The sequence below is a fragment of the Hibiscus syriacus genome, unplaced genomic scaffold, assembly GCF_006381635.1.
Source record: "Hibiscus syriacus cultivar Baekdansim isolate YM2019G1 unplaced genomic scaffold, ASM638163v2 tig00113123_pilon, whole genome shotgun sequence".
In the NCBI taxonomy this organism is placed as follows: Eukaryota; Viridiplantae; Streptophyta; class Magnoliopsida; order Malvales; family Malvaceae; genus Hibiscus; species Hibiscus syriacus.
In genome coordinates this window covers 1364013-1488473 of record NW_024063443.1, presented here as the reverse complement: position 1 = coordinate 1488473, position 124461 = coordinate 1364013, and the positions used below count along the sequence as shown (strand labels likewise).

The 124461-nt window shown below is 33.9% G+C and overlaps 1 protein-coding gene, 5 non-coding genes and 5 pseudogenes across 7 annotated transcripts; 2 read left to right on the top strand and 9 right to left on the bottom strand.

Moving 5' to 3' along the window:
• Window positions 1-34406: 34406 nt before the first annotated feature.
• LOC120185399 lies at window positions 34407-35614 on the bottom strand (annotated as a pseudogene).
• A 1891-nt stretch (window positions 35615-37505) lies between these two features.
• LOC120185398 lies at window positions 37506-47650 on the top strand (annotated as a pseudogene).
• A 1733-nt stretch (window positions 47651-49383) lies between these two features.
• Window positions 49384-65391, top strand: LOC120185424 (histone-lysine N-methyltransferase ATX2-like). Of its 2 annotated transcripts, XM_039189643.1 has the most exons (25): window positions 49385-50114; window positions 50541-50592; window positions 50673-50747; window positions 50890-51109; window positions 51603-51726; window positions 51829-51933; window positions 52450-52655; window positions 53060-53152; window positions 53255-53349; window positions 54466-54627; window positions 56921-57064; window positions 58455-58502; window positions 59273-59390; window positions 59466-59531; window positions 59613-59674; window positions 59867-59923; window positions 60747-60815; window positions 60964-61165; window positions 61854-62138; window positions 62840-62901; window positions 62985-63062; window positions 63310-63405; window positions 64063-64166; window positions 64238-64382; window positions 65056-65391. In XM_039189643.1, exons 1-24 carry the CDS (start codon window positions 49588-49590, stop codon window positions 64365-64367), a joined length of 3180 nt encoding a protein of 1059 aa, XP_039045574.1. In that variant the 5' UTR covers window positions 49385-49587; the 3' UTR covers window positions 64368-64382; window positions 65056-65391. The 2 variants fall into 2 exon arrangements, with proteins under 2 accessions (XP_039045575.1, XP_039045574.1); XM_039189644.1 differs by lacking the exons at window positions 63310-63405; window positions 64063-64166; window positions 64238-64382; window positions 65056-65391 and adding an exon at window positions 63173-63298 and having other exon boundaries at window positions 49384-50114.
• Window positions 65392-76078: 10687 nt separating this feature from the next.
• LOC120185525 lies at window positions 76079-76274 on the bottom strand. The gene has a single exon (XR_005522131.1). It is a non-coding gene; the product is annotated as a U2 spliceosomal RNA (small nuclear RNA).
• Window positions 76275-77262: 988 nt separating this feature from the next.
• Window positions 77263-78469, bottom strand: LOC120185452 (annotated as a pseudogene).
• A 9186-nt stretch (window positions 78470-87655) lies between these two features.
• LOC120185524 lies at window positions 87656-87851 on the bottom strand. The gene has a single exon (XR_005522130.1). It is a non-coding gene; the product is annotated as a U2 spliceosomal RNA (small nuclear RNA).
• A 5011-nt stretch (window positions 87852-92862) lies between these two features.
• Window positions 92863-94311, bottom strand: LOC120185397 (annotated as a pseudogene).
• A 2111-nt stretch (window positions 94312-96422) lies between these two features.
• LOC120185522 lies at window positions 96423-96618 on the bottom strand. Its single transcript, XR_005522128.1, has one exon. It is a non-coding gene; the product is annotated as a U2 spliceosomal RNA (small nuclear RNA).
• Window positions 96619-100443: 3825 nt separating this feature from the next.
• LOC120185526 lies at window positions 100444-100639 on the bottom strand. Its single transcript, XR_005522132.1, has one exon. It is a non-coding gene; the product is annotated as a U2 spliceosomal RNA (small nuclear RNA).
• A 6570-nt stretch (window positions 100640-107209) lies between these two features.
• Window positions 107210-107401, bottom strand: LOC120185527. The gene has a single exon (XR_005522133.1). It is a non-coding gene; the product is annotated as a U2 spliceosomal RNA (small nuclear RNA).
• Window positions 107377-109568, bottom strand: LOC120185396 (annotated as a pseudogene).
• Window positions 109569-124461: the final 14893 nt, after the last annotated feature.

Below are 124461 nucleotides of genomic sequence, written 5' to 3'. Positions count from 1 at the left end.
TTAACTTATCCGTTAAGTGATATGTGTCACAATTTAATGATTTTATAAATTTTATTTAAAATCAAAAAGATAAAATTATATATATATATATAAGAAAAATATAAATATTTTGAAATAACCCCAAAAACTTTGAAAACTTTCGTTCCAATCCCTAAACCCACAACTATCGCCCTTTACCGTCGACGAAGCAAAACCCCCATAAAATCATGACCGATCGAAGGTCGATTCGACGATGAATCAACATTTTATACATCGCGAATCCTATGATGGAAATCGTGGTCCCATGTGATCTCGACAGTCAATCAACAACAACTATGACGACTTATGACTAGGACGATGACATGGACTATGTCGACGGCAGTGATTGTGGCTGGAATGAAGGGCATCGATGGGTTAAGAATAGTATTTGGGGATTTTAGGTATTTTAGTGATTTTTTATAATTTAAGAGAAATTAGAGTTTTTTTTATAGATATAATAATGTTTCTTTAAAAATAAATTTCAAAATCATTAGATTGTGATACGTATAACTTAACGAGAGAATTAACGCCACTGATGGTCCGAGCACCTAAACGGATAACGTTTGTAACATTAGACACATGTATAGATCAAAAAATATTTTAGACATATATTCTAAAATTTATGTATAATTTAGACATTTATTTTAATATTAAGTCTTTAGAGAAATAATGTTCTCGTCTAAAAATATTAAGAAAATGTAAGACATTAACCTTTTCTTCAGGGATGTATGACATTTACTACGAGTCTATAATGAGATTTTAATTTTTTATTCAATTATTATTCGGAGAGTTTTAATAAAATAATATTCTTTATAATCCATTTTAAAAAATTCTACTAATTTTTTAAGATTAATATAATAAATGTTATAAATTCTAAAATATTTTTATCATATGTTGTATTTTCTTAATAATTTTTGTAACACCCATAACTTATATAAGTATCGATATACGAGTTAAAGATGTCACATTAAACTGACTAACAATTTCTAATCACAATTACTTAATTTTAATTTTTTTTATTAAACATTCATAGTTTCAACTATTTTTTTTATCTACTTGAATTTTCATACCATTTATAACATATTATTTTATTTACTATATAATTTTAGGCTTTTTAAAAATACTGATAAGCTAATATAATGAAACTAAACAGTCCTAATTTACTATTACAGACCATATAGTCATAACTGATAAACTAGGTTGATAATATAAATATACATGCCACTACTAGTCAAAAGAAACATCGGTGATGTCTTACTGATACTGATATTACAAATGATCTGCACACGATGTTGGGAGGCTCCTCACAAAACGTCTGTGTCTCAATCAGAACCTACGCATGAAAATCATCACTCGTTAAGTATAACTTAGTGAGGCAGTAATACTAAAGGTGAGAACAAATAAATAAAATATCGAAATATATAAAATCATTAAAATAAAACAGACTAAATTTTTCAGAATGTTCAAACTAGATATCTCATGCTGAACTTTATCATAAACCTGAAAAGAATCATCTGATAATTTTCACAAGATTATAATAAATCAGATCAGACAGAATAATCAGTCCATATTCCTTTGTGGTTAAACACTTATCAGAACTTTCTTATTTCATATTTATAGCCCAAAGTATATTTTAAGAGAATATAAGGTACGTGAGTCAGACGAGTGTGTGCAATACAAATATCAGATCATCAGAGTCAGAACAGATAAGCACACACAGTGCTATCACATCGGAAATAAAAATATGCACACCAAGTGCATTCATATCAGAATATATATATACTAGTGTAAACTCCGGTACACCACAGTATATCAGAATCAGAACAGATAATCACTCCACCTAATGACATGACAATTGTACCTTTGACTCTCTATATAACATACAATTGGCTTTCAGTTCATTTCATAATCATTTGATAAACATCATATCATAGTCAGAAATATATTTAATTCACATTCGTAAAATGTGACATGGGCAGTTCATACCCAAAAACTTTTATAAAACTTATTAAAAATATTATGGATATAATTCCATAATCAAAACATAATTCATATCTTTGAAATAAACAAGGTGAGGTTGACTTATCGTAAGTCGTCATCGATCAAAATAATTAAATAAATAAAATGCACTCACCTTTGTCTCACTACAGAACTTGTATACGATAATACCAGTCACAAGCTTTGTCCTTTCCTTTCAGATCGTTCGGATTGCTAGTTTTATTGAAATCTGACAATACCAAATTATAACACAAAATGTTTAAACTACATATTAGTATCGTTATAACATAAGCTCATTTTGACATTTGAAAATCTATAAAAATAAAATGGATAACTAAATCAATATCAATCTAACTCATAACTCCATTATAACTTCAAACTTCTCGAAACAGTTATTCAATTCCACAAATAATTATTCCCAACATGATCTTCAACTTTTACCAATTATAAAATCAAACCACATATTTTAAATTCTTTCTAGAATTCAACTCAACTTTTCCTTTAATTCATAATGGTCCTTCGCCATTATGATAATTGTACATTAATTACTAAAATTCCAGCACTTGAATAAAATACCCAAATAATACTTCTTCATTTAAGAACTTGTAAACAAGTCCCCAAAGTTTTGGAACCTTTCAAATTCCACCATCTAACCATTAAAATGAATTCTTTTAGAATTCTTCTCAACATTTCCAATTTATTCAAAATGGTCTCTTTCCATTTAACTTCAATTCCAAGCATCCAAAATTATACTCAACATTTAAACATTATTCTTCATCTTCTAATCCATTTCAACTTAAATTCTAAAATTTTTATTTTCAGACAACTTGCACAACCTTTAAAGAATCAGTATTTTGTATTGATATACATACTGGAATTTAATTTCGTTTCTTCCATTGAAAACTTGACTCGAATACGAATCTATCCATATAAATAACTCCTTCTAATTCATTTTGTACAATTTATGGTGAATATTCAAAGTTGACTGACAGAACATGTTTTGTGCAGAATCTGCTACCCGTTTTTCTGACATTTCCTCTGTTAAAAATTCATATCTTCTTTATACACCTTGAAATTGATCCTCGTTTGTTTTAAACAAAACTATATTGATATACGAACACAACTATATAAAAATCACCTCCAAATCATTTTTATAGAATTTTTGGTGAATTCTCAAACTCACTACCAGATTCAAAATCTAAACTGTTTTCCTTAATTTGTATCCTTAGGTTCTTCATCAATTCTTACAATCAATTCCTTAAAACCACTTAACTCTTCATAACTCCAAATCATAAAATCTCATCACATAATCATCTTCACTATGAAATATTGGTACCAAATGATAGAGAATTTCATGTAGATTAATTCTCTATCTAATAACTAAATCCCAAAATTCAAGTATATTACTTCAAAAATCAAAATAAAAATCCTTACCTTGTTGTGTAGGCTTGATAGTAGCTGAAGATGGAGAGAAAGAGAGAGTTCGTGAGATTTCTATAAGAAAAATCTCTCCCCCTTATCTTTAATATATAATTAAAAATGAATTTTATATTCATTTTAGGCCAAAAACTCAAATTACCCTTAATAAATTCCCAAAATTACCTCCATGCCACTCCTTCATCTTAATTTTAATATTATTAAAATAGCTGTAAATTTCTCATCTCTCAAATTTTCTTTTTGACCCTTAAATATTCCAAAATTTCATTTTAGTAACTAAAATTCCACTGTTCGGTCAAATCTGAAAAATTGATTTGTTCTGAACTAAATTTCTCTGATCTAAAATATGAAAATAATATTTCCAATCATTTTAACATCCTTCCAATTTTCGTAAAATTTCGGCTCGATTCAATTATTCGATTTCAATATCGAACTTTACTGCTTCTAGCTTTTAACACAATTCCTGTATCAAAAATCTGATTCTCACTAAAATCTCTGTTTTAATCCAAACTGTTCATTTACAGGCTAAAATATATAACTTTTAAAATTACAAATTTCAGTCCCTACACTTTTTAAAGTTTATACTTTAGCCACTAAACTTTCAAAACTTACATTTTAGTCACCGGTCAAAATTTGGGGTAATACAATTTTAGGCAGAAATATTATTTTTCTAAAAAATCCTACAAACATTATATGAATATGTTAAAAATATACTAATTAAATTATATGTTTTTATTATTTATAGTTAGTTTCTGATTTTTTTTAATTAAAAAATACAAAATTTTATTCAAACATCATGATATCACAAAACTGTTGACATAAATGATTAATCTTTCAATAGTATATATAAATAGGGTAAAGTATATAAATAGTCTCTCAACTATAGGATATCGTTTTGTTAAGTTATTTGACTATTAAAAATTACAAATGATTTTATTGTCCAAAACAAGTTGCAAATGGTCATCGACTATGTGGTGCTACTTTGTTGAGTTTATCAACTATTAAAAGTTATAAAATGATTGTCTTAACTATTCATTATATTTCAAACCCATCATTTTTCGTTAAAAAATTAATGATCGTATGAGTTAGACATTAACATGTTGATTGAGATATGATAATTGTTTGAGATTGTAAGATCATATTTTATTATATCTCAGTCAGTAGGTTAACGTCCAACTCATATTATTGTCAATTTTTTAACGAAAAATGACGAGTTTGGAACATGTGAATAATACATTGACCATTTTATAACTTTTAATAGTTGTGGGACTCAACGAAACATCATCATATAATTAAGGGACCGTTTTTAAACTTTTAATAGTTAGATGACTCAACAAAATAATATATATAATCAGAAATCATTTTTATATTTAATCATTTGTGTACTTATTCATATAAATATATAATAATCTCTTTAAATAATATTACGATTTGGAAATACAAATATAATTTATTTAATCTGAATATATAGATTTTCAAATCTATAAATACATATATATTATATTACACAGAATTAAAATGTCTGTTACATTACATAATTTCCTAATGAATAATTTTAAGATTCATCTATAAATACATAATATCCCCTTTAAATATTATTATGATTTGGGAATAATAACCAGATACGATTTCAATATACATACTTTTGGTTAATATATCATATATTTTATTTATTGACATAAACAAAAAATGATTTAAAATAAAAATTATAATTTAACGTTATGTTGAAATTAAGTGTTATAATAATATAGGATGACATCTTTCATACCTGTGCATTGCGTCGCATTTATTATAACAACAAAAGCCTCTGATTTTGACATTATTTTTGGTTTGAATGTTGGATAATTTTATAATAACTTTGATTTTCACACTTACCTGAATAAATATTTAATATTTCTAATTAGGCAACCGGCAGGCTCATGTCATGTGGCTCTGCTGATTTAAAAGGATTCATTCTCCAATTAGTTTCCTTTTATTACACAAATCAAATCTATATTCTCTTTTCACTTTTCACTTTTCACTTTTCACTTTTCACTTTTCACTTTTCACTTTTCACAGGCAACTGAAGACAATTAAATTTGATGACGGACTTCATGCGGAATTTTTTCAAAGCCAATGCGACACTGTTGGTCCTGCTATCATTGATTCAATTCGGAACATATTCCGAGGAGGCTTTCTTGAGCCAAGTCTTAATCTGATGACCTTGGTCCTTATCCCAAAAACCAACAGACCTCAAACCTTTTCAGAATTCCGGCCAATTAACGTATGCTCTGTAATTTACAAACTTCTAACCAAGATTATTGTTCGCTGCCTCAAACCTATCATGCCTCGCCTCGTCCGTCCAAATCAAACGAGCTCTATTGTTGGGCGTTCAGTCACGGAGAATATTATTATTAACCAGGAGGTGGTTCATTCCATGAAGGCTTTCAAGAGCTCTAAAGGGTGGATGGCTATCAAAGTTGATCTCGAGAAGGCGTTCGAACGTGTTCAATGGGCCTTTATTCATGATACCCTGGTTGTTGCTCCGTTTCCTCCCAACATCATCCGGGTAATCATGCACTGCATTACTTCGTCTTTTATCCAGGTTCAGTGGAACGGCATTTGGTCCTCTTCCTTTCGGCCTGAAAGAGGCATCCGCCAAGGTGAATCCCTCTCTCCTTATCTGTTTATTCTGGTCATGGAACGATTGGGAAACTGTATCCATAATACGGTGTCTTCGGGAGCTTGGAAACCTTTCCATCTTGTCCGTAATGGGAGTGCTATCTCCCATCTGTTCTTCGCTGCGATCTTATTCTATATGGAAGAGCAGATATGGCCTAAGTCGGAATCATGGATTCAATTCTTGCTGAATTTGGCTCTTTTTCTGGTCATAAAGTTAATAAGCGGAAGACCCCAATTTTCTTCTCTCCTAGCACCAATGCTTTGACAAAGACCACTTTAAGCTCTCATCTTGGCTTTCAGATGGTCGAGTCTCTTGGGAAATATCTTGGAACTCCTGTGATCCACAAACGGCTTTCTTCATCTGACTACGAGTTCATTCTTGACCGTATGCGCTCGAAGCTCAATGGGTGGACAACCTGTATATCGTCCATGGCTGGGCGGTTGACTTTTGCCAAATCTGTCTTGGCTGCTATCCCTATCTATTTCATGCAAACGACTCTTTTATCTACCCATATATGCAGCGAAATAGACAAAATAATCCGTCAATTTCTTTGGGGATCGACTACTTCTGGAAGAAAACCTTCTCTTCTCAACTGGGACACAGTTCGCAAACTCTGGATCGAGGTGGTCTTGGCATCCATCACCCCCGAAGCCATAATTTGGCGTTCATTCTCAAAATTGCTTATGCTCTGGTAACGCAACAAGACGATTACTGGGTTTCGCTTCCTCGCCAGAAATATAAAATGACCCAAACTTGCCTTCTCTCAGTCAAAAGTCCCTCCTGCTCGGCCCTCTGGAGAGGAATTTTTAAGCAATGGGATTTTTTTCGATCGAACATCACATCGCGTGGTCTTTAGGCAATGGTGCATCAGTCCAGCTTTGGGATGACACTTGGGTGCCGACCCCCCCCTTCGACCGAATGATATCAACCCTGACTCAAGCTTTATGGACCTTCTTGACCAGTCGGGGGATTGGGACTTTACTCGTTTATCTGCTCTTTTCCTACAGGAAGCAATCCCTAACATCCTCGGAGTCCGACCCCCTCTTGTTTCGTATCTGCCGGATTCCTGCCATTGGCGTTGGAGTAATAAACTAATGCTCAATCCCACATAGTATTAGAAATATTATTGGGAATAGTATTTAAGTCTTGGCTTTCCACTTCTTTGTTGAGTGATAGAGAACAAGAGGACTCTTGCGCATCGCCGCCGCCGTCCGGCTCGGCTCGGCTTGGCACGGCTCGGCTCGTGGTCGTGTTCGTGTTAACCTCGGGGGACGGTCCGCCTACTGCAACGATTACACACATCGGGACGAATTCGTTTCTAAGGCAGTAGTTTTTACCACGACACGATTTACGAATTTATTCTTTTTAATTACTGTTTATATTTTCAGTCAATGCTAACGGTGTAGTTTTGCAGTTCATATATCCAACATACTGTTGCCTCTGCTTATGAATGTTTGGCAGGTAACAATTGGAACATGCGATCCCCTTCCTGGAAGGCTGCTAGGTCTCTCCAAGTTCCGCAACGTATCAGGCTTTTTATTTGGAAAACTCATGACGCAGTCCGAGCGTGCACAACGCCATCTTACACCTGACTCCTATTGCCCGGTCTGTAATTCAGCACCTGAAACGCTTCTCCATTCTCTCCGAGATTGTGCTGCTGTCCGTGGTCCCTGGAACAAGCTTCTCGCGCCTAAGGACACTGAATTCTTTCGATCCCAATTACAACCCTGGCTCCAGTCTAATCTGAACTCAACGAAGATTCTCTCACAATCTGGCATTTCATGGAATAACCTCTTCTCATCCCTTCTTTGGCTTCTATGGAAGCGTCAGAATGACCATGTGTTCTCGGCATCGTGTTGGCCTCTGGAAGACCTTCTCCACCGAGGCATTGCTTTGGCTAAACACTTTACTGAGTTCTCCCCGTCGAAGCACGCTCAGAGTAGTGATCCCATGGAACGCGTCTCTTGGGTAAAACCGCTTGCTCAATGGCTGTGTTTAAACACTGATGGTGCAATGGATGTCGTTGCTGGTTCGAGCTCAATTGGCGGTGTCATTCGTTCCAACAATGGCACTTGGATTACAGGGTTTAATAAACATATTGGCATCTCTAATCCGTTTCAAACCGAACTATGGGGGGTCTTTGTTGGTTTACAAGTTGCATGGTCTCTAGGTATCGAACTTTTGCAGGTCCAAGTGGATAATTCCGACGCTGTGAGACTCATCAATGACCCGAGTGCTGATAGAAGCCGACTCCCGCTGGTTCGCTTCATCGCTGAATTACGTAACCGCTGCTGATTTACTGAAGTTATCTGGATCTGTCGTGAAGGGAACCTGGTGGCAGAGAAAATGGCCAAACTGTCCACCCCTAGCCACCCTTCGCTGATTCTCCACGATCAACCTCCGCATGAAGTTACTCATCTGCTCGACCGGGATGCTGCTGGGTACTCTTATTCTAGGAAATCTCAGCTTTAGCTCTAGCTAGCTAGCTCTTCTCAATTAAAAAAAAATGGAATTTGGTTCAATTTGGAAAAAAAAAATTCAATTTGACTCTGTTTAAATACTCGATTTGAATCGACTAGTAATTTTATAAACTTGGTTTGAGAAAATTTTAAATTTGAGTCGATTTATAAAATAAGTATCAAATAAATCAACAATTTTAGTAATTAATTGATTCGTTTTCAAGTTTGAGTAGAGACTCTCAACTTTTCATGATATATGTATATTACATATGAAGAATTATGTATGTACATAGATATGGTTATAGAATGTTTTTTTAAATTAAAATCAATTAGTAGTATAATATTATAACTATTTTGTAACACCCATAACCCGTATAATTATATATATATAGATTATAGATGTCACCCTAATTTTAAAACCATTTTCTTTATTAAAACGATTCAAATTTACTTTCTTAAAATAGTAATTGATTTTACAAAAATATCATATCATATAATTTAAATTTTGTTATAGCCAATTTAAAAGATTTTTTATGAATAGTGATAAACAGTACCTGTGAACCTGTGAACAGTGCATTGATGCGCTATAGTAACGTGAACAGTGCATGCATCGATGCATAAAAAATCAAATTAATATTATGCATCGATACAGTAACTGCTACAGTGCATCGATACGCTACAATAACCGCTACAGTAACTGCTGCAGTAATTCCAGCATTTTATAAAACTCATTAAAATTACTATTTTAATTCCAAATTTGTTCAACAAGCAAATAAAGCATTAATAATTACATGCCACTAATTAAGTCTACATTACATCTTAGGATGTCTTACTGATATAGAAATATACTTCTTGATGCTTGATGTCGCTTTGTACCCTTTATTCCACTACCAACTTTTTACCTACGCGTGAAAATCATCACACGCTAAGTATATACTTAGTGAGGCAATTAAAACATTTAACAGTGCAATACAATTCATGCATAATTTTATTATAAAAACCAAATACCTTAAAATCATATTATCAGTATATCCAATATTTTACCATGATCAAAATAATGTAACTGAGTATAAAATTCCTTACCAATATACTTGCCATTATTTCCTTAAGCTCTTAAGCTAAATTTTATGCTCACCGTTTATTAACCAATAATCTATAAAAACCATAGACAATAGCCCAATATACAACCCTGAGGACCCTGGGTATTCGAGTAATATTTGCACCGTAGTGCTACACATAAGGTCGTGCCCACCATATACACCGAAATGTATTACACATAAGGTCGTGCCCACCATATACACCAAAATGTATTATAAACCTATAGTTGCTATACTCTATGGCATGCCAACTATACACTGTCCCTCAATGAATTTTATTCGGTCTATCCATGGCAAAGTACATTATCATAATTTAACATTGGGCAGTTCATACCCGAAATAACATTCATGGTAAAATATCACATTTTCAAAAAAAATCAAAGCATTATAATTTCATACTATGACATATCAATGTCATATCAATTTGTAAAAATATGATATAATATCATGCTGATAAAACAAGGTCGACTTATCGCAAGTCTTCCTGATGATGTATAAAACATCTATATAATTTCATGCATGTATTGCACTCACCTTGACACTTTATAATTTTCCAAAATATGAGACTCACTATTGTCCACAATAACCCTTTTCTTTTATACTCGAATCGTTTTGAAACCCGAGTAAATCACAATTTGTACAAAATATAGATTCATACTTATATATGTTAGTATTGTACTAACAAAAATATATATCCAAAATATATTCCAAAATCATGCTTCAAACTATTCACCGCAAAATACTTTAACATTTATTAATTCTTTTTAGTATTGGAACCAACTTTTCCAATTTACTCAAAATGGTCCTTCACCATTTTATCACCTAAATCTTTAATACCAAAAATTCCAGTATAGCACATCAATTATATAACACTTACACAACAATCCCTCCATTTTCTAGAATTTACGAATTGATCTCCAACTTTTCAAAACTTACGAAATGATCCCAAATTTTTCTAAGGCTTGTATAATACTTCCTTCATCATTTCCAACTCATATATAATTTTTCCATAATTTTTTCTCACTCAAACAATCCATGATCAAAACTCATAGAACAAATTCTCAAAAGATCAAACATGTTCTAATCATCACACATGCTTGAATATGAATCTACTACCTCACAAACATCAAAATACATCATCAATTTCATGATCCCTTTTTATGAACACAAACCCTTAAATTTAGGATCTTTGAACACCAACAAGATTACCATGCCATATTGGTACCAAAAGATAGAGTTTTTCGTATACAACCATTTTCTATTTACAACTTACACAAAATCCTAATCAAATTGCTTGAAAATGGAGTTGAAATTTTCTCTTACCTTTGGACGGCTGATTTGGGAGAAGAAGATGAACAAATGCAATGATATGTTTGGTGCATATCATAATATTTTACATTATAATCCACTTATATGAATATTATTCACTTAATTGGGATAAGACCAAATTACCCTTAATGAATCTTCTTATCACCATAAAACCATGACAACTCATCCTTATCATAATTCAAAGTCAAAGATGAATTATTTTGACTTTAATTTCCAAAATTTCCCATGAAATTTCAAAACTTGCATTTTAGTCACTAAATTCTACTGTTTCGATTAAATCTAAAAAAAATCACATTTCCAGACCAAATTTCTCTGATCCAAAATATTAAAATAATATTTCCAACCATTTTATAACATCCTTCAAATTTTTGTAAAAATCCAATTCAATATGAAATTACCGATTCCTTATCGGTTTTAACAATTTCTAATTTTTCTTTACTAAAATTCCAAATCTAAAATATAATTTCCATAAAACTCCACTCTCAAATTATATATCATTTCTACTTTAATATTTAATTTTTCATGCTTGTCATTTAAATTATTATTTTTTATTAAAAATCAATAAAATTATAATATATGACATATTCTTATAGTGTCAGTATTTTATGACTTTTAAGATGAAACGAAACGAAAATATTATAGAAATACTATAATGAGATACAAGCTTAAATAATAAAATAAGAACCAATCACTGATTAGAGTGGAGCTACAAAAATTAATTAATAATAAAATGATCCAAATTATATTGTTTGGATAATTGAATGTTTTATGATTCAGACGTTTAAAAACTATGATTACTTAAAGCAAATAGATTTTAATATTTTATTTAATTTATAATTAATATACAATATAAAAAAAGTATTTTTATATTTATTCAAACAAATACAAACTGTCTTCTCCTCCTTATCCAATTTTATATTTATTTCAAATATTTAATATTTTGAAAATATATTATTCAATAAACACTTACAAGTGGAGAAGTGAAAATTTGTATAATCACATGTTTGACTCTTTTCTCGAATAAATTAAATAATTTTATTATTTTATTCAGTGAGGGATTTATCTAGAATTATGAATAATATCAATAGTAAAAAGAAGTATGGTACTTTTTAAACGTCCCGATCTCAGATAATTGTATATATATATATATATATATATATATATATATATAATTAATTAAATTAAATAAAAATTTATTAAACACTTCAAACTATTAAAAAAATCTATTCAGAAAGACTACACATACTATACTAGGACATCAGATTATGTAAAAATATCAAATGATAAAAAATAATAATAATAACCTATTATTATTAGGGTAAACTATATAGATGGTCATATAAGTATTAATAAGTTTCTGTTTCTCTCACTAATATTTAGAAAATGATGAAATAATCACTAATGTTACGAAAAGTAATAGGATGATCACTCAACAGTTAAACTTCGTCAAGTGTCTAACGGTAATCTTATGTGAAGATGATATGATATTTTAAGGATAAATTGCGTAAATGATAATTGATGTTGTTGATGACAACAAGACGATCTCATCAGTCGTTGGCGATTCACTCCTTCTAATTTGGGTATAGAGTCACGATCGATGAGTGAACAACCGTTGATTGATATTTATATATCGAAGAGAATCAATCAATCATGTGAATACATAAGACAATATAGGAGGTGTGGAGGAGCCAAATCCTATTTTAGTATTGGTTGAAAGTATTTATAGTGACTTTTATTACACATATCATTCGTAAGGTGAAATTATTTTTAGGTTATCATGTTAGGTAGATATGATAGTCAGACTTTGGATCTCGTTCTAGCGCATCACATGAGTCTGTCAAAGATATTGTATATGTGTTATAATTTACTAGAAGCATGTGTTTAAAGGATGTAGGTTAGTCGAAGACTCTAATAACAAATATAATAGTAATATTTTTAAAATAATTATATTTACTAGTTTTCAACAACAATTTATATAATTTACTTATGGCCAAATAACTCAGAAAAAGGGTGTTATGATATTTTTTTTTTGTTTCTTATTTATTGCATACATAAATGAAAGGGACGCATCCTTCCGAACACAATAATGAATGACATATTTCATACCTAATCATTTATTATGGCAACAAAAGCCTCTGATTTTGACATCATTTTATTATTTCATAATAGCTAATCTTTCCGATCCCTAAGTAACATTAAATATCCTTTTAAATTAGGCAACTGTCTCGTGCCATGCGCTTATGGATTCATTTTTCTTTTACGAAGACAGATTCCGCCATTAAAATTTTTATAACTCACAACCAAACCCCCCATTCATTTCTTAATGAGATCGAGATCACAATTTAATGCAAAATGAAATGAATACATGGAAGTAAGGTTGTAAATGAAACGAGACAGATCGATAGTTATTCAAGATCGATTTAGTTAAACCTCGATACATACTCGACTTGTGTTTGAGCCTGACTCGAATTCTTAACGAGCCGAAACGAGCTATCTGCAACTCGAAAAGCTCGTGAGTAGTTCAAAAATATAATATATTAAGATTTTTTAAAAAATTATTAATAATATTAACATTTATATGTTGGTTTTTTTTAAATGCGAAATATGATTTTTATGTATTTAAGGTTCAAGGAGTTTGAGGCTTCAATAGAGTTAAGTTTAAGATTTTTTTTTAAACTTTTTCGAGTTTTTACAAGCTTCAGTTCATGATTTCAAGTTAGAGTCGAGCTTGAAAATTTTAGCCTCGTGAGTTTTTTAGTCGAGTTGAATTCCATTTCAAAATTTTTGAGTCGAGTCAAGCTTGACTTGTTTACGCCCTTAATTGGAAGTTGTTGGAAAAAAATAATTGCTATTTTTCTCTTTGCTTTAATTCATAATTCCACTATTATTTTTATTTTAATATTTATTTTTTCTTATTTTTTACTTAATTCATTATTTTTATCTACTAATAATTAGTTATTCCAGTAGAAGTAGACTCTAGATCTTTTAAGCAATGTCATAAGCTTGAATTATGATGTTATGAATGGAATAAACTAGGTTGAGAGTGTCACCCTCATAATGGACGTATACAATATTTGTTTCATATTAGTCGGTCATTTGATCGAATATCAATAATTAAATTAAATTATTATTTTATCTTATTTTACTCAAGAATAAAAAGAAAATTTCTTAATAAGCATGCTACACATTATTATTTAATGTTTATAGTTTATAATTTTTGGGTAAAATAAAATAAGTAAAGTATCATCATTAAATAAAAGTTAGATATTAAAATAAAGATGAGTATCATTAAAGATTAAATAATATATATATATATATATTAATTCAAACTTGAAAGCCTTGATGATATATGAAGAAAAAAATACCCTGTAAATTCATTTTACATTTGATATTGTCTTTAAACTAAGAAAAATTAATCTAATTATTTGTTCAATAAAAATTATCATTGATTATGAAGATGATGCAGTTGTTTACAATGTTGATGTAATTATTTATAAAAGTTATGATATTATTTTGATATTGTAAATCGTGCATTGTTGTATTAATATTGTAATAATAAAAGATTATTACCAACAACTAATTGGTCTAGTGAGATGAGGCATTAAGTCGTTTATGTTGAAAACATTTTGATGTTTCGATATAATAAATTAAGTGTTATTGAATTTTAAGATTTTATAATCAAATTTAAAGTATATTCAATTAAATTATTCGAATATCAAAAATATTACTCCAAGTTTTTCAAAAGTCAATTTTAATCCTTACTAAAGTGTAAAATTGTTTTTGAGTCTTACAGTATTTTGAAACAATTTTTACAAAGTATTTCGAACCTTAATCGAGCCAAAAATAAGTTTTAAATAAGGAGGTACCGATACCTAAGTCATAAGTACCGATACCCTTATGTTGATTTTGGCTCCGAGAAAAACAAAATGGCAAACAGGTACCGATACCCCCATAGGTACCGATACCCTTGTGCTAATTTTGGCTCCGAGAAAAATAAAATGCCTAATGGGTACCGATACCCCCTAGAGGTATCGATACCCTTAGTCATTTAATGATCGAAATATTTAAATTTTAAGCTGTAGGTACCGATACCCATTGAGGATGTACCGATACCCCATGCTCCCAGTAGCCTTTTTTAAGAGGGTTTTCACACTACAACGTCTCTAACATCACCCAAATGATTCCCAACTGCTATAATCAATCCAATGTGTATTTAAACAAGTTATGAAGCCATTGATCAACAAGAATTGTGAGAGAAACAAAGAGAAAGCCTTAAACATCAAGTTTGAGCAATTAAAGCCTATTTTTCATTCAATATTCATTTTTCTTTCAAGAACACCATTTGTACTTAATTGTATTCATTCTTGAGTGTTCTTTCTTTGTTCTAGAATTGTGCAAACATCTTGCCTTGTGAGGTTTTTCTGTAAGTTTGCGAAATTTGTAATCTTCCCTTTGGGATAGAGTGTTCTCAAGAATTTAGGGTATAATTCTTGAGGGAATTGTAAGGTTACTCTTTGTCCTCAAAAGAAAGACAAATTAGTGAATTTGTGGAAAATCCTTAGTGTGGATAGCTAAGGTAGTGGACGTAGACTTGGTTGAGAAGTCAAACTACTCTAAATCGCTGTGCAATCTTTTTCAATTTTCTGCAAAAGCTTCCACCGAAATTTTTATTGTCAATTCACCCCCTCTTGGCTGATTCGTCGATCAATTAACTCAACAATTGGTATCATAGTTGTACTCATTTGAAGGTTTAACCACCTCTTGAGTTGATTCGGGAAGAGTTATATCGATATTCAAGTCATCAATGACCTTCCCTTCAAACGTCGCCTTCGGTCTTGATTCAATGCCCGTCAACAAGACTCATTTCTTCAATGGAGCTAATTATGCTTATTGGAAGAATATAATGAGGTAATTCATTCAAGCAAGTGACATGAGAGCATGGAATATCGTGGAAGATGGATACACCATACCATCCACTCATTCAAGATTGTGGAGTGAAGGAGAGACAAGAATGTTCCATCTCAACTCAAATGTTATCCTATTATTTATTGTGCTCTTGGACCAGATGAATACGAGAGAGTTTTATCTTGTACAACCGCCAAGGAGATATGGGATAAACTACAAGTCACTCATGAAGGCATAAACGAGGTAAAAGAATCTAAAATTAGTCTTATAACTCATAGCTATGAAAATTTCAGGATGAAACCGGGATGAAGACATCAAAGCTATGACGAATAGATTTTCCGTGATTTTCAATGGTCTCAAATCATATGGAGAGATCATTCCAAACGAGAAGCTTGTGAGGAAGTTAGTTTACTCTCTTCCAAAAGCTTGGCAATCAAAGAAGATGGCTATTATCGAGGCTAAAAATTTAAAATCTTTAACCCTCGATGAGTTTATTGGTTCTCTCCTCACGCATGAAATGATGCTTCAAGATGAGAAAGACCTCAAGAAAAGGGATGAGCCAAAGAATGAGATGGAGAAAGAAGAAGAATGTTGGAGTTGCTCTCAAATCCACAAAAGATGAGAGTGATTCTGATGACGATGACGAGGAAATGACATTATTTGCCAAAAGGTTCAGAAAATTAATGAAGCCCAATAGAGGAAGAAAATTCAAACGTAATGAAGGCTTCAAGAATGAACCAAAGGAGAAAGACCCGATCATTTGCTACGAATGCAAAAAGCCCGGGTATGTCAAATACGATTGCACATAATTAAAGAAAAATGGTCAATCCAAGAAGAAGCACAAGACACATGTGGCTACTTGGAGTGATGATGATGAGTCATCAAATGAAGAGGAACAAGAAGTAGTGAACATGTGCTTGATTGCCACCGGGGATGACTCTCAGGTAAACTCTAACTCATTCGATTTCGAAGATTATTCTTTTGATGAGTTAGTAGAGGAATATACTGGGTTGGCTTTGGATTATGAGAAATTATTTTGAAATACAAAAATGATATTTCAAAATTGAAAAACGAAAATGATCTCATATCCAAGACCAAAAATGATATTGAAAGTAAAATTAAAGAATTGCAAATCAAAATCGAAGTTTTTGAAAAGAAAAATATTGATTTGCATAATTTACTTTCAAGAGTTCATGATGATTATCAAAAAGAAATTGATGATCTTAAAATTTCTTTCAATAAAGTTGGAACAAAACGTTTTGAAAATGGAGAAAGTTCAAAATCCAACTTTGTTAGAAAAAGTTTTAAAAACTACAATCATAGAGGTCCCCAAAGAACCTCTAATGGTAAAATCGTTAGAAGTATATGGGTTCCTAAAGAACTCATTACTACTAAAGATAAGGATATCCTACACAAATGGATACCCAAGGGGACTATGATTTTAGGAACTAATGAATATGGACCCAAAAGAATTTGGGTACCAATAATCAAAAATTAAAATATGTTTGTAGGAAAATGAGCATGACTACAAGGCGCAAAATACAAGTTCAAATTCATGGTTCCTTGATAGTGGATGCTCAAGACACATGACCGGAGACAAAATCCGGTTTATAGAGTTTAACGAAAAAAATAGAGGAGTGGTAACCTTTGGTGACAACGCAAAAGGTTACATTGAAGGTAATAGGTACTATAGGTAATACCTCTTCCATAAAAATAGAAAAAGTATTATATGTGAATGAATTAAAGCATAATCTATTGATTATTAGCCAATTATGCGATAAATGATACAATGTCTTATTTGAAACAAATGGTTGTAAAATTGTTGACATTGCATCCAATCAGATTATGCTTATTGGTCATAGAATAAGAAAGATTTATATGGTGCATTTAAATTCCATTAATATGACTAACTTGTGCCTAGTTGCTAAGGATGAACATGATAGTTTGTTATGGTATAGGAGACTAGGATATACTAGCATGAGTGTTTTACAAAGACTAATTCAAGGAGATTTAGTAAGAGGATTGCCGAAGCTAAAATTTGATAAAAATAAAATATGTGATGCTTGTGCTAAAATAAAACATCAAAAAGCTTCATTTAAGTCCATTAATGATGTATCAACTAGTAGAGTATTACAATTGATCCATATAGATCTTTTTGGGCCAATTAGAACTGTTAGCTTGGGTGGAAAACAATATTGCTTTATATTGGTAGATGACTATTCTAGATATACTTGGGTTCTATTCTTAAGTACTAAAGATGAAGCATTAGAAAAATTAATCACGTTTTCAAAAGTAATCCAAAACGAAAAAGGTTACTCCATAACTAGTGTTAGGAGTGATCATGGTACTGAATTTGAAAATCTTGGATTTACTGAGTTTTGTAATTCTAATGGTATTAGCTATAATTTTTCAGTACCTAGAACCCCTAAGAAAAATGGAGTTATTGAGAGGAAAAATTGAACTTTAGAAGAAATGGTTAGAACCATGCTTTGTGAAAACAATTTGCCAAAATATTTTTGGGCGGAAGCCACAAATACCGCTTGTTATGTTGTAAACCGTATAATGATTAGGCTTGTTTTAAAGAAAACTCCATATGAACTTTTCAAAAATAAGAAGTCTAACATTAGTTATTTTCATCCTTTTGGATGTAAATGATTTGTTTTAAACAACGGTAAAGACAATCTTGGCAAATTTGATGCTAAAAGCGATGAAAGAATTTTTCTAGGTTATTCCTTAAATTATAAAGCTTATCGGGTATTTAATAAAACAACTTTAGTGGTAGAAGAGTCTATATATGTTGTTTTCGATGATAATCCCCTTCCGAGGAAGGATTCTTGTGTTGATGATAACGTAGGTATTATAAATACATATGACGTTGGAGAACCATCGTTAAAAGAAGAATTGAAAGATTAGGAAACTCAAGATGTTTTCGAGAATCTAACCATTAAAGAAAGGGAAGTATCTTACCCAATAGAATACAACTATGTCAAATGATGTTGAAATTATAGGTGATCAATCTAAAGGGGTAACAACTCGATCTTCTCTTAGAAATATATGTAATTATGTTACATTTATCTCATGCATAGAGCCTAAGAATATCCAAGAAGTATTAAATGATGAAAATTGGATTATGGCTATGCAAGAAGAGTTAAATCAATTTGAGAGAAGTAAAGTATGGACATTAGTTGAAAGGCCTAGTAATAAATCTATTGTAGGTACTAGATGGGTATTTAGGAATAAGCTTGATGAAAGTGGTAATATAGTGAGGAACAAGGCTAGACTTGTTGTTCAAGGCTATACTCAAGAAGAAAGCATATATTATGATGAAACATACGCTCCTGTAGCTAGGATGGAAGCAATAAAAATGTTATTAGTATTTGCATGTTTTAATGAATTTAAATTATATCAAATGGATGTTAAAAATGCATTTTTAAATGGTTTTATAAAAGAAAAAGTGTATGTGGAACAACCTTCTGGTTTTGAAGATTCAAAATTTTCAGATCATGTTTTTAAATTGACAAAAGCTTTATATGGTTTAAAACAAGCTCTTAAAGCTTGGTATGAAAGATTGTCAATTTTTTTAATAGAAAAAAGGTTTTTCAAAAGGAAAGGTTGACATTACATTGTTTTTAAAGAGAAAAGGTAAAGATTTATTAAAAGTTCAAATTTATGTTGATGATATATATTGGTTCTACTAATGATGCTCTTTGCCAAGAATTTTCTCAGCTAATGCAGAGTGAATTTGAGATGAGCATGATGGGGGAGCTCTCATTTTTCTTAGGACTCCAAATCAAGCAAAGAAAATATGGCATCTTCATCAATCAAGCAAAATACGTCAAGGATATGCTCAAAAAGTTTGGTTTGGAAGATGGAAAACCCCAAGCCACTCCAATGAGTTCATCTACAAAGCTTGACAAAGATAAAGGATGTAAATGTGTAGATGTTAAATTATATAGGTCTATGATTGGCTCTTTGCTTTATCTAACCGCAAGTAGACCGGACATAATGTTTAGTGTTTGCTTATGTGCTAGACTTCAATCATGTCCTAAAGAATCACATCTAAAAGCCATTAAGAGAATCTTTAGATACCTTAAGGACACTCCTAGTTTAGGACTTTGGTATCATAGAGACTCTAGCTTTAACTTGCATGCTTTCTCTGATGCGGATTATGGAGGATGCAAAATAGATAGGAAAGACACCTCCGATACTTGTCAATTCCTAGGAAATATATTGATTTCTTAGTTTTCAAAGAAATAAAATTGTGTTGCATTATCTACCACTGAAGCAGAATACATTTCAGCCGGTAGTTGTTGTGCACAAGTTTTATGGATGAAACAACAAATTTTAGATTATGAAATTGAAGTAGGTACTATACCTATCAAGTGTGACAATACTAGTGCTATTTGTCTCACTAAAAATCCCATCCAACACTCTAGAACTAAGCACATTGAAATTAGACATCATTTCATTAGAGATCATGTCACTAAATGATATATAGTTCTAGAATATGTTGATACTTTGCATCAATTAGCGGAAATTTTTACAAAAATTTTAGATAAAGAAAGATTTTGGACACTTAGGAGAGAATAAGGTTTAACTAACCTACCTTGACTTAGTGTTTAAAATAATTTTAGCACTTTTAATTAGTTTTGAAAAATACTTATAAAAATAATATTTTTGATTGCATTCTTTGCTAATAGTTAGGGGGATTTTATGACCTTTAGCGAAAATTAATATTATGTTCAAATAAAATTCAAGGATAGATTTGATTGATTGAACATTGTTAATTTTCGATATATTAGTTGTCAATACCACTAGAGCTAATTAATTTAGTATTCTAAGTGTTTAAATTCAGATTTTTGACAATTCTTTGCACCAGGTATCGATACCCCTTTTATAGGTATCGATACTCCTTCAATGTGTATCGATGCCCTATTTGAATGTGTATCAATACCCCTATAAGGGTACCGATACCCCCATCGGGTTTTGGGTTTTAAATACCTAAAAACTTCTTTTTTATCAAAACCCCCAAAATATAAACACTCTCGCCGTTCACTCCTCTCCTGCCCTAAATTCTCCACTTTGCTCATTTTCAATGATTCAAAGTCGGAATTAGTTCAGTTTTTAACATATATTCCTGCTAAAATCATCAAACTAGTGCAAACAACATCAAAATCCACTCAATCTTCAAATTACAAGGTATTTTTAAAAAAAAACCCTATTTTATTATTTTTTTTGAACTTAGGACTAGTTTTAATTAGTTCTAGGTTGATTTAGATATTGGCATTGCCTAGATTTTGATTTAGAACAAGGATCTACAACTAATTTCATCAAAAACACAAGATTTTTCAAAATCTTTTGAAATTTTTGAAATAAAAAAATTATTTTTTTATAAATTGTTGTTTTTAATTTAATTATGGTGTTTTCATGAAAACTATACTTATTATGATTTTTCAAACATCATTTTTCAAATAGTTTTCCAAATTGCCCATGAGGATTAGTTTTAGAGAACCTTGAAATATTGAGGACTCATATTGAGTTATGGGATTGATAATTGTTGCATACATATGTTTTAAAATTGCAAGTATCTATCCTATTCTGATTTCTTGAACCATGTCTCATTCAAAACGCCCTAGGACATCGTCTAGTCGTTCAAACCGGCCTCCAAACCCATCTCCAAATCCACCTCCTATTCAACCACAAAATCCTAACCCTGATGACCCCGAAATAACTATACTAAATTCTTGTTTTAACGAACCTGGCTGTTCGAGAAAATCTCTACCATAGGTTTGTTTATCTCTTCGAGTCTTATAAAATTCGGAAAGAATGTATCATTTCTCTTCAAGCAATGACAGATATGAACTTTAAATTTCTTCCTACCCTACAAACTTGGAAATTTGATAAACTTTTTCAACTTGAACCAATAGTTTACCAAAAACTTATTCGAATTTTCTATTCCAATGTCGTATGCATCCAAAATGAGTCTCGCACCTCCACAGTAAGTATTAGGTCTTATCTCCTACGCCAATATATTTATATTGACTCAGACTACATAGCTAACACATTTGGTTTAGATAATCACGACTTAGATAATGAAAAAGAACTATTATGTACTCCTTACAAAGCCAAGTCGAGTGCGAGTGTGTTAGATCACCACAACCGTTTTCTTCATCTGATGATCTCTTGGTGGTTTAGATCATCCGGAAGCAAATACTCCACTCTTAGAGCTTTAGACCTTTGGTGGATACATTGTATCCAGAAAAATAAGAAAATAAACCTACATCAAATTATCATTGCTGAACTCGTTGAAACCGTAAACAATGTCCCTAATAAAAAAACTTGTTGAAACTCTAGTTTACGGCTATCTTCTGAGTAACTTGTTTATCAAAGCCAACCTTAAGGTACGGCTTGATGTAACCATCCCTCTTAAAAACAAAATCAACTTGACATCTTTAAAGAAATCGGGATGGAAAAGGGAAAAGAACCAATAGGTTCGATCTACCGAGAAAACACCGGGAGCTAGCTCTTCACAAGCTCCTCCGGCACTGGAAGCGGACGACGATCCAGAGCTTGAACAACTTATGCGAGATATTGACGATCACGTACCTGAGGACGAGCCGACACAGCAAGAGGATCAAATGTCTCCATACTTTTGATCGTTTTTGGAGTTATTTGATATGAGGTTTGCACCCATAGAGTCACATTTAACCACTATAGGGGATCAACAATTGGAAATTCTGCAGGAGATGCGCGCGTGAACAATGAAACAATGAACGAACGAATCAATGTGCTCACACTTGAGATGGCCGCTATGCGAGCACATTATCCTCCTCCTCCCGATCCACCTATGGATGATTAGACCTTGCCCTGCTTAGTTTTCTTAGGTTGATTAAACTTAGAACTTATTATTATTGAAACATTTTGGATGTTTTTGGATTGTTTTGGATGGTATGAATGTTTAAACTTAAATGCTTATTTATATATATTTGGTTTAAATATTTAATTTGAGCTACATGTTTATATTGGTTTATTAACTTTGCATCATTTACATTTTAGAAATATTATGACCAATTACCATTACACATTATTTTTTAATATTGATTTTGGAACTAATGACTAATCTTTCTCTTGATTGGGATCTTATCAGATTAAGCTTTATATAAGTATCAATTGGCTAATTTTCAAAATCTTGTTTAAAAACGTTTTATAGAGTCTTTTTGATTTAACAAAAAGTGGGAGAATAAAGTAAGGGGGAGTAATTTTCAAAAATGATTTTCAAAGAAAATCTTAAAATTACTTAAATTTTTTGTTATATCAAAAAGGGGGAGATTGATGAAAACATTTTGATGTTTCGATATAACAAATTAAGTGTTATTGAATTTTAAGATTTTATAATCAAGTTTAAAGTATATTCGATTAAATTATTCGAATATCAAAAATATTACACCAAGTTTTTCAAAAGTCAATTTTAATCCTTACTAAAGTGTAAAATTGTTTTTGAGTCTTAAAATATTTTTGAAACATTTTTTACAAAGTATTTCGAACATTAATCGAGCCAAAAATAAGTTTTAAATGAGGAGGTACCGATACCCTTAAGTTAATTTTGGCTCCGAAAAAACAGAATGCCAAACGGGTACCGATACACCTCATAGGTACCGATTCCCTTGTGCTAATTTTGGCTCCGAGAAAAACAGAATGTCCAATGGGTACCGATACCCCCTAGAGGTACTGATGCCCTTAGTCATTTAACGGTCGAAATATTTGAATTTTACACTGTATGTACTGATACCCATTGAGGATATACCGATACCCCACGCTCTCAGCAGCCTTTTTTAAGAGGATTTTCACACTGCAACGGCTCTAACATCACCCCAAATGATTCCCAACGACTAGAATCAATCCAATGTGTATTTAAACAAGTTATGAATCCATTGATCAACAAGAATTGTGAGATAAACAAAAAAAAGGCTTAAACATTAAGTTTGAGCAATTCAAGCATATTTTTCATTCAATATCATTTTTCTTTCAAGAACACCATTTGTACTCAATTGTATTCATTCTTGAGTATTCTTTCTTTGTTCTAGAATTGTGCAAACATCTTGCCTTGTGAGATTTTTCTGTAAGTTTGCGAAATTTGTAATATTCTCTTTGGGAGAGAGTGTTCTCAAGAATTTAGGGGTATAATTATTGAGGGAATTGTAAGGTTACTCATTGTCCTCAAAAGAAAGACAAATTAGTGAATTTGTGGAAAATTCTTAGTGTGGATAGCTAAGGTAGTGGACGTAGACTTGGTTGAGAAGTCGAACTACTCTAATTCGATGTGCAATCTTTTTCAATTTTCTGCAAAAGCTTCCACCGAAATTTTTATTGCCAATTCACCCCCTCTTGGCCGATTCGTCGATCGATTAACTCAACAGCTTAAGTAAGGTCATGGATACAAATTCTGGCGTTTGCTATTGGAGTAAATTGGGTTGGGAGAGTCGCCCTTACCTCTGCAGTACCCAATCTAGATTAGTCGGTCAATAGATCGGATATCAGTGATTAATTAAAAAAACATTATTTCTACCAAGTAAATGATCAAATTATTTTAGAGACTATCAATATGCCAAAGGAATGTAGAGACTACCAAGATCTCTCTTAAGAGGGAGTTAAGTGGTTAACCAACATCTTTAATATTATTTTAGAGACTGCCAAGATGTCAGAGAAATGGAGAGAGTCTACGGTGATACCAATCTATAAGAATAAAGGAGATCCCCAACGTTGTGGCAACTACAGAGGTATTAAACTACTCAGCCATACCATGAAGCTATGGGAAAGGGTGATAGAGGCTAGGTTGAGACAGGTTACTAGGGTTTCGGAAAACCAATTTGGCTTTATGCCAGGCAGGTCTACTACGGAGGCGATTCATCTACTACGACGGCTTATGGAGAAATATAGGGAAAAATAGAGATCTTCACATGGCGTTCATTGACCTTGAAAAGGCGTATGATAGCGTTCCCCGAGATACGATCTGGAAGACATTGGAAACGAGACGGATCCCAATTGCTTATATCCGGGCGATTTGTGATATGTATTGTAGATCTACTACATACGTCAGGACTACAATTGGCGACACCGAGACATTCCCGGTGGAAATCGGACTCCACCAGAGGTCGGCTCTTAGCCCTTACATCTTTGCCTTGATTATGGACGACATCTATTGTGCGACACCAAACAGTGTTTGATGGTGTATGCTTTTTGCTGACGACATTATCCTAGTTGCTGAAACAAAAACAAAGCTGAATAGTAAACTGGCTACCTGGAAGACTGCTTTGGAAGAAAAATGTCTAAAGGTTAATATTGAAAAGACAGAGTATTTATGTTCAAACTTCAGTGGGAACCAAAACGATGAAGATGTATAAGTATGCATAGAAGGACACGTTCTCCCCTCAAAGGATTGTTTCAAGTACCTAGGGTCTATGATACATAAAGATGGGGGTGTAAATGATGACGTTACACACCGTATAAAGGCGGGATGACTAAAGTGAAGGGCTGCTACTGGAGTTTTGTGTGACAAGAAGGTGCCTCTAAAACTTAAGGGAAAATTTTATAGAATGGAAATAAGACCAGCGCTGATGTATGGATCAGAATGTTGGGCAATCAAGAAGGATCACGTAAGAAGGATGGAGGCAGCAGAAATGAGAATGCTCTGATGGGCATGTGGTAGGACTTTACGGGACATGACACCAAACTCTGCTATTAGGATGTCCTTGGGGTGGTGCCTGTATCCGAAAAATTGAGGGAGGGAAGACTACAGTGGTTTGGGCATGTCCTTAGGAGACAACCTTCGGAAGCGGTCAGTGTAACACCCCCAACCCGTACCCGATCCGGCTACGAGTCCGAGATGTCACATTGACTTTTCAAAACCTTTACTTGAACAAAATAGTAAATAATTTTAAAACTTTTACTAAATACAATTGACTAATTTACATAAATTAGTATCATATGATTTTACAAACCAATTAGAGCATATCAAATTTCAAAACTTTATTTACATGCCAACTACCTCTATATACCAATTACATGTATTTTCTGATCTGAACTTTGTAAAGGAGATACTGACCTGTCTAGCTCCACATTGCTCTCTATATTCTTTTCGAACCTACGTGTGAAACAATCACACGCTAAGTCGATGACTTAGTGAGGCAAATAAAACATATAATAGAAATCATAAAACATTCCATAACAAAACACATGAACATTTAATACTAACTTATCATACAAAATCATATAACAATTTCATACAAAATCACACATCTTTTATATAACAAATACACTCATATACATATAACATCATCTACTTTCTTAGCATTATCATTTATATTATTATCATTATTTATATCATTATCATCAAATTATTTATCACATGATCTTATATTTATCATTTCTGCATATCATATAAAACATATCATTTCACTTAGAAACACCCATAACATCATACAATTCATAACGCATTTCGTATAATCAAAAACATATCCATCATATATATATATATATATATATATATATATATTGTATTTGTTATTGTTTCTTTATTAGCCCATGATACACTAGTGAGAACTAAAGATATTTGAGTGCATGAGGTTGTGTACAAATGCTGTCACCACAGCTCGTATAAATGCACCGAAGTGCCGCGTAGAATTGCACCGTAGTGCCATAATAATGTCCATAAGGACCACATATCATTCCTTAAGAACCATATACATATGCCATGGATCACATAGGTGTCTCAACAGACCCCATACATATTCCAAAGAATACATATATATCCCGCAGGACCGCGTAGACCCTCGACTCTTGGCATGCCAACTATACCCCTAGCTCTCATGACACATAACATGGGCATTATCATTTATTTCATTTCTTATTCACACATTCATATTACTTATCTCTTATCGCATGTCTGATCTCTTATAATCATGTAATCACATAGCTCATGTCATTTCTTGTGAAATCACACATATCATGTAATACATATAACTCTTATACTTTCTCATATATTCACATAGGTAATATCATAGGACTTATATCTTTTCATATGGTTTATGTTCTATTCTCTTATATTCACATACATGTAATACATATCAAACATGTTTACATAAATCATTTCTATATAATTCACATGTACTTATATTCTTTTTCATAAACTCACATAGTCATATAATATAATATTTCATATGACCTCATATATCACATCACTTATATACATATCCAAATATTCATATATACATATCACTTAAATTATTCCTATTTACATAATTTATGGTCATATAGTTCCTATCACAAGTCACTTATCTTATCTCTTCTTCTCATATGTTCATATTTATCATACAACACATAAGTTTTATTACATATTTATATCACATTCATATATCATTAATTCATAATATAATTTACATCGCATCATCTATCTTATTCTTTATTTCTTAGTATGTACTTATATTACATAACCTATATTATACTGATAAACATATATATTACTTCTATTATTTCTTTTATATACAAATTAATCAATTTACTTAATTCAATTTCATATAACTCCTATAATTTTCTCATATCACTCTATATTCAAGTTTCCTAATTGATACATTATTCTCATTTCATTCTATAACTCAATCTTATTTAGTTTCTTTCGTTTCTCGTGGATTCACTTTCATCATATTCTTTTATTTTTACATATTTTATTTCATAATCCTATACTCCCTTTATCATATGATTTATGTAGGTTCTCTTATAACTCTTCATAAACATATATTTTCCATTCTATATATTACGTAGATCTTATCATATGACTTATTCTTTACACTTACATAAATTATAACACATACAAGAACATATCAGCTCATATAATCAATCATACATACATTTCATGTCATTCGCCTACTTATAATCAACACTTCATGCATAATAAAACAACTATCAGAAATAGACTTATCACAAGTCCAATTTTCTTATAATCCTATAAAATAAGATGCACTCACCTGGGCCTCACTAAGTTAATATCGATCTCTCATATTTCCCTTGATCGATTTTATTTTCCAAATGTTCCGGAACTGATTTATGCTCGGTATCTACACAAATATACAATTTAAGGCAATCTATCAAAATCTAACCTTATAACTTGATACTAATAGCTTAAACGACTTTAAGAAATCAACATTTCCATTTTCCTTTAAGGGGTATCGATACCCTCATGACATTCTAGAATTCTGCCCGTTTGAGAGGGTATCGGTACCCCTTTTGAATGGGTATCGATTCCCCCTAGCCCAAAAATCTTTTTTGAGCTCGAAAGTCCACTTGATTCAATTCAAACGCTTCATCTTTCATCCCCTTTCATATTCCTAACTTACATATACATACTTAAACTCATTAATATTCATTTATCTCATCTTTAACCTCAAAATTCCATCTTTCTTATGGAAATCAATAATCATACCAAAGTTTCCATGTTATCTAAAATTAATTATAACACTTCTAACTTCTTATTCTTATAGATGACAAGTCAAATTCATCCTCCAAATTCATTTAAACCTTCTTATTCAAAATTTCACTTAAAACCCCATATTCTTTAATCTCTTCTAACATCTTCATCTTTGAGTTTTTACTTATCTTTAGACTTCCTTAAGCTTTCTTACTTTCCAAAGAATCAAAACCAACTTAGAATTCAAATAATAATCAACTAATAAAAATTCTCACCTTAGCTCTTGGCTTCCATGCGTGAAGAAGAAAGGAGAAGAAGAAAACTCTGGAAACTCATTTCCCTCATTTCCCACGTTTTATATCCCTTAAAAGAGAAATAAAAATCTTATCTTAGAAAAGACCATAATACCCTTATTACTTTCAAACTTTACTATTAAATCCATCCTCAAAATTCTCCAATTAAAATTCTGAACTTTTTTAACTTATTTCGAAATTGAACACAATACTTTCAAAATTCACCTTTAAGTCACTAGCCCGATATTGAGGATGTTACAGTCAGGAGGGTAGAGTCGGTTACAGTCGATGGTCCCAGAAGGAGAGGACGACCAAGGCGGAAGTGGAAAGGCTGCTTGAGATCTGATTTGAAGGATTTAGCCCTTACCGAGGACATGACCTCTGATAGGAAAGTATGAAGACTTAAGACCAGGGTAGCCGAGTAGTGCGGGTCACATCCATAGGGTGTATCATCTCCGTCTTCTTTTAATGTCTTTGAAGTAATTTCCATGACTTCTACTTCTTATACATTTATGTCATTGGAATTTATGAAGGCTTAGAACTAGGATAGCGGAGTAGTATGCCTTAGTCTAGGTTTTAACCCATTTTGACTTTATTCCTTCTCGTAGTTGGCTATCGTTGACTTCTGTGTATCATTCTCTTCTTGTTTCCTCTTTTTAAATTTAGTCGGGTCTTACGTTTTTGTCTATATGCAGAGTTTTTTACGCAGTGATTTATTTTGCAGGGATTACTTTCTATTATAGACGCGCATATGAAGATTGTTCAACTATGTATTTATTTATTCATTTATTTATTTATTTATACATGCATAGCATTTTATCCTTATTTTTAATTTTCTGACTGTCAGAGGTCTTCCACGGAAGCTGCTCTCAACCTGGCGTTGGGGGCATGCCTACTACTCTACCTCTCCCTTACCCCATTACATATGGGAATAAGGTTTTGTTGTTGTTGTTGTTGTAAATGATCAAATTAACTTTTTTTTAAAAATTAAAATCACATTAAATATATAATAAATTCAAAGTAAGATGAGATACTATCAAACCTGGCGAAGTTTTTAAATAATCAAGGTCAATCAATTCCAACTGAAGTAGGATGAGCATAGGTCGGTTGGTTAGGGTTTTTGGTCAACCCGATCGACTGAAAAATTATACATCTTCCTCCCGACTTGAATCTGACTTAAAAAATATACACCTTTCATCTGATCTAAATCCGACCGTCTTTTTGAGATAAAATTTGAATATGATCCGATCCGGGATAATATATTTATTAAAAAAATTACTTTTATTCAATAAAAATAGAGATTTAATTAAAAATAATAATATATATAAGAATATTATTGCAATTATCCCTAAATATATACGGTAAAATTACAAGTTTTTCAGGTTAGTTGGACCTTATATTTTTTCACCCTAAACTCATACCCGACTTGATCTGAACACAACCTTTAAAAAAATCAAACTCTATTCAATTTGAACTCGATTTTTTAAATCGACCTGATTAAATCAGGTCAAATTAAAACCCATAGAATTCAGTTACCGTGCCCATCCTAAACTGAAGCTTTGGTGGCTCTGCCCATTTATCACAACGTCTCGCAACTAATAAAAACTGTCTGCTCCATATCCAATTATATATATATATATTTCAAATCTAGCTGAAAACAAATATTTTATATTTAAAACATATATTATTCAATAAATAGTTACAAGTGGGAAATAAATGATTCATATCACATGTTCGATTTTTTAAATAAATGCAAATATGTTTACCATAATATTTATTATTATTTTCTTTGTTGAATTTATATAAGATTAATATTTTTACATAGAATATCCTTTTAGATATGAAAAAAAATGTTCAATTATGAATTGAATGTTAAATGTTTTGAGTTTAGTCCTATTAGTATTGCAATCGATATACTATATAAAACGATGTGAGATTAAACATATTTAAAAGTTTAACATTACGGACGAGTGTTAGTATAAGTGATTAGGATTAAAGAATTAGAGCTTGTAAGTCTAAGTTTGAATCCCGCTAACATCACTCTTGGTGGGCAATATGTAAACTCTTATATAAATCTCAATTAGTCTTAAGTATGCTCTAACCCTAGACTGGGGAACCACCCCGACCTAAACTTTTATTTTAAAAAAATGTTTAATATTTTTTATTTATAGATGAGGAAAGAGATGATGATATATATATATCACTAAAAATAAAGAGTTTTAAAAATTAAATGTTAAATTTGATAACAAAATATTTTGAAATAAAAAAGGTTCAATAGAATATAATAATATTTTTATTGATAGAATCTCTTTTAAAAATAGTTAACTTTTAAGATACTATAAAAAATAAAAGATCCAACTGCCATTATAATATTATTTAATCTTGTAAAATAACATTATTTTTACATAAACTTTCAATTGAATTGGTGTTATTAATTCCATGACACTAAGTTCAATCATCGGTTATATATGCACTAATATATAAATGCATTTATACCATTATATTGCAAGTAATAATTGAACTATCTATCAACTCAACTAGAGAAATAATCAAAATAAATAATTGTATTTACAAAAGCAAAATAAAATATTGATAGTATCATATCGGTAATTTAATTAGTATATACAAACGAAAAACCAGCCCTCCGTTTTTCCTCATTTAGTTTTTCATTTTTATATTTATCAATAATTATTATTTTTCCAAGAAAAACATTTGAACATTTAGAAATTTAAAATATTATTGACATTTTTATAATAATTAATACTATTTTAAAACGTAAATCTATACAATGTTATACTATACATCACATAAAAAATATATAATCGTAATATGCTAACCAAAAATATAATTTTTACAAAACTATATTTAAAAAAATAAAAATAAAAAATATATTTTTGTATAATTATATTGTAACATCTAAACACGCTCTTATAATCTTAATCATTCGATTAACAAACTTTTCATCTTTCATTCCAAAAGAAGACTGAAATGTCATTTGACATTCCACTAGCAAAATTTTCAACAGAAAGGAGAAAAGATAATCATTAATGGTTTTAGAAATGGGACTTAGAAAAGCAATGGTAGAATTTAATGAGATAATTCCAAAAAAGAACATAAGCATTATAAGCGAATCGGGGTATATGGATTTTCTACACTAAAACCCAATAACATGATACATAATGTAGATACATACAATGCATTTCCTTTTGTCTAAATAATGCACGAATGTAAAGCAAACTTCATCCAACATATACACTAATGCTCCTTGAGACTTAACACTGCAATTGAAAAAGGAAATAATGTTCAAGAAAATCAATGGTCCAATAGGTCAACTTCTAGAACACTGATTGGTGGTGAATCCACTGAACATGATAGTGATAGTGGGTGCAGTTGACTTCTCTGCTATGTGTTAACAAGGTGCAGGGGGTCATTTATCCATTTTTTTTCCGGATCCTTATTCATCAAATTTCTATCTATATTCTTTTGGATTATGATTTTAGATCAGAAACTTTGAGGTTAAAGGAAGAAACTTGAAATGGACTAAAGATAACAGAATATGAAATTGAAATTCATGAATACTAGATTTGCATAAGCAAAGGATGACTACAAAAATGACGTCACATGACCTTTCTAAAACCAAAATTGCAGAATACATGCATGACAATCATCAATATATATATATATATATATATATATATATATATATATATATATGAATCCAACTGTTCTCTATCTCCTTCAGCTAATTCTACACTTCCCCACTTAAACTCATTACCATTTGGAATCGGACCATAAAGACAGATGCGCAGATCGCATGAAATGACTTGCTGGTGAAAGTAGTTCTTATACGAGTCCCAGAACTCATCCCCGCCACAATAAAAAATATATACCGATAAATGAGTCAAACACTAATGTATACCGGTAGTTGAGGGACAAGCATGTTCCTAATAACAATGGCAAAAGGCAAGAGATCATGATATCCAGATACACATAAAAATGTAATGGAACAGTGAGGAAAATAACCATCACAATGATAACTTAAAAGCTCATAAACAAACCCAACTTGGGGAAGTGTAAGCAAGGAATAGCCTTTGACATCCGTGAGAATATCAAGCAGAAGTACTGATAAACGTGAAAGCCCTAGTGCCTCAATGTCAATTAACTTTTTGATTCTGCAATTCAGATTACATGATAACCACAAAGCCATGATTCAATCAGTAATGTCGAAAAACAAACAGAACCTTGCCAGTTTATCACATCACACTACCAACTCAAATCCAAAAAATATCATGACAAAAGTGTGTAATTGACTACTGATTTTCCATTTTATTTAGAACCCTCTAGATAAATAAAATTAATAAGACAACACAAGTACAACGACTTAGAATTTGAATTCAATAATTCAGAAAATCAATCCTACCAAATATTTTTAACATATTCAGCATTTCACCTTCAGTGTAACTATTCAACCTATATTTTTGGATAGATTAATTTTAATTCAACAAAAAAGAGGCAACAAACAATTCATCTTCTTACAAGATCATCTGCTAGCACATGCCTCAAGTTCTTTGTTAGTATGGGTTTTTTTTTTAAAAAAAAATCCGTGTCCAGTACATTTTTGGATATGATTATGGGTATACTACCCTCCAAATAAATAGGAAAACCATAAAATTAGAACATTCCCATGTCGGACAAATAACTAAGAAATAGGAATTTCATATGATACATATCAACTAACCAGAGACATGGTAGTAATGATATATCAATTTACTGAGTCATCCACAAGCGATGCCACATCAATTTACAAAGAATACTCAACAAAGAAATAGTACCAGCGACTAGTTTATGGTGTCATAACCAAGCGCATATATTGAATTTCTTTTCTCATGATTGATCAATCATGGGCAAGAATGTATTCAACATCTAACAAACTGTCTAAACTGGATTCCATAAAGCTTAACTATCTGCAATATTTCTGGAAACAATGCATTCTAGAAGAAAAAAAGAAGATAATGACAATAGGTTACATGGAACATCCAACCTCAGACAGAAAAATAAATTACGAAAATTTTGTCCTTGTTCACTTTTTGACACCAACGGCAAGGCACATTTGTGAAAACAAATTTTCAAATGGTTTACTTGAAAACAGATTGCTTTTGAAGACCAGAAAATAGAATATAACCCCAGTACAGTACTTCAATGCAGCAAAGCTAGTGGATATGTGAAAACTTCATCACACCAATAAAGGGATCCTTTCATCAGAAAATGATTTCAGGACCATTTGAGTTTATTATTGGAATTGACACACGAAACCTAATATTAATACATATAAAAGTAAATAGCCTCTCGTGTTGCATCACCCCACATCATCACATACACTCCAACCCAAGATGTCAAATTACAGATTTAACTAGCAAAACATAAATACTTTTAAAAAAAAAATGAAGAAATTGGGATAAAATACAGCATATTGATATTAAGCTACTCCCTCTAACAATCAATTTCCCTACAAAGCAATCTTACTGGCTCTTGATAATGGACTTTGATATCTAAGAGCAGTAGATAGCTGCCGCCATATGACCAATGCCATTGTTCACAGATAGGCCGTAGCATCAGAATCCGGTCACACATAAATGTTACTTCTATACCAATGTGATATCATGTCAAACCAGGAACTTCAGCCAGAAGTGTTTAGTTTAGTAGCTTATATGTTGAATCTCATGATCCAGAAATACAACTTCTTTATTATTCCTTTAAATTCAACTATACCTTAGATTGGAAATCAAACTTAAACCAAACCCTTAAGACAATAAACTAATTTATCTGATCCACCAGCACAAATCTAATCTATAAATATTGAAGACAAGTAAAACTGTATTTGTTGAAGTTGCTCTTTTATATATAACTATACAGTCAACAAATTGTCAAATATAAATGACAAGAGAACAGTGCGTTAAGAAAATATGAACCTCCCAGCACCATAAGTTCCAACTCATAAAGAGTAATAATATAATGAATATCATGTAGCATTCGAATTTTAAGGTTCGGAGTATAGTAAGCTACCTACCTGTTCATCAATCTTTAGTCCATGAGCGCATGCCCTAGAGTAACAGAATAAAATTGTCAGACCCTCTCTGGCTTGAATAAAAAATAAATCAAAATTTAAAATATTTCCACTAGCTTGCAGCCATGCACTCCTAGTAATGGTGAATCAAAGGAAGAGCAAGTTCTGATTAATTTTCTCTACTTTTCACTTCTCACCATTTTGCTATCTAAATGAAAGAAACCATTGAAGTTCTGTTCTCTCCAACTCTCAATCCAAATGAATGTTAACCAATGACTGTAGTAAACATAGCTGTGATTACAAATGAAAGGCAACAAAAGTAACAACGAAACTGAGGCAAACGAACCTTAGAAGTTCAAACGGAGTCACAAAAAGAACAGCAGGACTTCCTGCTTCAATCTTCCCTTCAATGAGCTTCCACAAAGCTCTTCCTTCCGTTTGGCCCCAAAAGCTTCCTTTATAGGTTTCTCTAGCTTCATTACATCTTTATCCAACTCTTGAGAAACATCCAGAATACAACTATCTAAACAATAAATTTCAGGGGGGGAAATCAACCCCACTTTTTAAGTTTTATTTACCTCAGAATAATAACGCCGATATGACCTTTAATTGATTCCAGTACGAGAGAAGAGAGTTGGACCCCATTGGCGGATTCAAACTGACTAAGAAAATAACTAAGCTGCTGCGACGGTGATGCCGGCGGTGGCGTTTGGTTGTTCTTGCTGCTGCCGGTGACAGTCGCTTTGCTTTTGGTTTTGATTTTGATTTGGCCAGGGCCGTTTTGGCTGTTGCTACTGTTCTTCGTAATCTTCTTCTTGAACGGATTTGGAATGTTAGGACCGAAGGGCTTAGGGTTAAGGCGATTTTTCTGCTTAAGCTTAAAGCTAGGTTTTTAAAAGGGACTAAGTCTAATTATTCTCTCAGTCGCTATAATCTCTGCGAATTTAAATTTTAGTGTGTCTATTTTATTTTATATAGGAGTATAGTGCTCGATAAGATAAATTATTTATGAATCGTTTGTATGACTTTGTGTCTTTGTTTACTAAGCTAAATAAATGAGTATGAATAAAATATTTATGTTCATTTAATTAAAGAATAAACAATAGGGTAAATGAATAAAGTGTTCGATGAATTGTTCATGAACTGTTTGTATAATGTTCGTTTATTAAGCAAGATAAATGAGTATAAACAAAATTTTTATTTTCATTTAATAAACGAAAAAACACAAACATAGGTACGTTTGATTCATTTATGTTCATGAACAATCTCATTTATCAGTTTTTTTTCTTTTTATTTTTTTACATTTCAAATATTAGTGTAAATAGGGACTTAATTTAATATATATTTAATTTTGGAGTTCAAAGTATGAATACTAATCAAATTAAGGACTACTAGCATAACTTGACAATTTTATTTGGCTTGTAAATGAAATGGTAAAAATAGGGTGTTGCTTCTCTGACATTAAACGAACTAAATATTTTCATAAACTTTAAATGAATATGTCCATGAACATTAGGTAAACGAACATGGACACTTCAAAAAATAAATAAATGAATGTGTTATTGTAAATTTCAACGAACATTAACATAATATGAATACTTTTAAAAATAAATAAACGAACATGAACACGATACTAAAAATTTAAATAAACATAAATCAAACACAAACACCTTTAAAAATAAACAAACGAACATGAACATAGTTCGACTCATTTACATTACTAATATACACAAATAATTTTTGTTCGATTCATTTATATTTACAAACAAACTCATTTGTTAGCTAGTTTATATGCTCATTTACCCGATTCTCCTTTATTTTTCTTTTTACATTTTAAACCCAAGTGTCTGTATGAACTAAACTGAATACAAGGTGGTCTTTATAATTCAAACTGTAAATCCTAAAAAGTTTAAGGATTAATGACGTAAATTCACTAAGACGGTCACGAACATTAACTATACATGTTGTCAAATCCTAAATAAACTTGTAAACGAGTATGTTTGCGAACCTTAAACGAAATAAACACGAATATAATATTGAAAATTTAAAAGAATATAAATCAAATATGAAGACCTTGAAAAATAAACAATCAAAGATGAAGATAACCTTTTGTTTAAAATCAAATCATTCACACATCTAAACTTTACTTTATGATGTAATAAACAAGCTGGATGAAAGTGGAGGAACTTAGATACAAGCAAAAACCAAGTAATTCAAAGTTGAAGATCACATAGACAACATGGAGGAAGAGAAATACAAGGGGCGTTGAAAGCGGATTGTTCTTGTCGGTGTTTAAAATTTGCTAAGGAAAAAGGAATATATAAAGCTCATATTGAAATATTTCCCTCAACAATTAGTGCATTGGACTTTGCGTTGTCCTGTTTTAAAATATTATAAGTTTGCATGTATTAATCTTTGTTTTATCTTCTTCATTTTTCTTAATATAACATAAGCTTATGTTCTATATTCATTAATGTTTTTCTTAATATAACATAAGCCCCATGGACTTGGTGTTCCAGACTAAGCTTAATCTCGCCAAAACTTTTATGCTCTGAAACTCTAAGCCATTTGCAGAATATAAATCATACTTAAGACTTGCAAGGCTTTGTCGTAGACAATCACGCATTCTAGTTGCCTATCTTATAACTGGAGTTATATTTGCTGCAAAATTATATTGGATAAATTAATATACCAGAATTTGGATGGGATTGATGGGGGAAATGAGATGGGGAAGTCACACTGTTTATATAATAGCGTGTCGAGTTGCTCTTTCATAACTGAACATGGAGTATATTGAGCAAACTGTGATATAAAGGAGAGAAAAAGGAGAGCCTTTCTATGCATATTAGAGGCAAGCAAAGTATGGACTTAATCGTAATAGGAAATGAATTATTTACTCTTTATTTGGATTTGGTATATGGTTTTCTGCTTGTGTGAAATTGGTCCAGAGATTTCATAAGGAAAACAAAAATTTCGACTCAATATTGTTTCTGATGATGTAGGATAATTAGCTGGGCACCTCGGATTATTGTACTTCATAGTTTCCTCAGCAATGAGGTATGTACGCCATCAATGATTGAGAGCTTATTGTAATACTAGAAATTATCACTGTGAATCTGATTTATGTAATGACTAGCTGATACGGAAAATTAGAAAGACATATGTGATGAAGGCATTTTGGCAGCTTTAAGATCTAAATTTGTAAGAAACCGTGGAAAATTGAATAATTGAAGGAAAAATATTCATAAGCTGTAAATCTAGGATTCCTTAGGAGATGGTGGATTGTATCACACAACGGTAAGAGCAATTCAGCTGAAAATTCTCTTATAAAAGTTCTCTCTAAAATATGGTAGAAGTGAAAGATGATGTTTTGACACTTGGATATATTTTGTTATGTACCAAGAAAAAGAAAAGAATAAACTCATAATGATTGAGTGCTAGGTGGAAATATATTTTGAGGCCGTAAAAGAAATTTTCCAAGTAAAACTTTGTCTGTTCCGAAAGCGGGAGGGTAGAAGACTGAATAGCTCCTTTTGAATATCTGTGCTCTGCCACCCTTCATCCATTGGCGGCTTAATGATACTGAAAATATTCTAAAACAACCACGTTGGCCTAACTTTAGCAGTTTGGAAATGCTATATTCATGTGTAATTCGACGCAGAAGAGCTTTATATCCTACTGTTTTGTACTCTGCAGGAATGTGACTAGCTTAGAGCCATTGCCCGCCCTCGACTTCAAGTTTCCACCGTGGTAGATGCAACAACTGGGAAAGTATATTTGAAAACTTTCTGTTTTCCTTGAATTACTTGCTAATGGTGTAAAAATGTTTTGGCATGTTAATTTCTTGCTAATTGAAAATATTCTTCTCTATTAAGTCTCATATCAGGTTTCATATTTTGCTGAGGTCATATTACCTAAGCATGCTCATTTATGCATGTAATGTATCCTTCTTTTAAAAAAAATGTTTGATATGTTAAGTATCTACTTTTAAATGTTTGCTGGAAGTTAATGTGTGGATATTGTCTTGCTCTTAATTTGACATGATTGTGCATATGATCCTTTATGTAATATTTTCAAGTGTAAAAACCACCCCTTAAATCAAATTTTTTTGAAGTAGATTTGATTTGAAAACATGACTACGAGATGCTGCTAGTTTTTTTCTTTCTTTCTATATTTGCACTTTTGTCACTTTGTGTGGGTAACTACCACATAGGTGCTTCTTTTGGCCAATCAAACTTCCGCATTACTTAAGTGGGTGTTTGATTGACAGAATATAAGGTTGCTTGAAAGCACATTTTATTAAATTATCTGTAAACATAAATAAGGATGAAAAAAGTTATGATGACACTATGCTGACAGTGAAAGTTAACTTCGAAAATATAGAAAAAAAATTAGTTGATAATATCATATTATTGGTTCAAGGTAATTTTCTTCATCATAACTGTTAATCTTACATACCTTAAACCAAATATCCCCTAAGGGTGCGTAAAGACAATGGGCCCTCTTTCTTATTACTTCATCATAAAGGAAAATTAAGCACAAACTATTTTGAGTTTTAGAGTGTGGCAATTTGGTGAATTGGTTTACCTTCTTTAGCTGCATCATGCATTTAAGTGTACATTACCCAAATTTTAAAAATACTCTTCCACTTCTTATGTTGCTGTTTTTTTTTTTAAGTTTTTAATCCTCCGAATAATTATATTGATGAAGTCAGTTATGGTCATAAGTTTTATCACAATATATATATTTCCTACATCTGGCCTATAACTTTTAGTTTTTAGGACCTTATATTTCTTAGCAAGAATTGATCTTACTGCAACTGCTGTTTTTCAGGGAATTAAGAGTAATGTTAGGACAAGCTCTGGTATGTTCCTTAGTCCAATGGAGAGAAAGTATCCAATGATACAGGTTAGCTTTCAGGCTATTTCTCTCTAACATAAATGATTTTGATCTTTTAGATTTTGCTGATGCACAATGCATCTATTAATGGCTAAGGGGAAAAGTGTTAGGAAATAAACCGAGTACAAGTAATTTCCCTATAACCAGATTAATGAGAATGCAAAATAAAAGCGGAAAATTAATACCCGAAATTGATAACGGAGTTCAGCCAATTGTGCTTACGTTTCCGGACTGCTGCAGATCTTTTACTAAGAGAAAAAATTTACATGTGTTTACAAAACACTCACTACTCACAAGAAAGCTCTCTAGTGTTGGGAGAAAGAAATGATTTTTGGGATGATTTTGAAGCTAAATGAGCTAGGGTATTTATAGTTGAAACTTAGAGACTAATCTTGTAATTACCCTAAAATACAATGGCTCAATGTATGATTTATCCATTACCATTTTCAAACAATTAGGCAGCCCACCTTTAAATTGTGCGTTTGGCGGTGCCAAACATTTGTTGAAAACCAATTTAGCTGCCCCATGTTGAAATCAATTTAGTTGCCCCCTATTTTGACTTTTCTCTAACAATCTCCCACTTGAAGACTGATTCTAATTTGTCTTCACACCTCGATCAATGCAACAGCATTTATGATCTTGTTATTCTAGCATGCCAACTGAAGTTGAACACAACTTCAGTTTGTTTGTGGTCACCGTCTTTGTCAACATGTCTGCCGGATTTTGAGCTCCACTAATCTTTTCAAGTTTCAAAATCCCATCTTCCAGAATAGACCGGATAAAATGATATCGCAATTGTATGTGCTTCATCCTGGAATGAAAAGACGGATTCTTCGCTAGATGGATAGCACTTTGACTGTCGCAATACAAGACATTGTTTTCTTGTTTCTTGCCTAACTCTTCCAAGAAAATTTGGAGCCAAACCATCTCCTTGCTGGCTTCCGTAACAGCGACATATTCAGCTTCAGTTGTGGAGAGAGCAACTATCTTCTGTAGTTGAGAAACCCAACTCACTGTGGTTCCTCCTAGAGTATAGACATACCCTGTAGTGCTCCTTCTGATGTCAATATTTCCGGCTAAGTCAGCATCTACATAGCCTGTCAGTATCGTATCTCCACCTTTGAAACAAAGTGCTTTGTTTATGGTACCTCGAAAATATCTGAGGATCCATTTGACTTCTTCCCAGTGTACTTTGCCCGGATTATTCATGTAGCTGCTAACAGCTCCCACTGCATGAGCAATATATGGTCTGGTACAAACCATGGCATACATTAGACTTCCAATTGTTGAGGCCAACGGCACCTTCACCATGTGTGCACGTTCTTCCTCCGTCTTTGGTGATTGGTCTTTGGAGAGTCTGAAATGAACACCTAAAGGTGTACTTACTGGTTTAGCATATTGCATGTTGAACCTGGAGAGTACTTTGTTGATGTACTCAGCCTGTGATAACATCAAAGTCCCCGACTTTGTGTCTCTCTTGATTCTCATCCCAAGAATCTGCTTTGCAGCGCCCAGATCCTTCATAGCAAACTGCTTCGACAATTTTTGCTTCAAGTTTATGATCTCTTGCATGTTTGAGCCTGCAACGAGCATGTCATCAACGTACAACAATAAAATAATGAAGTTGTTGTCAAACCTCTTGATATAGCAACAATGATCTGCTTGGCATCTGGTAAAACCACTGCTACTCATGAAACTATCGAACTTCTTGTACCACTGTCTTGGAGCTTGTTTTAAACATACAAGCTCTTATTCAACATGCATACCAGGTTTTTCTTGTCTGCCTCTATGAAGCCTTCTGGCTGCCTCATATAGATTTCTTCCTCCAAATCACCATGAAGGAAAGCTGTCTTTACATCTAACTGCTCAAGATGTAAATTTTCTGCAGCTACAATTTTCAACACCAGTTTGATTGTAGACAGTTTCACGACTGGAGAGAAAATTTCATTGTAGTCAATACCTTCCTTTTGTTGAAAACCTTTGACAATCAATCTTGCTTTGTAGCGTTTACTCCCATTGTGCTCTTCTTTGATCCTGTAAATCCACTTGTTGTGGAGCGCTTTCTTTCCTGGTGGTAATTCAGCTAATTCCCACGTCTGATTTGACATAAGCGAGTCCATCTCATCTTTCATGGAAGACTCCCACTTGACTGAGTCCTCCACTTGCATTGCTTCATCATAGTACTCTAGTTCACCATTGTCAGTCAGCAACAAGTAGTGCAAAGAAGGAGAATACCGTTGGGTTGGTTTAGGAATTATGGAGGAGCGTCTCAGTTATGGTGTGACTGGTTCTTATTGAACAGTTTCAGGACTGATCTGAACATCATTTCCAGAAATCTCCTCGAACTCAGCAAATTCCTTTGTTTCAGCTTCGGTATTGGAGTTATTTGATTATATGATTAACCTGTCTTTGTACATCACATTCTCATTGAAAATGAAATCTGTGCTTCTGATGATCTTCCGATTTTCGTAGTCCCAAAACCGGTAACCGAACTCATCACCGCCATAACCAACAAAGGCACATTTGTTGGACTTAGCATCAAGTTTACTTCTTTCAGTAGAGTCTATGTGTATATAATAAATACAACCAAACACTCTTAAGTGTGAAAGGTTTATTTCTTTCTTGCTCCAAACTTCCTCTGGTATTCTGCCATCCAAAGGAACTGAGGGCCCACGGTTGATCAAGTAAGTTGCAGTGTTGATAGCTTCAGCCCATAGAAATTTGGGCAATCCGGCATGTATCCTCATGCTTCTGGAACGTTCATTCAGAGTTCTGTTCATGCGCTCTGCTACGCCATTATGATGCGGTGTCATGGGAACTATTGTCTCCATCTTGATCCCATTTTTTGCGCAGAAATCTCTGAATCTTCTATTTTTGTATTCTCCTCCATTGTCAGACCTCAACCGCTTGACTTTCAAACCAGTCTCATTTTCCACCATGGCCTTCCATTTTCTAAAGGTATCAAAGACGTCTGATTTCTTCTTCAGAAAATAAACTCACACATTCCTTGTAGAATCATCGATGAAGGTGACATAATATAATGAGCATGCAAGAGATGGAACTGGAGATGGTCCCATACATCAGTATGAACCAACTCTAACTTTTCAGCCTTGGGTGTCTTAACATTCTTTGCAAAGCTAACTTTTTTTTGTTTGCCAAAGACGCAATCCTCGCATAGTCCGACATCTACATTCTTTAGATCCGACAGCTTCCCTTTTGATAAAAGTGTCTTCATCCCTTTCTCGCTCATATGACCAAGCCTTTGGTGCCATATGTTTGATTTTCCATCAGCATCTACGACTGCAATGATATTCTCTAAATTTGAAGTTACATAGAGAGTACCAGTCTTCTTACCACGAGCAATGACGAGTGCTCATTTGGTAATCTTCCATTCACAGCCTGAAAAAGGTTGTACTATAACCTTCTCCATCAAGCTGTCCTATAGAAATCATATTTCTTTTGAGACCAGGAATATGTCTCACTCCTGTCAGCTTCCATGTGGTCTGGTTTGGCAGCTTTAGTCGGATGTCTCCTTTTCCGACGATCTTCAAAATTCATCATCAGCTAGATGAACCTTCCCAAAATCACCACTGACATATTTATCCATGATTTCTTGGCATGGGGTGGAGTGGAAAGAAGCCCCTGAATCCAAGATGCATGATTCAATCGGACTGTTGACGCTTAGAATCATGGCATCACCTGTCTCCTCTGTCACGTTGGTAGATTCCTGTGCGCCGGTATTTTTCTTCGGTGCTCGGCAATCTCTTTTGAAGTGACCCTTCTTGCCGCAATTATAACAGATAAAATCTTTATTTTATGTTCTTGATTTTCCCCTTCTGGATTTTGATCTACCACGATTTGAATTCCTTTCTGAAGTTCTCCCTCTGGACTCCGTGTGCAAGGCTGAGGAGGTTGATGCTTCACCCGATTCTCTCCGTCGAATTTCTTCGCTCAGTACCAGATCCCGAACATCGTTGAATTTTAATTTGCTGTTTCCCGACGAACTGCTGACTGCTGTAACAGTATCATTCCAACTGTCTGGCAAAGATGATAAGAGAATTAAAGCTCGAACTTCATCATCGAATTCAATTTCCACTGAACTCAACTGGGTTGTAATTGTGTTGAGTTCATTTAGGTGTTGTGCCACCGATGCCCCTTTCTTCATCCGCAAATTGAATAATCGCCTCATCAAATGAACTTTGTTTGAGGTCGATGGCTTCTCATACATACTGGAGAGAGCCGCCATAAGACCCGCCGTGGTCTTTTCCTTTGTTATGTTGAAAGCAACATTGCGGGATAACGTTAGTCGGATAACTCCGAGGGCTTGTCTGTCGAGAAGAGCCCAGTCTTCATTCTTCATGCCCTCTGGTTGTTTTCCTGAGAGGGGTTGATATAGATTTTTCTGGTATAGAAAATCTTCAATTTGCATCTTCTAAAATCTAAAGTCCGCACCATCGAACTTTTCAATTTTCACCTTCCCTTCGTCTGCAGCCATCGCTCCCACTCGAATCTGGCTTCGTTTGAATCGTTTCTGACAATTTCTACGAACCGTCGTGTGTTAGAACACCTTCGTCGACAAACTCGTATCGCCGATCGAATTTTACTATTCACGAAATTCACTATTCACGTGAATAGTAACATGAATAGTAACTTTGCAAAAAATTAACAGAATTCACAACCAAAAGCTATGATACCAGTTGTTAGAAAATAAACCGAGTACAAGTAATTTCCCTATAACCAGATTAGTGAAAATACAAAATAAAAGCGGAAAAATAATACCCGAAATTGATAACGGAGTTCAGTCAATTGTGCTTACGTCTCCAGACTGCTGCAAATCTTTTACTAAGAGAAAAAATTTACAGGTATTTACAAAACACTCACTACTCACAAGAAAGCTCTCTAGTATTGGGAGAAATAAATGATTTTTGGGATGATTTTGAAGCTAAATGAGCTAGTGTATTTATAGTTGAAACTTAGGGACTAATCTTATAATTACTCTAAAATACAATGGCTCAATGTATGATCTATCCATTACCATTTTCAAACAATTAGGCAGCCCACCTTTGAATTGTGCATTTGTTGAAAACCAATTTAGCTGCCCCATGTTGAAATCAATTTAGCTGCCCCCTATTTTGACTTTTCTCCAACAAAAAGATCACAAGCTTTGGTCCAAATTGGCATATGAATGACACAACAAAGTGACAAATACATATACATATTATAGCTGGTTTGATGGGAATGTTGAAGGAAGGTGTTGCTAGAATTCCTTATTTAATGAAAATGGCATCATGATTAATCTAACTTGTGGGAAAGACCATAGCGGAGGAACTAACTTCTTATAAATGCCATGAACTGATCACATTAATCTAAAGTCTAAAACCCTGCGCCCACCAGACTGGTAATAAGTAGAGAGAGCATCTCCTGGTTATATGATTTCCTTGTTACGAAGCTCCGCAAATTCTTTCGATGGGCCAAGGGATAATTTCTAAAACCGCTCGCTGACGCTCTTCAAAAAAGTTTGCACTCTTGTTCTCGTTTATCCAAAGGAACTATGCTCTTGTTTCTGTGGGTAAAAGATATACCTTATCTTTCTTCTGCTTAAAGCAGCTTGAGATGAATTTCCTTCTGTATTATGCGTCCGTTCTAGCATTGCAATTGTTAACAACTTTACATTTATCTTCTCCAATTCTGCAGTAGTGTGTAACTGAGTGCTTCTTCCCTCCATTTCTTTTTTCTTTGAACTCAAGGCAATTGAAAAGCTGATTTCTGGCTTTTCTCAAATACCAGCTGAAAATGGGGAGCTTATCCAAGTTTTAAGGTGGGTGTCTGACCTTAATATCTGTATAATATTTATCAGAAGGAAAAAGACTTAATATGTTCGCTATCAAGGCTAACATTTAGTGCAGCACAAGCATGAAAAGGATCAGTTTTTCAAGCCCCACCATGATTACTTTTCCGATACCGTAAGTTATCCGCCTTTCCCAAAGTTGACACGGTGAATTTATTGGTTGCCAGATATGTTCGTTCTTATGATATGCAGAAATCCTGATCTATTTCTTTGCTATCATTATTTATTGCAGTTTAACTTGAAGAGCGGTGGTCAAAGAATAGCAACTATGCTGATGTATCTAAGTGATGGTGTTGAAGGGGGAGAAACATATTTCCCTATGGTAATTGACTTTTATTTAGAAAAAGAAGAGAAAAAGTGGCTTGAAATTTGATGCTTGATTAATCATATTAAGTAGATGGTGCTTCTATGGCATGTACAATGACATTCAACTCATTTGTCTTTTATAGTTTTCTAGAGACTTAAGTGTCAGTATGCTTTTGGTACTTTCTTGACTTGCATAGCATTTGTTCTAGAAAGAGCAAGCGTAGAAGGTTTCTGAAATCTGTCTATGGTGTATTAAATTTGGCTTACATCTCTGGTGATTCTGTAGTGGCAGCTCATATTTATTCTCTCAACTTGTAATATTTAGATATTAATCCTATCAGAGAGTTGTATCGTTTAGTCTTTCATGTGTTTTCTTCTATCTAGCTTCTTCAAGTCTATTTGAATTTTCTTCAAGATGCTTGCCCCGTTTATAAATCGGAAACCTTATACTTTGCCTTGCAAATGGTTTCTCATTGTCTATACTTGTTGGTACGCAATGTTTAGAATGATCTTGAATTCAGTCCTCTTGTTAAAATTTTAAAGATTGTTTTTCTCTGTCAACTTCTCTTTGAAAATACCTTTGATGTTATACATTTCATTGCATCGGTTTGTCAAACATGTTATTTAAAATCTCAGGCTGGTACGGGTGATTGTAACTGTGGTGGGAAGATTGTGAAGGGGAAGTCTGTAAAACCAATCAAAGGGGATGCAATGCTTTTCTGGAGCATGGTTCGTTTTCCTGCCCTTATTCATAAATTCAAAATGCCGCTTTGCCTGCCTTTGTATGCAAGGGTGTAAATGAGATGCGACAGATCGCGAGTTACTCGAGTTCAACTCGGTCAACACTCAAACCGAATGGACTCGACTCAAATTCTTAACGAGCCAAAGCAAGCTGCTTGACACCTAACTCAAAAAGCTCGAGACCAACTCAAAAAAATAATATATTAATTTTTAAAATTTAAAATTAAATTATTAAAATGCAATATAAGGTTTTCATGTACTTAAGGTTAAGTTTGAGTTTAAGTTTGAGTTTGAGTTCGAGCTTGAACCAAACTTGAGCTTCAATTGAGCAAATTTTGAGAATGTATCGAGTTCAAGTTTTTTCGAGCTTGAGTCGAGTTTCAATTTTTGATTTCAAGTTCAAATTTGACAATTTTAAGCTTACGAGTTTCGAATCGAGTCTAGCTCAGCAATACTTGAGCTCGACGCGGCTCATTTACAGCCCTTTCTGTATGCAGTGAACTTTTCTTTTCTCATCTACTATTTGGCTCGTCTATCAATAATTTACAGTATAACACTCAAGGCTTCATGTTTTTCAGTTTAACTTCTCGACACTTAATTCTATCTTGTTTCAATATATTTTCACAAGGGTGTTATAAACTTACCCATTTTGAGATTGAATTGAGAGTTGTGTTAACAAATATTTTTGGTTTGAGATTTAGAAGGATTTATCTGATTTTGTTATCTTTGTTGTTTGCATTGCTTGCTTCTTCTAGGGGCTAGACGGACAGTCGGATCCAAATGGCATACATGGCGGATGTGAAGTTTTATCAGGAGAGAAATGGTCTGCAACAAAATGGATGAGGCAAAAGCCTACTTTCTGATGCTAAAATATTAGGGATAGGGGGAATGATACTATTTCACTGTGTCTAGAAATTCACATCCAGATGCTTTAGGGGAGGAGTAATAATTTGAACTCTTAAAGTAGGAGGATATTGCCTAGATACCAGAAACCGAGTTTGACCGGCCCTCGGACGATTGAGATGCCATATAAAGAATAGGTTACATATTGAGAAATGAACAATTTGGTATAGTTGCATCACTCAATTTTTGGACCTGTTCCTGTACTAAACATTGCTGCCTTTGCACAGATGTTATGGGGCATTTGTAATAGTAGCTGTGAATTGCTGTTAGTATGTCTCTCTGTTTTGAAACTTTCTATTATCCTTTTTCTTTGGTTCGACAATTTGTATTAATACATCTATGTGCAATTGATATTGTAGAGTATGAGAATATGATCGTTTAAATACGCTTAAAAAGTTTAAATATCAAAATGGTTTATTATATTTTAAATCCCTAGGATTAGGGCTGTAAATGTGATGAGATAGATCACAAGTTACTCGAGTTTGACTTAGTCAAAGTTCCGTCAACACTCGAATTGAATGACTTGAGCTCGAACTCGACTCGAGTTCTTAACGAGTCGAAGCAAATTACTTGACACCCGATTCGAAAAGCACTTGAGCAACTCAAAATGATAATACATTAATTTTTTAAAAGGAAAATGACACATTTATTACATAAACTATCAGTCTTGGTTCGTTTTAGTGTTTAAACTTTCAATTTTTTCAAAACTATATATAAAGTTTAGTTTTTATTTCATTTTAGTACCTATATTCAAAATTTAGGGTTAAGCTTTGAATTTTGTTTGAAAGTTTAAGTACTAAAATGGACAAAAATTGATAGTTTAGATACTAAACTCATTAAGTTTTTAACGACAGAGTACTAAAATAAAACACAAAGTAACCGTTAGGTATGGTTTTAAAAAATTAAAAGTTTATGTACTAAAATAGAGTAAAATTGATAGTTTAGTTACGAAATGCGTAATTTACCCTTTTTTTTAAAATTATATTAATAAGCATGAGCGTAGTTTGAATTGAAATCGTGGTTGAGCTTCAATCGAACTAAATTTGAGAATGTTTTAAATTCAAGTTTTTTCGAGTTCAAATTAAATTTTAATTTTTGACTTCGAGTTTGAGTTGAACCGGATGATTTGAAGTTTACGAGTTTTTGAATCAAGTTGAACTTTGAACTTTTCGAATTCAGTCGAACATATCAATATTTAAACTCAACTCAACTCGTTTTATAAGCCCAACATAGAATATCAAGCAAGTTTTCGAAACAGCCCAGCTTCTGAAAAATGCTCACTGAATTTGGAAGTTGTTCCATTTTAGTCAATGCTCCGAAATTTATTAATTCATAGGGTTTGAAGCATTTCTTTGATTTCTCTTGTTTTGTTTTCCTCCCCAAATATGACCACTAACGCTTTTCTATTTCAAAAATTACAAATTTCCACTTAAAATGATAAATATTTTAATTAATTCACAAAAAAATCCATTTTTAAGGGAAAATTCCATCTTTCACCATGATTTTGACTTTAATGAACAACAGATAAAAACTATTGGGATTTCAAAGCTAACAGTAAGAAATGGAGATAAAATAATGAGAGAAACGGTACCGTCTCGCGTTCAATACACTGAAAATGATGTTTGTACATTAATTTCCCACCCCCATAAATTATAAATATAAAATCTATAAAAATATTAAAGAATTATAAAATAAATTAAAAAATGATAGAATGTTAAAATTTTGTGGATTAGTTTTTTTAGGATTAGGATTAGATTAAAATGAAGTGTAAAATTTAAAGGCTGCAGCTGCTATTATTCAGTTTTATTAGCTGCCGCATTACATTGTAACTTTGGTTAACTCGGGTGATGATTTTCTAATTTGTCAGAGTTATAGAGGATGTAAAGAAGTTTTCTATAGTTGAGAGACTATCCAGATACTTTACCCTAACATTTTTACTCTGCGTATTATTTCTCACACGGAAGAGGTGCCCAACAACACGTCAATTGTACTTGCTCGGCGGGAAAGCGATAAATTTGGGGCCAAACAAATATAGGAAAAAAAGGAAGCCAGTGCCTTCTCTCCCTCCAAAGTCCCCCAAATCCCCATTTAAAACCCTAAAAGCTCTTATTCTTCTTCCTCTGACCCCCAAACCCCTCATTTCCAACCCCCAGCAGTTCCTTACGTCCATGGCATTTCCCAAGAGAGGTGACGAGGGAGACGCCGACACTCCGATTCGCCACGTTTCATTGGACCGCGTCTACTCCGCCGCTTCTCTATGCGTCAGCGCCACCAACTCATCCAACGAAATGTCCAAGAAGGTCAAAGCTCGTAAACTCATTGTCGACAGCGATCACCTCCTCAAACCCCACAATCCCCACGTCCTTCATGTCTACTCTCGCCGCCATAAACGCCCTCGCCAATGCGACTCCGACGACTCTTTGCTCCAAGAAGAGGGCCAAAAAACAGTAGTCAAAGGTGAAATTGATGAGCCTTTTAGGAAAAAGAGGAGGATTAGGAGTAATGAGTTGGCCAATTTGGGGGCTGACTCGAGTGTTTTCTGTCAGGCAGATCGCCCTCGTTTGAGGGACTGTAGAAATAATAGCAGTGTTAATAATAATGTGAATAGTAATTCTGTTAAGAAAAGGAATCGTATTTCTACTCTGAATTCTATGCGGGGTTTCATTGTTTCCTCTACTGCTAAGAGATGGGTCAGGTCAGTTTTTCTTTTTAAAATTTATTTCGTTTTATATATTTTTTAGTAAATATTGAAGACGACTTAACTTAATTGTTTTTCTGATCTAAATTAAATATCTGCTACTGAATCTTGTTTCTATAGGAGATATAAAAAATGCAGTTGGGTGCAATGCAAACATATGTATGAAATTTATTTGGAATTGGCGTGGCTTCTATGTTTTCGGGGTTTATCTATAATCAATCATGATGTTGCTTTATGAAATTTGTTTCTGGATTTGAAGTAAAAGTAAATAGCTAAAAGGAGTCATGGTGAATCGGGTTTAAATGGCTGCAATCTTGATGCAGAAGGAGTTTGTTTGAATTTTCCTCCTTTCTTATTTTTAAATACAGATTATTGTGTATATATTTTGGTTATATTAACTGGAAAAAGTTGTAACTTGAATAGGTTGAGTTTTGACGGTGTTGATCCAAAAGCATTCGTTGGATTGCAATGCAAGGCAAGCATTTTGATGGCTCTTTAAGTTACTACTTTTAGACATTGAACTTACATCTTGACATAAATCTTTGTCAATTACAGGTTTTTTGGCCATTGGATGCTGATTGGTATTCAGGTCGAGTTGTTGGGTACAATTCGGAGTCTAAAAGACATCATGTATGTCCATTGTATATATATACATACATATATTTTAGTTTTTTACTCTATGGTTATAGAAATTGTTTTTGCATTTAATGGTGTAGATATATTATTTATTTCACGGACTGGTTTGTTCATTATTTGACAAGTTCTAATGCAGTTTGAATATGAAGATGGAGATAAGGAGGATTTGCTGCTTTCTAATGAGAAACTGAAGTTTCATGTTTCTCATGAAGAGATGGAGCTCCTTAACTTGAGTTTCAGTGTTAATAGTACAAATAATGGTTGCTATGACTACGATGAGATGGTTGCGTTGGCTGCCAGTCAAGATGATTGTCAAGAACTTGAACACGGGGATGTTATATGGGCAAAACTTACTGGTTTGTGCTAAATCCATCTGATTCATATTATGTTTCGGAGACAGTTACAACTTACTATAGAAAGTGTTTTACTGTCATGACATGAGATGTCAAGGCCTCGAGGGTTGTCAATCTGTAATTGATTATAGGCTATGATACACTTTGGAGTAATTTGTTTGAGATGAACCTGGTAGTTGGGAAATATTTTTGAGGACTCCTTCGTTCTTAATCTGTGATGGTCACATAGTTCTTAGAAGTTGATTTTGTGTGTACCTATGAATTTTATCATTTGTTGTTGAAGCTTTTGCATTCGGTGAAGAATCATACTTGTTCAATTTTTCTGCAATGGTTTTGCAAGGTTCATCAGAATTTGATAAGAGCTCTTTGTATGTCTCCGGGTTCTAGTGCTATAAATATATCTTCATGCATTTAATGATGAATGAGTTTTCTTTTGAGAAAATTATCAATATTTATGCATATTTCAATGAGATTATCTTTTGAGTTATTACTGCAGGTCATGCAATGTGGCCAGCAATTGTGGTAGATGAATCACTTATTGGTGATCGTAAAGGTTTGAGTAAGATTTCTGGTGGAAGATTAGTTCCAGTTCAATTTTTTGGCACCCATGATTTTGCAAGGTGTGTATTTTAATTTTGTGAGAGATAAGGTTCTTGTTTTACATGGATGCTAGACTTCTATATCTTGAGGCTGATTTCACCAGTTCCTTTTGTAATTGTCAGAATAAAATTGAAACAGGTGGTCTCTTTTCTCAAAGGACTTCTCTCATCGCTTCACCGGAAGTGCAAGAAACCTTGTTTCACTATGGGCTTGGAGGAAGCAAAATTGTAAGTTATTTTAGTTGCTAAGGTTCATTTAGTTCAAGTTATGAAAAAGAATGTGATAAAGAAAGTTTTTTCTCTTCGCATGTATCCATTCTTCTAATTCCAATGGAATAAACATGTCTATCAACTGTTTCGTTGTAAAGCATAGTCTGGACTAACATAGTGAATGAATTGAAAAACAGGTTATTTCATATGCCTCTTACTCATTCTTGCTTCCCGTTCTTGACTTTTATGCTTTTGCTTGTAAGCTGTGGGGATTGTTAACCTATTTGTTATTTTCCAACTTTCTTTAGGTGATTACATCTTGTCTAAATGATTTATGGGCATTTATACTTTTGGTATTCCTTAAGTTTGGTGCTTCCGAATCAATTTTGTATTCTCCTTTAATGTAACTCCTGTCTTTGTAGTTGTACTGTTCCTTTACTATGACAGTGATATGTGTAATAGCATGGTTTTTTGGCTCTTGCAATTGTGTGCAAGAGTTGATAGTCACGTGCTTCTATCTTTTGTTCCAAGCAGCTATTTGTGTGAACAGAAGCTTCCAAGAAGAATGTTACAACTACAAAATGGAAATACTGAGGATGTTGGTGATGCAAGTTGTGAAGATAAAGGAAATATCGATTTCATTGAAGATCACAGGAAAAAAAATCAGGGGATTCAGATAACTCTTAGTGGACCTGGAGGTTCTTCTTATGTAATAGGAGACATGCAAATAATTAGCCTTGGTAATTTCTAGTGGCCTTAAATTGCTTTATTTGTACAAGTTGAGATGTCATACAATTTTGCATCTGATGCATAGATGGTTAGGCATATTTGGCTATTCACAACTTTTCAAATCTCTTTTGCATTTTGGAATTTGATTTTTTTTTTTGGCAAATTGTCAAGTATTGTTAAAATAGATGCTTGTTATATGTGTGCATCAGAGGTAAGCTGGAAATTATGCTAGTGGAAGTAGTTAGTAAATTGTTGATGCCCAAACTCTTTCCTAGAGTTAGAGCCAATCCAGTTAGAACGATATATAGCTGGGTTAAAGTTTCTGGAGATTTGATTACTTCCGATTATCAAGTGCCGTTTTCTAAAAGATTGAGATTTTAATTATTACTCATGGATTGTTGGACTGCTGTTACAGGAAAAGTTGTCAAGGACTCCGAATATTTCCAAGATGATGGAATAGTCTGGCCTGAAGGGTACACTGTTGTTAGGGAATCTATTTCAGTAAAAGGTAAGGCATTTTGTCTTTTATGCATAATACTTTTTTTTTCAATTTCTTGTGATTATCCTATTTTATTGGCACTCTGTGACATTTGATTTTCCCGTCTGTTAGATCCAAGTATTTGTACCTTGTATAGGATGGAAGTGCTGAGAGATCCTCAGTCAAAGAATCATCCTATATTTAGAGTGGCATGTGATGGAGAGAAGGTTAGTTGTTTAGCATGGTAAAATGATCTTAAAGTTACTGTATTATGCTGCCTCCTTGTTTTTTGTGCATTTGCTAATCTTGGCACATTTTGCATTTTCTCATGAGTTTCTCATTCCAGTAGTCTGATCCTGTTCATGATGCATCACTTGGCTGTTTTTGGACATGCTAATAATATGGTTTTCCACGTTCTGTTAGATCCAAGTAAAATAGTTAGCTGTCATTGTACACCGTCTGTTCTTGGTTTAGGCTGTACATGCTTCCTGAGAACTATGACATGTGCGAGGCCTGGGAGATAGTAGAGTTATCTCTTGTTTGGTGTTGTAGTCTGGAGTAACATTTAAGAGTGGTTGGGATTTCAAATAACCATCTGAAGTCCATTAACTCATTAAAAACTTGTTAAGGATTACTTCAGGTTCTTAGATGAGAATATTGGGATATAAATTTGAATTTTTGTTGCTAATCTTGTGATATCATGTCCGCTTTTATTTCTTCATCATCATTACTTTATCATTGCGCATTCATCTTGGGGAATATCACATGTTTCAGGATGCTAATTGTTCAAATATGCTCTTCCTTCCCGTTATTGTTCTTATCTCTGATTACAGGGAATATGAGTAAAAAAATTAACTATATAAATGATGAGAAGAAAAAAGTAAATGATCATTAAAGTTAAGTTAACCCAGAACCCAAACATCAATCAAAGTTTATTACCAGTTGGAAAAATGTATCTCCTGTAATAGATTCTACTTGCATATCCAAATCTTTGGTGTTTGTAAAGGTTTCAGGGGTTTTATTTTGTATGATGGGAGAATATGGCTGCTGCTCTGGTATTCCAATACCTTGGAGTTTGTTGTGTCAGTTATCAGAATGGATTAAGTAGTAATTGAAGTATCTAAATACACATATATTAAGAAATTGTAGAAGTATGATTATATTCCTTGTTTGGTTTCTTGATTTTTATCCACAATAGACTCATCAGTTATTTGATTCATGGTTTGCATATATTCCTTACTGGACTGGCAATTCATATTATCATCACTGCTTTTGTTTAAATTGGTTCTTATTGTCAAAATTATCGAGTGTAGCACCTAATCTATATTGAGTATTTGTGTCAGTTTGAGGGACCAGACCCATCAGCTTGTTGGAATAAGATATCTAGAAGGATAAAAAAGATACATAATGATTCTTCTGATTCCAGTGCTTCAAAAGGAAGATTCTTTCAATCTGGCTCTGATATGTTTGGTTTCTCCGATCCTGGAGTTATAAAATTAATACAGGTATAGTCGTATCTTCATTTTTCCTTAGATTTGAAGTTCCACCTCGGAAGCATGGACACAAATTATACAGGTCTGACACTGTATACGGGAATTTTTAAAAAATGACATGGATAAATTTTTTTTTGGATAAGATTGGAAGGCCTCGTTAAAAACCCCCTTCTTAGTTAAAGGAGCTTAGGGGTAAGCTCTTTAATCAGCGGAAGGAGGAAAAGAGCGCCTTAAAAATTTTATTGATAATAAAAGTTTACATAAGATTTAAACACTACACCAAATTACATCACATAAAACTTAACAACTACTTTCAACTAGACCTCCTCGCTGGATCAGAAAATCCAGTGATAGAGCCTTACAGTCAACCTATCCCATTCTTAGCTAAGCTATCAGCCTCCCCATTGCTTGCCCTTGAAATCCACCTCACTGAATGAACCATACCATTTGAAAGAGACAAAATCTGATTAACTAAAGGCGAGTAGAAAGCAGGAGCCAAAGCCGGTGATTGAATCCATTCCACTACCGACTTGCAATCACACTCAACAATCAATCTCCCAACAGATACCCAATGTGATGCCAAAAAAATTTCAATGCCTCTTTGAATAGCCTTTAATTCAGCTAGAGGAGTACATTGGCCAACCTTCTCTGAAAAAGTCAAAAGCGTGCGACACTCCCAATCTCTCAAAATACCTCCAATACCTCCACCCGAGCCATCAAGCCTAGCAGCTCCATCAACATTCATCTTAAGAAAATCAACAGGGGTGGAATCCAACGCAAGATATGACAAACTTTGGCTTTGGATAAAGAAAACCCATCTGCTAGGGATGGATTACCAATCAGCAAATCCTCTTGAATATGAACCGTAGGAAACTTGGCTAAAAACCATTTTGAAAGTCTGAATCTAACTGTAAAGAACAAACAACAAAACAAGAAATAAATAAATGTTGAACTGTTTCCTCATGATTCTTGCAAAAAGGACACTGAATATCTTCCCCTAAAGAAACACCTCTCTTAACCAACTCAGCCTTAACTGCCAATTTCTGATGTGCGAGTTGCCAAAGGAAAGCTTCCACTCTAGGTGGAGCAAAACCCATCCAGACTCCTTTTAGCCACAAATCATTACTCCCATCCACAGAACCAAGAGATTTTCTGCAGGATTTTACCGAAAACAAGCCATCTCCACTAGCAGACCAAGAAAGAGAGTCTTCCACCAGCTCTGACAATTGTAATCCTTAAGTTTTGTCATCAAAGCCAACCACTGGTCCAATTCCCAATCACTCAGATTCCTTCTAGTTTGAACATTCCACTCCCAACCACTCGATCCATAGCTGCCAAAATCAACAACCTCCCCCCCTTTATTAATGGAAAGCACATAGATTCTAGGGAATATTATTTTTAGAGGAACCTCATCTGCCCATACATCATTCCAAAACGAAATTGATTTCCCATTACCTATTTGCAGCTTCGAATTCGATCTAAGAAAATCCCCTACCGAATCATTCTTAGAAATGACATGGATAATAAAAGGTGTCAATAAAAAGTGTAAAACCAATACTTATCAGTTAAACATTTACATGCAAATAGCTTTTGAATTTGAATATATTATCTTCTAAAAGAGTCATTGGATATATTACTCATTGTTTGTTTTGTATTTTAGAAGGAAAAAGCAAAATAATATAAATCTTATTTGTGTCCGGACATGTTAAGCCATCTCCTAAACTTGTTTTGACCGTGTGATTTTTTTATGTGTCCTTGTGTATCTGACATGTATTTTTCTGTGTTGTTATATCCGGGTTGGACATGTATCCGACCCTTGGACACTTCCCTGCCAGAAGTGTCTGTGCTTCATCGGGTTGCACACTTGCACTTAGTGGCATATACATTTCAATCTTATTGTTCAGTACTATGTTATGGATCTATCTTAATTGTCTTATACACTGTTTTAATAAAAAATTCCATTAACCAATACATGGTAACCCTCAATTTCGTCCTTATAATTATCTGTTCACTTATGCTCACCAATTTATGCTTTTCATTCTTTAACTGTGATTTTTTTTATATAAAAACTGTGTTTAACTAATAACTGAGTGAGGGTCTATATATGCCATATTTGTTCAAGGCAGGATTTGTGTTTTAACTTCCCAAACTTTTTTTGTAATGTTTCTGGTTTTAATAGGACGCTTTATGATATTTCTTTTCTTGTTCTTTTCTTTGTTGGTTATATGACTGCAAGTGTTGAGACCTGTACTTGCATGATTCTGTTATTTTTGTAGGTTATAATGAGTTCCTTTCATGCTGACAGGGGTTGTTAAAATCTAGACTTTCTTCAAAGTTCTCTGCATCCAATTTAGCCTCTGGAAGGTTTCGAGACCTGCCTGCTGGTTATAGACCTTTTCAAGTTGACTGGAAAGACCTAGATAAGTGTAGTGTCTGCCACATGGACGAGGTAAACAGCATTTTAATATGTTCTGATACGGTGGCACTATCTTCTTTCTGATATTTTGTGCCTCAGTGGTCAGGTTTTAGATTGGATGCTTTGAGTCAGTGTTCTTGGACAATTTTGTGAATTTGGATCATGTCGTCTTTTTTTTATAAGATTTGAAGGCCTCATTAAAAACCACCTTCTTGATTAATGGAGCTTATGAATAAGCTCCTTAATCAGCGAAAGATGGAAAAGAGCGCCTTAGAACTTTATTAAAATAAAGTAGGATTACAACCTAGATAAAATCCCATAAACCCTTATAAATAGTCATAACTCCCTTCTGATCAAGAACAAGAAACCCACTTGATCAGTACAAAACACATAAAATTCAGACTATACCAGCCTTTGCTAAGGCATCAACATCCGAATTAGCTGACCTAGCAACCCATCTAACAATCCCCCCCACAAACCCTAAGATTATCAACAATATCCTTAACAATAACAGCATACACAACTGAATAAGAATCAACAATGTTAATCCAGTCCACTGCTTCCTTACTGTCGCTTTCAACAATCAGTCGAACATTATCCCTCCCTTGAATAGAAGCGACGAAAATCAGACCCCTTTGGATAGCTTTGAGTTCCTTTAATGTCGGAGGTCCCGGACCATTAGGCTCCTGAAAAGAACCTAAAATTGCTCCCGAATGATCCCTTAAAATACCTCCTAGTCCGCTTTTCAACCAATCACTGGTGGTGGCAGCATCCACATTCAATTTTATGAAGCCTAAAGGAGGAGGAAGCCAGGGTAATGCAGAGGACTTCATGAAATTGTAGGACGAGTGTAAATCCCCTAAATAGTTAAATGTGAATCAGTGAAACAAACCATATTATTATCAAATTCTAATCTTATGATGAGAAATTGAAAGTTAGAAGATACCTACCAGTTTTATATAGAAGATGGTTGATAATATCTAAGTCTTTAAACAAACCCATTAGAACAAGAGTGACATAGGATGAGACACCTAATCAGGTCGGCCATGAAAAATCATTTATTTTAAAATTATTCCTCGAAATTCTTTTTGGCATAAATAGGGGCTAATTGCTGTCAAAGTACTCTTTTTTAGAAAATATGATAACACAAAAGTGCAGACTCAATTTACCTGGTCACTCTTTGATTTTTCTTTTGTTCTTATTTATTTATTTAGTTATTTATTTATCTATTCGCTTTTTAACATCCTTTACTAGTATTTTGTTTTGTTTCTCTCTCTCTCTCTGAGACGCTGATCCTAGTTTGATTATGCTTTTCTGAGTTTCTGTTTTTGCACCTTTACCCTTGTTAATGGTTGAATCTCGTTGTCCTTTTATGCTTTTGATGCTTGACTTTGTTACCTGACTGATGTTTCTTTGATTTTAGGAGTATGAGAACAATCTATTTCTCCAGTGTGACAAATGCAGAATGATGGTAAATGCTCTTTTACATGTTTCATATCAATAACATGATATTTATGTTATCATTGATCAGACAACTGGATGTTCGTCAGGTTTTCATCTGTAAAATTGAATGCTATCAATTGTAAGTCGAAATTGGTTGCTTATTCTTTTTTAATCCAATATTGTCAAGGGCACACTTTAGGCTTTAAAATCTGTATATTGATTGCCTCAGGCACAAGGGCGCAAAGAAAGGGCTAACTTGAGTGATAAAGTAAAATATATTCGGACATATGTGATTTCTCTCTCTCTCTCTCTCTCTCTCTATCTATCTATCTATCTATATATATATATAAAGCTTAAGGTATATAATAAACGCTAGAGAGTGCCTACTTTATCTACAAAATACGCAAAATTTTTACTGGTCAATATATATGCTTTCCTTATGGTCCATTTCTGTTGTTGAATGCTCAATTTTTGAGAAGCAGATAATTTTATACTATTCCTGTCTTACTAGTAAAAGGTATATCAAATGAAAAAAGGGACAGATCAAAGAAATTAAAGATAACTTCAATCAGACGGGCTTTTGTTATGCCTATCACCTTACAGAAAGGTGCTCCTGATCAAATGGGCTTCGTCCCTAAAGGACCTGAGGTGCTTTTGTTGTCTATTGCTAAGGTGCAAGACACAAGCATATGCCTTGACAACATTTTATTAATATTCTTCCTACATGATTTATGCATGTGGGTGCACATTTGTCTTTTGAAATTTCTAGTTTCTCCGTTATAACTGATGATTGTACAGGTGCATGCTAGATGCTATGGCGAACTTGAGCCTGTTGATGGTATTCTATGGTTGTGCAACTTATGCCGCCCTGGGGCACCCGAGTCCCCTCCACCTTGCTGTCTTTGCCCTGTTATAGGTATTTGGCTTTCTTAAGTTCTTGTTCAGAGCCAAGAGTAGTGAATCACTGAAACTGTGAATCAATCTCTTTTAGGGGGTGCAATGAAGCCTACGACTGATGGCCGTTGGGCTCATCTGGCTTGTGCCATATGGATACCTGGTCTGTGACCTTGTAATTTCCATTTTTCTTCTTGTCTTTACATTTTATACATAATGCACTGACTAAACATTTATGTTCCAGAAACATGTCTATCTGATGTCAAGAGAATGGAACCCATTGACGGGCTAAATAGAATCTGCAAGGTACTTCTCTTACTGTAATTTTGCATATATTTTTGTTCACAGGACTTATTTAGTGCTTTTTGATGTTGTCTGGTGAGGATCTTGGGCCTTTATTCAAAGCTAAATTCCATATACCCATGATTTCCATACAAATCAGACTTATAAATATTGTAAGTTTTCTTTTCTTTCTGATCATTTCATTCCATATTACAGGACCGGTGGAAGCTGCTATGCAGCATCTGTGGTGTATCTTATGGAGCTTGTATTCAAGTACGCTTACAGCACATTGTTGTTTAATGTTTCTATGATGTAGTTTCTTATTGAAACTCATCCATTCACATTATGTTAGTTTCTACGTGATATTGTTGTCTAATGGAATTTCTGATGGAGTATGTTCATTTAGGGTGCTTATTGATATGAGAACTTTTAGTATATGTTGTTTCAGTTCTGCTGTTGTTAATTTAAGAGTGGTATGGTTATCTAGAATCCAACTCCCAATAGAAAAAGAAAATGACCTTTTAGCATGTTTACATTTTGTCTATCTTGCTTGACTTCTTAAAAACTAGAAAACTACCCCTAATGACTGTTGTTAAGAACCTTATCGGGTGAGGCTACGCTTTTTTAAGCTTTGGGCTTCAAGGATTTTGTAAACATTGTTTCTATTCTTTTGTCCTAAAATGGAAATAGTACGTACTCACTAATTTAGACTTTAAAAAAAGTACTCACTAATTTAGACTTTTTAAAGCTATGGGCACTATAGAAGTAAAATTTATATGTTTCTGCTGAATAAATCTATAGCATCTTTCGTTTGGGTCCTTTAGAGCATGTTCGTTGGTCTTTCAGTTTAAGATGGTTAGATAAGACACTCAGATATCACTAATGGTTGAGTCCAATGCCTGACACCCATAGTCGAGTCGAAGAAAATGCAGAATGTAGAATTCCTAAATCAATGTGCTTTTTGGTTATGCTTGATGTTTGCTTTAACCTTAACATTATGTCAAAATAATCATTTTTAATTTGTTATTTTACTATGCATAACTTTCCTCCCACTTTCAGTACTTTTATTTGTTTTTTTACAATGCTTATTATTCAGTGTTCAAACCCTACGTGCCGGGTAGCATACCATCCACTCTGTGCACGTGCTGCTGGTCTCTGTGTTGAGGTAGTATCAGTCTATTATGAAATTAGTTTAGGGAGTTCTTTGCGGTTATATTTTTCCATTGTTTTCAGAATTGTAGTCATCCTGTTTGTAACTGATGGATAACATGGATCATATGCTTCCAATTTGCCTTGTTCTTATGGTTCCTTAGCTTGAGGATGAGGAGAGACTGTTTCTCCTCTCAGTAGATGAAGATGATGAAGATCAATGTATTCGGCTACTTTCCTTTTGCAAGAAGCATAGGCAACCATCTAATGATCCAATAGAAGCATCCGATGAACGAGTTGGTAGACTAGTACGTCAATGTTCGGATTACACTCCACCTCTTAATCCATCTGGTTGTGCTCGGACCGGTATGCTATTGCTTGTTGCTTTATCTTCATTGGTTGTACTTTTGGTATTCTTGTTACGTTGCAGTTTGATTCCTTTGATGTCTCTTGCTTTCTCTGTGTTAGGATTTATTTTTTAAATTTTGGTGGATTATTTCTACCTCAATCAATTTTAATCATTGGTTTTAAGTAATGCTTTTGATGTTTATAGTTATATTATTTCAAATTGTGTACATCTAAATTTGGCTCATGGCTTGTTTATATGATAGCTCTATGGGTGGCTATTTAACTTTCTCCTTTTTTAAAGGCGCTTGGCTTTGTGTCTTAGATCTACAAAAAAAATGAAATGTTATTATTGGCTAAGTTAGCTAGTAGTTTTTTAGATTGCTTATAGACTTGAGCGGGTTGATGAGTAATTTGCCTTTATTTTATCTTTCTTCTGGTTCATGTATGAGTGAGATGTTTTTAGCTTATTCATAATCCTATCAATGTTGAATCCCGCTCTTGATTGCATAATCCCTTGCATATAGTAATTTTACTTCTATGAAGTTACTATCCTTCTCTCAAATGACTAAAAAAAAGGGTAAATTGCATTCAATAAAAGGTTATCCTATCCATCCTATCTAGAGAAGCAATTTTGGCTTCAGTGCATTGTTATGTTTTACTGTTGGACCAAAGCTGGATACTATAAGCCTTTTTTTGTTTGGCGCAGAGCCTTACAGCCATTTGGGAAGAAGAGCCCGAAAAGAACCTGAAGCCCTTGCTGCTGCATCCCTAAAGCGCTTGTTTGTAGAGAATCAATGCTACTTGGTTGGTGGCTTCTACCAACATTCAATGTCAGGCACCACAGTGCCTAACAATAGAGTGAATGGTATCAAATTCTCTTTTAGTCTTACCAAGCTTAAAGCCCCCCAGCTTGATGCTCCTAACAACATCCTCTCTGTAGCTGAGAAGTATGATTACATGAGGCAAACCATTCGAAAAAGATTGACATTTGGTAAGTGACTACTATTTGCTTTTCATTTTTGTTTGTGCATGTGTGGGGGGATGGGCGTAAGACTTCCTCAGTATTAAGGAAGCAGGTCTGGCCAAACTTTGTTATTATTCATTGTGTTCTGACAAAATGCTGATAGTGATACGAAAATGGTAGTCAACATTCTTTAAGTCCTAGAATTATGATCTGTGACGTTATCACAAGAAACTTCCAATGTCCGTTAAGATACCTTGTAGCTTAACGGTTATGAAGGGGGGTTTTAACGAGGCCTTCTTCTTATAAAAAAAATGCAGTGCACGGTTGGATTCAATGATTTCTTCTTGTACCTTTTCTCATGGGACCTATTACAGGTCGAAATATGGAATTAATTTGGGCTAAAGGTGTTGTCCAGGTTGGGCAAATTTTGAATTGCATATAACTGATTCTGTGTAAGGAAGGCGTAAGTAAAAAGGCTTGGTAAGGGATGGAGGTTGTCCCATTGAATTGAAATCGAATAGCATCCTTTTTTTGGCACAAAGGAGGCTTCAACTTGTGAGTAAAATAAGGGATTTTAGATACTATTCAAATCCCAAACCTATGGCTAGTAGTTTTCCCCTTTAAAGAATCATCTGAAAGTTTAAAATAGTCACTTGTTCCTTTTTGTTGTTTTGCATTAATTTTTGTCCTAGTTTTTCTTTGATAATTGGAATTGCATTTGGCTCCAGGGAAATCAGGAATTCACGGGTTTGGAATCTTTGCAAAGCATCCACATAGGGCAGGAGACATGGTAAATTAATGTGCTTTAGTACATTGTAGGATTCTCTGGACTTTTTTCTTGAGTGCATGAAATGTAATGTTTATCATCTGTAGGTGATTGAATATACTGGCGAACTTGTTAGACCTTCTATAGCTGATAGAAGGGAACATTTCATTTACAACTCATTAGTGGTATGTTCTCCATTATCTCATACATTTGCTTGTCTGGATTATTGTCCTATGGGCAATCTTAGAGAGCTCATTGTCAAAGTTTGAAAGATGCTAAGTACTTTATCTCTTAGGGTGCTGGCACTTATTTGTTTCGAATTGATAATGAAAGAGTGATTGATGCCCCTAGAGCAGGAAGCATAGCACATCTAATCAATCTTAGAGAGCTCATTGTCAAAGTTTGAAAGATGCCAAGTACTTTATCTCTTAGGGTGCTGGCACTTATTTGTTTCGAATTGATAATGAAAGAGTGATTGATGCCACTAGAGCAGGAAGCATAGCACATCTAATCAATCACTCATGTGAAGTAAGTGCTTTTAACCCTTGCTTTTGGTAATTTAGTATGCTTTGTGCCCTTCTGTTTTTAATCATTTGGCTACAGAAGATGTTTGTATCAGAATTCTTGCCATAGATTTTTGTGTTCATTCCATTTTTTTCATTTGCATGGGTCTTTATGAGTCTGTGAAATGGTACAAGTTGAAAAAGTTGTAACCATAACTTTTGTGATTTATTTTGCTTCATACCCTTCTGTCTCAGTTTGTCTGGCTACATCTGATATTTCTGTAGTTCCTGTTAGTTGGTATTCGTGTCATGCATGTTTAAATTCATTCCACTTATACCTTCACATGGTCATTAGGAGTCCATTAAATGGTGTATTTATAAGATGGTAATGAATGAAAATGTTTTCTTTATATTGTTAATGAAGCTTGTTGTTTGCATCTTGGACATGGAATAAATTTGAGATTATCTGAAGCGAAATAGGGTTAAAGACAACATGACAGGGGGAGTATAAAAGTTCCTTTGATGTAATTAAGTTATTCTAGTATGATACGAGTTGTAGTTTCTTGACCAGGCAGAAATACTTCTACAAAAATGCTTATGTGGCATTGTAACTTATCAGTTTCTGTTGAACAAAATGCATATAAAAGATGTTAATAATTTTTCTCTTTTGCCCTTTGTGCAGCCCAATTGCTACTCAAGAGTTATTAGTGTTCATGGTGATGAGCACATTATCATTTTTGCAAAGAGAGATATTAAACGATGGGAGGAGCTGACATATGATTATAGGTTCTCCTCTAATCCTAAGCATCATTTTTTTCATTAATCATCTTCGACACTGACTTTTGTTTGTCTTGTAGGTTCTTTTCCATTGATGAGCGTTTGGCATGCTATTGTGGTTTTCCAAGATGCCGGGGTGTTGTTAATGATACCGAAGCTGAAGAACAAGTCTCAAAGATATCAGTAAACCGGAGTGAATTGACTCAATGAAGAGGAGAATGAGAGGTAAAAACCCTTAGATTTATTATACACTTGAATTTCTCTTTAGCTTATTGTATTTTGAACTAAGAAGTATGCGTGAGAAGTTGGAAACTAAAAATCAACTATTTTTATACAATAGTTTGTGAAAGCATGCCAGCAATACTGATGAAACAAGAACTCAATCCATTTGAATCCTTCATTAAATCATATGCAAGTACAACATCTATTATTCATGACGTGAAATCAAATTTTATGAGCAATACAGGCTGATATGTAATGAATTTACTTTTTTTTCAATTGTCAGTTGCAGTTTGAAACTTTAAAGTAATACAGTTAATCCCCAGATCTCTCGATCTCATTGAAATATAAATTGATTTAACTTGGTGTTTCTATTCTTTGAATATTGTCCATGTTCTGTTGAATTTGGGTTTGGTTTGCTAGTGAACCTGTTACGGCCATCTTATTCCGGAATAATTCACTTCAAACATCAAATATTCAGAAGTTTTCTTGATTATTCAAAAGCTATGTTAATCTGACTTTTCAGTTTTCTTGAAATACTCCTATCCAACACGTATTTTGACGTGTATAAGAGATCTGATTCTCTAAGTGCTCCATCTTCCTCCCTTTGGCTCAGTCCCTGATTTGCTTTTGTGAGATTCTTATTGTACTCTTTTGGATTGTTGCTTGCTTCAACCAGGTTTCATTGCCAGTGAAATCCCTTCAAACTCATTTGACAATTGCGATGCCTGTTCAAGATCGCCCCTCTGGTTCTGTTCTCCCACTTGCACCTTTGTTTCCCCGTTATCTCTTATTACAAGTGACTGCATATTATTTATCTTCATCAAGCTTGCTCTTGGATTGTATTAACAATGCGGAAAGATAGATAACTTTTCTGAACCTCCCAGTATAAAAGACGAAGGTAAGATTCTGTCTGAGCATTGCTTTAGTCCTTTTTTGGGTATATGTAACATGTTATTGGTAGGTAAAATGTACATTAACTAATTGTAAAAAAAAAACACGGTAAAATACAATTTTCAGTGATTATTAGTAATGAAATGTGAGCTTGAATAGTAGTATCATTACTTGGGACTCTCTGTAATTTGTATGCCCCAACCAGGTTTTCTTCAATCTTTTTTTGTGTTGTTTGCCCCATTTATATTTAAGAACCTATAACAAGAAGAGGTGTTTCATTCTATACTTTTGACATGATTGTTGTTTTTACACCCAACGGTTCCATATTTGAGAACATGAATTTAATAACTCCAAAAAAATCAATGAGAGCTGGCTCAGAAAAGGGCCATGTTTTGATTTTAAACATCAATCGAGTCTCATGGTTGGTAATTCCTAATTGAAGGTCTTTTACGAAAGTTGTTCTCAATTTGACGTTGGGGGCAACTTACTACCCTACCTCTCCTTACTCCATATTACATATGGAAATAGGGACAGCTAATTTTTTTTAGTCTATGAATTGAACACAACTTGTATCATGTTTGCATCTTAAATATGATTATAAGGTTTTTTGTTCCTTTTCTTCTAAAGATTAGGCCCTGTTAGATTCTTTTTGATAATATTGTTAAAAACTATCTTCTAATCTTTCAGTGTTCAAAAAGTATTAAAAATCTTTCCCCCCAGATCTTTTTTTTTAAACCCTCTTAACCCCAAAATTTTAACAAACTTAATTAACGGGGAGAAGCAACTGGTATTGATTTACATAAATAAAGTAAATCAATTCTTCAAGTAAAACGCCCCACCAATCTTGCTGGGAAAAAAAGCGTTTAGCTTGAAAGCTAAGCAACCTTTCTTTCTAATTGATAAAAAGGAAAAAGGAAAAAGGTTTAAATGTCACCTTAAAATGGAGTTAGATTTTATTCATATAAAATATTAGTGTTATTGTGTGAGTGAGCTAAAAGTATAGGGATGCATGCTTCAATTAGACCAAGGTTACTATATTAAAAGGACTTGCCCTTAAATTTAAACCGTTTCTCTCTAACATATTCTCTCCCCTTCTCACTAATCTTTATTGGTTTTTGCTCAGCTTTGTTATTTTCCTGATCGTCGCGGTCGTTACCGTCACCACCGGTATCGTTGGAGCCCTCTCTTTGTAACAACCCGAAAATTTCAAAATAATATTTAATTGGGAATTGAGGTTTTAATTATGAAAATTGGTGGATTTTGGGGACTAAATTGGAAGTTTTTAAAACTTGTAGCTTGTTTTAGAGTTAAAGAAAATTCAGGGACCAAGCCCTGAATTTACCCCAAAAAAATAAGGTATTTGGTTTATATATATGATATATGCGTGAATTGGGTTCTGATCCTCCCAAATTCCCTCTCCCAACCTCAACTTCCGACGACGATCTCGACGCCGTCCGAATTCTGATCGTCATTTTAAAACCACCATCGTGTTCATCATCAAGCGAGGAACAAACCCTTCAATTTAATTGAAGCGAAACGCTGCCAAACGTCGTGAATTTCAAGTCAAAGCATCGACGTTTTTTTAAGCTCAATCGCCTAGAAAATCTTAAATTCATCGCCGATCGTTGCTCCTTTTACGACACCTCCCGCACCATCGTGTTCCTTGTGCCGTTTCGAGTCCGCCGGTGTCATCCTCGATCTCCGTTGACGGCGGCGCGTGGGGAGGTAGATCAGTCAAAGATTCGGCCGAGTCGAAATCGAGCTCTCCGCCGTTCAAAAATTTAAACCGATCTTTGTAAGTATCTCGAAATCGCTCAAAATAATTTTTAGAAATTTTCCCGTGATTTTTAGAGCCCCGGAGGATGTCGCACGCGCCCACACGCGCCGCCGCAGGCGAGTGAACGCTGGAAACCGGTTTTGACCGGTTTGACCGGTCACGACCCGTTTACCCGTTTACCCGACCCGTTGACCTGACCCGACCCGTTGACCGTTGACCGGTGCTCTTCTGGGAATTAATTCAGTTTTGGTGCTATTCTGGGAATTAATTCAAAATGGGTGCTATTTTGGTAATTTTTTAAAAAAAGGGTGCTATTTGTGTAAAATGTTTGACAAACACCTCCTTTGACCAGAACTTTGACCGGCTTTGACCAGCTATTAAACGACCTTTGTTTTCGACCAAGAATAAATATCCTGATAGTTTTCGACGTTCCGAATCCGTTTTTGGGGTCCGTTTTGCTAAATTCAAACCCGAAAGTCTCCAAATCGTCAGTCAACCCCGTTGACTTTAATTTTGACCAAGAATTCGAAATTTCGGAAGGTTATACTTTATATTTTTCGACGTCCTGAATTTGATTCCGAAGTCCGTTTTGCCAAATTCTGACCCGAAATTCCCGAATCGAGCTTGTAAACCCAAAAGGCTTAATATTTTAATATTTTGATTATTTAAATGAGATTTGGTCAAGGATTTACTCAATAAAATATTTTATGAAAGTACTCGTGTTTCACCTGAGCAAGGATCAATTAGGTCTGGTATTATCCGTTCGTTAGATCAGCCTGAACCGCGTACTACGAGAATTACCCGTATGTTTCTGTATATTATTTAAATAATATTTAGATTATTTATATTAGGATTCCAATATGGAATTTTCCAATTCGTAGGATCTAGCGCTGCAGCAGAACGTGATCGACAGACCCAGTAATAGGCTTCCCTATCTGATTTCTCAGACTGTTACAGGTGTGTTTCCTGACAGTGTTAATTATTTCTGTTTTAAAATATACATCTGAACATTATGTATATGACATCTGATTTGCCACATATTTCTGATATGATTTCTGGTTACGGTATTTTATACCGATTTTCTGAATATTGAATATTCGATATCTGAAATCCTGTATACTACTGACTTGTCTTCTGATTTCCGTATTTCTGTATATTATTGTTAAGCATGAACACTTTTATGTTTTAAAGATTTAATCATTGTTTTCATTCAAATACATTCATGAACATCTCCATCATTGGGGGGTATTGTTGAAGGAAGTATATTCGCATGTTCCTCGGCTTTGTGCTCAGGGCCTTATTTGTTGTGTGGGCTGGGTGTATGGTTCTGGGGAACCTACACATTCTGTTGTGATGGGCTGAGGGTAATGTTCATATTTTTTTTGACGACATGATTGCATAAACCGACTTTACTGGAATATTTTTATCAGTATGTTTTTTATATACACTGTATGGAACACACTGGGCTTTTTAGCTCATTCTGTAGTTTTTACCATTTTTCAGATAACAGCAGACCATCAGCTAGCAGATTTGGCATCAGGAGAAATCAACTACTTTATTTTGTACGAACATATATTTCTATATGTTTTTCGGTTATGTTTGGTGACATGTATTTTATTATCGTTTTGGATATATTTGTATTATTAATATTATGTTCTATATTATATTTAACGTCCTATAAGTGAAAAAAAACCTCTGAATGGGATATGTGACCCGCTTAGGTTTAGGTCTATCTTACAGACCGGGTCTGGGGGGTTACATTTGGTGGTATCAGAGCTTTCGGTTTTAAACACTCGGACTGTATATGGGTCCTAAACTTTGAATTTTTAAGAAATAAAAAAAATGTCACCTTATGTTATGATTTAAAGTTTTATCGAGATCCCTGATGCTAATCTGACATATGTTTCAAATTCTTCTGTAGAGCCTTATAGATCCAACGATGAATACTGCTAGAGGTCGTAGGACAGGACGTGGACGTGGTAGAGGGCGAGTCACTCAACCTTCTATTACGATAGACGATCCGATGTCAGCACGTGATCCTCCTGTTCCGCAAGTAGATCCGACTCTTTGTCATGATGATCAGTTTACTCCTATGAGAGACCCTCCCATCACTGAAGATGAGGATTCTGAGATGAATGAAGACGCCATTAATAGAGCTATCTTCCGCATGTTTCAGAGAGACTGCAGTGAAGATTTCAAATTCTCTGGTTGTTGCTGGTGTAGTACCATTCGAGGGTATTACTGGTGGACCTCCGACAGACGCTGAGTATTGGCTGGAGGACACAGAAAGGATTATGGATGAGATGGACCTCAGACCTGAGCAAAAGTTAAAGGGGGCCCTAACTATGTTGAAGAAAGAAAGCTTCAGATGGTGGCAATCCATTTCTGGTAGTATTTCGAGGAACTAATTAACATGGGATCTTTTCAAGACGCGCTTCCGAAGTCGCTACATCGGGAGAGAGATATCTGCAGGAGCGACGCCAGGAGTTTCAGAATCTGGAGCAGGGTAATATGTCTGTTATGGATTATGAGGTTGAATTCATCCGATTGAGCCGATATGCTCCTGGACTTGTGGATACTGAGACAGATCGGTGCTTGAGGTTCGAGAATGGACTCAGGTATGAAATCAGGAGTCGAGTCGCTACCCCGAGAGAGGAATTTTGATGCTTTGGTTGAGATAGCCAAGACTGCTGAGGAAATAGAGCGACTGGGTATGGAGCACCGAGAGATAGTGATCGAGCTCAAACCCGATTCAGGAGGCCTTCTGGTTCTGTTAATTCTTCTGCAAATCCTAGCAAGAGGGGCAGGGGTGAATCTTTTCAGAGAGGTAGTGCAAGTGCCAGGCCTGTAGCATCCGGTTCTCCAGCTGTTCAATCTTCTAGACCTGTTGATTCTGGTTCGCAGCCATGTAATTATTGTGGAAAACCTCATCCTGGGGAATGCAGGAGAAAATTTGGTACTGTTTTAAATGTGGTTCTGGTGACCATTTTATAAGGGATTGTCCATTATCAGTTACTACAGTTCAGACGCCAGCTCGTACTCCCGCTCGTACTCAGAGTACTGTTCAGACTCCTGTAGGTGGTCGTACTCAGGAGAGAGCACCTGGATCGGCTAATAGAGGCCGAGCATCTCAGAGTAGGGGTCCAATCAGATCTGAGGCCAGACAACCTGCATTGGTTTACACTGCTAGACTTTGACAAGATCGAGATGGGCCTAATGTGACTGCAGGTACTGTTACTATTCATTCAGTTCCATAGTTTGCATTGTTTGATAGTGGCTCTACAAATTCCTATGTATCACATTCCGTTTCTGAGGGTCTAAATATTCCTGTTGAGAATACTGAGCGTTCAGTGATAGTTCAAAGTCTCTTAGGCCAATCCATCGTGTTGGATCGTATTTTTAGAGAGTGCCCTATAGAGATCAATGAGGAGATTTTTCTGGCTGACCTGATGGAGTTACCCTTTGAAGAGTTCGATTTGATTCTTGGCGTAGATTGGTTGGACAAACATCGAGTAAATATTGATTTTGAGACTAAGAGAGCTGTTCTGAAAACCTCAGATAATCGAAAGATTGTAATGATCGGGGAACGACGTGGATTTCTGACGAATGTTGTGTCTGCTTTGGTAGCAGAGAAGATGATTAGGAAGGGTTCCGAGGCGTTTCTTGCTTATATTTTGGACACTAGAAGATCGCAATCCGATATTGAAAGCATCCGAATTGTCAAGGAATTTCCCGATGTTTTTCCTGAGGAGTTGCCTGGATTACCTCCAGATAGAGAAGTTGAGTTTGTGATTGAAGTCTATTCTGGTTCCACCCCGGTTTCAATGGCTCCTTATCGTATGGCCCCAAAGGAGCTTAAAGAACTGAAAATCCAACTCCAGGAGTTGTTGGACAGGGGATTTATCCGACCCAGTGTATCACCGTGGGGAGCTCAAGTTCTCTTTGTCAAGAAGAAAGATGGGACATTGAGACTCTGTATTGATTATAGAAAACTAAACAAGCTCACTGTTAAAAATAAATATCCTCTGCCCAGAATCGACGATATTTGACCAATTTCGAGGGGCTTCTATCTTTTCAAAGATAGACTTAAGATCTGGTTATTATCAACTTAAAGTGAAAGATTCGGATATTCCGAAGACTGCTTTTCGTACTCGATATGGGCATTATGAGTTTTTAGTGATGTCATTCGGGTTAACTAATGCCCCTGCTGCTTTTATGGATCTGATGCATAGAGTGTTTCGACCTTATTTGGACCAGTTTGTAGTGATATTCATTGATGATATACTGGTGTATTCTAGAAGTGAAGTAGAACATGAGGAGCATTTAAGAATTGTTCTTCAGACTCTAAGGGAGAATAAGCTATACGCTAAGTTGAGCAAGTGTAAGTTCTGGCTCAGCGAAGTGACTTTTCTTGGACATATCGTCTCCGCTGATGGCATTCAGGTGGATCCAAGCAAAGTGGAGGCTATTCTGAACTGGAAGCAACCCAGAAACGTCTCTGAGATCCGTAGTTTCTTGGGCTTAGCTGGTTACTATCTTCGTTTCGTTGAGGGGTTCTCCCTTATTGCAGCTCCTCTGACGAAACTATTAAGGAAAGATGTTCCATTTGTCTGGTCTAAGGACCAACAAGCTAGCTTTGAGAAATTGAAGACTGTTCTAACTCAAGCCCCAGTGTTGATTCAGCCTGAATCTGGGAGGGATTTTTCTGTCTACAGTGATGCTTCTCATTCTGGATTAGGATGTGTTTTGATGCAAGATAGGAAAGTTGTCGCTTATGCGTCACATCAGTTAAGGCCGCATGAGCGTAACTATCCTACTCACGATCTGGAATTAGCTGCTGTGGTTTTTGCTTTAAAGATATGGAGACATTACCTCTACGGAGAAAAGTGTTATATCTATACTGATCATAAGAGTCTGAAGTATCTGCTTACTTAGAAAGAATTAAATTTGAGACAGCGTCGCTGGTTGGAGCTTTTAAAGGACTATGATTTTGAGATAGAATATCATCCAGGGAAGGCTAATGTAGTGGCAGACGCCTTGAGCCGTAAGGCGATATCAGACCTCAGAGCCTTATTTTCCAACTTGAGCTTATTTGATGATAATAGTTTGTTAGCAGAGTTACAGGTTAAACCTACTTTGGCCGAGGAGATTAAGGCTAAACAACTCCTTGATAACTCGTTGCTTCCCATTATTGAACAAGTTAAGCAAGGATCGAGTTCGGAGTATACTATGGATCAGGATGGTATTTTATGTTTTCACGGTCGTTACTGCGTCCCTAAAGATGATGAGTTGAGACGGGTTATTCTTCAGGAAGCTCATAGTAGTCCTTATGCTATGCATCCTGGCGGGGACAAAATGTACAATAATCTCAAAGAGTGCTACTTTTGGACTGGTATGAAGAAAAATATTTCAGATTTTGTGGCGAGGTGTTTGACTTGTCAGCAGGTTAAGGCAGAGCACCAACATCCATCTAGATTATTACAGTCAATTAAGATTCCTGAGTGGAAATGGGAGCGTATTACGATGGACTTCGTTACTGGTCTTCCTCTAACTCCTTCCAAAAAGGATTCTATCTGGGTGATTGTTGATCGACTGACCAAGTCAGCGCACTTTATCCCTATTCGAGTTAATTATTCTCTGGATAAACTGGCTAAATTGTACATTTATGAGATCGTTAGACTTCATGGTGTTCCGTTGTCTATCATATCTGATCGAGATCCGAGATTCACTTCCAGGTTCTGGAAAGCTTTGCATGAGGCTATGGGTACTCGTTTGAATTTCAGTACAGCTTTTCATCCTCAAACTGATGGACAGTCTGAGCGAGTGATTCAGGTGTTGGAGGATATGTTACGAGGTTGTGTGATTGATTTCCGTGGTAGTTGGGAAGATTTCTTGCCATTAGCTGAGTTTTCTTACAATAATGGTTATCAGGCGAGTATTCGCATGGCACCGTACGAGGCTCTGTATGGACGTAGATGTCGTACTCCTATATGTTGGACAGAGTTACATGATAGAAAAACTTTGGGTCCAGATTTGGTTCGAGAGACTGAAGATACTGTCAGACTGATCCATGATCGCTTAAGAGAGGCATTTGATAGGCAGAAGTCATACGCAGATAAGCGACGTAAGGATATCGAGTTTGAGGTTGAAGATCAGGTTTTTCTCAAGGTATCTCCATGGAAGAAGGTATTGAGATTTGGACGTAAAGGTAAATTGAGTCCGCGATTTATTGGGCCGTATCGTATTCTGAAGAAAGTTGGACCTGTTGCTTATCAGTTTGAGTTGCCTTCCCAGCTCAGTCGTATTCATGATGTTTTTCATGTTTCTATGTTGAGGCGATACCGTCCAGATCCAGATCACATCATTCAGGTTGATGAGGTAGAGCTGAGACCTGATTTGTCATATGAGGAGGAGCCTGTTCAGGTTTTAGAGAGGGATGAGCGAGTTCTTCGGAATAGGCGTATTCCAATGGTCAAAGTGCAGTGGAGTAATCGTAGCCCCTCAGAAGCTACTTGGGAGACATTGGAGTCAATGGAGGTTCAATTTCCTCATCTGTTTTTATAAGGTAAATTTCGAGGACGAAATTTCTTGTAGAGGGGGAGAATTGTAACAACCCGAAAATTTCAAAATAATATTTAATTGGGAATTGAGGTTTTAATTATGAAAATTGGTTGATTTTGGGGACTAAATTGGAAGGTTTTAAAACTTGTAGCTTGTTTTAGAGTTAAAGAAAATTCAGGGACCAAGCCCTGAATTTACCCAAAAAATTTAGGTATATATGATATATGCGTGAATTGGGTTCTGAAAATCAGAACCCAATTCCTCCCAAATTCCCTCTCCCAACCTCAACTTCCGACGACGATTCCGACGCCGTCTGAATTCCGATCGTCATTTTAAAACCACCATCGTGTTCATCATCAAGCGAGGAACAAACCCTTCAATTTAATTGAAGCGAAACGCTGCCAAACGTTGTGAATTTCAAGTCAAAGCATCGACGTTTTTTAAGCTCAATCGCCTAGAAAATCCTAAATTCATCGCCGATCGTTGCTCCTTTTACGACACCTCCCGCACCATCGTGTTCCTTGTGCCGTTCCGAGTCCGCCGGTGTCATCCTCGATCTCCGTTGACGGCGGCGCGTGGGGAGGTGGATCAGTCAAAGATTTGGCCGAGTCGAAATCGAGCTCTCCGCCGTTCAAAAATTTGAACTGATCTTTGTAAGTATCTCGAAATCGCTCAAAATAATTTTTAGAAATTTTTCCGTGATTTTTAGAGCCCCGGAGGACGTCGCACGCGCCCACACGCGCGCCGCAGGCGAGTGAACGCTGGAAACCGGTTTTGACCGTAACCGGTTTTGACCGGTTTACCGGTTTACCCACGACCGTTTACCGTTTACCCGACCCGTTGACCGACCCGACCCGTTGACCGTTGACCGGTGCTATTATGGGAATTAATTCGGTTTTGGTGCTATTCTGGGAATTAATTCGAAATGGGTGCTATTTTGGTATTTTTTTAAAAAGGGTGCTATTTGTGTAAAATGTTTGACAGTTTGTTGACCTCCTTTGACCAGAACTTTGACCGGGTTTGACCAGCTATTAAACGACCGTTGTTTTCGACCAAGAATACCTATCCTGATAGTTTTCGACGTTCTAAATTCGTTTTTGGGGTCCGTTTTGCTAAATTCAAACACAAAAGTCTCCAAATCGTCAGTCAACCCCATTGACTTTAATTTTGACCAAGAATTCGAAATTTCGGAAGGTCATACTTTATATTTTTCGACGTCCTGAATTTGATTCTGAAGTCCGTTTTGCCAAATTCTGACCCGAAATTCCCGAATCGAGCTTGTAAACCCAAAAGGCTTAATATTTTAATATTTTGATTATTTAAATGAGATTTGGTCAAGGATTTACTCAATAAAATATTTTATGAAGGTACTCGTGTTTCACCTGAGCAAGGATCAATTAGGTCTGGTATTATCCGTTTGTTAGATCAGCCTGAACCGCGTACTACGAGAATTACCCGTAGGTTTCTGTATATTATTTAAATAATATTTAGATTATTTATATTAGGATTCCAATATGGATTTTTCCAATTCGTAGGATCTAGCGCTGCAGCAGAACGTGATCGACAGACCCAGTAATAGGCTTCCCTATCTGATTTCTCAGACTGTTACAGGTGTGTTTCCCGACAGTGTTAATTATTTCTGTTTTAAAATATACATCTGAACATTATGTATATGACATCTGATTTGCCACATATTTCTGATATGATTTCTGGTTACGGTATTTTATACCGATTTTCTGAATATTGAATATTCGATATCTGAAATCCTGTATACTACTGACTTGTCTTCTGATTTCCGTATTTCTGTATATTATTGTTAAGCATGAACACTTTTATGTTTTAAAGATTTAATCATTGTTTTCATTCAAATACATTCATGAACATCTCCATCATTGGGGGGTATTGTTGAAGGAAGTATATCCGCAGGTTCCTCGGCTTTGTGCTCAGGGCCTTATTTGTTGTGTGGGCTGGGTGTATGGTTCTGGGGAACCTACACATTCTGTTGTGATGGGCTGGGCTGGGGGTAGTGTTCATATTTTTTTGACGACATGATTGCATAAACCGACTTTACTGGAATATTTTTATCAGTATGTTTTTATATACACTGTATGGAACACACTGGGCTTTTTAGCTCATTCTGTAGTTTTTACCATTTTTCAGATAACAGCAGACCATAAGCTAGCAGATTTGGCATCAGGAGAAATCAACTACTTTATTTTGTACGAACATAAATTTCTATATGTTTTTCGGTTATGTTTGGTGACATGTATTTTATTATCGTTTTGGACATATCTGTATTATTAATATTATGTTCTATATTATATTTAACGTCCTATAAGTGATAAAAAAAACCTCTGAATGAGATATGTGACCACTTAGGTTTGGGTCTAACTCACAGACCGGGTCTAGAGGGTTACATAAACAATACTTACACACACTAAATAAAGCAAAGCTTTTGAACTACAATTGGATGGGGTGCGCCGGGCCCGAGCAATAGTGCAACGCTTGGGCGACGCTCGAGAACCGCAGTAGCAAGCTACTGTGGTGGGCTCTCCCCCTCAAAAAATAAATTTAATACCATGTGAGCCAATGGCCCACGTATCAGATATTAAACTGATAAGAACAGATACTACACTTGATCTTAGCCAAAAGGCCGAGAAAGGTATGAGTCATTCTGTCCAATCCGGCTTCTTTTAAATGCTCCTTCTTAGCCTCGTCCCTTTATATTCTAAGAATGTGGGACTCGGCAATGTATTCAGTAGTCTCATTGGTAACTGCTCCCGGAAACTAGAGGGTGAACCCTAGTATTATTCTTTTACACTTGAAAACCCTCTGTATAAAACAAAACTGAGTAAAAACCATTCATAATAAAATTATCAGACTATATGATGAAGAAACTAGAGGGTGAACACCTTTGATTCTACAGGCAAGCCATTGGAGATTATCTTTCTCCTTGTATTCTTCTGCCATCCATTTCTGGTTTTAGCATTTTTCTTCATGGCTATATGATGAAGAAAATAACAGATACAAACACAAGAAATTTGCTTTTAAGATTCACACTTAACTAATACATGAAATTCCATATTCAAGAATTTGCATAAGCAAATTAGTAACTTCTCTACTCGACTTTGCATAAATGCGGGCAGAGATATACCAGACTATCATTATTCAGAATGTTAAGTCGATCCTGTGTACTTAGAGATGGGTAAAAAGAAACAATAGTGAATAGTGACATTTTCTCTTCCATGTCAATAGTCCTGTTTTAATCTATGTTATCTAGATTATTGAGAGAGAGAGAGAAGGTGACCAATCGTGGAATTTTTGTTTGATCAACCGATTAAATATGTTTGCTCAACATTTTCCATAAAATTAATTAAAGATGTTTGATTTTTTGAACTTAATATTATATTTGATAATAAAATTATCAAATTATAAATATAATCAGCATACTAACAAATATTATGTGTTTAATTCAATTATTAAATAATTAAAAAAATTTTGATGTATAATCAATAAAATATAAAATTATTTAAAAGAATATTTCACTAAATTGTTTTAATAAATTATCTATATATCTATTAAATTTGTTGCATTTTAAAACTGTTTCACAACATGTGTTGAATTCCTAAATTAACAAATCAAGTCAATCTTCGATCAATTCCATAAACATACCAAGTCTTCAATATCATCATAAGGGTTACAGCATCCAAGTCGAATACTATTTGAAATCACTAAAGCAATCTCATTGTTATTAATGTCAGCGATAAGGCCAGTGTCTGCTGTGTCTTGTGAGAGACTGACCATTGATCGATTTGATGAAAACTGCTCCATTTTGCACTGCTGGTGTTCGATATCTCTACTATCGTTGTTGGCCATCAATGCTCTCGCACTCACTACGTCGTCATCTGTTCGGAATCCACCCGGGCAGGAATCTGAGCTGGTCCCTTGATGGAAGAAGATGGGGTTTTGAATTGGTATTTAAGTGTTGAAAATTGGGGTCTTGTTGATGGCCTTGGATTCATTTTCATAATCAAAATTGGGTTCCATGAGGGGAGGCAATGAAGCATGATCCATGAATTCATCCCCAATTGAGTTCATTCTTAAGAGGTGATCATGAATTGTGCTTTTCTTCATCTATGTGTTCTTATGAAAAACCCTAATAACAACACAGTCATCCTGTCAAAAACGTAAAAGAAGATATCGAATTAATCCTTCAATTTCAAGAATAAATTAGTTTCATGTGAAACTTTAGTTACACTACCTTTACACCATTGGGAAGATTATAGTAAGAGAATTTGCCTTCAAGCCTATATTCATGCATGACCCAATTTGTTTTGTCCCCTCTAGGAGCTCTCCCTAGGTAGAAAACAAGAGTCTTCATCATCCTAACTAGACAACTTTTTGCTTTGAAAATCTCTTATCTCTTTATCTTTTCCGGACGACTTCCAATACCCAGCTTCGGTTGCTCGATTGGTCCTCATCCTGGTCGAATGCTTCCTGTCTTTTTGGAAAAAGAAATACCATTCTTTCTCACCCGTTTTAGCTTTTCTCGCAAAAACCAAGTGATCAAACAAAATTAGATAAGAATTGAACATAATGCAATTATGCAAATACAAACTAGACTTTTACCCTAGCACCTGCAATTACATAGAGCTTTAAAGATTTAGGGGTTTATCGGGAAAATCCCATGGTTCAGACCTGTTCAAATCAACTTCTCCAATCGCGCAAGCACTAAAGTTACTGTTCATCACCTTCCATAAAAGGTAATGAGTTATAATCTCCTCGTGGGATGAAACCGAAAACCAGGCGGCAAATATACGAGGTCTTCTTGTCCTTTGTTAGCACCAATGACGTCTTCCATAGAAAAACTACTCATTATCCAAGAATCCTTTAAGAATATATATAAATCAAAAGAAACCCAGATTTAAAAAGGCTGCGAATAATGCAAAGGAACCGTTGGTAATATCAGAAAGTTATGTGAGAAGAAATCTGAAGCCCTTTTTGCAGCAGAGAAGACCGTTAAGGTCTTTTTTACCCAAACAAATCATTTTATAAATAAAATATTACCAGTTAGTCGTCGTTTTTCAAATATTATCCGATCTAACACTTGAGAGAAGGAGGGGTGCATTCGGTAAAATGTGATTTTGTAGGATTAGAGGGTAAAATGTGGTTGGTGGGAAGCACTTTAGTTGAAAATCGCTCAACACCAATGATATCCCTCGAAGACGCATCCCCATGGGTGCTTCTTAGTGGGATTTACTGACAACTCTGGAAGGCACATCCCATGGGGGCGTCTTCCCCTTCCCGCCCTGAACTCCTGCTAAGTTCTCCCGCATATTTCCCCCAGTCGACTGTCTATATAAACCTCCTTTACCAACTCAAATAAATCACACCTAAATATCTCTCCTTCTTATCTATTTCCAATCTAGTAAGGTATAATTGTGTTTATAATTTATTTTTTATTCGTTAAAATGTTTATAATTTAAGTAATTAATTATTTTATTTTTATTTTATTTTAGTTTTTTTATTATTTAATTGTAAACTTATTTAGTTAGTTAATATTTATTAAATGTATTTAAAAAAATGGAAGGTGCGTTGTTGCGATTGGATGCTAATTATATTTCGATTCGATACGGTAAGAATACAAAACTATATTATATTGAAATTTATGAATATTATGAAATCGATTATATGTTATTTAAATTATTAGAATATATTTATTTGAATTTATTTAAATAATTTTGAAATAGTAGTTCAAATTTTAATGGTTAGAATTTATTTGTTAGGAAAATGATCGAATATTAGAAGTTTTTATTCGCAATAAGAAGATGGAAACACCGAGGCGTATATGACCATATTTGTCTATGTCTGGATTCGGTCACTTAGCAAAAACTGAAGGAGGTTGTAAACTTGAACCCGCTTTGATTTCTGCACTAATTGAGAGATAGAGGCCAGAGACACACACATTCCATATGCCATGAGGGGACTGTACCATTACGCTAGAGGATGTTTCAATGCAACCGGTGCACCCGTCAATGGAACTTCCATTTGTGGTGTGGCAGATGATTATTGAGGGTTTATGCAGGGAGTATCTAGGACGTTGCTCGCCCAGTTTAAACAGTGGTCGAATAACATTAGGGTGACTGAAAAGTATATTTAAAGAGTTGCGCAAAAAATGTTCGGAGGATGAGGCAAAAGCATTTGCCCAAACATATATACTACATCTCAATGGAGGTATATTGATGTCTGACAAATCTCGGAACCAGGTCCATTGTATGTGGTTGAGGCACCTGATCGATTTCGAAGTAGCTGACAAATTGAGTTGGGGGTCTGTAATGTTGACATTTTTTGTTAGAGAAACGTGTCGGGCTACAAATTATAAGACTGTTATTGGTGGTTGTCTTATGCTTCACTAATCGTGGGCATGGTATCACATGCCTTTTTGTGTCCGATCGTGAATGAGCTATATGTATTTTCGTTACTTTCAAGGTATCAATAGTACGTTTATTTTTAAATAATGTTTTCGATTATTATAGAATGACATATATATATTTTTATATTAAATAGGTGGTCAAGTAATAAGAAAAGTCATCATGATATCCCACAAGAATTACAAGATATCCGATTACTCATTGATCAGAAACCTGGTGTAGAGGTACGTTTTTTAATTTTAATTTTTTATTTAATTGTATTTATATAATTTGAATATCATTTTAATTTTGATAAGAAAACTATATTTTTATTTTAGTTCAAATGGTTTCCATATTTGGACGACGAATTGAGGGTTTGCACCGCACCTAACTTGAGTGGGATATTGGATATATGGGTGACGGATGTGCCCTTATTACACTTTAAAACTATTTCACAACATATAGTTAATTCCTAAGTTAAGAAATTAAATAGATACTTGATCAATTCCATAAACATACCAAGTCCTCAATATCATCATAAGATTTGCAGCTTCCAAGTCGAATACTAATTGAAATCACTGACGATATCTCATTGTTGTTAATGTCACTGCTAAGCTGGGAATAATCATGGGAAGAACCAAGAAATTTATGTTAAAGGGTACAAATTTAGATAATTAATAAAAAGAAAACTTAAAATATAAGGGAATTTCAAACCTCAGCACCCCTCAATCCATCTGCCTGCCGCTAAGGTCAGTGTGAAACAGAATGGAAACGTCTCAAGGTTTATATAAGGACCTGTGATGAGACAATCATCCAAAAAAACTGAAAATGATTTTGGATTTCCAGTTAGATGTATCATGTAAGGGTTATGGAGAAACCGAGCCACTGCAAAGCTTTTGAACTACAATTGGATGGGGTGCGCCGGCCCGAGCAATAGTGCAACGCTTGGGCCCGAGCAATAGTGCCTCGTCCCTTTATATTCTAAGAATGTGGGACTATTCAGCAGTCTCGTTGGTAACTGCTCCCAGAAACTAGAGGGTGAACACCTTTGATTCTACAGGAAACTAGAGGGTGAACTCTAGTATTATTCTTTTACACTTGAAAACCCTCAATGTAAAACAAAACTGAGTAAAAACCATTCATAGTATTATCCTTTGTTTCGTCTTGTTGGATACAAAGGTACTCTCTTTCTTATTTCTTTGCGTTCTTTCATGTTTTAACTTTACTTTTCATGAATAATGTAGCCTGTAGTTACTTTGTCTTTAGGATATTAAAAGTTGCAGGGCATAATTGAGGAAGTTTTAATTTCCTTGCTGTTTTCTTCTCTTTTTTTATCGGTTTATATGAATATTTCGGGGATCGGGGATCAGAACTGGCTTGTTGAAGGACAGGAAGCCCATAAAACTCACTCAGGGCAAAGAGATAACCATCATCACTGACTATAGCATACATGGTGATGAGAATCTCATCTCTATGAGTTATAAAAAATTGGCTGACGATTTGAAGCCTGGGAGTTATTTTGTGTTCTGATGGGACAATTACATTCACCGTCTTGGATTGCGACAAAGAGTTTACTGAGATATATATATATTCTATGTTTTACATAGCAATAAAAAGACGAGCATACTACAGACAGACTGTTGCCTATGCTTCGACTGCTTCCTTTGTATTAGTTCAGACCGTTTTCAGACATATACTTCAACAAAAGATCCCAACAAGGTCCCATGGTGTAATCCCCACCAAAGGAACTACACGACCTATGACTCGGGTTCCGACCATGGTTGATATCTAATGAACCTTGAACGACCAAGGCTTCTTCATTGATCGGATCAAACAAGATCATTCTACCACTTCTATCACTACCATTCTCAGAGTTTCTAATTCAGATCAGGCTCCTATTGTACACATATCCTGAAGCATCCTAACAGCTGAAGTTGAACCTCTTCTCCCGAGTTCATTGTCTTCCATTGAATCCTGTGAGTTGGTGCCATTAAATCCTGGGTTTATGTAGCTACTGACAACATGATATAATACGGATATATGAATTTATCAAAATCAATATAAATATATGACACAGGGGCAAATGTACATGGCTCTCTAGGAGAGCCATTGCACACCATTATTTTGAGTGAGAAAAATATTAAATTTAGTTTGCATTATTAATAGAAATAGTTAAAAATGAAATTTGCATATCCAAATGTTTTTAAAATTGAGTTTTAATTTCTAGATCCGCCATTGATATAACACCTTAAACATGATTACGACATGAGAAAAGTAACATAAACACAACGAGTGCATCACCATGAAGATGATTAATCCCAAAACACAATATTGTTAGAAACTCAAGCACAAAGAAGAATCCTGGGGAAGATTAACTTGGAGTGGTATTGTTGCTTATATCATCTTTCAGAAACCAATTTATAATGATAAAGAAAAACAATAACACCAGTCAGGGACGAAATTATGTTTCATTTCGGAGGCCTTAATTTTTTTATTTTGATTTTAGTCTTTTATTTTATGTGGTTAATTATTTTGTCTGCCTCTTATATTTTTATTATTAAAAAGTACATATGAGTTGAAATCTTGGCTCGACACTCCTATCTTTTAAAAAGTATATTTAATAGACTATTTTTTCTACCGAATTTTAGTCAATAAAAGTTTTGATTTATATGAAAAATACACTGATCAACATCCTCCAGGATTTAAGAAAAAAATATTTTAATACATGAAAGCTAATAGAAATATAATTTTTTATTATTTTAATTTTATTATTTTTTAATAAAATTTATACAAAAATAACAATATAATTTTTACGAAAGATGCACGTATGTAAGTATATTTATTGTTAGGTTGGAGATGTACATACTTACACCATGTAAGTATGTGTTTATTTTTAGGCTGAGAGTTGTATATACTTACACCGATATAAGTATGTTAATTGTTACACTTTTTTATTTATAAGTTGAACAATAAAATATCAAATCAAATTCTATAGTAAATTAATTGAAAATATTAAAAAATATAATATAATATCCTTTTATGAAAATTAATCTTAAATAACACGTAATAAAACATATACAAAAAAATAAAATTTGAATAGAACACACACGTAAAAATAATCAAAATAAATTAAAAATTTGATATATTTTTATTTTACTTTATATATATGCATCATATTATTTTATAGTGAGTATTAAGAAATTCCTAAATTAAAAATAGATTTACACGTGTAATTATAAACAAAAGGAATATATACAAAAGGAATGATTATTTTGAAATAATTATATTTTTGGGGCAGTATTGTCTAAAGGGGAGGGAATTACCTAATACCTAATAAATAGGAGGAATGAGATTATCGAGAATGCAAGGTAAAAAAAGAACTGTCGGTAATGTTTCATTATCGCTTGTGGGAACACTTTTGAACCAAACGTAGTAATGTGATTCTCGAAAAGACTATTCCACTTGATAACAATCTTTTTTCTTGATCCAAATACCCCTAATTTATCATAAGTTCGTATATAGGTTGGATGAGAGAGAATTTCATAGACAAATTTATTGGGAATATAAATACTTAGTTTTATATATGAATGAAACAATTTTTGTTCGTCTTTCTATTGTTTAACATGGTATCGGAATCTCAACCGGTAAAAATAAATCTTTACAAAGGCATCAGAGAAATCATAGTACGAGTTGTCGTAACCGGTTTTCGTCCGGGCACGAAATCTTACTTGGCGGGAAAAATAATGTGGATAAAAATGATTTTGATTTTTTAAAAAAATGTTTGGGAGTCGCCATCGACCTTTTTGGGTTAGGTAGGTCGAATACCTAAGAATCATCTTTTAAAAGAGTTTTTAAGAAAACATCAGTTAAAAGATAAAGTGGTATGCATTTAACCAAAAATTCATTCTTTTAAAAAAAAGGGATTCGTGGTCGGTTACGTTTGGGGAAGAATTAGCACCCCACACGCCCAAAATTGGTATCTGTTGATTATAAATTGTCTCTAATAATAGAATTTAAGAATTCGAATATGAATTTAATTTATGATTGTGTTATTTCAAATTCATATGATATTTCTAAGGAAAATATTAAATAAATATATATATATATATTTAGGGTTTTGTAAATAGGACATTTATTTATTTAAAATTATCAGAAAATGACATCTAGTTGCTTTAAGATTGCATTTTCTTTAATATTAATAAATAAATATTATATTAACATAATAATTTTCCTAAAAATAATAAAAACTAAGTAAACATATATATTTTTCATAAGCAGAATATTGATTTATTTTTAAAGCACTAGAATAAGACGTCCAGTTATTTTAAGACCGCCTTTTCTTAGTATAAAAATAAATAAATATTAACAATACGAAAATAATAAAATTAAAATTAAATTAAATATATATTTTTATAATTTATTTATTTAAAATACCAGAATAAGACATCTAGCTATATTAAGACTGCCCTTTCTTAATATTTAAAAAATAAATATTATTATTTAAACAAATATATATATTTATATGACTAATATAATAATAATAATAATTAAAGCAATAATTTAAATATATCAAAAGTAATAATAATTGTAAATAAATAATGATCAAAATAAAGAAATTAAAATTATAAAATTAAAATGCAAAATATAAAAAATTATTAAATATTAGGGATTAAAATGTAAAATATATAAATTAATAGTCAAAATGAAAATAATCAAAATCAGTGATTAAAATATAACATATTAAAATTAAAAGTTCTAATTCAAAATATTATAAATAATAATTAATAGTGTAATTTATCCTTTATTAATTAATCGGGTTAAAATAAAATTTATTAAAATTACCAGGGACTAAATAAAATATTTACCATAATATGTAAGTATACTAATAATGATTAAAATATAAATTAAATAAAATTATAGACGAATTGAAATAATTATAAATTGACTTTAGTGACCAACTCGAAAAGTTACGAAACTGCAGGTATGGCGGAAATGGTATATAAACCTTTAACCGACCCTCTTGGGCCATTCTTTCTTCATTTCTCATTTCTTCTCTCTCTCTAAAGAGAGAGATGGAAATTCTCTCTGCCATCTCTCTACAAACCTCCTGCCAGAAGTGGGCCGACCACCGGCCGATAGCCGTGCTCCGACACCCACCACACCACCGACCGACCCGTCGACGGTGGTCGGAAAATTACAAAACCCCCTAAAAGAGATCTGAACACCCTAATGATGGTTCTGATCTCCGTTTCCTCTAAAAAGTCCCGAAATTACCTAGATCTAAGAAATACCTTCGGTATTTTTGGTTTTCCGGTGATGTTTGGTGTTTTCGGCGATGATCGAAGCTTCAAGGGTAAGTTCCTATATCTTTTCTGGTTGGTTGTTTTCTTTTTTTTCATCGTTGGTGTTGTTGTTGCGTATTTGTTGTTGGTTCGTTCTATCTATTCGTATGCTCTGTTGGTTCTCGTTTGGTATGTCTTTTTCTTTCTTTAGAGGGTTCGGTGGCTTTAATAGCCACCACCGAGGTTCTCATCGGACCGGTTAAAGAGTAGAAGCCTTGGTGAGTCACCAAACTATGAGGTGACTCACCATATAGCTTTAAACGTGGACGGACATTGTCATGGCAGCAGAGCTTCTGGAGTCCTCGGCTAGGGTAGAGTCGTGGCAGTGTGGAACATTGGCAACGGCTGGACAAGGCATCTGGCAAAGGAGCGTCGGTAGAGGCGGCTGGAAGCTTGGAGGCGGATGCTGGAATGATAACCTAGGGTTTCATGCTGGACCTTCTGTGGACCGTTGAATCTCTCAGATCCACGGATGATCGTTGGCGGCTGGGGCTGATATGATGAAACCCTATTTGGGTTTAGGGTTAGTTTTGGGCCATCTGGGTCTGGGTTGGTTCTGATTGGGCTCTTGTTTCTGGGCCCCGATTTGTAATTGGGTCGTGTAACTGGGCCTGTTTGTAATGATAATAATATTAATAATAAAAATAAATAATAATAATAATAATATAATAATAATAATATAATAATAATAATAATATAATAAAATAATAATAATAAAGATAAAAAAAACAAAATGAAAAAAACTAGTGTCTTCACGAGTTTCTTCTTTGCAAGTTGAACATTTAAGATCTTCGTGCACCAATTTGAGGAGTATTACGGATACATGTAAATATTTGTAATTACCATAATTTTTTTAGAATATTAGAATAAGTATCATATATTTAAGAATGATATGAGCTACCTATCAGTAGGCTTGATTTTTATTTTTTTTGGGTTGCAAGTAGGCTTGATTTTAAACTACTTAATAGGTTCGATTTTAGGAATGTGATTTGATTTATTTTCTTTCTAAAATTAATGAGCTTTATAATATATATTTTCATATATCATCATATATTTATATATCATTCTCTCTTCATCTTTTTTATAGTCAATAAACTTTGCCAATTTTATAACCAAACTAATTTATGTTTTGCTTGTATTAAAACTATTTTATAGCTGAAATATTTGAGTAAGTTTTCGTTTTCTCTATTGAAGTTTCAAAAGTTTCACTAACATTATCGATTTGTAATAAATTGATCACCCACCATCAACGACTGTTACTGGATGCTAACGTGACACGTTAAAACAATGACGCAGCACTATTTTGTCATAAGTTTGACTCCCAAAACGTTTGACTGACATTTAAGGGAAAAAGTTTGATAAGAAAGTTTTCTTCTCCATTCTTCTTCCCTCTTACCTCTCAACTTTAAAACCAGGGCAGCAACATCCCAAGAATAAAGAAGTGTTGCAAACCCTTAACCCGTAACGTACTCAATTACGAATTAAAGATAGCACTTCAACTTTTTAAACATTTGCTAAATAAAATCGGGTCAAATTAAAAATCTTTTTGAAACATGTTCCTTAATTCCCTTTTTCATAATATTAATAAATCGCATAACTTAAAACTTAATATTTTGATCTTAAGACCAGATCCGATTTTAGGCAGCAATTTAACAGTTTGATCCTGAATCAAATTAGAAATAAAACTGCCCAAAAACTACCTACATAAAAATCAATTTCGATTCGATTACTTTTCATGCAAAATATGTATATATCATATTTACCCACATGCTAGGGTTGAGGGACTTAAATATCGTGTTTGAAGGTATTTATTAAATGACTGAAACATAAGATTTGATGTATAATCAAGTATAAAATTATTTGACTAAATTGTCTTGATAAAATTTGCTATATATATCTGTTCAATCTTATTACACTTTAAAACTGTTTCACAACATATAGTTAATTCCTAAGTAAACATACCAAGTCCTCAATAAATCGAACCAAGAAATTTATGTTAAGGAGAGCGAATTTAGGTAATTAATAAAAAGAAAACTTAAAATATAAAGGAATTTCAAGCCTCAGCACCCCTCGATCCATCCTGCTGCTAAGGTCAGTGTGAAACAGAATGAAAACGTCTCAAGGTTTATATTAAGACCTGTGATGAGACAATCATCCACACATGCACTGAAAACGGTTTTGGATTTCCAGTTAGATGTATCATGTAAGGGTTCTGGAGAAAAGAAGCCACTAGCATAAATTACATAAACAAAACTTACACACACTAAATAAAGCAAAGCTTTTGAACTACAATTGGATGGGTGCGCCGGGCCCGAGCAATAGTGCAACGCTTGGGCGACGCTCGAGAACCCCAGTAGCAAGCTACTGTGGTGGGCTCTCCCCCTCAAAAAATAAATTTAATATCATGTGAGCCAATGGCCCACGTATCAGATATTAAACTGATAAGAACAGATACTACACTTGATCTTAGCCAAAAGGCCGAGAAAGGTATGAGTCTTTCTGTCCAAACCTGCTTCTTTTAAATGCTCCTTCTTAGCCTCGTCCCTTTATATTCTAAGAATGTGGGACTATTCAGCAGTCTCGTTGGTAACTGCTCCCAGAAACTAGAGGGTGAACACCTTTGATTCTACAGGAAACTAGAGGGTGAACTCTAGTATTATTCTTTTACACTTGAAAACCCTCAATGTAAAACAAAACTGAGTAAAAACCATTCATAGTATTATCCTTTGTTTCGTCTTGTTGGATACAAAGGTACTCTCTTTCTTATTCTTTGCGTTCTTTCATGTTTTAACTTTACTTTTCATGAATAATGTAGCCTGTAGTTACTTTGTCTTTAGGATATTAAAAGTTGCAGGGCATATTTGAGGAAGTTTTAATTTCCTTGCAATGTTTTCTTCTCTTTTTTTATCGGTTTATATGAATATTTCGGGGATCGGGGATCAGAACTGGCTTGTTGAAGGACAGGAAGCCCATAAAACTCACTCAGGGCAAAGAGATAACCATCATCACTGACTATAGCATACATGGTGATGAGAATCTCATCTCTATGAGTTATAAAAAATTGGCTGACGATTTGAAGCCTGGGAGTGTTATTTTGTGTTCTGGGACAATTACATTCACCGTCTTGGATTGCGACAAAGAGTTTACTGAGATATATATATATTCTATGTTTTACAATAGCAATAAAAAGACGAGCATACTACAGACCGACTGTTGCCTATGCTTCGACTGCTTCCTTTTGTATTAGTTTCAGACCGTTTTCAGACATATACTTCAACAAAAGATCCCAACAAGGTCCCATGGTGTAATCCCCACCAAAGGAACTACACGACCTATGACTCGGGTTCCGACCATGGTTGATATCTAATGAACCTTGAACGACCAAGGCTTCTTCATTGATCGGATCAAACAAGATCATTCTACCATTCTATCACTACCATTCTCAGAGTTTTCTAATTCAGATCAGGCTCCTATTGTACACATATCCTTAAGCATCCTAACAGCTGAACTTGAACCTCTTCTCCCGAGTTCATTGTCTTCCATTGAATCCTGTGAGTTGGTGCCATTAAATCCTGGGTTTATGTAGCTACTGATGATATAATACGGATATATGAATTTATCAAATCAATATAAATATATGACACAGGGGCAATGTACATGGCTCTCTAGGAGAGCCATTGCACACCCATTATTTTGAGTGAGAAAAATATTAAATTTAGTTTGCATTATTAATAGAAATAGTTAAAAAAAAATTTGCATATCCAAAATGTTTTTAAAATTGAGTTTTAATTTCTAGATCCGCCATTGATATACACCTTAAACATGATTACGACATGAGAAAAGTAACATAAACACGAGTGCATCACCATGAAGATGATTAATCCCAAAACACAATATTGTTAGAAACTCAAGCACAAAGAAGAATCCTTGGGGAAAATTAACTTGGAGTGGTATTGTTGCTTATCATCTTTCAGAAACCAATTTATAAATGATAAAGAAAAACAATAACACCAGTCAGGGACGAAATTATGTTTCATTTCGGAGGCCTTAATTTTTTTTATTTTGATTTTAGTCTTTTATTTTATGTGGTTAATTATATTTTGTCTGCCTCTTATATTTCTATTATTAAAAAATACATATGAGTTGAAATCTTGGCTCGACACTCCTATCTTTTAAAAAGTATATTTAATAGACTATTTTTTCTACCTAACATTTTAGTCAATAAAAGTTTTGATTTATATGAAAAATACACTGATCAACATCCTCCAGGATTTAAGAAAAAAAAAATATTTTTATACATGAAAGCTCATAGAAAATATAATTTTTTTTATTTTTAATTTTATTATTTTTTAATAAATTTATACAAAAATAACAATATATATTTTTACGAAAGATGCACGTATGTAAGTATATATTTATTGTTAGGTTGGGAGATGTACATACTTACACCATGTAAGTATGTGTTTTTTAGGCTGAGAGATGTATATACTTACACCGATATAAGTATGTGTTAATTGTTACACTTTTTTTTAAGTTGTACAATAAAATATCAAATCAATTCTATAGTAAAATTAATTGAAAATATTAAAAATACAATATAATATCCTTTTATGAAAATTAATCTTAAATAACACATGTAATAAAACATATACAAAAAATAAAATTTGAATAGAACACTACGTAAAAATAATCAAAATAAATTAAAAATTTGATATATTTTTATTTTACTTTTATATATATGCATCATATTATTTTATAGTGAGTATTAAGAAATTCCTAAATCATTAAAAAATAGATTTACACGTGTAATTATAAACAAAAGGAATATATACAAAAGGAATGATTATTTTGAAATAATTATATTATTTTGGGGCAGTATTGTCTAAAGGGGAGGGAATTACCTAATACCTAATAAAATAGGAGGAATGAGATTATCGAGAATGCAAGGTAAAAAAAGAACTGTCGGTAATGTTTCATTATCGCTTGGTGGGAACGCTTTTGAACCAAACGTAGTAATGTGATTCTCGAAAAGACTATTCCACTTGATAACAATCTTTTTTCTTGATCCAAATACCCCTAATTTATCATAAGTTTGTATACAGGTTTGATGAGAGGTGAGAATTTCATAGACAAATTTATTGGGAATATAAATACTTAGTTTTATATATGAATGAAACAATTTTTGTTCGTCTTTTCTATTGTTAACATGGTATCGGAATCTCAACCGGTAAAAATATAATCTTTACAAAGGCATCAGAGAAATCATAGTACAAGTTTCTTCTTTGCAAGTTGAACATTTAAGATCTTCATGTGCCAACTTGAGGAGTATTACAGAATCATGTATATATTTGTAATTACCATAATTTTTTCGAATAATTGTCATATATTTATGAATGATATGAGTTACCCGTCATTAGGCTTGATTTATTTTTTTGGGTTACCAGTATGCGAAGGGGCGGCTGGCTGTCAACAAACAATTTCCCAGTTCCAGATTCAATTTTAACTTCACGGTGGAGGATATTAGACTCGGAACAATACAACTTACTTGGATTTCAACTTCACGATGAAGGATATACAATTCTAGGCTCAACTTTATGACGGAGGGGCCATCCACGGTTTCAACTTCACAACGAAGGGAATCGTGCACACAAGCAGCATCCATCTCTAGATTTTGATTTCAACTTCACGACGAAGGATATCCAACTCAAGGAATGAGTGTCTATCAGTAAACTTTCCAGTTTCAGATCCAATATCAACTTCACGGTGAAGGATATTGGACTCGAAACATCACAACTTTCATTGGATTTCAACTTCATGACGAAGGGTATCCAGTTCAAGGCTCAACTTCACAACGAAGGGGCCATCCACGGTTTCAACTTCAAGAAGAATGATATCGTGCCCAATGGATCGACTTAGTGTCACAACAAACACTATCAAGTATTAAATCAAAGAGAACCGGACAAAAACTGGTTGTCTTTTTCATCTTTGCCCTATTCTTGTTAACACAAAAATGTGCAAAGAGGGGCAACTGTAGACACCTGTTTTTGGATGGGTCTACAAAAACATTATATTTTATTATATTATTATTATTATTATTATTATTATTATTTATTATTTTTGTAGGCCCCATACTCAACAACCCTGATTTAGTGAGATTCAGAAAATAAATCAACGTATTTGAGTCCTATTGAAACACTAAAACTGAAGCATTTGAGTCCAAGTAAGACTTTAAATCTAAGCTAAAAATAGGTTTCTTTAGACTATAAATAGACTCAAGCATCAAGAGGAAAAGATAGAGAGAAAAACGTGGGACCATATTTCAGAGTCTGAAAAACAAAGCACCCAGTGTGCTGCTGCTTCACACGATCCCAAGACATTTAAATCCAAGTCCGGTGTTACACTAGTGGTGCAAAAGCAAGCAAGAAGAAGCGCTAAGTTTTTGTAGCTAAGCTGAATACACGGACTTTAATTTCCATTTGCAATTCGAAAGGTTTTTTTTAATTGCTTTTGTTGTTTTGGAACGTGTTTGTTTGCAGAATTTTATAACTAGATGAATATTAAAAGTCTTTGAATAATGAGTTGGATAACCCCATGATATGCAATGGACGAATTGTTGTTTTTTTCTGCTTTATAAAATACCAATGCTGACTATTTTGAAATGGATGAGTTCTATATTTGTTGTGTTTATTTCACATGTTGGTGTTTCTCATGTTCATTTGTCATAATAAATAGGAATTAGGAAATGATAATACATTATTTATTATTTATTTATTTTATTATACATTTTTTTCTTTTTGTTTAGCATTCAATATTTTATTTTATCATCTACCATTTTGTTTTTTTTTTCAGGAGTAATTTCAATCGAAGGTAAATAATTTGAATCGGGTTTTTAAATTTCAATTTTAATTTTCGTAATTAAAGACAACCGATAAATTAATTGGTACCGAAAGGACGGTTCAAGGGTGCTAATCCTTCCTTGACCGTAACCGACTCCCGAACCCGACACGTTTCTGGTACAACGCAGATTAGGTAAGATGGTGTCCGACCCACCTAAATTCGTTTTAAAATGGTCGGTGGTGACTCTAAATCATATTATTCACGTCGTAGCCCAATTCCGGTCCCAACCGAAAGACGGCCGCGATAGAGAGCACGTGAACAATAGTGGAATTTTTGTTTGATCAACCGATTAAATATGTTTTCTCAATATTTTCCATAAAATTAATTATCGATGTTTGATTTTTTGAACTTAATATTATATTTGATAATAAATATAATCAGCTTACTAACAAATATCTTATTTGGTTTAATTCAATTATTAAATAATTAGAACGAAAATTTTTGATGTATAATCAATAAAATATAAAATTATTTAAAAGAATATTACACTAAATTGTTTTAATAAAATTATCTATATATCTATTCAATCTTTTTGCATTTTAAAACTGTTTCACAACATGTGTTTAATTCCTAAATTAACAAATCAAGTCAATCTTCGATCAATTTCATAAACATACCAAGTCTTCAATATCATCATAAGGGTTGCAGCATCCAAGTCGAATACTATTTGAAATCACTAAAGCGATCTCATTGTTGTTAATGTCAGCGATAAGGCCAGTGTCTGCTGTGTCTTGTGACAGACTGACCATTGATCGATTTGATGAAAACTGATCCATCTTGCACTGCTGGTGTTCGATATCTCTGCTACCGTTGTTGGCCATCAATGCTCTTACACTCACTACATCGTCATCTGTTCGGAAGCCGCCAGGGCAGGAATCCGAGCTGGTCCCTTGATGGAAGAAGATGGGGGTTTGAATTGGTATTTAAGTGTTGAAAATTGGGGTCTTGTTGATGGCCTTGAATTCATTTTCACAATCAAAATTGGATTCCATGAGGGGAGGTAATGAAGCATGATCCATGAATTCATCCCCAATTGAGTTCATTCTTAAGAGGTGATCATGAATTGTGCTCTTCTTCATCTCTGTGTTCTTATGAAAAAACCCTAATAACAACACATTCATCTTGTCACAAAATGTAAAAGAAAGATATCAAATTAGTCCTTCAATTTGAAGAATAAATTAGTTTCATGTGAAACTTTAGTTACACTACATACCTTTACACCATTGGGAAGATTATAGTAAGAGAATTTACCTTCAAGCCTATATTCATGCATGACCCAATTTGTTTTCTCCCCTCTAGGAGCTCTCCCTAGGTAGAAAACAAGAGTCTTCATCATCCTAACTAGACAACTTTTTCCTTTGAAAATCTCTTTATCTTTTCCGGTCGGCTTCCAATACCCAGCTTTGGTTGCTCGATTGGTCCTCATCCCGGTCGAATACTTCCTGTCTCTTTGGCAAAAGAAATACCATTCTTTCTCTCTCGTTTTAGCTTTGCCCGAAAAAATGAACCGATCAAGCAAAATTAGATAAGAATTGAACATAATGCAATTATGCAAATACAAACTAGACTTTTACCCTAGCACCTGCAATTACATAGAGCTTTAAAGATATAGGGTTTACCGGGAAAATCCCACGGTTCAGACCTGTTCAAATCAGCTTCTCCAATCGCGCAAGCACTAAAGTTACTGTTCATCAACTTCCGTAAAAGGTAATGAGTTATAATCTCCTCGTGGGATGAAACTGAAAACCAAGTGGCAAATATATGTGGTCTTCTTGTAGTAGTGCTGGTCGTTAAGGGATTTTTTACCCAAACAAATCGCTCTATAAATAAAATGTTACCTGTTAGTCACCGTTTTTCAAATATTGTCCGATCTAAAACTTGAGAGAAGGAGGCGCTTTCGGTAAAACGTGCTTTAGTAGGATTGGAGGGAAAACGTGGTTGGTGGGAAGCACCTTAGCTGAAAATCGCCCAACACCGATGATATCCCTCGAAGACGCATCCCCATGGGTGCGTCTTACTGGGATTTTCTGACAACCCTGGAAGGTGCATCCCATGGGACGTCTTCCCCTTATCGTCCCGAACTCCTGCTAAATTCTCCCGTATATTTCCCCCCAACCGGCTGCCTATATAAACCTCCTTTACCAACTCAAATAAATCACACCTAAATATCTATCATTCTTATCTATTTTCAATCTAGTAAGGTATAATTGTGTTTATAATTTATTTTTTATTCATTAAAATGTTTATTATTTAAGTAAATAATTATTTAAGATCTTCATGTGCCAACTTGAGGAGTAATACAGAATCATGTATATATTTGTAATTACCATAATTGTTTAGAATAATTATCATATATTTAAGAATGATATGAGTTACCCGTTAGTAGGCTTGATTTTTATTTTTTTTTGGGTTACAAGTAGGCTTGATTTTAAACTACTTAATAGGTTCGTTTTTAGTAATGTGACTTGATTTATTTTCTTTCTAAAATTAATGAGCTTTATAATACATATTTTCATATATCATCATATATTTATATATCATTCTATCTTCATCTTTTTTATAGTCAATAAACTTTTCAAATTTTATAACCGGACTAATTGATATTTGCTTGTATTAAAGCCGAAATATTTGAGTAAGTTTTCATTTTCTCTATTGAAGTTTCAAAAGTTTCACTAACATTATCGGATTGTAATAAATTGATCACTCACCATCAACGACCGTTATTGGATGTTAACGTGACACATTAAAACAATGACATATCACTATTTTGTCATAAGTTTGACTCCCAAAACTTTTGATTGGCATTTAAGGAAAAATGTTTGATGAGAAAGTTTTCTTCTTCATTCTTCTTCTCTCTTACCTCTCAAATTTAAAACTAGGACAGCTACATCCCACCAAGAATAAAGAAGTGCTTCAACACCCTTAACCCATAAACGTACTCAATTACGAATTAAAGATAACACTTCAACTTTTTAAACATTTGCTAAATAAAATTGGGTCAAATTAAAAAACTTTTTGAAACATGTTCCTTAATTCACTTTTTCATAATATTAATAAATCGCATAACTTAAAACTTAATATTTTGATCTTAAGACCATATCTGATTTTAGGCAGCAATTTAACAGTTTGATCCTGAATCATATTAGAAATAAAACTACCCAATAATCAATTTCGATACGATTACTTTTCATGCAAAATATGTATATATCATATTTACCCACATGTATACCACTCATTAATTTATATAATACAACCTGACTTATAAAACTAATTTAACAAAGCAATCAACTACACATATTTAATATGCATGCCAACTAGCTGAGTCAAAAGTGGTAAATACCATACTGATACTGAAATAAGTGCGCTCCTCAAAAAGTGATGTTTGTTGTGCTCCCTACTCCACTGACTGATCTTTTGCTTTACCTACGCATGAAATGTTCATACGCTAAGTAACAACTTAGTGAGGCATTATCTAAAATAAATCATATCGATATATGAATAAATAAATATCTTTTACGAAATGTCTTATATAAAATATAAGAACATAATAATAGACTGAATAATTCCTTTCTTTCATCATACCTAAAAGTATCATTTCAGAATACACATAATATTTTAAACATATATAATCATTCAAAAAAAGATTTACTTTCAATGAACCAATCATTCTTGCACATTTCAGAACATTTAACAAATAGCCCAAAGCACAAAAATGAGAATACTATGTACACGAGTCAAAATGGGTATGTGCACAATATGCAGTCATAAACATACCAAGCCCTCAATGTCATCATAAGATTTGCAGCTTCCAAGTCGAATACTATTTGAAATCGAACCAAGAAATATATGTTAAGGGGAGCGAATTTAGGTAATTAATAAAAAGGAAACTTAAAATATAAAGGAATTTCAAACCTCAGAACCCCTCGATCCATCCTGCTGCTAAGGTCAATGTGAAACAGAATGAAAACGTCTCAAGGTTTATAATAAGACCTGTGATGAGACAATCATCCACACATGCACTGAAAATGGTTTTGGATTTCCAGTTAGATGTATCATGTAAGGGTTCTGGAGAAACAAAGCCACTAAATTCTTTACTCTAAGGCGTAAATTACATATACAACAATTATACACAGTAAATAAAGCAAAGCTTTTGAACTACAATTGGATGGGGTGCGCCGGGCCCGAGCAATAGTGCAACGCTTGGGCGACGCTCGAGAACCCCAGTAGCAAGCTACTGTGGTGGGCTCTCCCCCTCAAAAAATAAATTTAATATCATGTGAGCCAATGGCCCACGTATCAGATATTAAACTGATAAGAACAGATACTACACTTGATCTTAGCCAAAAGGCCGAGAAAGGTATGAGTCATTCTGTCCAATCCGGCTTCTTTTAAATGCTCCTTCTTAGCCTTGTCCCTTTATATTCTAAGAATGTGGTACTCGTCAATGTATTCAGCAGTCTCATTGGTAATTGCTCCCGGAAACTAGAGGGTGAACCCTAGTATTATTCTTTTACACTTGAAAACCCTCTGTATAAAACAAAACTGAGTAAAAACCATTCATAATAAAATTATCAGTCTCGTCCAAACCTGCTTCTTTTAAATGCTCCTTCTTAGCCTCGTCCCTTTATATTCTAAGAATGTGGGACTATTCAGCAGTCTCGTTGGTAACTGCTCCCAGAAACTAGAGGGTGAACACCTTTGATTCTACAGGAAACTAGAGGGTGAACTCTAGTATTATTCTTTTACACTTGAAAACCCTCGATGTAAAACAAAACTGAGTAAAAACCATTCATAGTATTATCCTTTGTTTCGTCTTGTTGGATACAAAGGTACTCTCTTTCTTATTTCTTTGCGTTCTTTCATGTTTTAACTTTACTTTTCATGAATAATGTAGCCTGTAGTTACTTTGTCTTTAGGATATTAAAAGTTGCAGGGCATAATTTGAGGAAGTTTTAATTTCCTTGCAATGTTTTCTTCTCTTTTTTTATCGGTTTATGAAATTTCGGGGATCGGGGATCAGAACTGGCTTGTTGAAGGACAGGAAGCCCATAAAACTCACTCAGGGCAAAGAGATAACCATCATCACTGACTATAGCATACATGGTGATGAGAATCTCATCTCTATGAGTTATAAAAAATGGCTGACGATTTGAAGCCTGGGAGTGTTATTTGTGTTCTGATGGGACAATTACATTCACCGTCTGGATTGCGACAAAGAGTTTACTGAGATATATATATATTTAGTTTTACAATAGCAATAAAAAGACGAGCATACTACAGACAGACTGTTGCCTATGCTTCGACTGCTTCCTTTGTATTAGTTCAGACCGTTTTCAGACATATACTTCAACAAAAATCCCAACAAGGTCCCATGGTAATCCCCACCAAAGGAACTACACGACCTATGACTCGGGTTCCGACCATGGTTGATATCTAATGAACCTTGAACGACCAAGGCTTCTTCATTGATCGGATCAAACAAGATCATTCTACCACTTCTATCACTACCATTCTCAGAGTTTTCTAATTCAGATCAGGCTCCTATTGTACACATATCCTTAAGCATCCTAACAGCTGAACTTGAACCTCTTCTCCCGAGTTCATTGTCTTCCATTGAATCCTGTGAGTTGGTGCCATTAAATCCTGGGTTTATGTAGCTACTGACAACATGATATAATACGGATATATGAATTTATCAAAATCAATCTAAATATATGACACAGGGGCAAATGTACATGGCTCTCTAGGAGAGCCATTGCACACCCATTATTTTGAGTGAGAAAAATATTAAATTTAGTTTGCATTATTAATAGAAATAGTTAAAAATAAAATTGCATATCCAAAAGTTTTTAAAATTGAGTTTTAATTTCTAGATCCGCCATTGATATAACACCTTAAACATGATTACGACATGAGAAAGTAACATAAACACAATGAGTGCATCACCATGAAGATGATTAATCCCAAACACAATATTGTTAGAAACTCGAGCACAAAGAAGAATCCTTGGGGAAGATTAACTTGGAGTGGTATTGTTGCTTATATCATCTTCAGAAACCAATTTATAAATGATAAAGAAAAACAATAACACCAGTCAGGGACGAAATTATGTTTCATTTCGGAGGCCTTAATTTTTTTTATTTTGATTTTAATCTTTTATTTTATGTGGTTAATTATATTTTGTCTGCCTCTTATATTTCTATTATTAAAAAATACATAAGAGTTTTTAAGAAAACATCAGTTAAAAGATAAACTGGTCTACGTTTAACAAAAAATTCATTCTTTTAAAAAAAAGGGATTCGTGGTCGGTTACGTTTGGGGAAGGATTAGCACCCCACAACGCCCAAAATTGGTATCTGTTGATTATAAATTGTCTCTAATAATAGAATTTAAATTCGAATATGAATTAATTTATGATTGTGTTATTTCAATTCAATATGATATTTCTAAGGAAAAAAATAAATATATATATACATATATATTTAGGGTTTTGTAAATAGGACATTTATTTATTTAAAATTATCAGAAAAGGACATCTAGTTGCTTTAAGATTGCATTTTCTTTAATATTAATAAATAAATATTAATATTAACATAATAATTTTCCTAAAAAATAATAAAAACTAAGTAAATATATATATATTTTCATAAGCAGGATATTGATTTATTTTTAAAGCACTAGAATAAGACGTCCAGTTATTTTAAGACCGCCTTTTCTTAGTATTAAATAAATAAATAAATATTAACAATACGAAAATAATAAATTAAAAAAAATTAAATATATAATTTTTATAATATTTATTTATTTAAAATACCAGAATAAGACATCTAGCTATATTAAGACTGCCATTTCTTAATATTTAAAAAATAAATATTATTATTTAAACAAATATATATATTTATATGACTAATATAATAATAATAACTTTGCCAATTTTATAACCAAACTAATTTATGTTTGCTTGTATTAAAACTATTTTATAGCTGAAATATTTGAGTAAGTTTTCGCTTTCTCTATTGAAGTTTCAAAAGTTTCACTAACATTATCGATTTGTAATAAATTGATCACTCACCATCAACAACTGTTACTGGATGCTAACGTGACACGTTAAAACAATGACGCATCACTATTTTGTCATAAGTTTGACTCCCAAAACGTTTGACTGACATTTAAGGGAAAAAGTTTGATAAGAAAGTTTTCTTCTCTATTCTTCTTCCCTCTTACCTCTCAACTTTAAAACCAGGGCAGCAACATCCCACCAAGAATAAAGAAGTGTTGCAAACCCTTAACCCGTAAACGTACTCAATTACGAATTAAAGATAGCACTTCAACTTTTTAAACATTTGCTAATAAAATCGGGTCAAATTAAAATCTTTTTGAAACATGTTCCTTAATTCCCTTTTTCATAATTAATAAATCGCATAACTTAAAACTTAATATTTTGATCTTAAGACCAGATCCGATTTTAGGCAGCAATTTAACAGTTTGATCCTGAATCAAATTAGAAATAAAACTGCCCAAAAACTACCTACATAAAAATCAATTTCGATTCGATTACTTTTCATGCAAAATATGTATATATCATATTTACCCACATGCTAGGGTAGAGGGACTTAAATATCGTGTTTTAAGGTATTTGTTAAATGACTGAAATATAAGATTTTGATGTATAATCAATAGAGTATAAAATTATTTGACTAAATTGTCTTGATAAAATTTGCTATATATATCTGTTCAATCTTATTACACTTTAAAATTGTTTCACAACATATAGTTAATTCCTAAGTAAACATACCAAATCCTCAATATCATCATAAGATTTGCAGCCTCCAAGTCGAATACTATTTGAAATCGAACCAAGAAATTTATGTTAAGGGGAGCGAATTTAGGTAATTAATAAAAAGAAAACTTAAAATATAAAGGAATTTCAAGCCTCAGCACCCCTCGATCCATCCTGCTGCTAAGGTCAGTGTGAAACAGAATGAAAACGTCTCAAGGTTTATATTAAGACCTGTGATGAGACAATCATCCACACATGCACTGAAAACGGTTTTGGATTTCCAGTTAGATGTATCATGTAAGGGTTCTGGAGAAACGAAGCCACTAAATTCTTTACTCTAAGGCGTAAATTACATATACAAAAATTATACACAGTAAATAAAGCAAAGCTTTTGAGCTACAATTGGATGGGGTGCGCCGGGCCCGAGCAGTAGTGCAACGCTTGGGCTACGCTCGAGAACCCCAGCAGCAAGCTACTGTGGTTGGCTCTCCCCCTTAAAAAATAAATTTAATATCATGTGAGCAAATGGCCCACGTATCAGATTTTAAACTGATAAGAACAGATACTACACTTGATCTTAGCCAAAAGGCCGAGAAAGGTATGAGACATTCTGTCCAATTCGGCTTCTTTTAAATGCTCCTTCTTAGCCTCGTCCCTTTATATTCTAAGAATGTGGGACTCGCAATGTATTCAGCAGTCTCATTGGTAACTGCTCCCGGAAACTAGAGGGTGAACCCTAGTATTATTCTTTTGCACTTGAAAACCCTCTGTATAAAACAAAGCTGAGTAAAAACCATTCATAATAAAATTATCAGACTATATGATGAAGAAACTAGAGGGTGAGCACCTTTGATTCTACAGGCAAGTCATTGGAGATTATCTTTCTCCTTGTATTCTTCTGCCATCCATTTCTGGTTTTAGCATTTTTCTTCATGGCTATATGATGAAGAAAATAACAGATACAAACACAAGAAATTTGCTTTTAAGATTCACACTTAACTAATACATGAAATTCCATATTCAAGAATTTGCATAAGCAAATTAGTAACTTCTCTACTCGACTTTGCATAAAATGCGGGCAGAGATATACCAGACTATCATTATTCAAGAATGTTAAGTCGATCCTGTGTACTTAGAGATGGGTAAAAAGAAACAATAGTGAATAGTGACATTTTCTCTTCCATGTCAATAGTCCTGTTTTAATCTATATTATCTAGATTATTGCTATTTTAATTGTTTTAATCTATGTTATGTAGATTATTGTTGCTTTAATCTATGTTATCTAGATTATTAAGAGAGAGAGAGAGTGTGTACTGACATTTTTAAATTTAAATTTAAATTTATGAGAAAATAGTTGTACTGACATTTTTTTGAAGCCTTATTTTTAACTTAAACTTCTTCCATGCTTCTCTTTAACTTGATCTCTATCACATTTTCTGGGATCATACCCTATTTTTGAAGCCTTATTTTATTTCCATTTTCCCTGACAAGTTCCTGGTCATTTGTTTTCATCGCATCAGCTACATCACTAACATTCATAATCCCATTCAAATCTTTTGCAACGGGTTTTCTCCATGGATCACAACATTCACCATGTCCATTAATTTGGTCATTTGTTCCTTTGAATCATCCTGGAACTTTTTTGCTCGATCGATCATCTCTTGTTGAGTCTTTATGAGTTGCTCATGGAGTTTATCGATTCTACCAACCCTTGATAAAATCTCATTCATGGCTCTTATCCTTCTCTAGGAAGACCAAGTTAGCTCCAATTTGATTTCGAAAATTCTGTCATGGAATCATCCACAAATTATTCCCATATTTTCATGATTAACATGTTATGAACTGTATGACTTATAAACTTGAATATTAAAAAATATAAATGTGAAAAATGCAAAAATGCAAAAATAAGAATGCAAATGCATGTATGAAAAAGGTGTTAATCAAGAGTGGTCATCTTAAAAAAAAACTTTCATTGAACACAAAATTTTCGATACATCAAACAAAACTCTACATATAAGGGATAGTTTTCACTCCTAACTTCTCTATCTCCTTAAAACGCCAAGTTAACTTCCACTTATGCTCAGCTGTGGAGTTGCCAATCTGTTTTAATTCTCTCATGAAGCTAGTTAAATCTACCAGCTTATGACCCACATTGTTTGCTTGAGAAGCAACTTCCTCCATGACATTGTCTTTTTCCTTCATCTTCTGTGTCAATTCTCGGAGTTGTAGGCAATGTTATTAATTTTTTCTTGTGAGGGAATCTTTATGGTTACAGAGTTATTATACAAAATCCTCATAATCCTCTACCATCTTCATCAATGTATTGTTATTACCTTTAGTGGCTTTTAATTCAGTATCAATCTCATGTTGATGGATCTGATATGAGGCTTCCACGTTGATTACAGCATTATTCAACATTTGATTTTCGGCTTGACATCTTTTCAATTCAATGATAGATGTATTGCGTCTTTCTTCTACAGTTCGTAAATCATTAGAGAACTTCTTCGCTCGATTTTCATGTGTCTTACAGTTCTTTTTCAGTTTAGTGACCACTGTTATCCACTCTTCTGGGATATTTCCTATACCAACATTTTTAAAGGCTTGACTAACCTTTTGGAAATCCTCATGCATGGTTTCCATCTTTGTACTCAATTTCTTGTTTTCATTCTTCAGATAACATGTTTGAGCTTCATAAAAACCTCCTTCATTCTGAATGCTCCTACTGATACTCTTACCGTTGAATGCTTTTAGTATCTATCTAACATGATCTTTGTGTGCATAGCTTTCCACTATTTTAAAAGCTTCCTCAAGATGCCATTCCTTGGATTCGTCATAGTTTGCTTGATTATAAAACTCTTTTTCCATTAATGAAAACTTTTTATTTTGATGACCACTCTCGAATTAATACCTTCTAATCATGCCATTATCATGTAATGCAAGAAAAAAATTAATATAAACAAGTTAGAACAAAATAAAATGTCTATAAAAATAAGAAAAAATAAAATGATTAATAACAATTAATGGAAAGAAAAAATCATATCTATCATGGTATCTATATATATATCCTAACCTCATGCTTTCTAGTTCCATGCTTTATTTGGAAAAATAAACCAAACCGCAAGATTTCTAATTCACATGCATTTATATTATAAATTAAAAAATGAAAGTTAGAGTGCATTTGCGGGTTTTAGTTCTAAGAGTAAAGGTACTCGACTTGGAAAAATAAACCAAACCGCAAGATTTCTAATTCACATGCATTTATATTATAAATTAAAAAATGAAAGTTAGAGTGCATTTCTCCTTTGTGTACACCTACGGACAAAGTTTCAGCATTGTTTTAGATCAGGTGAATTTCTAGGGTTTATTATATGCAGGGTTTTAGTTCTAAGAGTAAAGGTACTCGACTTGTCCTTGTTGGTGCCCCTTGGGTTGCCAAACCCTCAATCCTTACCCATTATAAGCTTAAGCGGATCGAGATCAATTCGAGAGGGCACATTTCCCTATGCCTGACACAGAGAATAAATCCTCACGAAGACATAGGATATATGAACCCCGAAAGCTACTTGTTAGGTCTGACACGGAGAATAAATTCTCATGAAGACATCGCTTTCACTCCCACTTAAAAGGGAAAAGAGCTCGATTATAGAGCTTATGTTTATGCAATGCACGTGTTGTAAGAGATGAGAAATTCTCAAACCTTTGACAAAACATTACACAAAAATTGAATCCTAATATCTGAAAATCAATCAAATAAAAAACATCAGTATATAAGGATATAAAAATAATAAAGAATAAAGAATTGAAAGAAATCAAAAGAACTCTAAATTAAATAAATATGAATATTCAATTTCTAACTATAGAGACAATATATAATCGATTTAAGGCTTGATCAGGGTTCCCAGCATAGTCGCTAAGCTGTCGTAACCAGTTTTCGCCCGGGCACGAATTTTCTTTGGCCAAAAAGCAAGTGAATGAATAAATGGGTTTTTTAATGAAATGTTTTGGAGTCGCCATCGACCTTTTTGGGTTAGATAAGTCGAATACCTAAAAATTATCTTTTAAAATAGTTTTAAGAAAACATCATTTTAAAAGATAAATCAGTCTGCGTATAACCAGAAATTCATTCTTTTTAGTAAAAAAAGGGATTCGAGGTCGGTTACGCTTGGGGAAGGATTAACACCCCCACAACGCCCAAAATTGGTACCCGTCGATTATAAATTGTCTCTATTAGTTGAAATCTAAGCGAATATAAATTTAATTTATAGCCTATTATTTCAGATTCAATCGCATAATTTTAGCAGAAAATTCTAAGGAAAAATAGAAAATATTCTAATATTTCCAATTGAAGAGAAACTAATCCCTAAAATTTTTTAGGATGAATATTTCTCTTTCCGACTGAAATAATAAGAATATGATAATTTCTCCTCGAAAAATCATATTAATATCATATTAAAATAATTTGATTAGACTAAAATAGGCATATTTGATTTTTAAGGTTTTATAAATACGATATTTATTTATTTAAAATATCAGAATAGGACATCTAGTTACTTTAAGACATCCCTTTCTTAATATTTAAAAATAAATAAATATTATTATTTAATAAATTTGTGAAATTAATCAAATAATACTTATGAATTTTCATATATATATATATATATATATATATATATATATATATATATATATATTAATGTGACTAAAATTAAATAAAGAGAAAATAAAGAATAATAATTAAAGTACTAAATTAAAATATTGAAACTTAAAGGGTAATAAAAATAAAATTTCAATTAAACAATAATCAAATTAAAGAAAATTAAAACTATAAGATTAAATTGAAAAAATATATAAATTAATAGCTCTAATTCGAAATGTTATGAAATATAGGTACTATTAGTGTAAGGCCATAAAGAATTAATTCGGGATCAAAATAAAAATTATTAAAATTATAGGGGCTAAATAAGTTATTTTACCCTAAAATATATATATACATGGTAGGGACTAAAATATAATAAAATAAAAATTTGAAGACTAAATTAAAATAAACAAAAACTTGATTTTAGTGATTAAATTGAAAGGTTTACATAAAAGGTATCGCGGACGTGAATTTCCCATGCAGAAAATTACACAGACACCCCTCCCCAAAACGATGTCGTTCAGGGAGGGGTATTTAAACCCCAAAAACCGACCCTAACGGTCATTTCCCTCATTTTTAATTTTGCTTCTCTCTAAAGAGAGAAAATCTATCCCTTCTCTCTAGGATTCCCTCACCAGAGGGAATCCGACCATCGTAATCTGACGTCAATCTCCACCGCCGGCCGACCACCGCTTACGGTGGTCAAATTTTCAAACTTACCCCAAAATAAAGCCTCGTTTATCCTAAAGCCCGATCTAAGGTTGTTTCAACCTAAAACCTTACCAAACGACGTAGTCTAGGATTATTACCTTCGACATTTTGGTTCTCCTGTGGTTCGTGGAGGCTCCGATGATGTGGTAAGTCTCCTTCTCTCTCTTCTCCTTTTTTATTTTTATTGTTGGTTATTGGTTTTTACTGTCGTGTCTTCGTGTTTCTTTGGTGTTTTGTTTGTTGTTGGTCGTGGTTTTCTTCCTTGCAGGATCAGTGGCTTTTATTGGCCACCATGATACTGCTCTCGGACCGGGTTATAAGGGAAACCTCGGTGAGTCACCAAAGCTACGGTTGTGACTCACCGAAGGACTACGACGTGTGCGACCTTACTTTAGTCTTCTGGAAGCTTCGGCAGAGGCGTGCCATCGTGGTAGCGGCTAGAACATGGACGTGGAGGCGGCGACCAGATCATAACCCTAGGGTAATGATGAAACCCTAGGGCTTTTGGAGTCATTTTGGACAGTTGGATCAAGGCCAAATCTAACGGATGAGAAGAAAGGCGGCTGAAAGCTTCAACAGAAACCCTAGACGCATTTGAGCCTGGATCGGGTTGGGCCTCTCGGATCTGGGCCTCCGGGTTTGAATTTGGGTCGGGTCCTGCTGGGTTATATGGGTCTAGTCTGGACTGGGTCTGATTGTCGGGCTTCAGTTGTAATTGTATCGGGCCTATAATAATAATATTATTAAATAATAATATTAATATTAATATTAAAATAATAATAATAATATAAAAAAAAAGAATGGAAAAAAAAACTAGTGTCTACAGTGAGGCATTATCTAAAATAAACTATATCGACATATGAATAAATAAATATCTCTTACGAAATGTCTTATATAAAATATAAGAACATAATAATAGACTGAATAATTCCTTTCTTTCATCATACCTAAAAGTATCATTTCAGAATACACATAATATTTTTCACATATATAATCATTCAAAAAAAGATGTACTTTCAATGAACCAATCATTCTTGCACATTTCAGAACATTTAACAAATAGGCCAATGTACAAAAATGAAAATACTAAGTACACGAGTCAGAACGAGTATGTGCACAATATGCAGTCATAACTTGGTGCCATAATGCACAAATAGTTCAAAATATATGTGCAAAATATATAGTGCATGGTAATAGGTGGTGTTGCACGATGCTTGGGCAAGGGCCACACAACTGAATCGAGAGAGGTGATGGCATTCACGGAGGGACTTAAACACGCAACTGAGAACAGATGGATTCATGCTAGGGTAGAGGGACTTAAATATCGTGTTTTAATGTATTTGTTAAATGACTGAAATATAATATTTTGATGTATAATCAATAGAGTATAAAATTATTTGACTAAATTGTCTTGATAAAATTTGCTATATATATCTGGTCAATCTTATTACACTTTAAAACTGTTAAGGGTTTGCAGTTTCTGAGTCGAATACTATTTGAAATCACTGAAGAACCAAGAAATTTATGTTAAGGGGAGCGAATTTAGGTAATTAATAAAAAGAAAACTTAAAATATAAAGGAATTTCAAACCTCAGAACCCCTCGATCCATCCTGCTGCTAAGGTCAGTGTGAAACAGAATGAAAACGTCTCAAGGTTTATAATAAGACCTGTGATGAGGCAATCATCCACACATGCACTGAAAATGGTTTTGGATTTCCAGTTAGATGTATCACGTAAGGGTTCTGGAGAAAAGAAGCCACTAGCATAAATTACATAAACAATACTTACACACACTAAATAAAGCAAGCTTTTGAACTACAATTGATGGGGTGCGCCGTGCCCGAGCATAGTGCAACGCTTGGGCGACGCTCGAGAACCCCAGTAGCAAGCTACTGTGGGGGCTCTCCCCTCAAAAAATAAATTTAATATCATGTGAGCCAATGGCCCACGTATCAGATATTAAACTGATAAGAACAGATATACACTTGATCTTAGCCAAAAGGCCGAGAAAGGTATGAGTCATTCTGTCCAATCCGGTTTTCTTTTAAATGCTCCTTCTTAGCCTCGTCCCTTTTATATTCTAAGAATGTGGGACTCGGCAATGTATTCAGTAGTCTCATTGGTAACTGCTCCCGGAAACTAGAGGGTGAACCCTAGTATTATTGTTTACACTTGAAAACCCTGTATAAAACAAAACTGAGTAAAAACCATTCATAATAAAATTATCAGACTATATATGAAGAAACTAGAGGGTGAACACCTTTGATTCTACAGGCAAGTCATTGGAGATTATCTTTCTCCTTGTATTCTTCTGCCATCCATTTCTGGTTTTAGCATTTTTCTTCATGGCTATATGATGAAGAAAATAACAGATACAAACACAAGAAATTTGCTTTTAAGATTCACACTTAACTAATACATGAATTCCATATTCAAGAATTTGCATAAGCAAATTAGTAACTTCTCTACTCGACTTTGCATAAAATGCGGGAAGAGATATACCAGACTATCATTATTCAAGAATGTTAAGTCGATCCTGTGTACTTAGAGATGGGTAAAAAGAAACAATAGTGAATAGTGACATTTTTTCTTCCATGTCAGTAGTCCTGTTTTAATCTATATTACTAGATTATTGAGAGAGAGAAGGTGACCAATCGTGGAATTTTTGTTTGATCAACCGATTAAATATGTTTGCTCAACATTTTCCATAAAATTAATAAAGATGTTTGATTTTTGAACTTAATATTATATTTGATAATAAAATTATCAAATTATAAATATAATCAACATACTAACAAATATCTTATTGTGTTTAATTCAATTATTAAATAATTAGAACGAAAATTTTGATGTATAATCAGTAAAATATAAAATTATTTAAAAGAATATTTCACTAAATTGTTTTAATAAAATTATCTATATATCTATTAGATTTTGTTGCATTTTAAAACTGTTTCACAACATATGTTTATTCCTAAATTACAAATCAAGTCAATCTTCGACCAATTCCATAAACATACCAAGTCTTCAATATCATCATAAGGGTTGCAGCATCCAAGTCGAATACTATTTGAAATCACTAAAGCAATCTCATTGTTGTTAATGTCAGCGATAAGGGCAGTGTCTGCTGTGTCTTGTGACAGACTGACCATTGATCGATTTGATGAAAACTGCTCCATGTTGCACTGCTGGTGTTCGATATCTCTACTACCGTTGTTGGCCATCAATGCTCTTACACTCACTACGTCGTTATCTGTTCGGAATCCGCCCGGGCAGGAATCCGAGCTGGTCCCTTGATAGAAGAAGATGGGGTTTTGAATTGGTATTTAAGTGTTGAAAATTGGGGTCTTGTTGATGGCCTTGAATTCATTTTCACAATCAAAATTGGGTTCCATGAGGGGAGGCAATGAAGCATGATCCATGAATTCATCCCCAATTAAGTTCATTCTTAAGAGGTGATCATGAATTGTGCTTTTCTTCATCTCTGTGTTCTTATGAAAAACCCTAATAACAACACAGTCATCCTGTCACAAAAACGTAAAAGAAAGATATCAAATTAGTCCTTCAATTTCAAGAATAAATTAGTTTCATGTGAAACTTTAGTTACACTACCTTAACACCATTGGGAAGATTATAGTAAGAGAATTTGCCTTCAAGCCTATATTCATGCATGACCCAATTTGTTTTCTCCCCTCTAGGAGCTCTCCCTAGGTAGAAAACAAGAGTCTTCATCATCCCAACTAGACATCTTTTTCCTTTGAAAATCTCTTTATCTTTTCCAGTCGGCTTCTAATACCCAGCTTCGGTTGCTTGATTGGTCCTAATCCCTGTCGAATACTTCCTATCTCTTTGGCAAAAGAAATACCATTCTTTCTCTCCCGTTCTAACTTTGTCTGTTCAATATTTTTTATGTACTATGCTATTAAGTTATATGTTACTCTATGAATGCATGATTGCAAACTGATTCCATTTATCTATGATATTCCTGATTTCTATAAAACATGACATCATTCAAGCATGATCTACTCATTTTGTACATTTCTGATTCTGCATGGGACTTTGTTCCCCGTCCTATTTCTGCATGGGACTTTGTTCCACGTCCTGTTTTTGCATGGGACTTCGTTCTTCGTCCTGATTCTGCATGGGACTTTGCTATCCGTCCTGATTCTGCATGGGACTTCATTACATGTCCTGATTCTTTTTGGGTACCTCTTCGGAGGGTAACGTCCCTATTTTGATTGTTCCGTGAAAAAGGTAAAATTGTGTGGTATTGATGTTGCATTTTTTAATATCTACATCTGAATTACCATTGTATTTCAATTATGTTGTATTAGTTTTAATGCGATATAGATTTTACTTTAGACGACACACTGGGTTCCATAGTTCACTATTTAGTTTCTGTCATTTTAGATTGCTCAGACCTTTAGGACTACGACTGTTACTTAGAGGATCGTTAGTAGACATTTTCTTCAATTATCGTATGGACGTTTTTTTTATAGACTTTTATGTTACTTTCTGTTGGTTTTGTTTATAATTTTAGGGGATTATGGGTTTATACGTTTTATTTTGCTTTGGTTATAAATTGATTCTTTGAACTTGGATTTATGACAGATATATGGCGATGGATGTTTTGGAATCTGGAGGTTTCGTCGTTGATTAAATCTGGTTATGAAAATGGTCTTCGAGATTCGATCGTAACATCCAGACGAGGTCTAGAGGGTTACACTTACATTTTCTACTATAAGTTCTACCTCCATTCTCATTCATACTTTTCTGCTTTCATTTTTCTGGTCATCTCAAAATCCTCATTTCATGGAGATTGAAAATAAAAAAAAGTTCAGATTTAATATCAATGAACTTTGCACATAAAAGCAAGAATAAGATCATAGTATTTCCCCTTTTTCATTGATAAATAAGGCATTGCATTAATAATAATAAAGACAAATCCCTAAACCTACATGCTTAGAAACTGTACAAAACTTTTAGGCTACTCACTTCCAAATCTTAATAGTCCCATCTCTACTGTTTGATATCAAGAGTCTAGTTCAATTACACATAAGCCAAAGAGATGAGAAAATCATGGTGGCATCTAGCAGAATCAGTAGTAGCAGCAGCAATAAATGCTTTTGCTGTCAACTTTGCTGTTAGAGATTGCTGCTTAAACAGTAAAGATACAATAAAATTTGGGCATTGTCTATATCATATAATTCACTCTTGAATAAACTCTATAATTGAACAACAAAAAGTCTTCAATCAGTAAGATGCAATTATACACTCATTATTATTGGTTGTCGCTAATTTGACCAAAGATAGATATTTTGAAAACCATTATACATAGTAATCCAATTAGATTCTGACATATAAAACACAAGAATGAAGTTTTATGTAAATAAACTATACTTGGACATGGGAAGCACAATCGAAAATAAAATTGACATTTTGATAAGTAAAACCTTCAAAATATTCCATAAAGCTGCCAGCACTATTATAAGTGTAGTTATTGTTGATTTATTGAAACTCCCATATGTGGATCCCAATTCATTTCTAAAAATGAACAAATCTACTGACATAAAATTTGACAATTTAAAATTGCAACAAGCAGTAGAAACAGACAATGATAACAACATAACATAAAATTCATGATCTTCTCAAAAAGATCACAAACTGCTAGTGCATTTCATTATTCTAGCACTAAAGGAAGAATCATATAAAAATATAGGAAACAAAAATAAAAAAGTAAATCATATAGAAAAAATAAATAATGTCTAGAAGAATAAGTTATCGAAACAATGAGATCCAATTATTGCAACAAAATGTGTAACGTCTGTAGTTTTTTTTTTTGGAATCATGGCTGGACTTGTGGATATGACTACGTCTGACATGCAGTCCAGCCCGTAACTTCTAGAAGGTTCAGTCAGTGTTTCTAGAAGGACGAATGACTCAATCGCTATTTTGATTTAAATTATGAATTATCTTTTATTTTTAGGATTTAATTTGAGTACTTTTAATTTCTATCTTTTGAATTTTTAGGATTTATCTTTATCATTTTCTAAGTCATTTTTTGGGTAAGCATCAAACATATCTCAGATTGCCTGAATTTCTTTGTTATTGTTTTTCTTCTTTTATAAAATTTTTTACATTTTTCTTTTGTTTTTACTTTTCAAGCTTTTACTTATTTTTCTTTAAAAATGCTAAGTATGATTTCTATCATACTTAGCTAAGTTTTTCCATAGCCAAAGGTTGAAGCAATGGCTCAATTCCATTTGTGAGAATTGAAAAGCGCTTCATACCTTCTGGTTAAATTCTCAATTTTCTAGAAACTAGATTGGCAAACGGTCTTTCTTAAAATCATAATGCTTTCACTTCAAAAAAGCTTTTGACTTGAATGTTGTTATGGTTTATCGTTGGGATTATAGAATCAATTGATTTGAATTCTCCTGAACACACTTAGCGACGACAAGCTAAGAGAAATTGGGATCGGGTTCGATTTTCATAGAGAAAACATAATTCGAGTCGGGCTTTTCCAACGCTTTTAAACATTTTGAATTAACAACAAAACCTGAGGTTGCTTTTATTAAATTAATTTTCTCCTACTTTTTTATTTCTAAGTTATTTTATTTTTACTTTTATATCATCCTTTCAATTAAAACCCCCTTATTTTACTTTACTTTTTCGTCTATCACCAGAATCAAAAGCCTTCTACATCAGCAATTCCAAGTCCCTGTGGATCGACCCTTCTTCTCATGTACTTCTTTATTTTATTTCTTTAGAGGTTAAGGAAATTATTTGACAGTAAAATGATGTTTGTCAAATTGGTAACGTTGCTGAGGACTTCGGTAAAATTAATGATTTATTTTATTTTTGATTTATGACTAGGAAAAATCCCGCAGAACTAGTAGATTTTGAACCTGAGATTGAAGCACTAGCTCGGAGACTACATGGACTAACACTTCGGGAAAGGAGGAAACAACAAGAAGCGCAATGCCATGAACAATCAGATCCGAATTCCGAAGCACCCTTCAATGTTGATACAAATTTTACACCAGAATAACCAATATCGATGGTTGAATAAACAATTTGGGAATTAGTTGCGGCACTTGTCGTTCAACAACCACTTTGCATCATTTTTCCTCAAGGTAAAACCATGTTTTAGCTTAAAACAGAGTTTATTCTTCTTCTTCCTACTTTCTATGGGCTTCTCAGTGAAAATCTACATAAGCATCTCACAAAATTTCATATGGTCTGTTCAAGCATGAAACCACAGGTAGTATCCGAAGACCAAATTAAATTACGAGATTTCCTTTTTCTTTATCTAGTTTAGCTAAGGAGTGGTTGTTTTATTTACAACCAAATTCTATCAATACATGGAATGGTTTAACCCAAATTTTTCTTGACAGATTTTTCCAAGCAGGCAAGCGAATTTAGAAGAAACATCCTTGTAATCTTGCAAAAAGATGGAGAATCACTCTATGATTACTGGGAAAGATTTAAAAAGCTTTGTGTAAGTTGCCCGTAACACGGATTATCTGAACAAATGCTTCTCCAATATTTCTATGAAGGGTTGCTTCCCTTAGAGATAAAAATGGTCGATGCTACCAGTTAAGGAGCTCTAGCCAACATGACTCCAAATGCAGTAACAGAGTTAATTTCTACAAGGGTGGCGAACTCTCAACAGTTTTCAAGTGAACCCAGTCAATGGGTTCACGAGTTAAGTTCTATTTCCCTTGAGAGTAAAATTGATAAATTAATTGATATAGTTAATTCTCTTATTTCATGAAAAATTGGAATAGCGAGGGGATACAAAATATACACAATGTCAGATCATTCGACAGACTGTTGCCCAATGCTACAGGAAGAAGTTGGTGCACAAGTAAAAGCAATGTAAAAAATTTCGAGACCTCCTAGAGGCCTTACAACCCTCACGAAAATACATACAACCCGGGGTGGAGAGATCATTCAAACTTCAATTATGCACCAAATCTCGAACCAAATCAAGTCTATTAACTGAGGACATCCCCACAACAACCTTACCAGCCACAGAAATCATTGCTTGAATCAATCATCGAGCGACAATCCCTTTTCCAGGAGAAATTCAAAAATAGAACTGAAACTTTCGCTTTTAAGAGCTCGAGAAGTAAATGAGTCAACTGGCTTAAATCGTGGGAAGATTAGAGTCACAAGGGAGGCTGCCATCGCAAATTAAGTCTAATCCAATAGGAAATGTTAGCACCATCACTCTCCTGAGTGGTACAGTTATCGCACCTAAGATCCTAGGGAAAAGTGCCTCACAATCCCATAAAAAATAAAAAGAGTCAAAATCCAAGAGAGAAGAAAAGGAAGCTTACACTAATTCTAAGAGAGAGAAAAAGACTGACGTAGAATCTCGAAAAAAGAAGAATGATGAATCGCAAATTGATTCTATGTCATCTCCCTATATTGTTCCACCTCATTTTCCATCAAGGTTAATGAAACGAGATAAACAAGTTGAAGAGAATGAAATTTTTGATGTGTTTCAGAAAGTGGAAATAAATATTTCACTTCTTGAGGTAATTTGGAAAGTGTTGAGGTATGTCAGATACCTTAAAGATCTTTGCACTAATAAAATACAACTTACCGGAAACGAGAAAGTGAATTTAGGCAAGAATGTCTCAGTAGTTTTCTAACTACGGCTTCCACCAAAGTATAAGGACCAATGTATGTTTGCAGTACTTTGTAAAATTGGTAAGGTTAAAATCAAGCGAGCTATGTGTGATCTAAGAGCCTCTATCAATGTAATGCATCTCTCCATCTATAATTTAATTTCCACCGAGCCTTTGAAGGAGACGAGAGTTACACTTCAGCTCGCTGACAGGTCGATTATCTACTTCGAAGGACTCCTAGAGAATGTTTTGGTAAAGGTAAACAACTTAATTTTCCTTGCTGATTTTTATGTGATTGATAAGGAAAATGATCGCAACAACACTAGTTCTGAAATTCTCATAGGTCATCTTTTTCTGAGCACGACACATACGATAATTGATGTTCAAAGCGGTATTCTTATTATGGAATTTGACTGTGAGATCATTAAAGTTGATGTGTATAAGGCAATGAAATACCCGGACAATGTTGCAAGTGTTAATTTTATTGGTATTTTTTATCCTTTGGCAAATGATTTTGTAAAGAGTCACTTGTTCGATGATGTGTGCAGAAAATCGGAAGATATAAAAGACGAATCCAGTGAGTTGCAAAATCTTTCATTTGTTGAATCAGATTAGCGCTTAACTCCTTCAAAAACTAAGTTGTTACCTTTCTTTTGCATGCACCAAAAATAAAGTCGAAACCATCATGGGAATGTTTGAAGAAATCAATTTTTGGTAAAAAAAATGTATTGATGCCGTTATTTTCGACAATATTTTAAAATTGGGAAAGATCCAAATAAATATTTATGAGAATTTTTGAATTTCTCATAAGAAATTTTTTAGTTGGAAAAAGCGATTGAAGGGGAGGAAGCATTTGTATAAGAATTTGTAGTCTTCAGGTCGTCGAGCTAACGGCGTTAAAAATATCGCTTAATGAGAGGAACTCATTTTTACTATTTTCTTTATTTTTTATTTTTATTGTTTATTCTCCTTATATTTTTAGGTACCTAAGGAATCTGTAAATTCGATTGAGCCCGTAAAATATGATTGTAGTATTTATTTCGCGTGGAAACAATTTGAGGAATTTCTTATCGCAAAGCAAAGAACCAATTGTGGTCCCACATGAAGAACATTTTGTGTGCATGACCCATCCCCTGCTATTCAAATATCTTACGTCTCTAAACCGCAACCTTATTTTGATTAAACTAAAACCAGTTTGCTTGAGTGCCTTTCCACGTTCTATTAAAACATGGGACCCACACTATTGAAATAAATCATAACCATCTTCATTCTCTTCATTTCAAACTTTTGACAGTCGCATATCCCAGCCCACTATTGGTTCATCGACGTAAACCTTCGCACGGTCATCGCGCATCATTTTTGTCTGGCGCCTAATCAATAACGAATCAAAAAAATTGTGCTTAATATCGAGTTTAATTTTATTACCCCGTTAGTGATGTACTAACTTTGGGCTTTGCAGGAAATTTCGGCATCAATCCACATTCTGATGGTTACTTTTCCGAACTACTCCATCACCTTCATTTACTTTACGGTTGATCGTCATTAGAACGGAGAGTAATTTTGTTCCCCCTCTTGTGCACTCATTCTCATATTGGGACAATATGATTTAAGTGAGGGGTGGAATTGTATAGATTTTTCCTTGCTTATTCGATTAATAAATTGAGTTTTTCTTGATTAAATATGTTGGGATTTCTTGTTGCCTATCTCATGTTTCACTTTGTTTTTTTTTTTTATTTCCTTGTGAATATTGATCTTGCTTTTGTTGGAATTTAGGTTGCATGATAGCTAATTGGCATGACTATTGGTTTTCTTTAATTTTTTTGAGAAGACATTTTATGTATTTGTTAATTGATTTGTTGGAAAATGACTATCCAGCTCAGTTGGTAGAGCACAAGGTTCTTAATCTTGAGGTCGTGGGATCGAGTCCCATGGAGGGCATTTAATAATTTGGGGGTAGCCTACTATCTTACCTCCCCCTTATCCCATTATATATGGGAACAAGGGACAACCATTTTTAATTGATTTGTTGCATGATTTAGTACGTATTTCACCTTTTCATGAGAGTTTTGAGCCTAATGAGCATATGTTTTTTTCTTGCTCATTGTTTCATTGAGTGTGCCAAACTAATTCTTTAGATTCTAGAACTTGTAGCGTAATATTTGTCAATACTACAAGCTTGAATATGATGCTTTAGTGTGATAGGGGTACTTAAGATTAAACCATTTTCATTCCCAAAAACATTGTCTACCCTTTGTTGTTTTTCCCTTATATAAACCAATTTTGAGCCTTATTCCTTTCTTTGTTTTACCTCATTGAAAACCCGAGCCTTTTTATTTTATCCTCTTTTGCTACCCTTGTCAAGACAGGAGAACGAGTTACCTGATGTATGTTCATGAACCACAAAGAAAAAGAAGAAAAAACATATTTGAAAAAAGAAAAAAATGGAAAAAAATGAAAAAAATAAAAATAAAAAGGGTGGTTTGATGTTTATATTTTTGCATCCCTTTTATTTAATCTTGTTTATCTCGTGGACTTGATTTAATTATTTGTATTTCTCATCTTGACATTAAACTCATATTTTGCCCTTTTTTCTACCCGAACCTAAGCCTCGTTACAACCTTTTTCAAAGACCCATTGATTTTTGCATCATGTCATTTTGAGTAATGGAGATTGGATTTAGTTACAAGCTTATGGTAATTTTTGACTATTTCAGGCTTGAGCGATTCTTTTACCCGAAACACTCTGAACGACATTAGTTAGCCCTTGTGAGGTATTGAGTTTTGCAACATTGAAATTGATGAATTATTGTGATGTCTAGTTTTACTTAAATTTGTTCTTAGTCTTGCCTGTGGTTGATTGTTTCTTAATTTTTGATAATTGCATTGATCTTGATTTATTTGGATATCATGGGATTGTTGTGAAATTGAGAATTGTAACTTGAGGTTTTGATGTGTTGGTTGAGAAATGCTTGAGGACAAGCATTGAATAAGTGAGGTGGTATTTGATAATTGTTTAATTTTGTCACTATTTTATTGTTAATTACTCATTGTTATCTATTCGATAATGATGATTTGGGGCTTTTTTATTCATTTTTGGTGTAGGATGTTGGGTTCCAGAAACAATGCTAAAATGGCGTAATTTTGTACTTTTTTATTTTCTAGAATCAAGGCTGGACTAGTGGGCATGACGTAGGATATGACTGTGTCTGACATGGCATCCAGTCAGCAGTAGGGATGGGCAGGGGGTGGGCTGGGTTTTTGGCCGTCCTTGTCCCGACCGGAAAACATATATGTAAAACCCGACCCCGAACCACCTCGAAGAATTTTGAGTTTTTTACCGCCCCAAACCTGAACCGATTTTTAAACTAAAATCCTACCCTACTATACCTGATATATTAATATTTTAAAATAATATATTTATAATTATTTATTATATTTATATTGTGAAATAAATATATTTAAAAATATTTTTATATTTTAATAATCAAATAATATATTTTAATAATATAAAAATAAAAATTATTAAAATGTTAATTATAATATATATAAATATATATAAAATAACCAAATCGGGTTGATATCGATGATTTTTCACCTTAAACCCAACCTCGCCCCGCCCCAAAAATTTTCATTACATAACCCGCCCCGAGTCTCAAAAATTAAAAAAATGTCCCTATTGGGTCAGATTGGGTCGGTACCCATCGGGTTTGGGTATTTTGACCATCCCTAGTCAGTAGCTTCTAGAAGGTCCAATCAGCGTTTCTAGAAAGACGAATGACTCAGCCATAATTTTGAATTCAAATTAGGAATTATCTTTTAATTTTAGGATTTAATTTGAATATTTTCATGTTTTATCTTTTGTAATTTTTAGGATTTATCTTTATCATTTTCTAAGTCATTTTTTATGGTTTTAGAATACTATAAATACCCCATTGGGGGTAAGCATCAAACATATCTCAGATTGCCTAAATTTCTTTGTTCTTGTTTTTCTTCTTTTACAAAAGTTTTTACCTTTTTCTTTCGTTTTTACTTTTCAAGCTTTTACTTATTTTTCTTTAAAAATGCTAAGTTTTTCATAGCCAAAGGCTAAAGCGATGACTCAATTCGGTCGTGAGGATAGAAAAACACTTCATACTTTCGGGTTAAATTCTCAATTTTTGGAAACTAGATTGGCTAACGTCTTTCTTAAAATCATTATGCTTTCACTTCAAAATAACTTTTGGCTGAGTGTTGTTGTGGTTTATTTTCATAGAGAAAACATAATTTGAATCGGACTTTTCCAACTCTTTTAAATTATTTTTGAGTTAACAACGATAGTCACAATGAACAATGATTGAGATTTCTAAAATAGTTTTGGGAAAATGAATCACCAAAGGAAAATGAAGCTACAGGGGATTAAATCTTGTGGACTATACTGGCATTTAACTGGAGTAAAATCTTATTCAAGGATCGATGGAATTGAAGCAAAACGAAAGCTTGAGGTTGCTTTTATTAAATTGATTTTCTCCTACTTTTTTATTTTCTAAGTTATTTAATTTTTACTTTTATCTCATACTTTCAATTAAAACCCACTTTACTTTACTTTTTCACCTATCACCAGAATCAAAAGCTTCTACATCAATAATTCCAAGTCCTTGTGGATCGACCCTTCTTCTAACTATACTTCTTTATTTTATTTCTTTTGAGATTAAATAAATTATTTGACAGTAAAACGAAGATTTCCAATTGCATTATGTCATGAGTTTTTGAATTTTTAATTTAGGGTTTTAGTCTAATAAAAATTAGGATTGTTCAGACCTTCATAGGTGTTTTCATTTTAATGATGAGAGATTAGAGAAGAGAAAGAAGAAGTGATGGTACATGTGAGTGACGACGACTGCGGAGAGAGATAAATGATGAGACCAAACGATCAGACAATGATTGGTGAGATTCAGAGAGATGAGAAATAATTAATGATTTGGAACGTAATAGTGGAGACAAGGGAAAAGTGGGATAGATGATTGGATAATTGTCGCGTTTAAAATAAAACACCACTTTATATGAATATTATTACGGCGTGTGTTATACAAACGCCACTAAAATGTGTCTATAGCGCCGTTTTTCCAAAAAAAAGCCACCATATACTACTATAGAAAGGTGTATGCGTATTGTGGCGAGTTCTCTTAAACGTCGTGAATATGTAATTTTATGGCATTTTTCTGTAAGGGTGTCTATAAGGGTGTTCGAGCGTTCATTTTCAAATAATTGGTAATTTTTTAAATAGATACTATCTTATAAATGCCTTAGTCCTCAGTGTTGGATTTTTGGCAAAGTCTCACATTGGTTGTGTATAAGGAGGAGGGGAAATTCTTTTATTATAAATAGAGCCCTCCTCCTCCTTAGTTAAGCATCCCACAAATATAAGTCTTCTTCTATATTAAAGGTTATTTGTACTCTCTCTCTCTCTTTGTAATATTTCCTCTATTAGTGAAATATTATTTTAGTAGTGTTCGAGGAGGTAGACATAATTTTGGCCTAACCTCGTTAAATTTTGGTGTTCTCTTTATGTTTAATTAATAGATATTGTCGGGTATAGTTGTTGTTAATTATTGTTCTATTAAAATTACTTGTCTTGGTAGTTTGTCTAAGGAAAGTGGGTTTTAAGAGGGACCATTGTGACCCCTCCTCTTTCTTGGGAATCTACCTTGGGGTGATTTTTAGTACAATCATTTTCACACTAGTCACCTAGATAATAGTTTTCAAGGTGAATTTTTTATTATTGGTGGAAATTAACCCGAATTCCACAACAATTGGTATCAAGGCTCTTAGTTTATTTTAGTATGCTCTGTGGTTGCGGCTTAGGCTGATCTTCCACATCAAAAAAAAATTCCTTGGGGTAATAGACATTCCGCATTGACAACTATTAAATAGAATTTGTAGCAGAAATGGTAGACGACACAAAAACATCCGTAAGAAATCGGTGACAAATGTTAGACTTACAGTGGAGATTTTTTATGGCACCAGTCATTTCGGTATATGGCAAAGTGAGGTTCTAAATGCCCTATTTCAGTAGGGTCTAGACATTGCTATTGAATGAGAGAAACCAGATGATGTTGAGGAGAAAGAATGGAAGATGATCAATAGATTGGAATGTGGTACTATTCGATCGTGTCTTTCTAGAGAGCAGAAGTATGCAAAAGAGATTGTTCCGCTTCAACTATATACCATGTACCACTATGAATGATCCATTACTACTTTAATCAGCTGGTGACTGATCTGATGAATATGGACATGACTTTTGAAGACGAAGATCTAGCTGTTGTGGGATCACTTCCTGATGAGTTTGAGTATCTTGAAACTACTCTACTTCATGGGAAGGTTGATGTGTCTCTCAGTGAAGTAATTGTGCCTTGTATAGTTATGAATTGAGAAAGACAAACAAGAAAACACAAGTTGAAGCAGAAGCTCTTGTTGTTAGAGGTCGTTCAAAGAGTCAGAATAAAGGAATGAGAGAGAGATCAAAGTCAAAGTCCAGATTGAGCAAAGATGAATGTGCCTTTTGTCGAGAAAAATGGCACTGGAAGAAAGAATGTCCTAGGCTAAAGAATAAAGGCAAACCTGAAAGGGGAAAGGCTGTCTTGGAATCAAATATGGTCGAGTATGATGATGCAGATTCAGATTTCGTATTTGCTGCTACGCCATCAACCAGCTGTTCCAGTTCATGGCTGTTAGATTCAGCTTGTAGCCACCATATGACCCCCAATAGAGAATGGTTCTTTGATTTTAAAGAACTAAAAGGTGAAATTGTCTACACAGAAAATAATTCCCCTCTTGACACACTTGGGATTGGTTCATTCACTTGAGGAATCAGGATGGATCAATCAGAACCTTAACATGTGTCCATTATGACCAGATTTAATGAGAATCTCATCTTTATGGCAACCTTAGAGTCAAAAGGTTTATAAGTGAGGCAAAATGGATGAGGATTATCTCTGGTGCACTAGTGATAATGAAGGGAATCCGGAAAAGAAATAATGTGTATTACTTTCTGGGTAGTACAATTGTTGGGACAGCAGTAGTGGCAGCTTCTACTGATGAACAGGAGTTAGAAGCAACCAGGTTATGGCATATGCGCTTGGGGCATGTTGGTGAAAAATCCTTGAAATTACTAATAGATCAAGGATTATTGAAGGGTGCTCGGGCTTGTAAATTAGCTTTTTGTGAGCATTGCATCAAAGGGAAGAAGACGAGGGTGAAATTTGGAACAGTAATCCATGATACTAAGGTTTTTGGATTATGTTTATTCAGATGTGGGCCTTCCAAGACAACTTCATTGGGAGGAACACTATATATGTTACATTTGTTGATGATTTTTCCCGAAGAGTTTGGGTGTATACAATGAAGACAAAGGATGAGGTGCTAGGATTTTTCCTTAAATGAAAAAAGATGGTGGAGACTCAAACAGGTAGAAAAATCAAACGTCTCCGTACAGACAATGGTGGAGAGTACAAAAATGATCCATTTTTGAAAGTTTGTGAAGAAGAATGTATTGTCAGACACTTCACTGTCAGAAGTACACCACAATAGAATGAGGTGGCAGAGCATATGAACTGGATATTAGTGGAGAAGGTTCGGTGTATGTTGTCTAATGTTGGGTTAGGCAAAGAATTTTGGGCTGAGGCTTTGGTCTATGCTTGTCACCTTGTCAACCGCTTACCATCGACTACTATTGGTGGTAAAACACTATTAGAGAAATGGTTTGGAGTACCTGCTACATAATATGATTCCTTACATGTGTTTGGTTCCACTGCATACTACCATGTTAAGAAGTCAAAGCTGGATCCAAGAGCAAAGAAGCCAATCTTTATGGGGATCACCTCTGGTGTAAAAGGCTATCGTCTTTGGTATGCAGAAACAAAGAAAATAATCTTTAGCAAGGATGTTACCTATGATGAATCTACCATGTTGAGAAAGGTGACTTCAGAAAAATTAGAGCAGACAAATGGAACTCCCAAACAGGTGGAGTTTGAAGGAAGCAGAATTAACCTAACCAGTAAAAAAACTGATGTTGACTCTCATATGGTAGAAGAAGAGTCAGATGAAGAAGAGGTTTAGACCCAAGAACCTCCACAGCAACATGAATCAATTGCACTCAGAAAGGAAAAGATGACCATTAGACAACCTGCTCGTTATGATGATATGGTCTCTTTTGCATCACCAATTGCAATTGATGACGTTCCTGCCACTTTTAATGAAGCAATCCAAAGTTCAGAACATAAAAAGTGGAGGATCGCCATGAATGAAGAAATGTAATCCCCTCAAAAGAATCAGACGTGGAAACTAGCTAGTCTTCCGAATGGAAAGAAGGGCAATTGGGTGCAAGTGGGTATATGCAAAGAAATATGGATTTCCTGACAAGAATAACATCCGCTACAAAGCAAGATTGGTGGCTAAAGGCTACGTTCAAATGGAGGGAGTTGATTATAATGAAGTATTTTCTCCAGTTGGAAAACATTCCTCCATCAGAATTTTGTTAGCTTTAGTAGCGAACGTTGCTGAAAAAGTAAAGATGGTGTGCAAATTAGAAAAATCGTTGTACGATTTGAAGCAATCTCCAAGATAGTGGTACAAGCGATTTGACAAGTTTATGATAGGGAAGAAATACAAAAGAAGAAAATATGATCATTGTGTGTATTTACGCAAGCTACAAGAGGGATCTTATATATATCTTCTTCTTTATGTTGATGATATGCTGATAGCTTCCAGGAGTCAGACAGAAATTGCGAAAATAAAGACTCAATTGAACATGGAGTTTGAGATGAAGGATCTTGGTGAAGCGAAAAGATTCTAGACATGGAGATATCAAGGGAAAAGAAATTGGGGAGGCTTTGTTTGTCTCAGAAAGAATATCTGAGGAAGGTACTAAAACGTTTTGGCATGAATCATCCATGTCACCTAAGGATGATGCAGAACAGGAATACATGTCAAAGGTTCCGTATGCAAGTGATGTTGGTAGCTTGATGTATGCAATAGTGTGTACGAGACCCGATATTTCATAGGCAGTTGGGGTTGTGAGCAGGTATATGCATGATCCTGAAAATGAGCATTGGCAAGCTATGAAATGGATTTTGCGGTATATTTTGAACACCGTAGATGTTGTTTTGGTCTTTCAGCAGGACAAACAAGATGGTCAGTGTGTAGTTGGGTATTATGATTCAGACTATGCATGTGATTTGGACAAGCGTCGATCAACTACTGGTTATGTGTTTACATTTGCAAAGGCACCAGTCAGTTGGAAGTTCACCTTACAGTCAACAGTGGCTTTGTCTACTACAGAGGCAGAGCATATGGCAGTTACAGAGGCTGTGAAGGAGGCAATTTGGCTTTAAGGGTTGCTTGGTGAATTGGGAATGGAACAGAAGCATCAAAGTGTACTGTGACAGTTAGAGTGCTATTCATTTAGCAAATAACCATGTTTACCATGCAAGGACGAAGCACATCGATGTTCGATATCACTTTGTACGAGAGATTCTAGAAGAAGATGGAGTCATAATCCAAAAGATTCGAACCACTGAGAATCCTGCTGATATGTTGACAAAATTGGTAACTGTGGTCAAGTTTAAACATTGTTTAGACTTGGTCAATATTGTTACAAATTGAAAGATGAATTTGCAGACACTACTGAAGATTGGATTTTTGAGAGATGTGTGTGGAATTTGCCAAGGTGGAGATTTGTTGGTTTTTTGGCAAAGTCCCACATTGGTTGTGTATAAGGAGGAGGAGAAATTCTTTTGTTATAAATAGAGCTCTCCTCTTCCTTAGTTAAGCATCCCACAAATATAAGTCTTCTTCTATATTAAAGGTTATTTGTACTCTTTCTCTCTTTGTAATATTTCCTCTATTAGTGAAATATTATTTTAGTAGTGTTCGAGGAGGTAGACATAATTTTGGCCTAACCTCGTTAAATTTTGGTGTTCTCTTTATGTCTATTTAATAGTTATTGTCGGGTATAGTTGTTGTTAATTATTGTTCTATTAAAATTACTTGTCTTGGTAGTTCTGTCTAAGGAAAGTGGGTTTTAAGAGGGACTATTGTGACCCCTCTTCTTTCCTGGGAATCTACCTTGGGGTGATTTTTAGTACAATCGTTTTCACACTAGTCACCTAGATAATAGTTTTCAAGGTGAATTTGTTATTATTGGTGGAAATTAACCCGAATTCCACAACACTCAGGCTAATAAAAAATTAATATATTTTCTAAAAGAAAGAAAGATTCACGTGTAATTGTCTTAAAGAGTAAATATACCAAAAATACTTGATTGTATGAGTCTGTTGAACAACGATAGTAGAGCATGTGCATAAATACTATTGTTGACAATAATTAATGAGTTGTGTCGACGGTTAATGGTTCATTATTCTTGGTTTTGATTTTGATTTAGTGGTTCATTCTTTTTGACGAC

Bases quoted from the DNA above. Each gene is read 5' to 3' on its own strand.
- LOC120185424 (XM_039189643.1), top strand. From the start codon at position 49,588: ATGGCATTTCCCAAGAGAGGTGACGAGGGAGACGCCGACACTCCGATT. The intron at 59,675-59,866 runs GTACTTCTCTTA...TCCATATTACAG, and splicing joins GGCTAAATAGAATCTGCAAG to GACCGGTGGAAGCTGCTATG. The intron at 59,924-60,746 runs GTACGCTTACAG...CTTATTATTCAG, and splicing joins CTTATGGAGCTTGTATTCAA to TGTTCAAACCCTACGTGCCG.